Genomic DNA, 144,179 nt, shown 5'->3' with positions numbered 1-144,179 from the left:
TGACTAAACAGCAACATAATTTATTATAGGAACACTAAAGTATCTTTGTGGAAACCTAGAAGTGGAACACGACTTCTAGAACTCTGAAAACGGGGACGGAAGAGCTCGGGGCCCCCCACCTCAGCTCTCTTCCTCTCAGCTCATTTATTCCATCCTTCTCTTTCTCAAGACTCCCATTGTTTTGCTCTCATATCTGAAAGCATGGCTGCCAGTAATGCTAAAGCTTCCTGCTTCATAATCAAAAAAGGTTGAGCTCCTTTTCTCAGTTCCAATTCCCAGATTGGACCAGGAGCTCAACCTAAACCAAATGACTCTGCCCTTCAAGATGGGATACTCTGCGTCAGGAAGGTACTCACTCCCAATCCATCCATCCATGCAGGTAAAGGGGAGGGACTACACTGGATTAGCATGGAGGATCCTCTGATGACCACATGGCTGTAGGGGAAACAAGCTGTCACTAGAAGAGCAAGGTGGGAAAGACAATCCCATGAAGAATGGACAATCCTTACCCTCCTGAAGCTTCCAATCTCATGATCTACGCACAGATAATGACACTGTCATTACAGGAACTCAGTTAGAGAACTATATCAGATGGCTTTAAAAACAGAGGGTATCAGAAAGTTTGTACAGAGAAAGTCAGGTTCAAGCTGAGTCTCAAAAAATGGCAAGAGGATCATCAAGGAGGAAAGGACATTCCAGGCAGAGGGACCAGCATGTCGAAAGTTTTGGGGGCTTGAAATCATGACATGAAGGAGCGAAAAGGGGAGGCTGGAAAGGGGAACAGAGTCCTATGGCCCTTCGTACCTCTGACCCATCCACCTTCTCCATCCTCTGAGGAGCAAATGAGATTCTGAAATGATAGAGGCACATCGTGTGGCCCTTCTGGCTTTTTTATGTAAAGAAAACTGTCAGTTTCTGACGTACTTCACACTGTGTAACAGGGTCTAGGTTCATCTGTCTCACTGCAACTGACGCAAATTTGTTCTTTTTTATGGCTGAGTAATATTCCTCTGTGTATATGTGCCACATCCTCTTTCTCCATTCATCTGTCAGTGGAGATCTAGGTTGCTTCCATGTCCTGGCTATTGCAAATAGTGTTGTGAGAATTTTCTGTATAGCACAGGGAGTCCATCCTGGTGCTCTGAGATGACCTAAAAGGGTGGGATGAAGGGAGGGAAGGGAGGCTTAAGAGGGTGAGGATTTATGTATAATTTATGGCTGATTTGCCCTGTTGTACAGCAAAAACAAATGGTGTGTTGACAACATTGTGAATCAATTTTGCCCCAATTAAAAAATAAATTAGAAAAAAAGAGCACTTTCACATTAACTCTTTCATTGGGTTCACACAATTTTGCCATGATGTAGGTAAACTCACCTCCCCGCCCCCATGCCCCACCTATTTTGTTGATGAGAAAAGAAATTTTAAAGGACCGTGACTTGACCAAAGTTCATTTAGGGATAAAACCAGAACTAGAACCCAGGTTTTCAGTCCCCAACTTGGTGTTCATTCTGCCTCTTCTTGGGGTTTTCTTTAGTGCCAATTTAAGGGATCACACCTGGGTCCCTGATCATTTGGATTATTATGACAAACCACTCTGATGGTCCCAAATGAGTTGTATGTATTTAATTTCAGTCATTTATTAAAGTATCTTGCTAAACCTCCATTTTAAGAAAATTATATGAAAGGAGAGAGCCTTGTCACCTGGAATAGGAGGGGAAGAGGACAAAGAAATGACTTTTCAATAACTTGTCCATTCCTGTGATTCTTTCATTATAACCAGTACATGAAGGTTTAAGCAGATCTCATAAATACATAAAAGGAACTGGTAATCAAGTTTCACCTTAACAAAAGCCCGGCTAGATTTTAAGCTACATGAAGACAGGGGATATATCACATTTTTCAAGAGCTAGAAGTTTCCCAACGTGGCTGTTGTAACTGGTCTTTACTTTATAAATGCTCAATAAATGTTTGATAAATGAATGAGTAAATGAACACAAGAAATATTTAAAAATAATAACACAATATAGATCTATGGTGAAGAGCAGGCCTTGTTGTCAGATATACTTGGGAACAATTTCTGGCTATACCACCTATTCAGTAAGCAACAATCGACAAGTTATCACCTAAGCCTCCATCTCCTTAATTGTGAAATGAATAATGGAACTTGCTCCCAAGGTTGTTTATTCATTGAATAAAATTTTATTGACCACCTATTATATGCCAGGCACTGTTCAAAGTTCAGAAAGATAGCTCAGAAAACACAGGTGACAGAGGACCCAGATAATAAACATGGCAATAAATCAGTGAATGAGCTCATTGTAATTGTGACACAGCCCTGTGAAGGAGATAATCAGGGTGGTGCAGACTCAGTTGTGGACTTGCAGGTTGCTTTAGACAGAATGGTAAGAAAAGCCTTCCCTAAAGAGGTGGCGTTTGGACGAAGATCCAGGGAGAAGAGCGTGAACATGCAAAGTGAAAGTGAAAGTTCCTCAGTCATGTCCCACTCTTTGCGACTCTTTGGACTATACAGTCCATGGAATTCTCCAGGCCAGGATACTGGAGTGGGTAGCCCTTCCCTTCTTCAGAGGAACTTGGCAGACTATAGTCCACGGGGTCGCAGAGTCGGACATGACTAGGTGACTTTCACTCTAATCTGTCTTTCCTGATCTAAGCTATTATGAGGCTACTTTAGACATGTAAGTGTGAGAATTGACCAGACTTTCAAGGGGAGAGGTGATGAGGTAGGAAGTCGAACATTTAAAACTAAATCTCAAGCTGGGGGTTACATGACATAATACACATAAACCTTCGGCACAGCACCTGGCTTCAAGAATGTTTTTAATACACATTCTTAAAAATTAATACTCATCCTTCTGGTACTTTTCAACATGATGAAAAGATCAAGGGATTTGGAGCAGGAGACTTGGGTTGATGTCTTGGTATGTAAGAAGGGATTTGGGCTTTGGGCAAGTTCTAATTTCTCTGAGCTTCTGCTTCCTCCTCTGGGGAATGAAGATGTAAACACCTGTCCTTTCTACCATACAGGGTTATTGTGAGCATCAAACATGGTGATGTATGTGAAAATGCTTTGTAAGCTGAAAAGCATCTTTTCATGAGCGATTAACTATATGAAATTGTATTTAATTCAGTTTCCCTTTGTACACGACCTCTCAGGTTCCTATACTGTAAGACAATATCACAAAATAAATTTTATTATAGGACATTGGGGTCTTCAGCTTACAGGAAGACTGAGTCCCAGATTCTTGAACCTCTGCCCTGTATAGTCAAAACCTGTGCAGTCCAATAGACCGCTCCGCTGAAACAGAAATATGTATCTCTCCTGTCCACTTTGGTGGCCACTAGTCATGGTGGCTATTGAGTACTTGAAACATGATCAGTGTGACAAAAGAACACTATGTTTAATTTTAATTTTTAAAATTTCAATTTAGATAACCACGTGTGGTTAGTGGCTACTGTATTGCACAGTAAAAGTCCAAAGCTCTATTTTCTCATTTTATTGATAAGGACCACTAAGGTCTTTTCTAGGTCTATCTCTGCTTCTACATACACAATTCAGAAATGGGCAAGCCAGTTTGGATAAAATAAAAGCTGAATCCAGAGTTACTTTTCTTATTCTCAAATCAAAGATAATCCTATGCGTTTTTTTTAAAAGTTCATAGCTGGTTTATTTATCAACAAGAGGAAAGACTTTAAAACAATGACAACACAGTCTCAAGTAAAAGGCAATCCTAGAAGATGAACTACTTATGGAATACTTTCTCTTGGGAGTTATATTTTGATATCAAGTATAATACTTGATCCAAAGTTAACATTCTCCATTTCTCATTAAGAAAAATCACCAGGGGAAAAATATTTGGAATTGAATAAATAAATGATGGCTGCAGTGGGGATTGTTTATATGATGCTGACAGTTGCCAGGTCATAAGGGGTTTCCATGATGAAGCTGGCACTAATTTTGTCTCTTTGTATAAGAACTGTGTTCCTATTACCGGATAGTTAGAACATAAGGTGAAGTACACAGAGAAATAGACAGAAAAGGAAGGTAACATGATTAAATTGTTTGAGGGGAAAAAAATGAGAGCTCAGCAGAAAAGAAACCGAAGACAACTGAAAGGATGAGAGATGGCAAAAAGTGAGAAAAGCTTTTGAAGGGGAGAAATGAATATGGAACTGAAATCAAGAAGACAGAGAGGGAACAGATTGGGGTAGGCGGAGTGAGGATCAGAGAAGAAATTCCAGATCCATTTGTGAACGACAACAGGAGCTAAGCCTGTCTGTAGGGGAAAAAAAATAAGAAAGACCAGAAAAAAAAAATTACTTTGGAAAGAAAGAGAGTGACAAGGTAGTGAGGACAAGGAGGGACAGCTGTCATCTCATTTAATTAAGAAATTATTAATGGAACAGACGGGCCAGCCACAATGAGACTTTACTGATGATTTGCTACTAAAATTCCAGATAATAGCAGCTGAAAAGTTATGGAGAGCAAAAGTGGTAAGAATGCTAATTTAATTGATAATAACATTATACTTAGCACAATGCTTCGGAATTTAAAAATCACACATTAAATAAATTTAAATGACTCTGGTTATCATCTAATTATGGTTGTTTAAATAATATGATACAATTAAATGTTTAAAAAAAAGCCTTAATAATTTCAAATGATCACTCTTATGTTCTGAATTCTCCTCTGAAGCATTTGCTGTTCAATCTTGCAGTCCTGGTGAAGGTAATAATACTCTACTGACTACACTTTACCAAACAGAGGTAGCTGTTGAATCAGAAGATAATGGCAAACTTAGCTTCTAAATGCCTTATTTTTTTCTTCTCCGTCTTTCTTTTTTTCCATTATCAGAATAGGTGGCTTCTTTCCTCAAATGACTACCTTGTTTCTTTCTCCTTCCTCCTCTCACCAAGCAGGTCCCCTGACAACACCTCCCTACTGTCATTACAAGAAAGACGTGGTGCCAATCCTGTTAAACTAAACATAATACAGCCTTGCAGATTCCCTGCACAAAAAGCTGTTGGGATCACATCATTGAGAGCCAGGAACCATAGCCTTGTGGCCATGACTACATTGCTGATGGTCGTTGGAGGAGAGAAAGAGATTTTGCTCCCCGGACTCATTTATGAGCAATCCATCCAGAAGTTCTTACAGTGAGTGGAAAGAAAAACGCAAAGCAATGGATAAATTTGAAAATATTTTATTCTCCCTAATAGTACATGAAAGTTGTAAATTATCACCCCAAAATACAGAGAAAGCTAAAGCTTTCATGACCCTAACCTGACCATCACTGTCAAGAATTTTATGCATGTTTCCAGAAATCAACATACATATGAATATAAATGGGATTTCCCCAGTATCTCAGCAGTAAAGAATCATGCTGCAATGTAGCAGCCTCAGGAGACCTGGGTTCCATCAGGAAGATCCCCTGGAGGAGGGCATAGCAATCCACTGAAGTATTCTTGCTTGGAGAATGCCATGGACAGAGGAGCCTGGCGGGCTACAGTCCACAGTGTCGCAAAGAGTAGGACATGACTGAAGTGACTTCACAGCAGCAGCATGAACATAAATGGGATCTTATCTAGGTAGTGTTCTGTAGGATCCTTTTTTAGCTTCATGTGCAATGGCCATCCTTCCATGTCAATATGCCACACTTCATTGAGTGAAAGATGCTTGTGACTCTAAGATTATGCACATTGTATGTAAGAAGGAAAAACTGCTATAGATTATAATCAGCAGGTTCTGTAGACTCTGTGTGTGTTCAGTTGTGTCTGATTCTTTGCAACCCAGCCAGGCTCCTCTGTCCACAGAATTTTCCAGGCAAGAATACTGCAGCTGGTTGCCATTTCCTCATCCAGGGGATCTTCCCAACCCAGGGATCAAACCTATGTCTCTTGTGTCTCCTGCATTAGCAGGCAGATTATTCACCACTGCCCCACTTGGGAAGCCCTTTATGGATTCTAAGACATGTCCTAATTTCATAGATGTTAAGATATTAAACAGATATCTTATAAATAATGACATACAGTATTAAAATTTACTTAACCTTCTTGAGAGCTGCATCATATTGCATTGTATGGCTATATCATAAATTACTTAACAAATCCCCCATTAGTGGACATTTGTATTGTTTCTTTTGTAATTATACATTTTGTAATACTGTAATTGTAAATTGTAATTGTAATATTGTAAATTATAATATTTTCAAATTTTCATGAAGTTTCTTAATGGTGGCTCAGATGGTGAAGGATCTGCCTGCAATGCAAGAGACCCGGGTTTGATCCCTGGGTCAGGAAGATCCCTTGGAGGAGGGAAATCCCATGGACAGGGACGCTGGTGGGCTACAGTCCATGAGGTTGTGTAGAGTTGTACCATAACACTTTCCTTAATGTCTGTCTTTGCATACTTGTCCTGTTACTTCCTCAGGTTGAATTTCTAGGAGTAGAACTGATGGATTAAATGTGCCAATCTTGACTGCACCGGGTGATACTGATTTACACTCTTACCAGTTATGTTTCAGAGTGCCACTTCCTCAGGTCCTCAGCAACTGACAGATCATCTATGTAAACCTAGCCTGGACCAAAAGTAAGAAAAATCCAAAGCCTACCACCTCAGTTACCATCCATTCTTATCTTTCTTCTTCATTTTTCCAATATTCAAGAAACTTCAGGAACTTGAAATAGTGATGTCCATTGAAGGTTCCTTGATAATGGACAAAGCCCGGACCTATTTATTGGCAAAGTCCCACCCTCAACGACAGTGCTGTATTCAATGATCTGCTTTCCTGATCTTCACTTTTCTGCCAACTAAAGACAAGGCCTAAGGATCACATCTTTGGATGTGACTTAATATTATTAGTGCTAGCAATTAGGAATTAAACTGGAACTAATTCCTGAACTCTTTTATTCATTTGATCTGAAATCAGTTGCACCCACGCTGTGCAGTAGCCTGTGAGGACACAAAGACGAACAGCTTACAGTTCCTGCTGGGGGAGCCCACCATCGGATGCGGGCGGTGAGAGTCACTCATACAAAGTTATAGAACAACAGAAGACACAATCATCGATTTCATGAGGCAGGATATGATTTAGTGTCAAGTATGCAGACATGAAGTCCAGGATTTGAATGAAATCTGGAGACAGAATGCCCTGTCCCTTTGAGAGTCACCAAGACCAATGCTAATGTGCCATGACCCCCTGAGAGCACAAGGATTCCACACAGTCACTCTCTCCTAGGCAGCATCTGTGTCCTGTACCGTTCCCTCAGGAATCTAAGGCACAGCAACAAATGCCCATCTTTTCCTGGAGCACAAAGACCAGCTGTCCTATGTGTCCTGGAGGGGAGAAGCTGAGCCTATTGACTTCAGCCCTTCTTCCGGAGGGGTGACCCTAGGGCAAGACAAGAGTTGGGGCTGGGGGGAGTGGTGGTGTCTGAAGCTCTTGGAAAGTGGAAATTCACCGCTCACGATTCTGTGCCCAGTGGCATTAGGAACTAAAGTCTGTTTGTAAAGCAAGCTTCCCAGTTCATCAGCAATTCAAGTTCGGGGACATAAGCCTCCCAAACCAAGTTTCAAGACAGAGAGAGAGACGGCTTTTTCCTTTTATTGTTTCTGAAATCAGATACACATGGCTTTTAAGAGGCCCCCTCGCCTTGTGTCTTGCTTCGGGGCTCTGACTTAATAAGGAAAGCAAGAAACAAACGACTGGCTTGCTAATATTGGAAAAGTGCAAAGACACCTGCCGCAGGCCCTCCATGTCATATATGGGTACCTGACACTCTGCTCGTGAGCTAGAGGGAGGAGCCCTGGACCGAGACGTGGCGGAGCCTACTAGACCCCATCACTGGACCTTAATCAAAACTGGAGGTCAGAATACCAGAAACTCAGAATCGGTGCAGCTTTAGACACACCTAGATCTCCTGAATCAGACTTTTGGGGTGGGTGGGGCATTGTTTTTCCAGAATTTCTCCTAGAGGCTCAGATGTGTTCTCATTAAAAATCACTAAACTAGATAATTTCTAGCCAGGAACTCTCAGAATCAATTCTGACATTTGGGAGCACCTATGTGATATTTTTAAAAATGAAGGAAAGTCAAAATGGGGCTTCAGAATCTTTAAAAAATTTAGCACATCTTGAATCCCATAACTTGTGTTTATATTTAACCTAATCAGAGTTAAATAGGATTGTAATGCAATTTAATCTCACAAGATAATTAAAGATTTATGAAAAATATTTATTCTTGGGGAACCATAGGCAGTCTGATCTGAAAATAGAACACAAGTTTAAAACTGTTTGATGAATGGCTTTGTTCAGTTCTGCCAGGGTGACTCTGAACTTGAGGATACCATCTCATTTGATGAAAAGATTGAAGTATCAATTTGAGCCTCTTCATTAGAGAGAAGCCCAGGCTGCCAGTCGTCTTGCCTTCTCTCTCCTCCCCCTTTCCCTCTGCCCTCCCATAGAAAGTCCTGGACTACTATTGTAATTCTAATATCAGTCATGATGTTTCTAGGCTGACGACTTTATCCCCCTGGGGGAAAGTTGTTCATGATAATATTGATAAGAACAGCTAACATCTGCTGAACTCTTACTACATTTCAGGCACTATGAGCTGGGCGGAAAATAGATTTTCCTTTCTATGCCAGGAATCTGGGTCCCTGAGAGTTTACTATTCAAGAGAAGCAGTCTGTTTTCCAGAACAGGCTCCATATTAATCGTATTAACAAGAGTGAAGTATGGTTCTTTTCTCCTCTTTCAGCCAGTGTACTGGCTTTCACATGATTGTTATCTCTTTTGAGGATACTCAACCATCACTCAGGCTCCAGGACCTTGACACTGGATACAATCTTATGATTTGGTGACTTGGAGCTTGTGGAGCTTGTGGGGGCAAGACCAGATAAGTAGCAGGAGCATCCAAATGCAATAAGAGGGAGATGGGAGAGCACCCAAGTATGCAGCCTCAAGGGCGATTGTGGTCCTCATGGGTCAAATCTCTACCACCTTCTCCTGGGGTTGGCACCCTTCCCCCTTCTTACAGCCTCTCCCTCCCTTGGTTCAGAGTCATGTACCCCTTCGCTGATTTTTGGTTAGCACTTCTATGACTTTGGGCTAGTCACTCAAGCTCCCTGGGGCTTGAGTTTCCTCATTCAAAAGGCAAAAAGGAGATGGGGAATTGGACTTGGGTAAGATCTGTTCTCCTGACCTTACACATTTATTATGAATATTAAATGAGATAATATATTAAAGCTATGGACAAGGTATTAAAACAATCATCAAAAGAGTATATAGCCTTCTCCATTATCTCATTATATCACTGGTGAACACTTGGATAAATCACGTTCTCTGTATTTTGTACCTGTGAGTGGAGTTGTTGTTCAGTCGCTGATTTGTGCCCAACTCTTTGCGACCCCACGGACTGTTGCCCGCCAGACTCCTCTGTCCATGGGATTTCCCAGGCAAGGATACTGGAGTGGGTTGCCATTTCCTTCTCCAGAGGATCTTCCCCACCCAGGGATTGAACCCAAGTCTCCTTCTGGCAGGCAGATTCTTTAGCACTGAACCACATGAGTGGAGAGCTGTAACTGAAAATCTACATAATCAAATCAATCAGGTCCATTAGACTAAAACAGATTTACTCTTGCAAGCAGTGCAGCCTGTGACTGGTTGGTGAAAACTACTCTTAAGTTCCTCTTAGAGCAGAGGGCTGGAGGAGACAGTGTCTCAGAATATTTCTTCCATGACCCTGTCCGGGGCCTTTCCCTTCTCAAGGCTGCCCTCTCTTTTCTTCACCTCTAACTGAGTGCTACTTCCCAAGACAGAAGCCTTTTACAATAATAATAGTACGTTAGACTCGCCTGACATTTTGTTTGGAAGGAAATCCAAGTTATTTCTCAGGCTGGTGTTGTCTCCTTTTAAGGGCTGAGGAAACTCGCCCAGGGAGACAGCGTTCAGGAAAGCCACACTGCTAGTGAGTGACAGAACCAAAGGGAAAATGCTGAGTCTGCTGTGCATCTCATCTAGGATCTCTTAACAAAGACACTGTCCTTTTCTGGACAAAAATAACCAATGCAGAAACACCGCAGAGTCCTTTCCCGCAGTTGTGAAGGAAAAGGATGGAAATGAGTGGGCGCTTAATCACTGCTCCCCTCTGGGCCCAGCTTCCTGACCCTTCTTCCTCCCGGTACTCTCCAAGAATGGCAGGAAATCAGACCTCTAGTATGGAAAAAATAACACTTAGCCAAGAAAATGGCAAACATTTCCACCGGGGTTGTGTTTTCTGAGAACACATTGATTCGCTTTGTGGGGATGAAGAGCAGGATTGAGCCTGGGAAACACTGGTCCCCCTAGGGATGGGGAATCCGGGCTGGCCGAGGAGTAGGGGCACACATTTGGGGTGGCTGCAGGAGAGGAGGGATGAGAGAGGCTCCTTCCCTGAGCCCAAAGCAGAGGCCCCTGATCCACGTCTTGGGGTAAATGTGAGCAGCGGATCCACTTTCTCAAGTGCTAGAGTTAGATTCCATGGGCTTCCCTGGTGGCTCAGAGGTAAAGAATCCCTCTGCAATGCAGGAGACCTGGGTTCGATTCCTGGGTGGGGGAGATCCCCTAGAGAAGGGAATGGCAACCTACCCCAGTATTCTTACCTGGAAAATTCCATGGACAGAAGAGCCTGGTGGGCTATAGTCCATGAGGTTGCAAAGAGGTGGACATGACTGAGCAACACACACTAAGAAATTCTGTCCTGAAGTATGTCAGCTTTCTGTTAGTACCAATAATACCTCCAGCACCTAGTGAGTAGGCAACATTCACCAGGCCCCACTCTCATCATTGCCATGGATTCATCTGTGTAATTCTTGAAATGATCTTCAAGTGGCTCAGAGAGACCAAGACAGTCCACATGGGGGATAATTTGTAATTACTGTCTGCTGGTGTTTCACAATGCTTTTATATTTATCCTTGAACATAAAGGCTTCCGATGTTTTTGGAAATTCCAAACCTAAAGAGAAAGTCTGCTTAGAAAGACCTGATACTGAAGAAAATGGAAAAGCAGGGAAATTTCCCTATCTGGTCATGGCCACGTTTTTCCTTAGCAGCTGAGTGTTAGGGTTTCATAGTGTCTCACTTAGAGAGGGAAGGCTTCTAGCCCAGTTAGACAAAGAAAAAGAAGCCATACATCATCAATGTATGAAGAGTGCTACAGGAGAAAACAGCATTGTATTTACATAAAAGAAGGTTTATCTCAGAAATATTGCGATGCAGATGATAAAGACTTTCCTTAATGTGATAAATTGTGCCTTTGGTGAGTATAGGGATCATATTTGCATATTGCCATTTGCACATCTAGAGCCTAGCCCAGAGATGAGCTAGCATTAAAAAATTCCAGGCTCCTCTGTCCATGGGATTCTCCAGGCAAGAATACTGGTGTGGGTTGCCATTTCCTTCTCCAGGGGATCTTCCTGACCCAGGGATTGAACCCAGGTCTCTTGCATTTCAGGCAGGTCTTTTACCATCTGAGCCACCAAGGAAGGCCCTAATTAAATGAATTAAAACATGAAAAAACTAATTTTGGCCTAGTGAATTAAAAGAATGAATGGAAAGATGAATACCTTCTTGGAACCAATCAAATTCTTTGGCTGTCCTATAATTTCTCTATCAAATATTTCTTGAAGTTATATTATCCCAGAACTGAAGAAGAGGGAAGGACTTAAAAATTCATCTAATTTATTCTTTTTTATTTTTCAAGAAAAGAAAAGTGAGGCCCAGAAAGGTTAAGTGATTTGCCTCAGGCCACACAGCTCATCAGAGGCATAGTTAGAACCAGGAAAATGTTTCCTGACTTTCTGCCTGGACCCCTTTCATGCTGCTTCAGAGATGAACCGATAAGGAAATCCATCTTTGTCTTTACTGTCATGGAATTATGGATTTTCCCCTCTCATTGCTGCAACTCTTCTCTTAATTCTCACGGATCTGTCTTGAAGGATCTTCTGATTCCCCCCTCCCTTTGCCTTTTAAATCTTTTGAAAGGAGATCTGGCAGAAGTGTAGGTGGGGAGGGATTGGTTCTGGTAAAGTAAGTGGGTCAATGCAAGTGTTGGAGTATATTAAAAATTATGACACAGAAAACAGAATTGTTTGCAAGGTCGTGTTGGATACTCTGAGATAGTTGATCCCAAAATGAAGAGATTGGCTCTTGGACATTGCACCGGGTCTGCCATCTTGTCTACCTCCCTACTCTCAGCTCTGGAAAAGTGAACACTACATGCCTTGCCTCTGTTCCCCACTCCACCCCAGCAGCAACTGATGCCGCTAGTGATGAGCCCTAGATCCGAGCCTGGCCAATTAAATTCTTTCTCACGGGAAGTTAGAATTAGGACCCTGAGACCATTGTCAGTTCCTGTGGGAAACCAGGGGATAGGTTCTGCCGAGGCTGGAACTAAGGAATTTTATTAATATTTGGGGGTGGCTCAGGTGAACGGGACGCTGGACAGTATACAATGGATGAGGAAGCAAAGAAGCTTGTTTGTGGAAGGAAGGACAGAGCAAACAGGCAAAGGAAAACAGAAATGAAATCTGAAGGAGGCTAGGACTCTCCCGTTCTCTCAGGGACTATTTTTCCCACAGTGGGTTTTCATGTAATCCTCCTACAAAATTTTATTCATCTTTTAATGTTGATACAATTCTACTGTTTTTGTGGTTTCCAGAGAGAGGCTGGCTTTTGAGTTAGAGAAAACAAGAGAATAGAAGACTGCTTTTAAAGCGGCAGGTGAGCTGGAGCTGGAAAGGGAATATGACCTGGAGAACGAGGGGAAACGTGAGGGAAGAGAGCTTGCGGAGACAGGACAGGGGCGAAGACAGGGCACTGGGAATGCCAGCACCGTGAACGGCTGGCGAGGCTGAGCGGAGCTGGGTGACGGTGGCCGCCTTCCAGATACCCCGCTGACTCGGTGCCCAGCCAGGCTCGTTTTCCAGCCCCAAGAGCCAGTCAGCTGCTCCTCACTGCTGCAGGGAGACCATCAAAGGGATTTAATAATGGTTGGCAAATGTCAAATTACATTGAATCTAAACCAAATTCCAGACATTTAGGGCTGCGTAGTCATTAACAATCAATTAGTGCACTCCGCTTTCCGTCAAAGCATTTTTCACAACCTTCCCTCTGCATGATAAGGAAACACAGGCGTGGCTTCTTCTCCCCTCGAGGCTGAGCAAGGCCTCACTCCTTGCGTGTAGGCAGTGGAGGAACAAACCACCTCCTGTTCTCATTGTTTGTATTTCCTCACTTTCAGGAGTGGAAGGAAGTGTTAAGTGCCATTTGTACATCCCGTCCTGCAAGCAAGGGCTAAGGAAAGAGACATTGGTCATTTTCCTCTTTCTGTGGAATCCTGAAGTAATACAAGGGTAAAGAAGATGTCAAGAATCATCTAAAACCTTCTCTCTAGCTGGAAGCCAGGGACGTTGGGCTGCTGTTTGTGGAGGAGGGATGCATACCAATTACACACCGCGGGCATTAGGTGAACTCATTTCACCTCTAATGGTCCATGTTCTGATGCAGCAGGATTTCATTCCAGCAACAGAGCCGTAAACATTTACCGCAAAACAAGTCATTGCTTTATCGATTACTGAGTATCTGCTTCATCCTTCCCTTTCCAAATCAGCTCAGATTTATGGCGATTCCCTTCCCCCTTCCTGTTCCCTGAGTTACCCCCCACTCCCCCGCCATCAGTGGGGTGCTGCGAGTCAGAGGAAGAAGATAAATAGGAATCTGTATCTGTACATTTTCAGGAAGAGATTTCACAATCATTTTTTAGAATGCCTTCTTTGCTCCTATTTTTCCCTGCTAGGTCTTCCACGGGTCTATTTTTAGAACAACTTTCTCAGAATATAGAAAAGCCCATATTCTCCAACTGTGACATGGATTCCTTCCACTAGTTTAGTTGATAAAATCTGGATGGGAAACTGGGCTTAGCTCACGGGGCTTTGCTGACAGACAGTGGATTCCTACAGGCTCCTCCAAGCCCTTAGTCCCAGGAGACTTCTACTCTATGGATTAACTTCAATGGCGTAAAGGCTGCAACAGTTTAAGAAACAAATAAGGCTTGACTCAGAGAGGGTATTGTTGGTGTCTCGAAAGCCATGGACAGGGCCCAGACTGAGGCCTTAAGCCCAAAGTGGGTAAGTTGTTAGGTCCTAATAACAGACTGGTATTCCTATGCCCCAGTTAGGAATTCTGCCAGGGACTGTCTCAACATGAGCTGCCAAGGCCAAATGAGAGGATTGAATCAAAACCAGCAAAATCAAAATGCACTTTCCCAAAGAATTACCAAAGACCTCCATCTCAACACATTTTCAGGAGAGGGTTCCTGGGACTTAATCTGATCCGCTACCTCCTTGGAAGTCGCCCAGTGTAACTGATGACAGACAGGCTGTCCTTACTGTGACAGACCTCAAACATATGCAGTGTGATGAACAAACATACCACACTCTAAGCAAATCAGAGTCATAGGTACCTATGAAAATCCATATTTTTAAAAATAAAAACTAAGAACATAATGGCAAATCATCTACTTTTAAATGCGGCTTTGCTTCGTATGTTTCTCAGACTCTGAGATGCTCTGAAAATGACCTTAAGAAAACCTCTCAAACTGCAGACGTCCAGGCTTACCTCCAAAGAATGTGATTCAAGTTTGGGAGGAGATTCAGAAAAGTGTCTTTTTAAGAAGCACACTTGGTCATTCTGATGTAGGTGGTCATTGGTTTTCACCCTGAGTAACACCACACACAGCTTCTGTGTACATTTAAGAGTCAATTTCTACTGTGGGGCCCTCGGTCAGGAAGATTTCCCTGGAGAAGGGAATGGCTATCCATGCCAGTATTCTTACCTGAAGAATCCCATGGACAGCGGAGCCTAGCAGGCTACAGTCCATGGGGTCATGACTGAGCGATTAACACTTCTATTAGGGGTGGGGGAGGGATAATTATATTGCATAATCAAAATGGGAAAAATTCATATTTGGTATTCTACAATCCTGACTGTCTAAGATTCATCAAGTAGTTATTTTATTATTATTTTATTATTGCACATGTGTCTTAGAAACATTCAAGTGGGTGTGTATATGGCTGATAGATCTTACACAATACACACATACCAGTCACTGACCCACTGCCTGGCAGATCACAGTGTTTAACAAATGAGGATGTTCTAGAAGCTTCCATGTCATCCTACAGTTTTCTGTTTCTAACTGTACCAAGGAAACCAGGAAAACAACCACAACCATTCTCTTAGTAGCGCCATCTTAAATTATGCTGAAAATGGACCTCATCCAACTGGGATATAGTGACAGTACAAAGGTATGTAGGAGGAGGGGAGGAGGAAAGAGGAACTTATGGGACGATGGGTCAGGCGTTTGGGACAGCACTGGAGAGAAGTCCAATATGGGCTTGGGAGCTACTTTCTAATACCAGATACTACGAGGCAGACAGGAGGGAGAAAGAAAAGAGGAAAAAAGAATAAATAGGAACAAAAATGAAAAGAAAAACATAAAGATTGGAGACAGAAAGATATTAAAAGTTCCATGAACCAAAGACAATATTCAAATTTTGGCCATTCATTAATATAGTCATATTAACATGAGAAATAGAGTGTGATAAGATATTTCTAAGCAGGAGTAGAAAATAACTTTGTATGGATGTGACACTGAGTCAACTCATTTAAGATTTCCAGTGGCAAATCTTTCTTTGTTTCTATGAGCTCACCAGAGCATGTATGATTAGGTGCTTATTCCTTTTTTTTTTTTTTTTTTATTAGTTGGAGGCTAATTACTTCACAACATTTCAGTGGGTTTTGTCATACATTGATATGAATCAGCCATAGATTTACACGTATTCCCCATCCCGATCCCCCTTCCCACCTCCCTCTCCACCCGATTCCTCTGGGTCTTCCCAGTACACCAGGCCCGAGCACTTGTCTCATGCATCCCACCTGGGCTGGTGATCTGTTTCACCATAGATAGTATACATGCTGTTCTTTTGAAATATCCCACCCTCACATTCTCCCACAGAGTTCAAAAGTCTGTTCTGTATTTCTGTGTCTCTTTTTCTGTTTTGCATATAGGGTTATCATTACCATCTTTTAAAATTCCATATATATATGTGTTAGTATGCTGTAATGATCTTTATCTTTCTGGCTTACTTCACTCTGTATAAGGGGCTCCAGTTTCATCCATCTCATTAGGACTGGTTCAAATGAATTCTTTTTAATGGCTGAGTAATATTCCATGGTGTATATGTACCACAGCTTCCTTATCCATTCATCTGCTGATGGGCATCTAGGTTGCTTCCATGTCCTGGCTATTATAAACAGTGCTGCGATGAACATTGGGGTGCACGTGTCTCTTTCAGATCTGGTTTCCTCAGTGTGTATGCCCAGAAGTGGGATTGCTGGGTCATATGGCAGTTCTATTTCCAGTTTTTTAAGAAATCTCCACACTGTTTTCCATGGTGGCTGTACTAGTTTGCATTCCCACCAACAGTGTAAGAGGGTTCCCTTTTCTCCACACCCTCTCCAGCATTTATTGCTTGTAGCCTTTTGGATAGCAGCCATCCTGACTGGCGTGTAATGGTACCTCATTGTGGTTTTGATTTGCATTTCTCTAATAATGAGTGATGTTGAGCATCTTTTCATGTGTTTGTTAGCCATCTGTATGTCTTCTTTGGAGAAATGTCTGTTTAGTTCTTTGGCCCATTTTTTGATTGGGTCATTTATTTTTCTGGAATTGAGCTGCAGGAGTTGCTTGTATATTTTTGAGATTAATCCTTTGTCTGTTTCTTCATTTGCTATTATTTTCTCCCAATCTGAGGGCTGTCTTTTCACCTTACTTATAGTTTCCTTTGTAGTGCAAAAGCTTTTAAGTTTCATTAGGTCCCATTTGTTTAGTTTTGCTTTTATTTCCAATATTCTGGGAGGTGGGTCATAGAGGATCTTGCTGTGATTTATGTCGGAGAGTGTTTTGCCTATGTTCTCCTCTAGGAGTTTTATAGTTTCTGGTCTTACATTTAGATCTTTAATCCATTTTGAGTGTATTTTTGTGTATGGTGTTAGAAAGTGTTCTAGTTTCATTCTTTTACAAGTGGTTGACCAGTTTTCCCAGCACCACTTGTTAAAGAGGTTGTCTTTTTTCCATTGTATATCCTTGCCTCCTTTGTCAGAGATAAGGTGTCCATAGGTTCGTGGATTTATCTCTGGGCTTTCTATTCTGTTCCATTGATCTATATTTCTGTCTTTGTGCCAGTACCATACTGTCTTGATGACTGTGGCTTTGTAGTAGAGTCTGAAGTCAGGCAGGTTGATTCCTCCAGTTCCATTCTTCTTTCTCAAGATTACTTTGGCTATTCGAGGTTTTTTGTATTTCCATACAAATTGTGGAATTCTTTGGTCTAGTTCTGTGAAAAATACCGTTGGTAGCTTGATAGGGATTGCATTGAATCTATAGATTGCTTTGGGTAGAATAGCCATTTTGACAATATTGATTCTTCCAATCCATGAACACGGTATGTTTCTCCATCTGTTTGTGTCCTCTTTGATTTCTTTCATCAGTGTTTTATAGTTTTCTATGTATAGGTCTTTTGTTTCTTTAGGTAGATATACTCCTAAGTATTTTATTCTTTTTGTTGCAATGGTGAATGGTATTGTTTCCTCAATTTCTCTTTCTGTTTTTTCATTGTTAGTATATAGGAATGCAAGGGATTTCTGTGTGTTAATTTTATATCCTGCAACTTTACTATATTCATTGATTAGCTCTAGTAATTTTCTGGTAGAGTCTTTAGGGTTTTCTATGTAGAGGATCATGTCATCTGCAAACAGTGAGAGTTTCACTTCTTCTTTTCCTATCTGGATTCCTTTTACTTCTTTTTCTGCTCTGATTGCTGTGGCCAAAACTTCCAACACTATATTGAATAGTAGTGGTGAGAGTGGGCACCCTTGTCTTGTTCCTGATTTCAGGGGAAATGCTTTCAATTTTTCACCATTGAGGGTGATGCTTGCTGTGGGTTTGTCATATATAGCTTTTATTATGTTGAGGTATGTTCCTTCTATTCCTGCTTTCTGGAGGGTTTTAATCATAAATGAGTGTTGAATTTTGTCAAAGGCTTTTTCTGCATCTATTGAGATAATCATATGGTTTTTATCTTTCAATTTGTTAATGTGGTGTATTACATTGATTGATTTGCAGATATTAAAGAATCCTTGCATTCCTGGGATAAAGCCCACTTGGTCATGGTGTATGATTTTTTTTTAATATGTTGTTGGATTCTGTTTGCTAGAATTTTGTTAAGGATTTTTGCATCTATGTTCATCAGTGATATTGGCCTGTAGTTTTCTTTTTTTGTGGCATCTTTGTCTGGTTTTGGAATTAGGGTGATGGTGGCCTCATAGAATGAGTTTGGAAGCTTACCTTCATCTGCAATTTTCTGGAAGAGTTTGAGTAAGATAGGTGTTAGCTCTTCTCTAAATTTTTGGTAGAATTCAGCTGTGAAGCCATCTGGTCCTGGGCTTTTGTTTGCTGGAAGATTTTTGATTACAGTTTCGATTTCCTTGCTTGTGATGGGTCTGTTAAGATCTTCTATTTCTTCCTGGTTCAGTTTTGGAAAGTTATAGTTTTCTAAGAATTTGTCCATTTCTTCCAAGTTGTCCATTTTATTGGCATAGAGCTGCTGGTAGTAGTCTCTTATGATCCTTTGTATTTCAGTGTTGTCTGTTGTGATCTCTCCATTTTCATTTCTAATTTTGTTAATTTGGTTCTTTTCTCTTTGTTTCTTAATGAGTCTTGCTAATGGTTTGTCAATTTTGTGTATTTTTTCAAAAAACTAGCTTTTAGCTTTGTTGATTTTTGCTATGGTCTCTTTAGTTTCTTTTGCATTTATTTCTGCCCTGATTTTTAAGATTTCTTTCCTTCTGCTAACCCTGGGGTTCTTCATTTCTTCCTTCTCTAATTGCTTTAGGTGTAGAGTTAGGTTATTTATTTGGTTTTTTTCTTGTTTCTTGATGTAAGCCTGTAATGCTATGAACCTTCCCCTTAGCACTGCTTTTACAGTGTCCCATAGGTTTTGGGTTGTTGTGTTTTCATTTTCATTCATTTCTATACATATTTTGATTTCTTTTTTGATTTCTTCTATGATTTGTTGGTTATTCAGAAGCGTGTTATTTAGCCTCCATATGTTTGAATTTTTAACAATTTTTTTCCTGTAATTGAGATCTAATCTTACTGCACTGTGGTCAGAAAAGATGACTGGAATGAGTTCAATTTTTTTGAATTTTCCAAGACCAGATTTATGGCCCAGGATGTGATCTATTCTGGAGAAGGTTCCGTGTGCACTTGAGAAAAAGGTGAAGTTGATTGTTTTGGGGTGAAATGTCCTATAGATATCAATTAGGTCTAGCTGGTCCATTGTGTCATTTAAGGTTTGTGTTTCCTTGTTAATTTTCTGTTTAGTTGATCTATCCATAGTTGTGAGTGGGGTATTAAAGTCTCCCACTATTATTGTGTTACTATTAATTTCCTCTTTCATACTCGTTAGTGTTTGCCGTACATATTGCCGTGCTCCTATGTTGGGTGCATATATATTTATAATTGTTATATCTTCTTCTTGGATTGATCCTTTGATCATTATGTAGTGCCCTTCTTTGTCTCTTTTCACATCCTTTATTTGAAAGTCTATTTTATCTGATATGAGTATTGCGACTCCTGCTTTCTTTTGGTCTCCGTTTGCATGAAATATTTTTTTCCAGCCCTTCACTTTTAGTCTGTATGTGTCTCTTGTTTTGAGGTGGGTCTCTTGTAGACAGCATATATAGGGGTCTTGTTTTTGTATCCATTCAGCCAATCTTTGTCTTTTGGTTGGGGCATTCAACCCATTTACACTTAGGGTAATTATTGATAGGTGTGGTCCCGTTGCCATTTACTTTGTTGTTTTGGTTTCACGTTTATACAACCTTTCTGCATTTCCTGTCTAGAGAAGATCCTTTAGCATTTGTTGAAGAGCTGGTTTGGTGGTGCTGAATTCTCTCAGCTTTTGCTTATCTGTAAAGCTTTTGAATTCTCCTTCATATCTGAATGAGATCCTTGCTGGATACAGTAATCTAGGTTGTAGGTTATTCTCTTTCATTACTTTCCGTACGTCCTGCTATTCCCTTCTGGCCTGGAGGGTTTCTATTGATAGATCAGCTGTTATCCTTATGGGAATCCCTTTGTGTGTTATTTGTTGTTTCTCCCTTGCTGCTTTTAATATTTGTTCTTTGTGTTTGATCTTTGTTAATTTGATTAATATGTGTCTTGGGGTGTTTCGCCTTGGGTTTATCCTGTTTGGGACTCTCTGGGTTTCTTGGACTTGGGTGGCTATTTCCTTCCCCATTTTAGGGAAGTTTTCAGCTATTATCTCCTCGAGTATTTTCTCATAGCCTTTCTTTTTGTCTTCTTCTTCTGGGACTCCTATGATTCAAATGTTGGGGCGTTTCACATTGTCCCAGAGGTCCCTGAGGTTGTCCTCATTTCTTTTGATCCTTTTTTCTTTTTTCCTCTCTGCTTCATTTATTTCCACCATTTTATCTTCTACCTCACTTATCCTATCTTCTGCCTCCGTTATTCTACTCTTGGTTCCCTCCAAAGTGTTTTTGATCTCATTCATTGCATTATTCATTTTTAATTGACTCTTTTTTATTTCTTCTAGGTCTTTATTAAACATTTCTTGTATCTTTTCAATCTTTGTTTCCAGGCTATTTATCTGTAACTCCATTTTGTTTTCAAGATTTTGGATCATTTTTATTATCATTATTCTAAATTCTTTTTCAGGTAGATTCCCTATCTCCTCCTCTTTTGTTTGACTTGGTGGGCATTTTTCATGTTCCTTTACCTGTTGGGTATTTCTTTGCCTTTTCATCATGTTTAGATTGCTGTGTCTGGAGTGGGCTTTCTGTGTTCTGGAGGTCTGTGGTTCCTTTTTATTGTGGAGGATTTACCCAGTGGGTGGGGTTAGACGATTGGCTTGTCAAGGTTTCTTGGTTAGGGAAGCTTGCGTCAGTGTTCTGGGGCATGGAACTTGATTTCTTCTCTTTGGAGAGCAATGGAGTGCCCAGTAATGAGTTTTGAGATGGGTCTATGTGTTAGGTGTGACCTTGGGCAGCCTGTATGTTGATGTTCAGGGATATGTTCCTGCGTTGCTGGAGAATTTGCGTGGTATGTCTTGCTCTAAAACTTATTGGCTCTTGGGTGGTGGTTGGTTTCAGTGTAGGTATGGAGGCTTTTGGACAGTCACTTATTAGTTAAAGTTCCATGTAGTCAGAAGTTTTCTGGTGTTCTCAGGTTTTGGGCTTAAGTCTCCTGCCTCTGGGTTTCAGTTTTATTCTTCCTGTAGTCTCAGGACTTCTCCAACTATACAGCACTGATAAGAAAACTTCTAGGTTAATGGTGAAAAGATTCTCCCCCGTTAGGGACACCCAGAGAGGTTCACAGAGTTACATGAAGAAGAGGAGAGGGAGGAGGGAGATAGAGATGAGCAGGAGGAGAAAAAGGGGGACTCGAGAGAGACAGATCTACGCAGTTGTCTGTTCCCAGAGTGTTCTCCGTAGCCCAGACACCTACAAAGATTCACAGAATTGGGTTGGGAAGAGAAGGGGAAAGGAGGAAATAGAGGTGTTGTGAGGTAGAAAACGGAGAGTCAAGATTGGGAGAGGATAATCTTCGGTTTAAAAATAGGGCTTCTCTTCTTTTTTTTTTTTGTAAGGTTATAGTGTATTGAAAATGAAAATTAAGGAGTAGTAGAGGAGTACTAGAGGACTTTAAAAGAAATAAGAGAAAAAGAAAAATAGAAAATAGAAGAGAAAAAGGAAAGAAAAAAAAAAGAAGAAAAAAGAAAGAAAAAAAAAATTTTTTTTTCCCTAATTAAAAAAATCGTAAAAATCTATGGAAATGAAAGTTAAGGAGCAATGGGGGAGTAATAGGGGATTTTAAAGGAAAATAAAAGAGAAAAAATAAAAAAGAAAAAAGAAAAAAAAGTAAAATTATATCTAGGAGTTTCTCTGGAGCTGTTGCGGTCAGTGTGGGTTCGGCTCAGTTTCAGATAGCTCCTGTTTCCAGCTTACACTTCTCGATATCTACAGGCCCCTTCCAGTGTAGTTGGTGTTTTCTAGAGGGATTTTAATCTGTTGCACCAGTCCCTTCTGAAGTGGTTCCCTTTGTTTATTTGGCTTCTGTTTGCCGGTCTCTTCAGAGCCTCATTTCCGCCCTGACACAGGCGGGCGGAGGTGGACTCTTACTCAGGTAGCTAGTTCCGTCGCTCTGCGGGGCGGGGAGGGGCTGGCGCTGCGGGGAGGGGCCGGCGCCGCGGGGACGGGCTGGCCCTGCCGGGAGAGGCTGACGCTGCTTTCTCCGTCTGCGCTGCTCAGGCTCCGGGCTGTTCTATATGGAGCGCGCCCCGAGCTGCGCGAGGTTCCAGCCCTCTGGTGTTCCACAAAAGCGCGGAACGAAAAGCTGCGCCTGCTCTCTGTGCCTTCCCCGTCAGAGCGGTCCAGGCAGCCAGGGGCTTGGTGGGCGCGCTCTCCCCAGGTGTGGCGCGCCCCCTCCCTTCCGTGGACCCAGTCTCAGTTTCCGCTGGCGCCAGTCGGGTGCGCGCGCCTTCTGCCCTCCGCGTCCCCAGCCCCAGTCCCCACCCGCGCCGGTCGGGTGCCTGCGCCCTGTGTCTCGCCGCGACCTTCCCCTCCCCACTGCCTCCTGCCTCCGGCGGGGCTGGGCCGGCCCGCAGCCTGCGAGCTCTTCTCTGGACTTTCTCGGTCTCTTTGTTCTGCGAACGGCCGGCAGTGTGTTCGGGCCGGTTAATTTACTCTCTCTCTTTTGGTCTCCCACAGTCCAAGTTGGCAACTCATAGAAGCTCCCTTCGATTGTCCTCAGGGCACTCAGGCCCGGACCCTACCCCATAGGTGCTTATTCCTTACAGCCTGGGCTCTTTGAAAGGTAATCCCATCACCATGTACTTCTCAGAACAGTCTGCAAGCTTAACCTTAAGAACATAGTATGGTGTAGAAATGCAGAAAATATATTATTGCTTTGTCTCTTAGTGTCTGTTAATGATGATTTTTTAAAAAACTATTTTCACAGAGACTCAAGTACATTTCCTTCTTCATGAAGGAACCTTGACCTTGTGCTTACAAGACCAGGCCTCCAGAAGTAGTTGCTTCAAGGAACAGAATCAAGCCCAGCAACCAGGAATCTCTCATTGCTGTTGTATTTAACCAGAGGCCACAAATTTGCTGGTAGCTGTTTCCTATGTTTAGTTCTGCAGACCCAATTTCCTGTAAACTCTCATTTTGATCACATAGGAGACTTTGCTGGCAACAAAATAATTGCTTCCTTCTCTTTGTGAAGTCATTTGCCTACCCTGTAGCTCTGCAGTGATGTACAGAGAACTGCCTGACTGACTGCTTCCCCCCTCCCCACTCTTGAGTCCTGAGGTTAGCCACCTACTCTCCTATCCATGGTCCCCATGTCGCTCATCTTCTTTGCACTTGAAGTCTTTTCTTGTGAAATGACAGAATGCACTTATTCATGTTAAAGTACAGATCATGGATAGAGTTACCTCTTCCTGGCTGGCTGAAATTTTAAAATAAAGAAGTGTTTAGGCAAATAAAAAGATTTCAATAGTAGAATACCAGGCTCCCGAAAGCCACTTGGAAGAATATTTTGGGGGCTGAATCATGTGTATATGTGCCTATACATGTGGTGGGCAGGGAATCCCAGGAAACATGCTGTGAAGTTAAACGCATCTTTGATGCCATATTTCATGGCATGCATTTGTTTCTAGGCATTGATTGTTGACATTGGGGGACACAAGGAAAGGGTGATTTCCTTGATGCGGTCAACACATGATGTTCAGGGCTCCATTCCCAGAATAATGGCATGACCTGGCCATGAGCCCGTCCACTGAAAGCGCCTTTCAATGAGGGAAGATGGTGTTCCAAGGATGGGAAAGCAAGGCAGAGAATACACTCTCACTCCACTCACGGCTACATTATCTTCTTCCTCCTAAGAGACCTCTGGGTCCTTAAGTAACTTCCCAGTCATCAAATCAGTCTTTATTAAATTTTCACATGCACTTAGTCTTAGATTCAATTTGAAATGTGCTCCAAGGAGCATCATATGGACTAAATAATTAGCTAAAGAGAAATAGCACAGAATAGATTTTAGAGAATGGCACAGAATGATGCCTCTCCAATACCGCCAGTAGTAATTGAGTCTTACAATTGTAACACAATTATGTGAATTTTTTATTTTTGAGTTATACATTTATTGTCAATTATATTTAAAGGGGAAACAGTCAAATCAGTGTTTTTACTTAGACAAAGGAAATTTTTGCTTAGGACAAAGCTAAAATGGATGTTTAAGATTTTAAAAATGGGGTTGACTTGAAGAAAAATATTAAGGAATTATTTGTGCAAGGATATCACAAGAATCTCAAAGGCTGTATTCAAGCGACTAAAGTTTAAGAAGCATGGCCAAGGCTAGTTGATCATTACTGCATATCAAACAACCCTGGGTTGCCCCCTGTTCTGCAAAGGGTGTGCTGGATGACACTGGGAGGGTAAAAAACCTCTCTGAGCACCAGTACGTGCATGCATGCCTGCCAAGTTGCTCTTTGCAACCCCATGGACTGCAGCCTTCCAGGCTTCTCTGTTCATAGGATTCTCTAGGCAAGAACACTGGAGTGGGTTGCCATTTCCTCCTCTAGGAGCACCAGTATACTCAAATACAATGGTGGCATTAAAAGAGATCACCAAGATCTGTTCCAATTCTAGCAAGTGATGATTTAGACACGACTGAGCGAATTCACTTTCACTTTTCACTTTCAAGCATAGGAGAAGGAAATGGCAACCCACTCCAGTGTTCTTGCCTGGAGAACTCCAGGGACGGGGAGCTTGGTGGGCTGCCATCTATGGGGTCACACAGAGTCGGACACGACTGAAGCGACTTAGCAGCAGCAGCAGCAGCATAGGTTACCGTCTATGACTAAAGGGAAGGAAATTGGGAAATTGAGTCATTGTTGTCAATGAGGATGACATGGCTAGACATGCAGAAGCAGCAATTTGGTTCCTGGGTCACCAAAGAAGAGTAAGGGGTAGAGGAAAATCCAGAGTGAGAAGACCTATGTGCCAACGCTGTCCCCTGGACCTTCACAAAGTCACATGCCCTTTATCTGTGGGCCTTCTATCAAAGTCACATGCCCTCTATCTATTGAGTCCCAGTGTCTCTATCTGTGAAGGCAAAGGGCATGGTAGTGAATGATACCTATGCCGTTATCATGCAGTCTTATTGTGTGGCTCATATGCAGTGTATGAGAAGGGAAAGTTCTAATCAAATATAAATCTTGTTCTCCACTACCTCTTGTAGCTCTTTGTTGTTTCAGTATTTTTAAGTATAGTGGGGTGGTATCTAACCATATGATGGTTAAGCTGAATTTTTAAGAAAATGATAGGTTACATTCAAGTGAGTCAATATCGATAGTTTTGAACAGCAGGGATAAAAAGTTTAATGCTGAAGAAGGAATCACCAATTGGTTCATAATGAGTAACCCCCAAAACCATCATCATTCACCAGTCACCTCAAAATTCTCTTTCAATTAAAAGTTTTAAACATTTTCTCTTCTAAACCTATAATCCTAAGTTGAAGATGAGCCAACTATACAAAATTATTTATCTGTTCCACTGAGCTTTGCTTTTTACAAGGTTCCTTTCTATTAGCACAGAATTTCCAATCAAATATGTAACCTCAGATTAGAGCCGTCACAAAACCTATTCACTTTACTCCCCAGGTTGCCCAGGGTACACTTTGTGACTGTTGCCTGTGAAACTAGAATTATATTTATTTTTTGCACTTACTAAGTCACCAAGCTTGCTTTCTTGATCTGTGCATTGAGGAGAAGATAAACATTGCTAGAGGGAAACACAAAGAACTCGTAATTTACAAATAGGGAGGATGTAACAGAAGAAGTAGAATCATTCATTGTTAAGACTGGAGTCATTTAGTGTTGGGTCAGACAAGCTGACCATCTGTAGTCATACCTGAATTTATGTTATATGACAAAAACAGATGCTTGAAGTGTTGTGAAGTGGGTAATGTATTTTTAGACATATTTTAAACAAAAGTTATATCTCTAAAGATGGAAAATTCAGTCATCTAGAATATTCAGACTCAGAAAGACTCATAATACTGTTGGTGGTGGTTTAGTCGCTAAGTCATGTCTGACTCTTGTGACCCATGGATTGTAGCCTGCCAGACTCCTCCATCCATGGGATTCTCCAGTCAAGAATACTGGAATGGGTTGCCATTTCCTTCTCCAGGGGATCTTCCCGACCCAGGGATCGAACCCAGGTCTCCCGCATTGCAGGCAGACACTTTAACCTCTGAGCCACCAGGGAAGCCCAATCCCAAAGAAAGGCAATGCCAAAGAATGCTCAAACTACTGCACAATTTCACTCATCTCACATGCTAGCAAAGCAATGCTCAAAATTCTCCAAGGCAGGCTTTAACTGTATGTGAACCGTGAAATTCCAGATGTTCAAGCTGGATTTCGAAAAGGCAGAGGAACCAGAGATAAAATTGTCAACATCTGTTGGATCATCGAAAAAGCAAGAGAGTTCCAGAAACACATCTACTTCTGCATTATTGACAATGCCAAAGCCTTTGACTGTGTGGATCACGACAAACTGTGGAAAATTCTTAAAGAGATGGGAATACCAGATCACCTGACCTGCCTCTTGAGAAATCTGTATGCAGGTCAAGAAGCAACCATTAGAACTGCACATAGAACAACAGATTGGTTCCAAATAGGGAAAGGAGTACATCAAGGCTGTATAGTGTCACCCTGCTTATTTAACTTATATGCAGAGTACATCATGAGAAACACTGGCCTGGATGAAGCACAAACTGGAATCAAGTTTGCTGGGAGAAATATCAATAACCTCAGATACGCAGATGACACCACCCTTATGACAGAAAGCAAAGAACTCAAGAGCCTCTTGATGAAAGTGAAAGAGGAGAGTGAAAAAGGTGGCTTAAAGTCCAACATTCAGAAAACTAAGATCATGGCATCTGGTCTCATCACTTCATGGCAAATAGGGAAACAATGGAATTATTATTATGGGGGAGGGCTCCAAAATCACTGCAGATGGTGACTGCAGCCATGAAATTAAAGACACTTGCTCCTTGGAAGAAAAGTATGACCAACTTAGATAGCATATTAAAAAGCAGAGACATTACTTTGCCAACAAAGGTCTGTCTAGTCAAAGCTATGGTTTTTCCAGTAGTCATGTATGGATATGAGAGTTGGACTCTAAAGAAAGCTGAACACTGAATGATTGACGCTTTTGAACTGTAGTGTTAGAGAAGACTCTTGAGAGTCCCTTGGACAGCAAGGAGATCCAACCAGTCCATCCTAAAGGAAACCAATCTTGAACATTCATTGGAAGGACTGATGCTGAAGCTGAAACTCCAATACTTTGGCCACCTAATGCGAAGAACTGACTCATTTGAAAAGACCCTGATGCTGGGAAAGATTGAAGGCAGGAGGAGAAGGGGATGATGACAGAGGATAAGATTGTTGAACAGCATCACTGACTCAATGGACATGAGTTTGAGCAAACTCTGGGAGTTGGTGCTGGACAGGCAGGCCTGGTGTGCTGCATTCCATGGGGTCACAAAGAGTCAGACACGACTGAGTAACTGAACTGAACCTAGAATATTCAATTATGTAAACCATCTCCTTTCCTTATGGCAAAAAGATTAAACTTAGCAGCTTCCCCTCTTATTATCTCAGCACACTGTATGTTGTCCCCCACTTGAAATGTTCAATTTGATACGCTTTGATATGTCAGGCTCATTCTTACAGAAAAATAAGCCTTGTTCTAAGTAATACAGCAATGTTATCCTATCCTTCCTTGAACAAACTGATTTCTAAGCCAATGACTTTGGTATGAGATGGTTGAATAACTTCACAAATCATGGATCTACTAAATGACCAAGGACCATGAGATAGGGCCATGGACTCTGGGGCCAGTGTTTTTTTTCCCACTGGAGCCTGTAGTTCTTTCGTCAGAAGGCTTTGAGTTGTCTGGTTGCCTTGTTGCCCAGCTCACCTGCGTACTTGAAAGATGTGAGCGCAGATGTTTACAACTGTCACAACCATTTTCCTGACCCCTGAAGCATCTACTGTTCTTTTCCCTTCAGTTTTATTACAGTGAGGCCACAATCACTGTTTCCCTTCCCAGCTCACTGCAACACTCCTCACACCTGTGTTCCTGTTCAGAGACATGCCTCTGTGCCCCACGCAGCAAGTTCAGTCACTATAGTCATGATCTTCAATGGGAAAATAGAAAATTCTCTCATCAGATTCATCTGAGGAGGGATAGAAGTGATTCGCCATTGTAATTGTTTCTGTAAACCCAAAGTGTGAAAAGAAAGCTTGAGAGCCCTGTGTCCTGGGTAGGTGATGAGTGAGGACTTCACTGCTGCTCCCAGTTAATGATAGCACTTTTTCAGAGATTCGCTCTGTGAGGGGTCCCAGGATTCTAACGTCAACTAGGTTCTCTGCCTTCATGCTAACGTGGATGTTCTTTCCTGGAAGTGTACGGAAGAAAAATTTTAGTAAGTATTGTTTTCTGTTCTGAGAATCTTTCCCAGGCTCTCCAGCTCCTCCTCTTCAGTGTTTGAGGCTGCTTATGTTTGCACCTACCTTCTTGTACTATGCCTGGCCACATACATGGCTCTATCTCTGGTGAGCCATCTCGTCCCCACTTTGTCACTGATCCTCCCCTATAAATTGACTCTCCGACCCCTTACCTCAATTATTCCTTCTCACTCACCTCTGTTCTTCTTCCCTCCTCCACCAACTGCTTCAAGTTATCGTTTCCAAAGCTGCTGTATTTAATGCCATCCCATAACAATCTTTCCCCTTCTCTCACCAAATAAACTGCTTTCAATAAGTTGCTCCTAACCCCCAAAACAAATAACATCCCACAATCCACTTCATTCTAAAATATTGCTTTTCATAACTTCCAACCATTTGCTGTCTTCCTCTCCTTGAAGAAATAAACTGCCTTCAGTGTTCCTTCTTATTTGGGCTCTGAGCTACCTCACTGAAATCATAAAATACACACACACATGCGGGTACACACATACACACCCAACAGCCTCCCAAAACGAAGAAACATGACCTAATACAATCTTTCGCCTTCCTTTTCTCTCTCTGAGAAAGAAAACTCTCATGAGGCATATAAGGGCCCATTTTAGTCTCTTTGAGGACTTTTTTTTCCTCTCCAATGAAATAAGCTAAGGAGAAATACAGTAAGGCATTCCAAGGCCAAACACATTCTACTGTTTATTACACATATTACATTCTTAAATAAAAATGCGTCACATAACATTTTTTGCATAGATATCTTACAATATACCAATTTAAAAAAGAATTATGAAACAGACCAGTAACAAAAATAAATTTTTTCTTCATTAATAATTTTGTAACATTAACATACCACCATCATATAATACAAATAATAGTTTTAAATCTTAAGACTTTTGTACAGCAAAAAAACTTGACAAAGTAATATATTTATATATATATATATAAAAAGCTTAAAAAAAATAAAATGTCAAAAAAAGGCATAACCGAGGGCTATAAGACTGGGTACTTCTGTGATATATTATAAATACCAGAGAAGGCCTGAGAGCATGTGACCGAGGGAGGTGGGGGAGGGGTGGGGGCTGGGAGTAGGTCTCTCCAAACACACTTGTTAGACACATCTGGCAAAAAGAAAATGTATAGTGCAAAAACAAAGTTCTTCAAGCAACTGTTAAGAGGATACGAGAGATTTGAAAGAAAAGCGGTGGTGGCTAGGAAGCCATGTGGTGGGAGGAGGGAGGGGGTGCAAGAGAGAAGGAGTTTGGGGAGATTTATGGAAAGGAAGGGGGAGGCTTCAAAAACATTAAACATTTATTTTTGCCTCTGTGTTATCAAGGAGATCTTGGCCATAACAGGTGTATTTTTCCTCCCTGGAATGAAGCAGAAGTGAAAGATAAAGAAATTCAACTAAGTCTGGGTTCAGATCGAAAATGCATGCTGAGAAAAACAAAAATAAAAAGCTTGAGGACCAGCCAATGAGCCCCAAAGCCTTTCAGGACCGAGATCTGCAGAAATCATTCTGCCTGGAGTCCAAAGGCCTAGGGTTAAAATGTCCCCTCTCCCCACCCTCAGCCCCTCCCCTCTATGTGGAACTCCCAGTGTGTTTTCAATATACTGGCAATTATAAGCATCCATCCCCCCAAAAGATATTAGGCACTGGTGGCTACTCCTCGTAAATGTCAGTAGCCTAACTGTTTTCCTTCTGCGAAGGTACATTAGGTACATGTGCACACGTGTCTAGCTGCGTGCACACATACCACCCTCATTATTCTGATGTGGGGTCCTTTTTTATGGCAGTAGACAGAAGCTGGAGTCAAAGCAGTTTACGATTCCAAAGCTCACAGTTGAAAAAAAAATTGTATAAACAGTCCCCAACAAAGAACGCATCAACGTCCCCTCGTGACTGCTGAGAGGGAGCCCTGTTTGAAAAAGAGTATCTCGTTTGGGATATTTGTGAAGTGACGGCCTGGGATTTCTCTCTCCATTTTTGATACCTGTTTCCCGAGCACTTATACGTAAATGCAAAACACCTGAAGAATACAGTACTACCTTGGAAGGGTGCACGTAAGAAAGTTAAACTGCAGCTTTATTTTTCCCTTTACCGGGATCCATTAGGAACCAACAGAGGAGATTTAAGCGAGTGTTAAAAGCAAGAGAAAACCCTGAAGCCTCAGGCAGTTAGTCATGGGATCTCACATTTACAAGGAGTTTTTGCTTCCTTTGACACATTTTCGTTGTTCCATCTCAAGTATTCCCAAAGATCCTCACTGAGGAAAGTAGACCATCAAAGAGGCATTGATGTACACTCAGAACAGCCCCTCCAGTTTTCAAACTGAGATATCACCATGTTTACTGAAACACAACCCAGAGCTGGAATGCAAATTCTCTCCTCCTGCCTCCACCCCCCACTTGGCAGTGGCCACTTCCGGAAGATGCCAGGGAAAGGGTCCCCAGGTAGATGTCAACCAGGTTCTACTTAATGAATTTTCACTTTGGCAAAGATCTGGGTGCAAAACTGTGGCCAGAAATGCTGGACCTCAGAAGATTTTTTTTTTTTTTTTTTTTAAAGAAACAATGAACCTGGTTTTTGTAGTTACATATGTTGCATCTCCGCCTTTCCCAACCTTCTTCCTTCTCCTAAAACCAACTCATGCAAAAGAGAAGCAATTTTTCACTTTGCACCGTATTTTACATTTTATGAAGTGACTTCCATACAGGAAACCATTATGAACCAGTAACATTAATCACTAAGTTCTGCTGTTCTTGCCATTTGAGTTCTTGTCTTTTGACTTTGCCATAGAGTTCAGGAGTTGGGGCTACAGGCAGACGTCCTGAATGCACTGGGTGAGCGGCCCTGCAAGTCCCATTTATTTCCCCTTTGATGCAAATAGACATGGCTAATCTGGAAGCTTATCCCAAACTGAAGTCCTTTAAAAAAAAAATCTTCTCTGGCTTCTAGATTCAAAGAAGATTTTTTTTTTAAAACATAGGAATCAGTTCTACTAATCATGCGTGAGGTTGGCTGTCTTTTTTACCCTGTTATCGTCAGGCAATCAAAGATGTAAAGAGGGCACAAGAGGTGCAGATGGGGTGGACAGGGGATACTTGAAGGGCTTTGCAAGGGAGAGCACAGAGAGGAGAAGGAAATGGTCAGCATGAAGTTCATTTTGGGGGGGTCTCCAATATATTTATAAAATGCAGCTTTGTCATAGAATCCAAACATCTCTTTTTCTGGACATAATACTCATCACCACCAGGCATTAAGCTGGGCCAATGAACCATCAGCGGGGCAGGGCCAGTAACGAGGAGCAGTATTATAATTTCAGTTTTCCACATCTTTGACTTACAGTCATGTGGTAGGAGAAAGAAGCACAAATTGAAATAAAGAAAACTGTCAATGGCTTCGAAACACTCTTTTTCTATACATTACACTCTGAACCCTGCATAAAGCGTGTTTCGGAGGACAACTACAAGAAACACCATGACAGGTTTTTCCTTTCAAATTGGAGATCTCCTGGAACGCTGGGAGTTAACAATTTAAACAAGAAAATGGTTTAATGTGTTTCAACTGTCCACTAAAGCACTGCTTTGAATAACCTGTCCTCTTGGAAGCAAACTAGCCTCAGGTTATTTCTCAGAAAGCCTGTTCACTCCAGCAGGCTCCTTCCAACCATCTCTGCCATTTCTGAGAGGATGGATACTTGATAACATGCCCAAATGACTGGGGCTACCACTCTCCCCACCCCACAATAGACAGGACTGGTTATCGTTCAGAGGTGTCAATTGAGCTACAGAAGAACAGTTTCAAAGCCATACGCTTAGCACCCACCAAATTCTCAGGCCAATTCTCGGTCAACAAATGCCTGGAGCCAGCAAGCCCCACCATCGAGGTTCAGTGCACCCTGCTTGGAGAAAGGTCAGGAGCAGATTACAAAGGAATTCACTGATATAAAAGAGAGGAATTGCCCAATATTTCAGACACTGATGAAGATCCAAGGGCCTTTGTTCTGTCACATTCAAATGAGATCTTTTCAAGACCACAGATGACAACAGGGAGCGAACAAGCAATGATTACTCTTTTGCATTTTTTTAAACTTTCTTTTTAATAGAGCCTTGCATTGGTCAGTTCAAAAATTAAATTAAGTATTATAAACCCTTAATAATAGCATTTCGAGAGGCAAGAGCAGCTCCAGCAGGGGAGAGAACATTTGCAAATCGTGGCAGCCACGGCTAATGCCATCACTGGGACTGTGCGTGCAGTCATGCTGGAGGCTGCTCTAGAAAGGGAAATCATCGAACCAACAAAATCTGGGGTGTCTAAAGTTTCATCTAGTGCACTGACTGGAGGCGCTACAGTTTAATACAGCTGAGGTTCAAGGTCCCTCACACATCCTTCATCCAGAAAGGATGAGCCACACATTCAAATATAATCCCATGGTCCGCCCTGATGGACTGGCTACAAACGCACTCGAATGCAGTCGAGAACTACGAGATTGTCAGCAAGCAGTGCTCCAGAAATGTTTCTAAGTCATGTCTAAGTTTTAAATCTTTGGAATAAAACTGATTTTTTTAAATACCCTCTGACTAACATATACATAATTGCCTCTGGCAAATGGGCAGATTTTCTGTGTGTGTTTAGGGTGGTTTTTTCTTTTTTTGTTTTTGGTCTAAATTGAAAAAAAGGAAAAAAGAGAAAGAAAACTTGAAGGGCCAGACCTCAGAATGCCCCAAGTGTCCAATTGGCAGCTACAGCATTTGTGATAAGGAGGCTCCTCTGCCCTCAGACGAGTAGTTTCAACATTTCAGTGAAATCAAAGTTTGCAGAAAGCTGAGAAACCAAATGCCAAGGATCTTGAAGTTTGCTGTCATAAATGAATCTGTGTTTCTTATATTTCCTTTCAAAGACTTCAGTTTTGCATCCCAAATAGGTATGGGGTAGCATTTTAACAGTCAATGAGTCAAACAGTCAAAGGAGGGCAGGAGAGGAGCCAGCTGGTATGAAGGAGCAGCAACCATGGGCGGACCAAATGCCATTTTTGTTTTTTTAGACGTGTCTTGAAGGGATGGTCCCAGAATATACAAAATATACAATCTGCCCTAATAACCACCCCGCTTGCTTGCATAGGCCATTTAATGGTCCTAAAGGCAGTCTTTGGAGTTGAGGCCAGTGCCAGCTAGCTAAGAATGCGGGTAGATGATGGAGACCGATATTGGATGTGTGTGGGGCATGGAAAGTGAGGCATGGAACCCCCTCGGAGTCAGCTTGCAGAGTGAAAGTGAGGCCTCTGTTGATCCCAGGTGCTCTAGGGCACACGTCATGGTGGGCCTAGCCAAAAAAATTTAAAAATCAGAAATATGTCTCTCCTTTTAGATAGACCATGAGAGAAATATCTCAACCCTTTCCTTCAATGTCCACCCTTTATTCCCACAACAGCATTTTGAATTGTGTGTTTTAACAAGTGGGGTGACATGACTCAGTGGGTATGAGACAGGAAGAGAGGGTGATGGTTTTTGAAGCCACTAGACTTGGGAGGCATCCTCCGTTCTCCCCATTCCTGGAAAGAGGGATATTTTTGGCTTTTTTGTCAGGTCATAACCCAGAGTTACGTTCAATACGCAGCTGCCCTTTGAGACTAGCGACATCTATGCTGAAACTGGTTGTTAGGGGAGCAGTGACACACAGCATGGGGTTGATCACTATGAGCTGAGGTCAGGATGCCTCAAGGGGGATGAAAAGAGTGTGATGTCCCATCTGATTGGCTGCTTCGAGAGCTGGACATCCAGGTGACGAGAGAGAGAGTCCTGGAGAGGTTTAGTCCATGGAGAAAAGATAAAACATTTAAGCTTCCAAATAAGCTTTTCAAGTTTTCGTTAGCAAAAAACAGAGAGATTAAAAAGAAAAAATCTAGCACTGGCAATAAGGTGAGGCTCAAGGGATACACTGTGATTGATCATCAAGGACTTTATTCTCTTGGCCACTTTGCAGTCATGCTAGAAGTTTCCAGAATCCCTAGTGCATATGGTGTGCAAGAGTCAAAAAGTAAGAAAAGAACACTCTTCCCTGGAGACCTGGAGAGTGAAGTCTAGAGAAATGCAGGCCAGAAAGGTGTAAGGTGTTATTCCGGAGTCTGCCGCCGCTAAGGCCGTTGGTATCGACTGGAAAGATCTCAATAGTACTAAGAACCAAAACTGATCAACAGTTCTGTGAGGAAGTCGGACGCACGGAATAGTAGGACTTTTCACACACAAAGGACAAATAAACCGAGAGTTAATTTTGGCTACCAAACTGCAATTTGGTTTGCTAGGTCATTTTCCCCCAACTATTGAAAAAGAAACATTAGTGCTACACATATGCAACTTTAAGACGTTGTATTCTCCTATCAAGTTGCACTGAGAAGCAAGTTAAATAAGCCCCTCTTACTGCCGTCCACCTGTAGAGACGTCACATCCATTTTCTTTGATTTCCATTGGCAACAGCGGGAAATAATTCCAATAGTGCTGAAGTAAGCAGCCAGACTGCCTTGCTGAGTTCACCTGGTTTCTTTCTTCTTCTTCTACCATCTGGCTAGGGCAAGGCATAAAGATAGACGTATATATTTTAAATATAGCTGAGTGCATGACTGTGTGTGTGTGTCTATGTGTGAGTGTGTGTGTGTGTGTCTGTGTGTGTGTGTGGTCTGTGTACACAGAGGTTTAATAAGTGAGAACTTTCTTCTGCGAGGCAATGGATCCCCGCCTGAAGTCCAGCCCCCGCCTCATGGCATTTCCTTCAGACAACGGCCGGCCGACGCCATGGCAACTCTGGCCTTCAGGTTTTTTAGATATGTCTCTTCATATGGAGGGCAAGATGGTCAGACCTGGAAAAACACCTAGGGAAGATAAGAAAAACAAGCATATTAGAGAGATCTGCATCAAGAACTCAACTTCCATCACCCCTCAGCAAATGATCAGCCCTAAAAGAGAGAGAGAGGCAGTGCGTGTATATTGAGAAACAAGGTTTATCGGGCAGGTGAGCTCAGCAGTCAAACTGCTTGGGTTCACCTCCTCCAACAGCTGTGTGACTGAGCACCTTAACCTCTCAGGGTCTTAAGTCTTAGTCACTCACTTCTGTCCGACTCTTCGCGACTCCACACACTGTAGCCCATCAGGCTCCTCTGTCCATGGAAGAACACTGGAGTAGGTAGCCATTCCCTTCTCCAGGGGATCTTCCTGATGCAGGGATCCAACCCAGATCCCCTGCATTGCAGGCAGATTACCATCTGAGCCATCGGGGAAGCCTGGTGTCTTAATTCCTCCTCAATAAAATGGGGAAAACGAGAGCACTTACTTCACAGATGGGTAGTGAGGATTAAGTAAGATGATCTATGTAAACTGCTTAGAAAATTGCCCAGCACATGGTAAAATCTTGATTAATATTAACTATTATTATTGCGATTGTCATTATTAAAGAAGAAACAAATGTAAAAGTGTTTCGGAAATAATATGTGTCATGCTCATACACTACAAAGAACGATTAGCCTGTACTATCAAATGATGACACTCTTAGCACTTCAACACCCAGATTTCAGTCTTAAGTTTTACAATTGAAGACCAGAAATGCTGCCTGTGATATCTGCAGGTCTGTATAGGCACTCCACATTCAAAGGGAGGAAAGGCTCATGTTTATTGATAATGGTGTCATATGCGGGCATGTGTGTGGTGTTTCTCCAGTACCACCCTAGACTCAATGGACATAAGTTTACGCAAACTCCGGGAGAGAGTGAAGGACTGGGAAGCCTGGCATGCTGCAGTCTATGGGGTCGCAAAGAGCCAAACACAACTTAGAGACTGAACAGAAACAACAAAACATCCTCAGCAACCTTCCATGGTAAATCTTCACACTCTTTTTGTGGGCATGCATGTGGTAGGGCCCCTGAGGCTGGGGTCACACAGCCAGTGTGTGGCAGTCATGGGGTGAGAACCCAGACAGATGTGTAAACCCACTCTTTGAACAGTCTGGTACCCAAGGTCGACCACTGAATCCCTTTGGCGGCCTCAGAGTGAAAGCAGTGGCTGTTTTCACTCCTTCCCCTTTCTTTTAATACCACCCACTTGATTTTGCCCTGGGTAGTAACTCTCCCACATTCTCAGTTGTATGTGGCTAACCCGCCTCCTAAGGCTGAAGTGATGGCCACGGTGATCTGCTGAGGGACAGTCAAGTGATCCACAAAGGTCAACGAGAGCAAGTTCTGGGACATTTGCTAAAACTATTGGAAGAGAGACGCTCCATTTGGGGCGTAGACACTAAGATAGGAGCTGCGGGTGTCCATGTAGCCACAGGGGAAAGAGCCTATTTGAGAATGATGTCAACAGAGAAAAACGGGTGAAGGGGTAGAAAGGAAAAGAGTGTTTCTAGTCCTGAGGACAACATCTAAGCACCTGGACTCAGCCAAGCGTGAAGACAAATCGAATTCTGTTCTTCTTAGTTATAGGAGCTAATAAAAACCCCTGGAAGCTAACTCAAGACTGAGTCAGGGTTCTCTACTTATAACTAATAGAGTGGCCATTTCCGCATCTCTGAGGCCTACGTACAGTCTCAGGTTCCTGGGCTGGAATCCCAGGGAGGTCAGTGCATCGGACAGCAGTCATTCTGAGCTCTGGGTGTGAGTTCTCCCTCAGATCCAGCCCTAGAAACTGGTCTCCGTCCTACCTGGGAGAAAGTTCCGAGGTCCCTTGAGACACTGCCTGAGACATCCTTCCAGTTCAAAACTCTAGTCGGTGTATTAGCAAGCTGTCCTGCTCAGGTCAGCAAGGGTTCCTGTTCAGGGCAGAATTTCCCTGTATTTGTTCATTCTTAAAACAAAGAAAGAGAAAACTCCTGGCCCTATCTGCTGACCCCAACACTTTCCACACATGTTTGTGTTCATTTCTCAGACACACATGCTGGATAGAATCTCAAGAAAATGAAGCGAAACAGAACAAAGTAAAATGAAAAAAAAAATTATCAAAATGAGTAGAAAGTGATCTAATCCAGTAACATATTGAATAACAGTAATTCTAACCATAAGTGCTTATTTCGGGCTCTGATTTGGTATAAGCAAGATACTTGAATAATCCCTTAGCATAGCATCTAAAGGGGATTTGATTTACTATAAAACAGTGATAAATTTTCTTTAAAAGCAAGTACTTGATGTCACCGGTGTAAGAAAAAGCAGTACAGCCTGCAGGGAATTTAGTATTTGACTGTCCTGGGCCGAGGGCACACTTAGTTCTATCCACTGCCTCTTCTCTTCCTTTCCCTTCCTCCTTCCCCTCCTCCTTTCTTCCTTCTCTTCTTCCTTCATCTCAACAGCATTGAGAAAGAAGATCTAAGTCGGGAAGTTGTTTTTGTAGGTATTTCCTTTCTAAAGTTAACATTCTTACAAGAACTCTATAAAGAAGGTACCATTCTTAGCCCCATTACCAGATGAGATATTCATCAAAAAGAAGCAAAGCCAAAATCTGAAGCCCAACAGCCTTGACTCCAGAGCCCATGCTTTCAGCCATACCCAGTTCTCAGGCTGAGCAGAAGGTCAAGCTGAACGGTCCGTTTAAAGAATTGATAGTAGGCAGAATTGATGGATGGTCTTCCCCAAACACCTGAACCTCATCCCCAGAACTTGTGAATATGTTAGGTTCAAAGGCAAAGGGGAATTAAGGTTGTGGGTGGAATTAATTTGCTGGTCAGCTGACTTTCAAATAGGAAGCTTCCTCTGGATTATCTGGGTAGACTCAATGTCACTGCAAGGGTCTTTAAAAATGGAAAAGGGAATTAAAAGAGAAAACCAGAGAGATGGAAGCGTGAAAAGGACTCGATAGCTCTGATGATGAAGAAATGAGGTCAGGAGCCAAGGAACATGGACAAAGCTGAAAGCTGGAAAAGGCAAGGAATTGGGAGCCTCAGGAAGGGAATGGAGAGCAACCCACATCTTGATTTTACCCCCAGGGAGATCTGTGTTTGACTTCTAACCCAAGGAACCGTAATATGATAAATCTGTAAAGGTAAATAAGGGTGATACTAAATTTGTTACAACTGGAAACATTGTCTAGAAAATGAATCCAGAAGTTAATCTGGTCAAGCCTGAGCAGCAAGGCCCTGCGAGAAAGCCACAGAACATGTACCAAGAACCCTGTGTCCAAAAGAGGCGTGTGGGGATTCGAGATGGTAAGGAGCAAAGCAGAAGTCTTTGCTACTAGTACAAAACCTTTCTCTTTTCTTTTCCACATCCTGAGAACATATGGGACCAGCAGTATTTTTTAAAATTAATTAATTAATTTTTGGCTGTGCTGGGTCTTTGTTGCAGCACGTGGGCTTTCTCTAGTTGCAGCAGATGGGAGCCACTCTCCAGTTGAGGTATGCAGGTTTCTTACTGTGGTAGCTTCTCTTTTTGCAGAGACGAGCATTAGGTCTCATGGGGCTCAGGAGCTGCTTCACGGCATGTGGAAATCTTTCCAGACCAGGGGTTGAACCCATGTCTCCTGCACTGGCAGGTGGATTCTTAACCACTGGATCACCAGGGAAGTCACATGGGACAACAGCATTCTTGACATAGGACTTCATTTGAAAGAACCACTCAGTATGTATGTGTTCCATACTTCCATTCTCCTTTAACCAACTGCTTAACCTGTGCTGGGTATCTACCAATCTGTACAAGCATTTATCTTTACTCTTTAAATTCTTTCAGAAAAAAAAAGTGGAAAACCAACCAATTCTTTAAAATGGTATAAAATATGATTGCACCCCTCCTGAATCAAACTAGCATCATTATTTGTTAAAATTCTAGAAAGTGCATGGATTTAGAATGAGACTGGGTCCCTCACCGTTGAGGTCTTATTTAAATCCAATATACCAGAAGGATACTCAGTCATGATTAATTTATATTTATTAAATTATACTTACTGAGTTCCACATAGGAACAGTAAAGCAAAAAGTAATAGATAAACTCTGCATCTAGAAATGCAAAATCAAGTAGTTCTAAGGGTAATATACCCCCAGAGGGTATTTAGGACTGTACAGCAGTCAGATGACCTTAAATAAGAAAGTTCTTAGTGACTCAAATTTGTTTACTGCAGAGAACTAGTCAAACCCTTATTGTCATTTCTCTTGCTGATGAAAAAGGCCCCCTAAAGTCACATGGGCATTAGGCCAACAGCAATGCACCAGGCACCAAAGGGCTAGATACAGGCTGATGTTTCTCACCACCTATAAGTGGGCTGACCAAGAGATCAAAGATCAAAACGCCTCCTCTAAACTTCCTAGGGTCTTGGAGGTACTATGCTGGGAGCAGGCTCCTTGGGTTATAGCTGCATGTGGCTACTTGGGGAAATAGCCCTGCTTACTACCATCAGCAGCCTCTTGCTCTGTGGGCTGAGACACAACAATCATCCCTTTAAGCAGCTGATCACTGAGTGGGCTGTACTGCGTAGTTTGATGTAAGATAGCAGAAACACCTCACTGGTTCCTCCCCAGACCTGAAGTCACAAAATTGAATGTCTTTAAGGTCAGGCAGATAAAGTAAATGGGTGCAATGGGTCAAGAGTAAGAAACACACAGCATTTTTAGACCATCTGATTCTACCTCTGAATGTAAAGAAATGTTGCTCTTCATTAAGAGGAGATATCTGGACATGCTACGCGGCAACTGATGTTCTGCCTTCATACTGGGGAGACCGTGGTGAGGGAGGGGGAACAGAGAGAAATAAGTAATCACAGGACCATTACCAAAGGCAGTGATGACCAGTCAGCTCCAGAAAATTATGGCCACCTGGGAATGTAAGTCCACTGTTACCTGATCTTCCAATTTTTCAAAGCCAGGAACAGAGATTTTTGTGACACTAAGCAATTTGAAATGTTAGCAAAACAAACAAGAACTCATGTATTTTTTAATTTACCCTATAGGCAAAATAAAAGTATAAGTTAGACTTGGTACCTTAAAAGGTCAAGAAACTCCAATCTTACTTAGTTCAGCCTCTAAGTAGCACAGTCTGAGGGCTTCCCAGGCGGCACTAGTGGTAAAGAACCCACTTTTCAATGCAGGAGACCTCTAAGAGATACAGGTTTGAGCCCCGGTTCAGGAAGATCCCTGGAGGAGGAAATGGCAATCTGCTCCAGTAATCTTGTCTGGAAAATCCCATGGACAGAGGAGCCTGGTGGGCTATACAGTCTGTGGGATCGCAAAGGGTCGGACACGACTGAAGTGACTTAGCATGCATGCCCATAGGGTAGCCTGATTATTCAATTATATGAGGCAAGAGATAGATTTCTCAGGCTCCTACATATTGAGGCACCAACAGGATCCAGTGCTCTGCTAAGGGCTATAAATGTACTCTTTTTTTGAAGATAAAAGTCTTCTAGGGAATGCCAAGTCCGCGGTCACGCCAGGCTTTTCTTCCATCACTTTGGGACCACTCCAGCTCCCCACGCCACCTCCCAGACCTGCTCTATTTTTAGCACAGTTCCTGAAGCTGAAGTACAAGGTGCTGCCTGTCAGGAGACACTAACGAGGCTCCACCCCCTGGCTTCTGACACTGGTGAAAGGCACCGACTCTCCTGCCACAGAAGTTTGAGCTACTTGCCAGCTGCCCCAAATACCATGTCACAGTTGGTACCATCTGCTCAGCAAACTTCTAGCTCCAGAAGCCAGAGTGTATTTTGATGAGGAAAATCAAGCAAAAGACTAACTGAACTACCCATCCCTGACATCTCCTACACTGAAATACCCGGTCAGTTTGAAATTATTTCTCCATATACATCAGTCAGGTTTAATCCTAAGAAGTCAAGTGCTGGACAGACACATTGTTGTTCGGTCGCTCAGTCGTGTCTGACTCTCTGTGCCTCCATGGACTGCAACATGCCAGGTTTCCCTGTCCTTCACTATCTCCTGCAGCTTGCTCAAATTCATGTCCATTGAGTTGGTGATGCTATCCAACCATCTCATTCTCTGTCATCCCCTTCTCCAGTATGGACAGTTGCATACTGCTTAATAACTCAGTTGACTTAAGAGGAATACTAAGTCTGGCAGTTTCCCTATAAGAATTCTTTGCCTGTTTCCAAGGCTTATGGCTATCCATAAAGCACGATTTCAAAGCAATAGCCTCACCATCTTTCAGGGAAGGACAACTCATGTGTACCTACTACCACCACACTCTGATAACTCACAAAGGATAGATATATCTTCATCCCCACTGATATAATGCCCTTCCTCAAAGGACTGTGGTCAAAGAGTCACCACCTATATAGCTTCTTTGATTAGTAACCAGGGTTAGATACGGGCATCAAGAGAAAGTTTCAGATAAGGAGCAACATCACTGAAATATAATCTATAGGAGAATAGCTGCTGATTTCTATAAATTCAGGGGGACTCTGAGGTGAATGGGACAGAAATGACAAACAGGTTGTATTTGGGGGTAACAGAAGAGAGCTCTAAAGGACAGACAGACAATAGCTTCATGGAGTGTACTTCCTCAGCCTTGGGGTGGGAGGTTATCTTTGGGCTCCAGAAGGCATGGGGGCTTTATTTAGTTCTTCAAGAATGAAGATAAGAGGAAAATAGGCTCTTCAGGAAAAAGGGGGGAAAAAAAAAAGGGAGGAACAACGTGAATGCTTCTTTATAAGCATCTTAAAGGAGCACCAAGGCAACTGGCCACCCATGAAACGTGGCCACTCCTGTCCTGCTCTGCACCAGAGGAAGGTCTGGTGAGGGGGCTGGGGGAGGCAGGATGCAAAAGCGATCGCATTTCCTCCACCAGAGAGCCAGGCCTCTGTGGACATCCTGCACACCCCTCCTGCCACCCTGCAAGCGAGGGGCTGAGCCGGGGAACCCTGAGGCTTTCAGGGCTTTTATCGTATTAGAAGCATTTTTCTCATCATAACCGAGACCTTTAATATTGCATTAAAAAGATGGTTAATTTTCTTAAGCTTCCTTTTAAACACAGAAATAGGATTAGAAGGATAACACGCTCAGATGCAAGCCCATTATTTGATTACGTCTAAACCTAATCCTGCCTTCACCTTGGCCTGCAGAGTCTCCATTTTGGGGTTTATTGGTTGATAATGCCAGGGCTGTCAGATACTATTACTTGTGTAGTGTCTGTTGCTTACGTGCTCTTTCTTCCACTCTCAAATACTGAAAGTTTGAAATTGAATTATAGGATGAGTTCTCAAAGCCTCACCATCTTGACCTTTGTACCTACTTTCAAAGAAGAAAGGATGGCTCTGGCCCCCCAAAAGAATGGGAACTCTCTTCAGTAAATTCACTTCTAACAATGCTTCAAAGGAAAGTCTTATAACTAATTTCCCCTCCTTCATGCAGGCTTTCTACTTCTCACATTGAGAAAAATCGATTGATATTAATAAAAAGATCAGAAACTACCGGTGACCATTCTCTAGCCTATTAATTTTCTTATTATACTAAAATGATCTGTCACATCATCCCCTCGAGGGTAGGAGTTAGGTCTCACTGATATCTAGAGACCATCACAGTGCTGGTGTTCATGAAATACTCATGTAACTGACCCGAGAGTCCATATCATCTCTTGACTGTATGCAAGGAGGCACCCTTATCTCATTGGTTTTCTCCATGGAGAAGTAAGAGGCATCCCCAGGCCCGAGTCTCTTCGAGAGAGGCTTGTGAGGAAGCCAGGAGCACACGACCACCCCACCATCCCACCCACTTCACCATCTCCCCTTCCCCTCCCGCCAGCTGCTGAGTTTCTTTACCTGTCGCAGTGGTTGCATTTAAAGGGCTTTGCACCTGTGTGTTTCCTGTAGTGCCTTGTAAGCTCATCGCTTCGTGCAAAACGCCACTCACACCCTTCCCATGAGCACTTATAAGGCTTCTCACCTGCAAGGAGAGATGGAATGACCATGGTCAGTGACAGGAACAAAATGATCTGGGTCTGTTACCTACTCTTCAGTCTTGGAAAAGGGCTATAAAATCATTCCTGAAAGGCTAAATTTCCTAACATAGTGTGTCAGATTTTTTTTTTAAAAGCCTCTTAGTGCTTTTGTTGTTGTTATTTTTTTTTAACCTTCAAAAGTGGTTTCACAAGATCTTCAAATCTAGAGCTGTCATTTTAGTTCCCAGAGTCAAAGCATTTCCTTTGACTGGAGAGGGATCAATTTTTATTTATTTTCTATCCTCTGGAGCACTCTGACCCCCCACACTCCAAGCAGAAAGGAAATGTGCTATTTCATCAGAACCACAAATGCTTCTAATTCTATTTTTCTCCAGAACCTAGAGTAATTTACCATTTCAGCCTTTTTAGGCTTCTCCTCTCTCTTCCCTCCTACCACAAAGTGTAGCCAGGCAGCTGACTGACAAGGCAAAGAGCTCAGGGCTCCCAGAACCTCAGTTCCTTCCAGTAAATGTGAGTGGATGGACAGTGATGAGGAAAGGCTACAATTTGAGCATAAAACAAAAAAAAAATCACTTAATGATTCCTGGTATTTATGTAAAATATAGTCACAAAAGTCCCATTTAAGAAGATCATCACTTAACGACTCCAGCGCATTCATATTTGAGACCGATACACACTATTACAAAATATTTTTAAAGTCAATTTGTAGAGCAAGGTTTCAGCCACGTTGAAGCTGCTTAGAAGCATGAAATCCAAGCTCTGTGCTCAAGTGACCTTTTTTGCTCAGTAAATACAGATGGAGGAATATGGGAGAGAAAGTACATGACTTTTCCTAAGACCTTTTTTTTTTAACCCATCAATGTCTGTCGCCAAACATGACAAATATTTACCCTTCCAACTGTATGGTGGGCTGGTTCTAACAAGAAGAAAAATGATCTTGGAAATCATGAGTTACCGAGCCCTGTCACTGACAGGCCGGTTAGCATAGAGGTCAACAGTTCTCTGAAGCCAACTTTCCTAGGCTCAACTTTTGGTTCTGCCCTTAACTATCTATCCTTGGGCAAGATGATAAACCTCTCTGTGCCTCTGTCTTCTTTTACAGATAATAGTAGTATGTACCTCAAAGGGAGAGGATAAATTAATGTACCCATGCACTATATATTTATCAGAACAATGCCTGGCATAGATATGATTAACCTAACTGGTAAATGGTATAAACTGCCAAACCCAAAATCTCCACATACACAAGTGCCAAAGTTGTACGGCAGCCCCACTATTTCTCCATTTTTAATAGCTCAACCTTCACTAGGCAGCAGTTAGGAGACCTTGCCCAGATACTATACTTGACCCACTTTCTTCTTTCCACCTTTCTCCTTCCCTTTAAACCTAACTACAAAGTGTTCACAATTCTTTATTTGTATCACCTAGAATGGGACCAAACAGGATTGAAAATTTTATTTCATTAAATTGGTGCCCTAGTGAGCTGCTGCTCTGTAAGACCCATGGAGAAGAGGAATGAGAAATACAGGTATCTCTTTTCAACTGAACCAAGAGGACATGAAGGAGGGCCAGAGGCACAGGAGGAAACCCATTCAGTTTTGGAAACCAGAAGAAAAAAAAAATCACTAAGCGGTGTTAAAAGTTCACCTTCTGGATCCTTACAGCCACAATTTTAGAAAAGTGTGCCTGCTGCAGAGAGAGAAGGTGAAGCGTGATGGGGTCAGGTCAGCTTCAGAGTTAGCACAGCTGGGATCTTATTCTGTTCGTTACAGACGCCAGGCCTCAGGGTCCCCGTCTGTCAAATGGGGGTGAGATTCCTGTGTCTATGGTGAGGCTGACGTAAGGCGTTGTGTATCAGGCATTTCTGGAGCCTGGCGCAAGGTAAATGGTTAGTTAATCTGAATGCCCATCCCTCCCCATTCGCCTGTATTCTCAGAGGCGGCTGAAGAGACAGGTCTAAGTGATGGTCAATACAAACTTCCAGGACTCAGGCTCCAGCCTGCTGAGCCTGGAATCACTCTGGGCAACCTAAATATTGAAAAATGGGAGAGTCTTTTTAAGTCTGAAGTGTTACCTCAGTATACTGATGGAGAATGGACCAGAAAGACCATGTCCTTTAGATCTGCTCTGAATGAGTGGGATCTTAAAGGGGAACTAAGAGACCCCAGTTGGAGAGAGGAGCACCAGAGAGGCCTGGTGGCATCATTTACCTAACGCTATTGATCACCCATGAGCCTCTGTGACTGCAGGGCAATCTGGCAAACACAACAAGAAATGGAGACTGAAGCACCAAAGACTTCAGAATTCCAAGTGCCCCTTACTCCCAAAGGCCTTTACGTACAAGTAACATTGGAGGGTCCTGGAACCTTGGGGACCTAACACACCTCAAAAGCAACAACGAGGCCTCTGGAGATGCCACGACATTCTGCAGCAACAAGCAGAGACATCCAGTCCCCAAAATCAATCCCACAATCGAACAGGCCCGTCCATCATAGGTAACCACACTCTGAAGGACACAGGAAGGACAGGGACAAAATGGAGATTAAAGTGGATGTCTTTGGGTTTTTTTTTTTTTTTTTAATTTCTAAGTGTTTGCTTTTTCCCTTGCTGAATTTTTTAAAACTAGTTTCGTTCTGTTTTATGCTGACAAATAATGTCAAGGATTTAGTTATTTCCCAGAAAATAATGTGGATGCTCTGTTAATTCCTGGCACAAACCAAGCGCCCTCTCCCCAGTAGCTATTTCACAGCATCCTTCCAGTGGCTGTGTCCCTGTTGCAGCTGCAAAGACAGAAACTACACGCAGCTGGACTTGGCTCTGAATTGTGTCACCTAACATTGTCTCCTGCTTCAGCAGGTTCTACACAGTACAACACTGAGGACAAGCCCCTCTGCCCTGCCAGTTTAGCCAAGTTATGCTATAGTGATTCGTCAAGCTATTTTTCCAATGTCTGATTAATTAACCCACAAGTTGCCATTTCTGCAGATGGTCATAAAAAATTTAAAATAACCAGGAAAGAACTCAACCAAATGAAGGAGTATTGCCTGAAACAGGGGGAGTTCAGAAATCAGAGGGACAGGAAAAATAGAATGGGGAATACAATTTCACATTTAAAGCTCACTAATGCTGCAGGGCATGAATTCATGCTTTCCCACAAAATGGCCTCTGAAATGCAATGTGGTCCAAAGCAGAATGGCCTTTTATTCAGTTTTTTACAGAGTAACTCTCCCTACATCATGATCATCACATTTGGTTGATCAAAAAATACTGTCACCACTGCCTTCTGAACATGCACCTCCAATACATGTAGATTAATCCACAAATTATATAAATGTACTAATGTCCTAACACAGTCAGTTCAGTTCAGTCACTCAGTTGTGTCCGACTCTTTGCGACCCCATGAACTGCAGCACACCAGGCTTCCCTGTCCATCACCAACTCACGTTATAAAAATACATGCAATATAGAAATGTAAAAGAATTAGGGTCATTTAAATATAAACAGGGGCTTCCCCAGTGGCACAGCAGTAAAGAATCTGCCTGTAATAAAGGAGACGCAGGTTCGATCCCTGGATTGGGAAGATTCCCTGGAGAAGGAAATGGCAACCTACTCTAGAAACACCTGGAGAATTCGTGGATGGAGGAACATGGTAGGTTACAGTCCATGGGGTCACAAGGAGCTGGACACGACTGAGCACCTAACCCCCTTGCCCCACACACAAATATAAACAGAAGTTATCAAATTTTCTTCCTGCATTCAAAATGACAGTGTTGCACAACTGTGAGGCCACGGCCCTACAGGGTAAATGAGAAGATCTTAGCTCCACACTCACTGGTGCCTGTACTTCCAGCCTTGGTCCCTACAGTCTATTCTCCCTGCAGCAGCCAGAAGAACCCTTTGAAAATATAAACTGGAGCATGCATGTCCCTTACAGGAGACTTTTAATCTTTCTATTTCCATATAATTATTTTCTTTAACACCCTCTGGGATTTTACTTTATGCATTGAAAAACATTTATTCTGCAGAGGGTTCCACAGGCTTCACCAGACTGCTAAGGAAGTTCATGACCCAAAAAAGGTTAAGAAGAAATTAAAATGTAAATGTTCCAGTGGTTTCCTACTGCTCTTGGGATAGAAGTCAAAAGCTTGTAAGGTCCTGTTGTATAGAATGCCCATGATCCGCCCTGGCCAACTTGATTACTCAGGCCTATCTGCTGCTCCCACCTCGGGGCTTTGGCACTTGCTCCCTGCTCTGCCCGGAATGCTCCTGCCCCCTCACTGCCGTCAGGTCAATGCTCAACTGTCTCCACTTCAGACAGATCTACCCTCGGGCATTCTCTGTTGAGCAGCAGCAGATTCTGTCTTCTGCTGGGATCACTCAGTTGCGACAGACTTTATTTTGGAGGGCTCCAAAATCACTGCACATGGTGACTGCAGCCATGAAATTAAAAGACGCTTGCTCTTTGGAAGAAAAGTTATGACCAACCTAGACAGCATATTAAAAAGCAGAGACATTACTTTGCCAACAAAGGTCTGTCGAGTCAAAGATACGGTTTTTCCAGTAGTCATGTATGGATGTGAGAGTTGGACTGTAAAGAAAACTGAGTGCTGAAGAATTGATGCTTTTGAATTGTGGTGTTGGAGAAGACTCTTGAGAGTCCCTTGGACAGCAAGGAGATCCAACCAGTCCATCCTAAAGGAAATCAGTCCTGAATATTCATTGGAAGGACTGATGCTGAAGGTGAAACTCCAATACTTTGGCCACCTGATGCAAAGAACTGACTCATCTGAAAAGACCCTGATGCTGGGAAGGATTGAAGGCGGGAGGAGAAGGGGATGACAGAGGTTGGATGGCATCACCGACTCAATGGACATGAGTTTGAGTAAACTCCAGGGGTTGGCGATAGACAGGGAGGCTTCGTGTGCTGTGGTCCATGGGGCCGCAGAGTTGGACACGACTGAGCGACTGGACTGAACTGAATCGCTTTGAAATGAGATTGCATATTGTTTGTGTTCAGTACTGTCTGCTTCCCCTAGGAGAGTATAAGCTTCACGCAGGCATCTCTTTGGTTCGTTGTGATACCAACCGTACCAAAGCGGGGCCTGGCTCAACCTTGCAGAACACACTGCATGAATGGAGCAGCCTTTCAGATTTGCAACAAAGACCCAAGACCACACAGAGGAGCAGGACAGTCGAAGCGATCTCAGTCTCTATGATCTGACCTGACTTAAGAGCAGAAAATGATTGCTGGCTTGTTTAAACCCAGCCATACCTCTGTGTCAGGGACCACAGTGTGAAACCCTACAATGGATTAAGTATTCCTTCACCATCATAGATCACTCCCCACTTCTTCCCTATCCACCTGAGCCTAAAAAAGGAGTATCCTGAAAATCTTCCTGTAACCTTCAACACACCCCTGGGATGGGTCTCCTGAGCAACATCTCCTCTGGGAAACCACGTGCGTCATTTTACAGAATTCATTTGTAAAGGTTCTCACTGAAGACGAGTTTGGGAGAGCGTAAGTGATATGTCAAATGTATTGCACTATACATTTGCCTTTAAGACAAAGACTGTAGCATGAAGTATGAACAGGTGTCAGAATCTTCCATTAAAAGTCTCTTGAAAATAAACATTGCTAATGCAAATTTTCTGCATTCATTTCCTGATCTGAAAAATTTCAAGTTCCTAATCCAGTTCCTGAGGACACTAGGACCTTGACGTACCCAGGTTTCAGTTAAAACCAATTTCATCTATTTACTTTTCTTTTTTAAAAAAATGTAGCTACTAGATTTCTGTTGTCTGGGCATGTTAGGGTCCTAGTCCCCTTAGGACTTGGATTAGGAATTTGTAATTCTGCGGATCAGGAAATAGAAAAGCAAAATGGAAAGCAGGAAGAATACTCTGTAGTGGGTTTATATTGCTACTAAGTACATCTAGAGGGAACCAGCAAAGACCTATCAATTGCTTTCACATTACACTCAGCAGCACTAGAGAATTTAAGCTACCTGGGGAATAAAGATATTGAGAGAGAAAATGTCACTATGCTTTCTTAACATTGGAAAAAGAGTAACCAGTAAACATCACTCCATAGCTTGGCAATTCCTTATCAGGCGGTATCTGCTACAAGAAAATACTGCAAGTTCTTAACTCTGCTTTGGAAAATTGTCTCAGAGATCCTCTTAGATTCCAAATGAATCTTAAATACTTTCTTTAGGTGACTGATGGAAAAATGAGACAAGGACTTTATTTTCCATAATTGGAAAAGCATTTATAATGACTACATAAAATAAAACACATACTCTTTTATTTATGCTATATGTTGATTCTTTTCATTCATTAATCACTTGCTCATCCAAAAGGCCAAATAGATGCTATGACCCGAGTTACTGAATTTACAAAAAGCACTAGTCACTTTACAGAGCATGCAAACATTTACTCTATTTTTTTAATTTTTGAAACAACTAGTAAAATAAAAACTGGCCTAGGTTATGTTAACTCCTCATCGCTTGGCGTGCATGTGTCCTTAGTTGCTTCTGTTGTGTCTGACTTTTTGCAACCTCTTGGACTGAAGCCCATCAGGCTCCTCTGTCCATGGGATTCTCCAGACAAGAATACTGGAGTGGGTTGCCATGCCCTCCTCCAGGGGATCTTCCCAACCCAGGGATCGAACCTGCAACTCATGTCTCCTGCATTGGCAGGTGGGTTCTTTACCTCTAGTGCCACCTGGGAAGCCCCTTCATTGCCTGGATCACCACCTTAAAACAGTTGTTTAAAAATCTATAATCTAGAATTTAAACTTTATGTCCTTAAGTAGGTATAGCTCCTATTTCAGAATGTGGAGAGGGGTGAGAAAGGCTTTTGACTTAATCCCACAACTCTTGACAACTGTGGTATCCAGTGCAGTAGTTACGAATCACATATGGCTGTGAGCACTTAAAGTGAGCCTAATGCAACTAAAGAACTGAACTTTTAATTTAACTTAATTTTAATTAAAATTTAAAAACTGAAGCAATGTAAAGAATATTTTACACTTTTGTTTTGGTTAGATAATGTATATTATTAAAATTATTACCAGTATTTCTATTTACTTCTTAAAAATGTGATTACTAGAAAAATTTAAATCACATATATAGCTTACATATATTTCTATTTTGGACAGTACAGGTTAAAATATATCTTCCATGTGGAATTCCCACCATTAATTCAAGTGTAAGGGCTCATCCTTTCTAAACTCTTCCCAATGCCCAGCCCCAAAGCTACGTTACTACCCTGCTTTCCAGATTCACAAACCCTAACATGCATCATCTCCAAAACACTTCATCTCTGTTCACGTGTGAGCAGGTCAAGTTAAATAATGAAACTTCTGATCTAACTCACTGATGGTGAAAATACCATCAACCTCTTCGGTGTGACAATCTGGATGCAACCAACCTTAATTGTTGATTCTATTAATAAGATGCACCAAACAATGACAGTGTTGGAGATTAAAGTGAAAAAGTTTCAGCATTAAAGGAGTTCCCGGGTTGGGAAACCCCACGTGTACACACAAATAATACAAACCCAATGTGTCTGATAAACGTCTGTGTGTGGATGTGCGGAGGAGACCATCCCTAAGACTCTCCAGGACCATCAGGGTAGGCATCCCTTGATGTCTCAGTGAAACCTAATCACTGGTTTGGTGGAGAAAAATGGACTAGGCATCCAAAAACAGATTCTTCTAATTCTGGCTTTGCTACATATCAGCAATATGGTCTGTAGAGTCAGTTAACTTCTTCATCCTGACTTACTGTCCTTAACTGTGTGGAAAAGATATTTTACAAGATCTGTCCTGCTTCCCTTGTCATTATGAAGATTCAGTGGAATCCAGTACATAGAAGTGATTGGTCAATTACCAAGTCCCAGATGGATAAAAGGTTTTGATGATGATGGCGATATCAAAAGGGAATTCACAGATGTGCAGGAGGCCAGGGAAGACCATGGGACAGAGACTACTGTCACCTCTGTGCAAGGCAGGGGCACAAGGGCTCCTCCACGAGACCTACGCTGGAGCCCAAGCATCGCACCGAACCACTTCTCAGACCCACCAAGCTTTGTAACACAGCTAGGAAATACACAGGATGAAACAAATCTTTGGGGACAGATTCCATATTAATAAATGTTAACTTCTTCCCAGGTGGTGCTGGTGTAAAGGATCACCTGCCGATGCAGGAGATGTAAGAGATTCGGGTTCAGTCTCTGGGTGGAGAAGATCCCCTGGGAAAGTGAATGGCGACCCACTCCAAATATTCTTGCCTGAAGAATTCCACGGACAGAGGAGCCTGGTGGGCTACAGTCCGTGGGGTCACAAAGGGTCAGACACAAATGAGCAACTAACACACTTTTTCCAAAACATTCCTTTTAGAGGTGAACTGTTAGATTCTTGGTGAATCTGTTTGAAATGCTGAAGGAAGAGTGAATTGGTCATGAAATTGGCAACCATCACAGATGCTGGAGCAAGTACAGCTCTCAGCAATTAGAATTTTTCCAAGTGTGCAACCTGTGACTCCAATATAAGTATTTTTAGACACTGCAGTGTGTTTCCCGTAACTCAGTTGGTAAAGAATCCGCCTGCAATGCAGGAGACCTTGGTTTAATTCCTGGGACAGGAATATCTGCTGGAGAAGGGATAGGCTACCCACTCCAGTATTCTTGGGCTTCCCTTGTGGCTCAGCTGGTAAAGAATCTGCCTGCAATGTGGGAGACCTGGGTTTGATCCCTGGGCTGGGAAGATCCCCTGGAGAAGGGAAAGGCTACCCACTCCAGTGTTTTGGCCTGGAGAATTTCATGGACTGCATAGTCCATGGGGTCACAAAGAGTCAGACATGACTGAGCCACTTTCACTTTCCCCTAAGGCTAGGGATATCATAATATTCTCAAAGTCAAATTGATTTTTTAAAATTTCATCAAAATGTGTATAGTATTCTAATATTTTCAGTGAGATACAATTAATTCCGTTACCCCAACAAAACAAAAACAAACTCCTGCAACTCTTAAGAGAATAATTCTCATACGATTATAAACTCATTTAAAAATTTAGACCTCAACACTCATACCTTAAATTATATGTGCTCAAGCTTTAAAACAAGTCGTTTCTCATATTTTACTCGTGGGGATCTAAACTATTTCCTGGCAACGTGGTTAATGTTTTCTGTATTTTTTTCTTATTTTGCTTTGATTCTCACTGGTTTAATTTGGTTGTTATTGCCCAATATTAATTTTAAAAAATAGTTTTGTCAGCTTTTTAAGGATAAATTCAAAGAAAGTTTAATACCAATTTGGAAATTGAAGTACATTTTAGTGATTACCAAAGTTACAACAAAGTTAAAAGCTAGATAGAAATTAGATTTGAAAAGTTGTTAAAACATTCGTCTCTTTCTATGTCACTATAACTACACCATGTGAATTATTTGAAGCTAATTCATAGGACATTTCTTCCATTTAGCAATAAAGATATTACTCTATAAATCAAGTTCCCACAATTCAATGTGATATTTAGGTAGGAATTTGATTAAGACCTATGAATTTCAAACTCATGGCCAATCTTCAAGTTTTGCATTCAAATATAAAGATAGCATGGTTGCAAAGGATACATGCAGAAACAGTCTATTACTACAACCATGGCTATTCATTTTTTAATCACTTAAAAAAATTTAATTTTAAAAATGACAAGGAAAACAGTGTAACTTTAGCCATAAACAACATGTTCCAAGCTTAACTGACATGAAAAGTATCACCAAGCCACTGTTAAGAGTAACAATATCTCTAATACAAGAGTGTACCCTTCAGAAGCAAACCAACATAGAACAGGACCCCTCCCCACCAACGATCCAGTATGCTTCAGAGGCTGGGAACTCAGGTGTAAAACTTCAAGTGAAAATTGGCAGGAATTTATTCTTCTTGCATGGAGGGAAGTAGTAAGAAAAAGAGTACTGTGGAGCACAGAGTTTCGAAGGAGAGTAGACCTGGCCTGATATTGGGGAGGATTTGGGGGAGCCTGAGGACAGTGGGGAGGATTGTGTATCTGGGAGTCATGGCAAAATTAGAGATATGGAGGTCCAGTACCAGTGTGTTGGGAGGGGAGGCTACAACACATCTGACCAGATCCCAGACACATGGCAGTCATACTGTCTTAGAAAAACTGTAATTTTCTTTTTTTCCTAATGAAAAATTGGATAATATAAGCTCAAAACACTTACTATTAAGAGTACAGAATTAATTTTCTGCTACACAGGTGGTATACATGAAAAGAGAGGAACCAGTGGTATAGAAAACCCGTAAAAGTGGATAATCCAAAAACCATGTTAGATCCGACTTTGGTAATTATCTAAAGACTAGTGTCAGCATCTTGAATTTGTTCTGATTAAGCTAATGCAATCATTAATTGTTATTCCCTAATGTAGACGGTAGAGATGGTAGAGAAGTGGTCTAAGCAAATCAATATTTGATAAGGTAATTTGCCTTAAATCAATAAACAAAAAGGTAACTTTATCAATCCTCAAAAAGCCCAAATTTGATCATTTACATACAGATGATGGAGATATGGGCCCTCCCCTGGACCAGTTACCATTCAAGTTGAATAGATATGAATCCAATTCCCTAGAGATTTTGAGTCAAGATTTAAAACATCAATTTGTCTATATAACTTAACTCCCTTCCAAGATTAACCCCAGTTTTTTTTTTTCCAGAGACTGACTTTTCCCACTAGATAAGGCATCCCAAATATACACTTTATCCAGGTATGAAGTTTAAGAAAAGACCAACACAAAAGGAAAATATTAGTTTCTTATTTTGACAACAAGATGCTCTTCAAATATCACTGCCTGGATTTAAGAAGAAATGTCCACAAAACCATCTGACTTCCTTTTCTACCCTCATCTATCCACTACTCTTTCCACAAACCCCTCACTCTCCAACATCCCCAAGCAGCCCTCCCCAGCCCATCCTGCTTACTGGGATGCCTTCTACTCAGAAAGTGTCTGTCTTCTACACATCACCCCAGCTCAAGCATTTCTCCCCCTCAGAAACCTATAGCTTTGTCTGAGTTTTCATTCTCTGGCCACTTTTTGCTATTTCCTGTAGATATTTATCTTTTTATGCCTTGATCGTTTGCCCTACTTTTCCCTACCCACATTACCTGGAAATTGCTTTTAAAGCAGCAACCTCCAACTCAATAAATTCAACTGAGTATCCAATGTGTGTCTGGGTACAGGGCTGGATGCTTTCTCACTTGCCTCTTTGTCATCACCCACTGTCCAGCACCAGCTCAGGCACACGATATGCACTCAGTATGACACCTGATAATGAATGGGTCAGTGATCAGTCAGAAATCAACAGTAACATACTGTCTTCCAGATGAACAAACCCTAATATGCATTGTTTCCAACACACCTCATCTCTGTTTGCAGGTGAGCAGGCAAAGTCAAATAGCAAGACTTCTGGTCTAACTCACTGATGGTGAAAAATACCATTGGCCTCTTCAGTGTGACAACATGGATCTAACCAATATTAATTCTTGATTTTAATATGCAGCGAGCAATGAAAATTCTGGAGATTAAAGCAGCAAGGGTATCTGTGTCAGAAGAGTTCCCAGGTGGGGAAGCCCTACAAGTGCACACAAATGACACAGTGTCCGATGTGTCTGATCAGCGTGTGGATGTGTGGAAAAGGTCAGCCCCAAGACTCTGCAGAACCACCAGGGAAGGCTTCCCAGAAAAGAGACGTCTCACTGAAACTTGAAGGATGTCAGGAACAAGGGCAGTGGGCATTTCAGGGAGCAGGAACAGGAGGTGCAAAGGGCCAGAGACGAGGAACAGAGGGTTGTCACAGCTGAGGTGAAGGATGAGGATGTGAAGAACTGCAAGAATGGCCTGGAGCGGAGGTAAGAACCACGCCCTTCGGGGCCTTGATGACACACCACCACCCCCTCTCAGGAGGCTGGCTGCCTTGCGGACAGAGCCTCCTCTAATGTGCGGCACGAGGACCTCACAAAGCACCTTCTCGGGGAAGTGATTCTATGCCAGCTCTGATAGAGGTGGGCACCCCTTCCTCTCTGCTCCTGTAACTTCTTTTAGAAGAGTCTTATTTTACTACTTGAGGGATTTGTTTACATGCTGCAGCTTCACAGACTGATCTCTTCAAGGGCAGAGGCTGGGTTTATTCACCTTAGTATTTCCAAGACTTAGAATACTGGAGACATTCCACACACTCTTGAATTCGACTGAACAAACATGCATCCTATGACTAGTCCTTATACAAACCTTCCTTCAAAACTCTGTAACCTAGATCCTCCTACACTCTCTTTCTGTTGCTCTGTAGTAGGAATTAGGAAGAAAACACAATGATTGAAGCTACCCGTGGAGTCTATATTAACACACACACACACACACAAAACCACCTCCCCTCAAATCTGCAAACAATTCAGCACAAACATATTGACACCCACATATGTAAAAACACCCCCACACAATCTGTCAGCCTATATACCCCTAACCTCAAACAGTCTTAATTTTGTCTGTGCTAAACCCATAGCTACAAAATACTTTTCATTCTCCTACTAAATTTTCATCCTGGGACGAAAATGTCAATGCAATGTGACTTTATACTTTGGAAAGGAAAAATGTGCAAGAATATTAAGATGAGGTTAATTTGACCCTACAGGCTTACTATCTCAAAGTTATTCATTTCCCAGTCACTTCATATTATGCCAAAAATGCAATATTCTCATAAAATGCAAAATGTAAATTAAATTTCCATTCAGAACTTCTGGCATATCACAGGAACCTAGTTTTCCTGCAGTTATTTGGATTGTGCAATGTGCCACAAACTAAAATGCACTAGGATTTTTTTTCTTACCCTATTATACATTTAGAATTCCTGAACTCAAGTGCTTCATGCTTAGATGTCTTTAAAAGAGACTATTCTTAAGACTAAGGGCAGAACAGCAATAGACAGTCGTCCTTCTATATTCATTCTCCCCTTTTTTATCATAAGAGACTCCCCAGATTTTAGCTGGGCTCCTTGCCACCTAGAATGAGGATTCCATTTCCCAATTTCTTTGCAGTTGCATGTCGATGTATAACTAAGTTCTGGCTGGTGAGATGTGAGTGGAAGTGACAAGTGCCACCCCATGTTGTACTTTAAAGGTTGGGACATCCTTTCCCCTTCCCACTTTCCAAATAGTTGCATGAAAACTAGATGCCCCCACCCCCCAACAAAAAAAAAAAAAAAGAAAACTAGATGCCTGGATAGCAGGCCTGGGAATAGCCATCTTGAATTGCATGGATATCGGCTATTCCTCAAGGGCAGAAACCCCAGGGGTGGGGACCAAGAGGACAGAAGGAATCTGGGCTTTTGACTGCTTCTCCAAAAACACCTGTCTGGGAGCCTGGACTCTTATGTGAAAAAGGAAAAAATCTTCCATCTTCTTTAAATCTCTGTTAGCTTAGGTCTCTGTCACAGACAGCTTCATTTATGTTCTTATTAATTCAAAGGGTAACAGAAACCAATGAATGAAAACGATACATGCCCAAAAGGAAAATCCACAGTACAAACCTTATTTTATAGCTCAATCTTGCTTTTTTTAATTCAGAAAGGTTGCCAGAACTTCTGAAAATGGAGTATCATGCTTGCAAGTACAGTTTAGTGTAAAATACACACAACACACTTACACACACATACACGACTTGCGATCAGGAGACCTGGGTTCTAACCAGACTCTTCCTACTTACTATTTCATCTTAGAAAGTTACACACACTCACTTTCTTCCTCTGTCAAATGGGGCTAATTTCTTTGGTGTTGGCCTCACAGGATTACTATGAAGTCTGAGACAAATGACGTCTGGGCGAGTGCTTTGTATACTATAAAACACCATGGAAACAAAGTTATTATTAAAATATTCCCAAATAAACTTCCTTCTTTATGCAAGGTGGCTCATACCAATGCTGAGTGCCCAGACATACCATCCTGGTAAGTAAAAGGCCAGCAATCACCAGTTTCTACCTAAGATGGTTAGAGTTCAGTGTTACAGCATTACAAGCAGACCACCTCCTAGGCTAGTCTTTCTTTTAATGATCAGAGATATCACCCGAAGCCCCCACTTCTCAACTGGTACTGTGTCATTGATTAGAAAGACAAAGTGTTTGGACCAAAGAGCAAAACTTTTTTAATAGAAAAATAGCTCATAGTCCATATACCCCTAATACATGGTATACATTTCACCATGTCTCACATCTCATCCACTGAAATATGTTCGACGTTTTCTACTGGATACATGCATGGGAGAATCAAACCCTGATGAGATGTCTCTATTTCCCTTCCTCATATATATATATATATATATATATATATATATAGTAGAGAACCAAGTGAGAGAGAAAAAAAACACAGAACGTTTGTATATACAGACAGACAATAAATGTATCTTCCCTGAGAAAACATCTTGAATGATCACCCTAAGCCAAGACTTGTGGCTCAATTCTATCAATCCTCAATTGATGATGATGGTTTAAAACTCCTGGGGAAACAGGCTATTGGCTAATATTTACTGAGCACTCATTAGGTGTTGTCACTTCGAGGCACTAAGAGCTATTCTCTCCTTTAATCCTCTCAACAGCCCTATGAGATACAGGCCATTATCCTCCCCCATTTTATAGATGAGAAACTGAGAGTCTAAGAAATTAAGCCCAAGTTCACCAGCTTAAAAGTGGCACAGATTTAAACCCAGGCAATCTCACCTTCAGAGTCCACATGATAGCTTCTGTCTCACTCTGCCTCTTATTTAAATGTCAACAATAAAAATAAATGTTCATATTCCTTTTGGAAATATTTTCTGATAAAATAAATCTTTCAACTGGAAAGAATGTCACAAATCTTTAGAGGCACCCACACAATAGCTGTTCTAGCTATTTTTAAATGAATAAATGAAGGAATATTATCTATTGAAACTAGAAGCCAGAGGTGTGAACTACCCCTCGCTCACTCCTGTTAGGTGCCATGGCCTCATCTTTAGCTCATATGACGTTACTACTCACTGCAGGACCTCTGTGTGGGACAGGCAGTCAAAGCTGATACCACATGTCAACTGCACCAGTGGTTTTCCATTTCATTCCCTTCACTTTCCCAAAAAAGCATCAGTTTAGCCCTAGATAAACCAAAATGGAAAACCCCAAGGCCAATGACAAGGGAGGACTTCATTCTTAACCCACACCTCTGATTTTCTGAAGACCCTGCAGGTTCAAAGATACACTGAAGAAAGCTCCATGTTGGGCTAGTTCCCCCAAACACTTATCTTCTGGCACATCTCCCACATCTAGCCTGGAAAGCCAAAGATAGGTATCTGGAGTGTGAGACCAGCAGGCAGAGGGCGACACAATGGGGAGAGAGAATCAGGCAGCGGCCAGACTGCTTGGTCCAATTTGGAAGCCACTTATCCCATCTGGCTCCTGAGCATCTGAAATGTGAGCGATCTGAATAAAGATCACTCTAAATGTAATACACATGCTGGCTATCAAAGACTTACTATGGAAAGAAATGTAAAGTGTTCATTAATAAATGTTAATATTGATGACATGTGGAAATTAAAGACTAGTACTAAAATGAATTAGTATAGTTAATTACTTTTTAAATAAAGTACCCGTGGCTTGTATTACATATTTCTATCAGACAGTGGTCTCATACACCACGTTTAAGAATCTGGACAGGATCCTGAAAACAATGGCAGCCATGGTGAGCTGCTAAGCAGAGGCATAGAGCACAATCAGATTTGAATCTTTAAAATATCACCCTGGCTACAAAATGGAGAATGGGCTGCAGAGGGAAATGAGATGATGAGAGAGACCCTCTTGGATGTTCTACAACCATCTGGGAGAGAGAAGATGGTGGCTGGAACATGGATGGCTCTACTCCTAGCAGCAGAGAGGCAGAGAGCTGAACAAATAAAAAGCATAGTTAGAAAGTAGTGCCAACAAGCTATAGAAAACGACTGAATAAGGGGGAAATAAAAGGTTGTGTACAGGGATGCGTCCCAAGGCTCTGCTCTGAATAGAGTGGGTGGGCCATTTGGTACCACCCTCTAGTAATTATACATCCAAGAAAAAACGGCCCATCCAGTCATCCCAGGGCCTCAGCGTTCTGTCTGCATGAAGTTTCCTCTGCAGGAGGCATGAATCATGGATGCTCTGAGTACTTGGGAACTAGCGCATGCTGTTCCAAAGTGCTTTCCTTCTGAAGAGCTCCCAGAAGAAGTAACTCAAGATTCTGCCAAGACAAGAATCACTTGGGAAAGCTGTAGGAAATGATGATAATTGCTGCTAAGATCAGGAAATGGGCTGAATGCAGAGCAAATGGGATGGACTGCAGTGGAGGTGGGGGGGGAGGGGTGGTGGTTTGCTCCTGTGCCCCTTCCTGGCTTCTTTCCTAGAAAACCCTGCAGAATATTGCAGCAGAATGGGCTCCGGAGTCAGACTCTGACTCAGAAGTCAGCTCAGCCCCTCACTAGTTGGGTACCCCTGGGCTCTCCCAGGCTTCTGTTTCTCATCCCTTCGATGGGAAAATCACCAGCCACCCTGGGAAGGTTCAGGGTGATTTGATTTGCACAGGAGTGCCCCAAACTGGGGCTGGGACCTCCCCTCTTTTCTCCTCTCCTCCAACACACGCAACACCCGCCATCCCCACACCTGTCTTCACCTCTCACAGATGAAAGCACGACACCATATCAAGAAAAGCTGAAGAAAAGCTGGGCTGAGTGTTTTGGCATTAATCTCCCAGAGCGCCCAGCACTGAGCCAGGCTGCCAGGACACATGCGGGACACTCCTCTCAGAGCAAGCATCAGCCTGAATAATTAAGGCGAAGCTCTGCTTATCAAAATAAATGAACAAAGGATGCCTCAAACATAGCAGCCACGTTTTTTTTTTTGGTTGTTTTAGGAGACCATTTTTTCTCAGTTACTGCTCCTTCCAGTTTGATCATCTTCAGAGTCCTCCCTATCAATTTGGGTGAATTAGCAAGCTTCGCCTCCATACAGAGCTGCAGCCATAAATCACTGATATGAGTATGTGTAAAATTATATAGCATGGGGCCCAGTGTAATAATAAACACATTTATATTTTATAACTGCTGTTTTCTCCACGCTCGAACCAGTTCACTGCCTGGGCCCCAGGGGCCGGGCAGGCACCACTGTCTCCCCCCCCAACACACACACCCCCACGCCCCGTGGGAAGCGTTCCGGCTTTGTGTGCTGGTCTCAGACCCACAATCTGCCAAATGCCAGCCGGCTCCTCTTTGTGCCGCAGAGGGGGAAGGAATCAGACCCGCTCCCGGCCCTGTGTGCAGCACAGCGGAGACACAAATGAGCAGGTGACCTTTCAAACCGTGTCAAAACGGGCCCTTGACCCAGAGACCTCAAAACTTCAGTGGTTTCACTGTCTAAATCAGCCAAGTGAAAAGACCCATGTTTGCACAATATGATTGTGTTTACACAAAGGTTTAACGCCTCAATAGAGCAAAAGCTGTTCAGTTAATTTTAATTATTGCTTTATTCTTCTCACAACAGATTAAAAAAAAAAATGTTTAACAGTGAGCTCGTTGTAATTGATCCTGCAAACTTGGTGCCTATGGCTCTCCTAACTCGGCAACGACAGCAGTGGGAAGGAGGCATGAAAGGTTTTCCTCAGATGAAAGGATTATTTCCAGTCCCTGTCACTGCTTATTTACCATTCTCTGTGGAGAAGATGGACACCAAGGAAAATCACAAAAAAAATTCAAGATCTGATTGTGGGGGAGTGGAAAAACACACATGAGTTAGAAAGCATGCTAATGCTTAGCGGCAAATTCTAAGTAAGCAAGAGATGCATATTAAGTGAGGATGAGGGCCCTGCCAGTTCTAATGATTTATTAGCTTAATTCTTTGACAGGTAGAATAAATAGAAGGGGGAAGTAAATCTGAAAATATAAAGATGCTTAGGAACCCAGAATCAGACAAAGGAAAACGCAGAGCCAAACAATCCGCTAAAAGCAGAGCCCTCTGGGGTCACGCGTGTTGTTCCCTCTGGGGTCGCGTGTGTTGTTCCCGCCACCTTCCAGGAATTAGTCTTTCAGTGTTGAAACCATTTCATTCTTCAGATCTCCGGAAGACAATGCAAGTGCCTGTCACTCGGAGGTTCCTGTAGATCCTTAAGGCAGAATGCTAGAAAGCAGCTATTCTTCTCCACCACGTGCTCTCCTGAATATTCTCCTGAATACAGAGGGAAGATCGTTGCACACAGCAACAGGATCTTCACCTGTGTTGGGATCTCTGCTGACTAGGGGATTTCTAATTCCTGTATCGACCATGTGTTTTTCTCCTTAAGATATTTTACACATCCATAAACATCCTCCGAAAAGTGTGGCCAAAAAAAAAAAAAAGAGATAAACAATTATTTTGAACTCTACGAGGATCATACAAATAAAATGAGAGCACAAATTATTTGTTCAAACTCCCCAAGCAAAGCCCTGATACGCCTAAGACAGCAACGTGCAACCTACACACCAAGACCTATCCATCCATAGCTTCTCCCACCTCTTCTCTAAGGCACCTCCACTTGGATTTTCCAGTTTAGTAAGGAAAGAGGACTGCTAAAGTGCATTCTTTTAAGGGATTGGAGAGAAGTTCCTATTTATGATTTACTTCTCTCCTCAAATTTTCTTAAATATGCAAGTGTATTAGTACTGAGCTATCATCTCGAGAATCAATGCCTTGCATTTGTTGGGTTCTTCAAAACTAGCTTTATTTCTTAAAATAGAAAAAAAAAAACAAACCCCAAAACCAAGATCAAAGATCGTTAAGTTCAATCAAGACCGAATATCTATATTCAGTAGATATAGGTAATTCACTAGATAAGACAATTATTCAGTTTTCTTAACTATTCTAAACTTGTCATATAGGATCCAAGATAACTCATCAGTTACTAAGCATATGTGTGAGACAAGGATGGTTAAATATTAAGCCATTTACTTTGCTGAACAACTAAACTTATTTATATTCTGTCTGAATTTAGTCCCTTCCCTCTAGCCCCACAAAACACTTGATTTCCAAAGGACAAATAGAATGGGGTATGCACTAGGCTTCATCACAGAAATCTTTGAAAAATCATTCTCAGAGGCACAGTTTCCTCATCTATAAAATAGGAATGAGAACACCTCACAGGTGAATGAGGGTTAAATAAAATGAGGTAAGTGAAAGCACTTGGTGAGCTGTGACGATCAGTCTAAGTGATATCTTACTGCTCACTTCCTTGGATAAAGCAATCAAGTGCAGGCAACCATTCCCAGGCTTGGTCCCCACCTGCCTTCATCATTTCCAATCTGAGTAGGAATGTCTCAGCCTACCCTTTCTTTAGCACATCTGCTCTGGGGAGCTGACTAAATAACCACTGCCTCTTCAGGTCATCAAGATAAATCTTACTAATTCCCTACTGAACCTAAAACTAAGGTCCGATAACAACTGTGATCCAAAACATGGCACTCACCATGACCCCAGGAGGCTAGCTCACTAATCGCAATCTCTCCAAGTGGCAAGGGATAAGCTAATCTGTGTGAAAGACACAGATGTCACGTCTTCCCTACAGCCACATTCACATGTATGAGAGGAATAATGTCAGCAGTATTATCTCCAAACAGCAAGGACAATGCCACACAATTATAATAGCATATTGTCCATTGTATCTGGGGATGACACGTCTGACAATGTTATTTTCTATGCATGTGAATGCAGCTGAAAGGGCCAATGCATAATTCACGTCTCCTGACAAAATGCAAGCCTGAAGTATGTGTCCATTAGATAATGCCACTTAAAATCCTTTTACCTCAGGTAGCACCTTTCTCCCTGAGAACTCAAAATGCCTCACGGTACATTCCTCATGGTACTTTCCTCACGGTATTGGTGTGAACCCAACAGTGAATGACAGGAAATGCACTGAGATAGACCACACCAGTGCAATACAGTTTTCCCAGTAAAATTCTGGTCTACTTTCTGACTAAAAATATTTATTCTCAGCCTTATTTCTGCCCTAACAATCAACCTTCTCTTTGACAATAAGGAAGCAATTGTTACAATTTGGCGAGACTGCTGTACATGAGAGGACGGGTAGAGAACTATAGTTAGTGCCTGCTCAGATGGACCCATTTCCTGGCTAAAAGCCTCTCTCCCACCTACCAGCCTGGCAGCCCATGTGATTTAAATCCCTGCCTCAGCAAAATCTCAAATTATTACAGGTCAGAAGCCTTCAGCAAGAAGGGAGGGGATGTTGCCTGTGAGCAGCTACAATAATGAATGTTAATTTAAGGAAGTTAAGCATTGGGTAGAGATGGAAAGACTTCCCTCATAGCGTAAGGGGGGAGGGGCGACAGCACATCTTCTAAGACCCAAAAGAAATATTATACAATAGTCATATTTAGTCGATTTTTAAAAGAGCACAAGAGGGGGACTTCCCTGACAGACCAGTGGTCAGGGATTCGCCTTCCAATGCAGGGGGTGCAAATTCGATCCCTGGCTGAGGAGCTAAGATCGCACATGCCTCTCGGCCGAAAAACCAAAACACAAAACAGAAGCAATATTTTAACAAATTCAACCAAGACTTTAAAAAATGGTCCACATTAAAAAAAAAAAAAGCACAAAAGGGAAGGCAAGACCTGGTCAGTAATCTTAAAAGGATGAAGAAATATTTTGCAAGTGGTGCAGAGGAGCCCAAAGAGAAGAAGCGAAGGCCAGCTAACATTGCATGAGGCCAGGATTTCTCAATCTCAGTCCTGTGGACACTTGGGGCCCAGTGAGGGTCCGCAGTGGAAGCTGTCCTGTGTACGGAACTGCGCTGTGTAGTGAACTGACCAGCATCCCTGCCCTCCACTTACCAGAAGCCAGTAGCAACCCCCTCCTCCTCGAAGATGTGAAAACCCAAAGTATCTCCAGACATCGTCCAATGTCCCCAGAGGGGGGAAATGGGCCCAAGTTGAGAATCACAGCTTTAGGCAACTAATGATCTCATATCTGGGGACAGTGGCTGGGCTGAAAGGTTTGTTCTCACACACAATGGCCAGCCACTTTTAGAGTTTCCTACATGCTCAGCTGCGTCTGACTCTTTGAGACCCTTGGACTGTAGTCCACCAGGCTCAGGCAAAGACTACTGGAGTGGGTTGCCATTTTCTACTTCAGGGGATCTTCCCGACCCAGGGATGGAACCTGCCTCTCTTGAGTCTCCTTCACTGTGGGCAGATCCTTTGCCACACTGCACCACCTTGGAAGCAAACCACTGAAGAGAAGGTCCCAGTATCCACCCTTGAATAGTCATGAGACTTTCATGTTCCTGCCGGAACCTCATTAGCTTCTCAAGTTCATGGAGGGTTTGGGAAGGCCGGCCAAGGGGATCAGCTCCTGTGGTGAGGAGGCAGCCATGCGAGGCAGTGGGCACCGGATGTCCAGCTGAAGGTTGGAGGGGAGCTGACGCCAGCTCTGCCACCCAAGCAGGTTGCACCTGCTCCATGGAAGGGCACCTTTTTCTGATTCGCACAAAAGCAAGATCTGGGACAGCAGCAGCCCTGCTGGGTGGCTAACAGTCATTGGATTCCTCTTCTCCAGGTCTGTCAACTGATGCACCTCATACAGGAAGCAGTAATATTGTATGCAGATGAGAATTAGCAAAGCAAGGGTGTTTTGTGATTGAGGAGAATGCAAAGTTTGAAATGGCTTTGTGGAATATCTCCTTCCCTCAACCCCCAAAGCATGCTTATGTGTGTTGGTATGTGTGTGTGTGTGCTAAGTCGCTTCAGTCATGTCCAACTCTGTGCGACCCCATGGACTGCAGCCCTCCAGGCTTCTCTGTCTATAGGATTCTTCAGGCAAGAATACTGGAGTGGGTTGCCATGCCCTCCTCCAGGGATCCTCCTGACCTATGGATTGAACCCACATCTCCTATATCTGCTGCACTGGAGGTAGATTCTTTACCCGCTGAGCCATGGGGGAAGCCCTAAGAACTATGAACACTGCACTCTCCTCTCCATCATCCTTGTGTGAGGCCTTCTACCTATTTTAAGGATAACTTGAGCAGAAATGATTCCATAGAGTCTGGTCTGATCTACTAGTGATCGGGTTGCTGCTCAGAATAGAGCTTCTGCTTCACTCTCAACAGTGGAGGGTAGACCTCATTAGCATGGGAAGCCAGTACCAGCCATTAGCGCCGAGCAAGAGTTGCCTTTGCTAACTATTTCTGTGCACAGTCACACAACATGCTCTGAGTTTTCTCAATAAAACAGCTCCTTCCCAGGGGGACAAAGTTGCCTCTTCAAGGGGCCTCAATTTACATACACTTTCTCAACCATTTAAAGTGAAACCTCCTTGAAGCATAGCTTCACTTCTGAAGAATCTTCCTTCCCACACTTCCAGGGAGAATTTCAATAATGATAAAATAGAAACCTCTACTTAGCTAGGAAATGCAATGATATGGAAAGTAATAAAAAAAAAAAATCACAAAACTGACTCTAGGTTTACTTTGCCCCACATTTGTTTGTTTCCTATAAGGAAAGAAAAATAAGGTATGCAAACATATTTATTTCTATGTAGATGTAATGTATTAGCAAAAAGCACTTAGAACATGTGCTGCACACATCAGACCAATGATATCCATAATGGAAAAGTCATGGGTCTAGAACCTTCTCTCTACTCCTTCTTCATGAATAAAACAGTTGGGAAAAGCCTATAGTTGCTTTCAGTCCATTTGATTTCTTACTTTATACTCTGTGTGATATCAAGAAGAATGGCTATAAAAAATTTGGTCCATTTAAGAGATAAAATGGCACTCTCCTTAAGATGTTAAAGATGCAGCTTTGTTACTAAGCTAGGAAAGTTCATGTTTGCACAAATTCTATTAGTGCCCATATCAACTATAGATGTGTAATGACTTGCCAGTTCTTTCTTAAGAAGATCAAATCCATCATTGAAGTAATAAGTCTTCAAATGTCTTATTTCTTTTAAACGATATTCAAAAGGTAAGCAGAAGAAAGACTTCAAGATTCTAATGTGTTTTCACAGCAAAAGGATTTAGTTGAGAAAGCAGGCTGAGGGGACGCAGGTGCCAGACACTGTGTAGAATTTGCACTTATGCTTCATTAATTGCCAGCATATCTTTCTTTCCCTTTTTCCTCCCTTCCCCCCATTAAATCCCTTTGGAAAACAGCAGAGCAGCAGGCCCAGACTGGTACCCAGCAGCAACACCAGGAGCAGAAGTAGCCAATTAGCCTCCAGAATACAAAGAGGGAGAAAAAAAATTGATGCAGTTACCTAGCAACCAGAAGGAGCAGAAACAGCTGTGTAGCAGGCCCAGGCTGGTACCCAGGCAGAAAAAGGATAGCCAATTAGCACACTGTATTTAATGCTGATGTGGTTTCCTAGTAACAGGCTGTACAAGTCTGTCTGTTGCATTTTCTCCCTCCTTTCCTCACATTTTCCTCAATCATGCACAGTATTACTATTTGCCCTAATTACTGTTTCTCCACTGCTTCAAGCAGCCATTATTTTGTCCCCAGAGAAACTGGAAGAACTCAGAAAAAAATCTTCTGTAATGACAGTATTTAGTTTCAAATTCAGATTAGCTGTAAGCCTTGAGACACTAAACAACAACAGCAAAGAACGAAAAAAAAAACAAAAAAGCCAGCAAATCACCTTCTGCCTAAACTCTTAAGTAATCTACGGTACCTTTTCTTCATGCTAATATTTACATGTGAGTGAAGCAAAAAACATTTAATAATGCATACCGTCATTCTAACACACACTACATTTTCGAATAGGTTGAATCCTCTGTGTACTTGGAATTTATTCATATTGATTTTCTGACACTCTCTCCTGAGCATGAGGAACATAAAATGTCTTATTACCTATATCAGAGAAGGGAGATGTATCTTATGTTGCTCTTTTTAAAATACCGATACTGGTTTCAATAAGCTCATGACCAATTGAGAATTCGACATGTGGAATCATTCTTTCCTTGCTACAATAGAAGTGGAGTACAGATGAAGAGCGTGTATACCGCAGTAAGGGGATTCAAACACCATGTGTAGGTTCATAATCACACTAATGAATTCCAGTGAGGTGATGTTAAACCACATGAACATACAAAATGAAGACAGAAAGTGTTTAAACATGCCTTCTGCACCACTATTCTAAAATATTTTCTACTGCATGCTGTGCTTCTTATAAACTAGGACATGTAGTGGCATCAACCATTTTCCTGGGTTTTAGTCATCAGGGCACAGTTTATGTGAGTCTACATTTTATTTAAGGCATCCATTAGACTCCTAGACCCTCTCTCACATAACAGTGTCTTCTTAGAACAAGCTATCATCCTTCTTACAAAATTCTCCTGTTATGAACACCACAAAGGCTCCAGAAGAAGATGTTAGACACTGTAACACACTTAACTGGGCAATGCTCTCCCATGAAGGAAAAGAACCTTCCCCACCGAGGACAGTGTTTGGCTTCCTGCCCACCACCAAAGGATTGATGGCTTTTGTCAGCTCTAGCTCACTAGTGAAATGGTTGAAACTATTCTATCCCAATAAATTTGGGATTTTTAAAAATTTTATCTTGTTTGTTTGACAACAGTATGCATAAAGCTGACCTCCATAAATTAAATGTCAAACCTGTTTCCTAAAACAGGGAATTTTCACTTTACTGAATTCCATAAATTAAATGTCAATTACAGTAATGGAGAGAAGATACACTCTAAAGACAGAAACAACAAAAGAAGCCTAAAGTTATGTCTGCTGAAACCAGATGAGTGACTTGCAGAACATGAATTTTAAATTGTAAGTTCTATTTATCTTGCAAATAAAATAAAAGGAATATAGCCTGAATGCAGATATCTTTTGAAGGGAAGAAAGGAAAAGACCCAAGGCCCAAAAAGGAAGAAAGTCTGCCAAGCAGGCCTGGTTGAAGACAAAGCCAGACCTAGGCTCCATAAGGAACTAGTAATGGGGTGCCCTAGTCTTCTACCTCTAAAACCTTACTGGGTCCAATCCTGCATCTGTGCCCGACTCACCTACCTCAATAAGCATAGACGGTAAAGGAGGAGACAAAGTGAGAAATATGGGACAGACTGCAGAAAGCGTATTCTCTCTGCAGACACCCTTAAATAATTCAAATGGGCTGACCTCCATTACATAAGCTAGTCAGGTCCTTATACTGGCAACCAAATATGGGGACACTGCAGAAATGGGGAGTGACTGTCACCAGTGGCCCAAATAGCCAGCACGTTAAAAAGCCACTACCTTTTGATTATTCTGAATGGTCTTGCTTCTATTAACATTCAATATATTACTTTTTTAAATGGCTGAAAATAGGTTACTCTTAGAAAATGTAGAAAATCTGGTAGCAGGGGGAAGGGAATGAGTGGGAAGTGGAGAATGCTGCTCCAGCTTCTAACAGCTCCCCCATCTTGTCTGCCTACTTGCCTGTAGATTCCTGAAATTCCATGAAGAGGCTCCTAGAATTGAAGAATAAAAAAGTAGTAAAAGATTTCTCATTTTTATTTTATAAAATACTGGTTAATGGATATGTAATCCATCAATCAATCGTGCACCAAATCCTTTCTGATGTAAAGGAGGGTGTTTCTGTGCTCAGCCGTGTCCCACTCCTTGTGACCCCGTGGACTGCAGCCCTTCCAGGCTCCTCTGTCCATGGGATTTTCCAGGCAACAATACTGGAGTGAGTTGTCATTTCGTCCTCCAGGGGATCTTCCCGACCCAGGGATTGAACCCTAGTCTCTTGAGTCTCCTGCATTGGCAGGCGGGATTCTTTATCACTGAGCCCCCTCGGAAGCCCCAAAGAGGTCAAAGGAAGGTCAAAAAGGCAGGAAGTGACTCAGTATATGAAAGCATCAAGTATAAGATTCTTGGGTGGGCCATGAAGAAGGAAGGAACTGAAATTTTTAGGAAACAGGTTTGCCCAAGGCCAGCGAGTTCACCTCCATTAGTGTGGGGACAAACTGAAACTGCCTTGTTGGAAATGGCCAGACCCTCTTCATTCGGTACCTGAGGAGTCTGACTTTGAGTCCCACTATACATATAACCAAAGTAGCCTGGACTCCCAGAGCTCCATTTGCTGCCCAGCATCAGCTTCTTTACATGTAAAGCCTGTTTCCTCATGATCTATTTATGGGACTTCACCTATAATTTCTACAGAATTGAAAATGTATATTTTTCAAGGAAAGACACATCATTTAACAAATATTTTTTCATCTGTCCTTGTATTTCAACTAATTTTTTTTCAAAAGGATTATTCCAAAGTTTAAAGGAAAAAAGGGTTTTGGTTTTATTACACATGACTTTCTTAAACTCCCCCTGGTTTCCTGATTCAAATAGAATCAATCCACTACTGTTTCAGCTTCAGGAGACAGAACTACTGCCTACCACCAATTGATTTTAACAATATTCTCTTCACCTGCAGTCTTTACAAAGGCTCCGTTTAACTTTCTCCCAACCTCTCAATATAATATATACAGGATAACCCTGATGATCATGGTGATTAATACTCTTATTATATTAGAAACAACTTCTATACATTATTTATTTATTAAAGGGAACACTCTAAGTTGGTCTCCCCACTGGCAAGCCCTCATTGGCACAGACTTCTCATGACCCTCTTTTCCTCTTCTCAAGCAAACAGAACTGGCCTAACTTTTAAATCTTAGAATTTATAACATTCCATTACTTCCACAGCCTTTTCTAAAATGAGGTTCCTCTTTTCCCTTTTCCTACCTCCCAACCCCAATCCATGCTCTCTTTTGAAATCAGGTTCTAAATATTATATTTAGACTTTATGAAACCATATTTCAGGCTTTTGCATCAAAAAATGAGGTTCTCAGAGATGGGGAAGGAATAGTGTCTAGTACAGTGAGTGTTCCATAAATACTGTCTATAGTGCAGTATTTATTTCACGGTTTTTCCTTTCTCTTCAATTCTCATTTTAACATGTTTATTTACTTTGTGACTACCAATTATCCATTAAAAGGACATCTGGAATAGGCATCCTACAGAGCCTACTATATTATAATAATAAAATAAAAGTGTTTGTTGTGTATATGCTGAGTTTAAGCCATTTGACTCAATATACGTTTACCTAAATTTTATCTTCATCAATAGTAAGAGCTGGCATATTGCTAAATCATCATATGGTGAAACTCTAAGATTCTCCCATCAATTGTTTTCCACCACCTCATTCACACCCCTTCTTCCAAACTCTTTCTCCTAAGCCCCTGAATATGCTAAATCCAAACTACCAAACCCTCCTATTAAACTCTCTCCACCTTGTGAACTGAACAGTTAACCCTTATGCTAGTTTCCATCCCATAATAGGGGTTTAATGAGTTTCTGCCTCAACACATGGATAAACTTCATTAGCAGCCATGTGTCTCAGCATATTAAAGGCCCCTTAATGTCTTAAAATTGCCCTATTTCAGTTGCTATTGTATAAATTCAAAGAATTCTTATCTATAGCGCTGAGGAGGTTGAAAGTGGTCGATGGGCCCCCTACAGTTCCAGACTGAGGTATTTAATTTTATCCTGCTGATATGCCTGACCTTGAATTAGGGCTTCTATTTATATAAATTAGTGTATTATCACATTGGCATAATTTTAAAAGATGAACAGCATCAATAAAAAACACCCTTTCCAGAGGAGAAAAGTGACTTTGTATCTCAGAATCACCCATGCTGCTTCTGACCACTGACAGGAGCCCTAATCTCATTTAATGCCCTGTCTTTCTTTAGCCTTCCTTATCTGAGCGGCCCTTCCTATCTTAACTGCTGGTTATTCCATGGCACAGCACCTGAAATCTACAGGCACTTAATACCTGATTGTAAGATGGCTGAGTGAACAAAGTAAGAATACTACTAAACTATATTAATACTAAATAGAATGCAAGCTTAAGGGACATGGGACAAATTTTAATTCAGTGGCAGGTTGTGTAGCCTGGGTTAAGGTATTTACATATTTTTGGTCCTCAGTTTTCCCTATAGGTGATAATGCTTGTTTATATTATTTCATATAAATAGAGTACTAACATTTATCATTTTAATGAGTGAATTGAGAATGTTATAAGAGTCTCTTTAACACTAAAGTAAAAAAAATGTTTCATAGTAATGACCATAATAATAGTAACTATTGCAGTAACAATAATGGGACTGGAAACGGAAGATCATTCCTTCGTAATTTCCTTGTTCTGGTTCTTAGTCACTTGATGAGGCAATATGTTTAAGGATCCTCCCAGTTCTTATCTGTTTAGAAGATACTTAAAGTAGTTTCACTGTCAGTTTGTATTTAAACTATAAGTTTCTCATTTCCTCTAAATAATGGGTTATTAAGAAAAATATCTAACTGATAGCATTTCCCCTTATGACTTAGCAAAGAAGTTAAAAGCTTAAGATGGAGAAACAAAATCAAACAGGATCTGATTCAAATCCTGGCCCAACCACCTAGGAGTTGTGTGATATTGGGCAAGTTACTTGACCTCTCCTGGTCTCATTTTTCTCTCCTGTGAAATGAGAATAGTACCAGTGTCATTAGATTAATATGGCTTAAAGGGTTATATTTGTAAAAAAAAAAAAAAAACAAAAAAAAACTTCTATTTAGAAAAAAGACAGCAGGCCAAAATGGAGTCATTTGTGCTAAGCCCCATATCATCAAACCAAGACTTAATACCTAACTTAAGTACAGTTTCCTAAAGGGAATCAACCCTGAATATTCATTGGAAGGACTGATGCTGAAGCTCTAATACTCTGGCCTCCTGAGGGAAGACCATGAAGCTGGAACAGACTATGAAGCTGGGAAAGATTGAGGGCAGCAGGAAAAGAGAATGAGATGAATGAGACAGAGAATGAGATGGCTGGATGCCATCACCAGCTCAATGGACATGAGTTTGAGCAAACTCCAGGAGACGGTGAAGGACAGGGAAGCCTGGCATGCTGCAGTCAGTGGGGTTGCAAAGAGTTGGACACAACTGAGCGACTGAATAACAACAACAACAAAGTACAGTTTCATCCTCCTTAGAGAATGAAATCTCAAACCAGTCAATCTGGAATTACCTGGTGAGCACTAGTGAAGTCATCCGCCTGATAGACCCAAGCCATCTTCTGCAAGGAAGATGACCTTGCCATAAACAATCAGCTCTTTGCTGGTATGACTTCCTGGTCCAGCCATCTTCTGCCTATAAAAGTCTCACATTTAGCTCAGCTCTTCAGAGCTCCTTTCTATTTGCTAGATGGGATGCCACTCAATTCATGAATCATTGAATGAAGCCAGTAAGATCGTAAATTTACTCAGTCGAATTTTTTTAAAAAAAGAAACTTGGGGGCAGTGGTGGGGTTCAGTGGAAACTTCAGCCAGTTTCAGAGAATGAGAAACACAGGTGCTGGTACCTGTAAACTTTGAGTTTTTTTATCTTTCTTATCATTTCTAAGGGCTGTGGCTAAGTTCCTCTGGGCTCTAAGGTCCACTCTCTTTGCATTGAGCTCCTGATCTAATTCGCTTTCCACACTAGGGTTAATGGGCCAGTCTAGACTGACAGGGGGCTTCCCTGGTGGTTCAGCTGGTAAAGAAGTGAAGTCAAAGTCGCTCAGTCATGTCCAGCTCTTTGTGACCCCAGGGACGATACAGTCCATGGAATTCTCCAGGCGAGAATACTGGAGTGGGTAGCCATTCCCTTCTCCAGGGGATCTTCCCGACCCAGGGGTTGAACCCAGGTCTCCCATAATGTGGCGGATTCTTTACCAGCTGAGCCACCAGGGAAGCCAGCTGGTCAAGAATCCGCCTGCAATGCAGAAAGCCTGGGTTCGATCCCTGGGTGGGGAAGATGCCCTGGAGACTGACAGGCAGCTCTAACAGGGCGTCAGTCCTCAGCCCTTGGTTAGTCCATGGTCCCAGGCCAGGCCTCGGTGGGTCACTCATGTCCCTAGCCCTTGGCTAGTCCACAGTCCCCATTTGTCAGGGTCTGTTAGTTTAGCCTGTAGTTCCTCATTGGGAATAGCTGGAGGTGTGCACCTAAAGCTTTCTCTTGGCCAGCTTGCTGTACCATCAATTTGGTTACTGCTGGTATGTTAATGTGCATGTAAAGACTACTGCTGTCTAGGTTGGTCATAACTTTCCTTCCAAGGAGTAAGCATCTTTTACTTTCATGGCTGCAGTCACCATCTGCAGTGATTTTGGAGCCCCAAACAATAAAGTCAGCCTTACTCCTTGGAAAGAAAATTATGACCAACCTAGACAGCATATTAAAAAGCAGAGACATTACTTTGTCAACAACGGTCCATGTAGTCAAGGCTATGGTTTTTCCAGTGGTCATGTAGGGATGTGAGAGTTGGACTATAAAGAAAGCTGAGCCCAGAAGAATTGATGCTTTTGAACTGTGGTGTTGGAGAAGACTCTTGAGAGTCCCTTGGACTGCAAGGAGATCCAACCAGTCCATCCTAAAGGAGATCAGCCCTGGGTGTTCATTGGAAGGACTGATGTTGAAGCTGAAACTCCAATATTTTGGCCACCTGATGCGAAGAGCTGACTCATTGGAAAAGACCCTGATGCTGGGAAAGATTGAGAGCAGGAGGAGAAGAGGACGACAGAGGATGAGATGGTTGGATGGCATCACCGACTCAATGGACATGGGTTTGAGTGGACTCCGTGAGTTGGTGATGGACAGGGAGGCCTGGCGTGCTGCAGTTTATGGGGTCACAAAGAGTAGGACATGACTGAGTGACTGAACTGAACTGAAAGACTATCGCTAATGGGAATCTCAGAAGACCAAAGTCACAAAATTGATGGGTATGGTGGAGCACTTAAAAGCTGTTAAAGAACTTGTCACCTACCTCAAAAGACTCTTGTGTTAGGACAAACTGGTCACAAAATGGGTTAGGCTGATACCAGGTCACCTGCCAATTCCAAGGAAACTTCCATACAACAAGGTAGGCTGTAAAATACCACACAATCCCCAATCCAGAGCCACATTCTTCTCAGGTATTATTTTGGCTCCAAGAGACCCACAGCTTAGCTAAAAAAACTGAGATCCTTAAGTTCCAAAGAATTGAGTACACTACATTCTGGCATACCTGCTTATTTTATGTCTAAGAACTATGGTTCCAGAAGCTATGAATATCTTACAACAATGGCTGCCAGGCTCCTCTATCCATGGAATTCTCCAGTCAAGAATACTGTAGTGGGTAGCCATTCTCTTCTCCAAGGGATCTTCCCAACCCAGGGATGGAATCAGCATCTTATGCATTGCAGACAGATTCTTTACTATCTGAGCCACCAGAGAAGCCTGCAGGTGGGTTTATAGGAAAACTGGGAGATCAGCAAAGGGTGAGAATTCTTAACAGATTCAGCCCTCCTGAATGCCTGTTATGTCCAGATGAAAAAGGAAACTGAAATTTCACCTGGTCCTTTCCTTTCTAAATCCAGATACACTGGTTACTGATTCTTTCTCTCCCAAGGGCAGCTGTTAACTTCTTGTTTGTCTTGTTTTTCATCCTGAGAGCTTGGTTTGTCAATTTGGTGGTGGTTTAGGCTTCCCAGCTAGCTCAGTTGGTAAAGAATCCACCTGCAATGCAGGAGACCCCAGTTTGATTCCTGGGTCCAGAAGATCTGCTGGAGAAGGGATAGGCGACCCACTCCAGAAGATCCCCTGGAGAAGGGAAAGGCTACCCGCTCCAGTATTCTGGCCTGGAGAATTCCATGGACTGTATAGTTCATGGAGTCACAAAGAGTCGGACACGACTGAACAACTTTCCCTTTAGTCACTAGGTTGTATCCCACTCTTGCGACCCCACAGACTGCCTGCCAGGAACCTGCCAGGCTCCTCTGTCCACAGGATTTTCTATGCAAGAATACTGGAGTGGGTTGCCATTTCCTTCTCCAGGGGAATCTTCCTGACTCAGAGATGGAACCGGGGTCTCCTGCACTGCAAGCAGATTTTTACCGACTGATCTACCATGGAATTTGGGTGCCCCAAAATATGACTGGGCAGAAAATGTAGGTTATATCCCCATTTGCAGTTAGATATGGTTGGACAGAAATATGGTTGAACTTCATCTGCAGCTCCAGTATATAGCCAGTCCTCGGGGAATTGTTTTTTTTTTTTTTTTCCTTCCTTTTTTTCCGTTGGCTATCTTTGGCTCTGGATCTTGGGAGGGTATATCTTTTGCACTCTCTTTGGGGACACCTCTTGAGTCCATAGGATTATTCAATACTGCCAGTATTTATTTATTTATAGTTATTGTTTGTTTCAGCTAAAAACTGACACGATATTTGAAAGCATTTTTTAAGTAGCTCTGTGATCAGATGTTGGCCAAACTAGAAGCTGATATTCAGAGCCTGATGGAAAAAAAATTTTAAACCTTCTCCCCTAAGGTAAAATGAAACCATGTACCCAGAAGGAGGAAAAAAATTAAAAAAACAAAATTCTGATGGTTTTATGGAAGGATTTACTAAAATGTTCCAAAGATTTTCATTTCCATTTTAGTTGGAAATCTTCTCCCCAATATAAAAAAAGTAAATTGAAGATAATGTGGTTGGATAAGCAAATCAACCCCTTAATAAAATCATTTAGGCTGTAACTTCTTTAGAGAAATAGAAATTAAAAGCAACTGTCTACATCTTACAAATTTTTGCAAAACCAGAAATGCAGCTCTAGAAACAATATGAAGTCCAATCCCCAAAACACTCTTATTCATCTCAAAAGACTTGCAGGTTCTGCAATCCTGGCCTTAGGAAACAAGAGTCCTTCTTGGAGGAACTTGCATTCTTTCCCTGGGCTTTGAGATGTAAATGTTCTACCTGGTCATCCCTAGGAAATCTTATCTAGGCCATCTCTTAAATGAAAACTCCAGGGAGGTAATTCCTATTAAAGGAAAAAAAGCAAAGCGGGAGGGGTATGTACTTATTTGAAACTTAGACAAATGAAAAACCTTAATTGTCTTCCCCACCAATATTAGTAAAAAGCTTTAGCCATTTGAGCCGTAATTTATTTTACCTGGCAAATACACAATTTGGATCCAACTTATTTTATATAACTAGTGAGTTTTATATTTTTGTACTTGATTTGTGGCTAAAATTTGAGAATGGAAGCTAGACCCTGATGTTGGGAAAGGACTGAAGGCAGGAAGAGAAGGGGACAACAGAGGATGAGATGGCTGGATGGTATCACCAACTTAATGGACATGAGTTTGAGTAAACTCCGGGAGTTGGCGATGGACAGGGAGGCCTGGCGTGCTGCAGTCCATGAGGTCGCAAAGAGGAGGACACGACTGAGCGACTGAACTGTACTGATCTGTCTTTATGTGTATCTACACACACAGATGACACTTGAACAACACAGATTTGAACTGTGTGGATCCACTTATGTGTAGGTTTTTTCCAATAGTTGGTATTACAGTATTACATGATCTGCACTTAGCTGAATCTGAGGATATACTGGAACCATGGAGAGAGGGCAGACTATAAGTTATACACAGATTTTAGACTATGCAGAGGGTCAGCTCTCCTTAACCCCATATTATTCAAAGGTCAACTGTATATGTGTTATAGATGTGCGGTATAGTACATACTACCTTTGGATAGTAAGGCTAAAATTTTTAATTTGTAAAGGGCTTTATTCAATTGCTTTTAAAACAAACAAATGCTACATAAATTAAGCATAGTCTCAGAAATTAAAAAAACTATCCTAAATGTTTCAAGTTCACAAGACCTAGGATTATCTCCACTAAATAAAGGCTGGTTTAAGTTTGTTGGTTTAATTAAAATAGACATGTCTATAAAGTTATCAACACTGAAAAATAATGCAACCATACCATTTTTATTCTACCTGGGTTATCTCTATTACAGAATTTTTCACCAAGAAAAATAACTTGGTGTACTAAAATTTTCATGAGTAATCTAAACATAACTACTAAGAACAAGTGATTTGAATAGATGTAAGTGTGGTAAGTATTTTCACTTTCCAGTAATAACTATAGTTTATGGTATGTTTATTTAAATATATTCCCTCAATTTTTTCAGTAACTTGAAATCTTAGAGTTTTTCTATGTTAATTTAAATGATGAATATTTAATTGAATACCTAGATTGTTTCCCAATAAATATTGGAACATTAGTCCTGAATGTAGGTTTATCTACTTTTGGCTTCCTATTACTGAGAAACTTAAGATATTTGGGTTTATTAGTAAACTTTTTTTTTGTTTACCACATTGGAAAATTTATTATAAGGAAGAATGTATTTCTAGAAATTATGACATGTATTTCTAGAAATTATGACGTCTATTTCTAGAAATTATGATGTGTATTTCTAAATTTGCCAATCCACAGCATGCCAATGTAAGAGATAGTCCTCAGCTTCCTACATCTCAGTTTTCACTATGAATTAACCATTCTAAGAGACATTCTAATCATGTATGTAGTTAGAACTACTTAGAAAAATAAACGTGAAGGGAAATAACTGTGTATGAAAAGTAGGTAAGGAAAGTAAAATGACTCATTGTTTTAGAATAAGAAAGAGAAAAAATAGAACAAAATTGTAGACAGTTTGTGTAAGAGGAACCTTGGTTTTATGTGTAGTCAGGATGGCTAGGATTAAAATAAATTTATTTAATTGTTCAAAAATGAGTTTTACTATCAAAAGTACACTGGTGCAAAATTAGAATTTTATTTTCTCTGTTAAAATTACTAAGGTTTTGTTGGACTTTTGGTCTACTTTTGATAACAGACTGTGAAATTTTCTTTCATTTTTAAGTAATCTGCCTGAACAGTGACGATTTTATGTCATACCAAAATAACTTTCTGTGCTTCACATTGTCTTCATCAGGTCTTTCACTTAAGAAAACCCAATCTTCTCAAGATTAAAGAGCTAAGATTTGCTCACAATCATGTAACTTTCTGTTTTGCCTTTAGCAATATCTACTATCATTTTATTAAATGGATATTTTTGACAAACTTCCCCCAAACCAAATTCTAAATGAAGTTTCTTGACTTCAAACTTTTTTGGAATTTTCTAGAAGGCCTCTGGAACATCTCAAGAGATTTGTTCTCTCTCTTTATAAAAAAAAAGATGCTAAACTAAATAGGCTTATTTACTATGTTAAATTAACCAAGAAGCACTGTCAAATAAGTAATATTAAGTCTTCTTTATTTTGTACTTGTATAGGTATATGTTACAAGTGTTCCAGAAACTGTATAACATTCCTGGAACTCTTATATGTTCTGGCAAAATATTATCAGTCACAATTTTAGTTATTATCTTAAAATGCTGTATATCACAGAAATAAATATACTTCCTTAGCAAATTAGTTGGCATCAGATCTGCAACAATGGGCATTTTAAAGTCTTTTGTAACTTACAGACAGCTACTGTTTTACTCTAATATTTTTGCAAAAATGAGACTCATGGAAAGGACTTTACCAAGTGCTCCTGACCACTGACACTGCTACAAAACTAGAAAGTAATAAACCTTGAGTACGTATCTTTCAGCTGAAGAAGGCTCCACATGACATCTAGAATTGGGCAAACTCTGGAGACCTGCAAATAAAACTGACTAGGGAGAGAAATAGCTGAAATCAATGTAGACTGCCTCCACCCAAGATGATGGATCAAGACTTCATACTTTAACTAAACAATAAAAACCTTTTCTTCTTTTCTTTCTTTTACTTTGGCATTGTCCTAAAAAGACAACACTATCATCCATATCTCCCAGGACATTACTAAGGTGGATAAGCTTTTAGACTACTGGCTCTGCCATTAAAAATACCAATTTATCCGTAATGCTAGAGAACCACTGGTTTTCCCTATGACCACTTTTTCATCTATTCCGAATGTCCTGTAAACCACAACTGAAACTCCCTTAGACATCATTTAGAGGGTCTGATTTTTATGGCCAGAACAACTAGTGCCTTGTCTTTACTTTTCTCTTATTATAGGTGCACTAGACACAAGTAGACATAATACCGAGAGAAATCGCAGCATATCTGCACTCCCAGGTTCTTATGATTATCTGTGATTCTTCCCCAGTCATGAAAAGATCTTACCAGCAGCACCCATCTTTGCCAGAAATTTAGAACAACGTTCTATTTTGAGCTAGGAGATTTACTTTCCAAATGCACTCAAAACCTAACTGACCCTTGGTTTGAATGGGCAAATGTAACAAATTCCTGCAAATGAATCCATTAGTAGGAATGATTTGTGCCCCAACATGATTAATCTTGTCTGTGTTGATGATCATTCTCCTTGGGCTTATGCGTGCCTTGATGGCTGGCGTGTAACCAGGCCATGCCTCTTCGGTTGTCTCTCTATGCCCGTGTGTGTGTACGCTCAGTTGCTTCAGTCATGTCCGACTCTTTGCAGCCCTATGGACCATAGCCTGCCAGGCTCATGAAATTTTCTAGGCAAGAATGCTGGAGTCAGTTGCCATGCCCTCCTCCAGGGGATCTTACCAACTCACAGATCAAACCCTACTTCCCCGGTTAGGAGTGAGTACAAATGATCAGAAACCATCATTAACTTTTGAAAGTACTGCAGAATCCACTGCTGAAGCTGCCCAAGAAAAATTCTTAAGACTTTCTGACCAAGGTTGCTCTTAAGGATGGGATAGCCGTTGATTATCTCGTAGCTTAACAAGAAGGTGTCTGTGCTGCATCCCACACCACTTGCTGCACCTGCGTTAACCCTTCTGGGGAAGCTGAAACTCAGCTTCATAAAATCACGGAACAAGCTACTCGGCTTTAAAAAGTGATTGCTTTAATAAGACCTTTCTCTGACATATTTAATTTTGATTGGCTTGGGTCTTGGGGACCATGGCTCTGAAGTGCACTCCAGACACTGAGAATTGTCTTGCTTATAATAATCCTAACAGTCTTCCCAATGCACTTTAAATGCATGTTTAAGTGCATGTTTGCAGCCACTGACCACCAAACGATACCCTACGAAAGAAATGGCAGAAAACGGATGAAGAGAATGACCAACTTAAAACAGGTGAACCTGAAGTCATGATCTGTGAATAGCACACAGAGAATCAGCAAAAACTGGGAGACCTTCAGAGCAGTAGCTTGGAGTGGCATGTGGTGCCTTAAATTTTTATCACATATCTCAGGCTAAGTCTGATCAAAATAGGGGAATTGTTAAAAAAGACACAACTGGCCCAAAATGGAGTCACTTGTGCTAAGCCCTACTTCACCAAGCTGAAACTTACAAATTTAATATAGATTCAGCCTCTCCCAGGAATAGAATCTTAAACCAGGCAATCTGGAATGGCCAGGTCAGAACTAGTGAGGTTATCTGACTCACAGACCCCTACCATTCCCTAAAGGAAGGTGACCCTGTCACAAACCACCAGCTCTTTGCTGGTATAACTTCCTTGTCCAGGTTGCCCCTATAAAAAGTCTTTCACTTTGTATAGCATATCAGAAAGAAAGCGAAGTCGCTCAGCCGTGTCTGACTTTGCGACCCCATGGACTGTAGCCTATCAGGCTCCTCCATCCATGGGATTTTTCAGGCAAGAGTACTGGAGTGGGTTGCCATTTCTTTCTCCAAGGGATCTTCCCAAACCAGGGATCGAACCCAGGTCTCCTGCATTGTAGGCAGACGCTTTTACCAGCTGAACCACTGGGGAAGTCCCTTATAGCATTTCAGAGCTCCTCCCTATAAATGCTAGATGAGATGCTGCCCAATTCATGAATCTCTGAATAAAGCCAGTGAGATCTTTAAAATTTACTCAGTTGAATTTTGTTTCTTAATACTCTGAACATTATCTGACATATAATAAGTTTTTATAAGTGCTTACTGAATAAATAAAATAAATTATATTTCAATATTTCATTAAAGCACTTTTGTTTATCTCTTAAACACTATACCCACCTGACACTGTACAAGAGGCAGGGATCAAGATCATCCCCAAGATAAAGAAATGCAAAAAGGCAAAATGGTTGTCTGAGGAGGCCTTACCAATAGCTGTGAAAAGAAGAGAAACAAAAGGCAAAGAAGAAAAGGAAAAATATACTTATTTGAATGCAGAGTTCCAAAGAATAGCAAGGAGAGATAAGAAAGCCTTCCTAGAGATCAGTGCAAAGAAATAGAGGAAAACAATAGAATGGGAAAGCCTAGAGATCTCTTCAAGAAAATTAGAGATACCAAGGGAACATTTCATGCAAAGATGGGCACAATAAAGGACAGAAATGGTATGGACCTAACAGAAGCAGAAGCTATTAAGAAGAGTTGACAAGAATGCACAGAAGAACTGTACAAACTAGATTGTCATGACCCAGATAATCATGATGGTGTGATCACTCACCTAGAGCCAGACATCCTGGAATGCAAAGTCAAGTGGGCCTTAGGAAGCATCACCATGAACAAAGCTAGTGGAAGTGATGGAATTCCAGTTGAGCTATTTCAAATCCTAAAAATGATGCTGTTAAAGTGCTGCACTCAATATGCCAGCCAGTTTGGAAAACTCAGCAGTGTCCACAGAACTGGAAAAGGTCAGTTTCCATTCCAATCCCAAAGAATGCTCAAACTACCACACAATTGCACTCATCTCACATGCTAGCAAAGTAATGATCAAAATTCTTCAAGCCAGGCTTCAATAGTACGTTGAACCGTAAACTTTCAGATGTTCAAGCTGAATTTCAAAAGGCAGAGGAACCAGAGATAAAATTGCCAATATCCATTGGAGCATCACAAAAGCAAGAGAGCTCCAGAAAAACATCTACTTCTGCTTTATTGACTAGGCCGAAGCCTTTGACTGTGTGGATCACAACAAACTGTGGAAAATTCTCAAAGAGATGGGAATACCAGACCACCTGACCTGCCTCTTGAGAAATCTGTATGCAGGTCAGGAAGCAACAGTTAGAACTGGACATGGAACAACAGACTGGTTCCAAATAGGAAAAGCAGTATGTCAAGGCTGTATATTGTTACCCTGCCTATTTAACTTATATGCAGAGTACATCATGCAAAATGCTGGGCTGGATGAAGCACAAGCTGGAATCAAGATTGCCAGGAGAAATATCAATAATCTCAGATATGTAGATGATACCACCCTTATGGCAGAAAGTGAAGAAGAAAAAGAGCCTCTTGATGAAAGTGAAAGAGGAGAGTGAAAAAGTTGGCTTAAAGCTGAACATTCAGAAAACTAAGATCATGGCATCTGGTCCCATCACTTCATGGCAAATAGATGGGGAAACAATGGAAACAGTGAGAGACTTTATTTTGGCAGGCTCCAAAATCACTGCAGATGGTGACTGCAGCCATGAAATTAAAAGATGCTTGCTCCTTGGAAGAAAAGTTATGACCAACCTAGACAGCATATTAAATAGCAGAGATGTTACTTTACCAACAAAGGTCCGTCTAGTCAAAGCTATTGTTTTTCCAGTAGTCATGCTATTGTTTTTCCAGTAGTCATGTATAGATGTGAGAGCTGGACGATAAAGAAAGCTGAGCATAGAAGAATTGATGCTTTTGAGCTGTGGTGTTGGAGAAGACTCTTGAGAGTCCTTTGAACTGCAAGGAGATCAAACCAGTCCATCCTAAAGGAAATCAGTCCTGAACATTCATTGGAAGGACTAATGCAGAAGCTGAAACTCCAATACTTTGGCTACCTAACGCGAAGAACTGACTCATTTGAAAAGACCCTGACGCTGGGAAAGATGGAAGGCAGGAGGAGAAGGGGATGACAGATGATGAGATGGTTGGAAGGAATCACGGAGTCAATGGCCATGAGTCTGAGTAAACTCCAGGAATTGGCGATGGACAGGGAGGCCTGGTGTGCTGCAGTCCATGGGGTCGCAAAGAATTGGACACGACTGAGCAACTGAACTGAACTGATACCCATCTTTTTGTTCATAATGTTTTTAGCCACCTTTCCATTTAAAAACAATTTCCCTAAATCCTAATTAAACTTAGAGATTGTGCCACATTATGATTCATTATGACCTGCCTCAAAGCAGGTATCAAATGCTAAGTAAATTGCAGTCATTTTATCTTTTCACCTAAAAAGCATACCTTTATATCTTTCAGTGCAAAACCTAGAATGTTCTATCACCACCCATGGATTAGGCAAAAGCAACTGCAGTCTATGGAGAGCCCTTGTCCAAGCAGCAGAAGACAGCACATGGCCTCCTTGCTCCCTGCTCTATGACCAAGAATCAAAGATTTTACTGCTGGCTTTTGTCCTAACTTTACCAACATGACTCATCTTAACAGTGTAAATGTGAACATGATTTTATATGAATTTTCATATTACAGACGTCTGCTCACTTAACATAAAGCTCCATTTCAATCACAGGCTTTTTTTCCTTCTCAGAAATGATCAAGAAGAAATGTGGAAAATTATTCTTTGTTTTTTTTGAATAGAAACTACTAACATTTTAACAAATTGATTTTTGCTGAAAATAAACATAATAAAGTAGTATTTTAAAAACGGAAAGTGAGGGATTTCCCTGCAACAAAATTTTAGGATTATTTAGCTGTCTCCAAGAAGACGAATAAAACTGTGAACATAATGGTTGACTTACTGAGAAAGAAAAACATATCATACAAAGACCAGAAAACAGAGTGGAAGAGAAAGGTCTGTAATGGCTTGGCTGCTAAAGGACATTTTTACTCTCATGCCAGCACTAAGTGCTCTTCCCAATGAATAAACCATATGTCCATTTTTATATGCTTCCTTTCTCTTAGATTCTGCTACTTCACAATATTCCCTTTGTCCCAGCCCCTGCCTCATCTTCAGCCACCCCCAGCCTGGCTCCCCCATCCCTCACTTCAGCTCCTTGGGCAACCAGTATTTGTGCCCTAGCTACCAATTTGAACATCTGCTACCTGAAAAAAAGAAAAATCACCTCATTGCCTAACATCCTCCAGGGCAAAAAGTTTGAAGGATTCAGCATCCTCAAAAAAAACAGCCACAGAAGGACAAAAAAAGAAGCAGCAGCAGCATATCTTTTCCAGCTCAGTAAAATCTATCTATATAAAGATGAAATGAATAACACTTTTAAAAATTATTCATTGCAAGGAAATCCATGTTACCAACAACGTATTGTCTTTCTTTATGCATAGACTGAGACCCACACAGTTTATTTCATTTTTGCAAGTGTGTCTCTTTTTCAACATATTACCATATAAAAGAGATAGAGCATATATATAACTCCAGAGAACAAAATGCCAGTATTTCCTCTCTTTCTCTTGGATCTTTTTTTTTTTCTCTCTCTCTCTCTTTTTATGTCCCAAAACACTTCCCCAGCTGAAAGATAAGAAAATATTTTCATTGAATTAAAGTGAGCCCTGTGTTAAAACAGCTTGCCTGAATCCAGAGCTCTGAATCTAATCAGAGCTTCATTTCAACACATGGTCAGCAGCCCTTCCTTTTTCATTTCTTTCTATCAGTGGCCTTGACTCCAACCTAAATTCTCATCACCATATACCTTTGCCCCCAAGCTTTTGCTAGTCCACTTCCTTGATATGTTTGCACTTAATTTGATTCCATCCTTCATGCTTTTTTCATTATTCTTAATTCATCCACACCACATAAATTATCACTTTTGTTTTCAGTTCCCCTGTGCCCCCTTCACACCAATTCCAAATAAATACTGATTCTCATCTATTTAATCCAAACTAATTCAGATTCCCTCTCCTCATCGCCCATCTCCACCTCTGCCTCCCCTCCTGTCTATTTCTCTTTCTTACAGCACCTGCTTTTCCCTCCATGTTTGTCTCTGCAGAAGGTTTTACTGGCAGAATGCTTCTGGAGGGTGCAAGGTCATTGCTTCCTGTGTTGTCTTAGGAAAGCTGTGTTCTACATTACTGCCAACTTCAATGGGCCAATGTCTGCATGTCCAATTGCATCTTCTATGACGAGTGGCCGTGCATCACCACCCGGACACTGAAATTACGGAAGTGAGGAAAGAAAAGCTTCTTGCTTTTTAGTGGCATTTAACTTCAAGTGGTTTATTTTTAGTTTACATAAAGCTGTTTTTCTTTTTTTTCCACAAAATCATCATTAATCAATATCATCAGCAATAGTCAGGACTACAACCAACCCTATTACTGTCTTTAATGAGCTCTTATCATCTGCCAAGTAGTTTACATATATTTGGGCTTCCCTGGTGGCTCAAGGTAAAGAATCTGCCTGCAATGCAAGAGACCTGGTTTCAATCCCTGGGTTGGGAAGATCCCCTGGAGGAAGAAATGGCAACCCATTCCAGTACTCCTGCATAGAGAATTCCAGGGACAGAGGAGCCTAGCAGGCTACAGTCCATGGGATCCCAAAGAGTCGGACACAACTGAGCGACTTTCACTTTACATATATTTACTCATTTAATTTTCAAAACAATCTAGGAGGTAAATTATCCCTGTTTTACAGAGAGGAAACTGAGACTCAGGGAAGATGCATCAGGTATCCAGGTCATAAATCTAGAAAGCTGTAGAGCCAGAATTCAAACCTGAGTCTCCCTGACTGCAAAGCCCTGCTCTTAACTGCCTTGCAGTGCTGCCTTCCCAATAATGCAAGGTGTCTTCTTGGATAAATTCCCCACAGGGAGGATTCTTTCCACTTTAATCCACTATAGGGCAAGTGGTTGCAGGTGCTGGGAAACATAATGAGTTCCACCTTGATAATCACTCTGAGTAGACAATGCCCAAAAAACAAAGCACAGAAGATGCATCACTTGTCAGAGTTATCCTCCTAACACATCCATTAGAAAAGAGGGGACAGGAAAAAGAAGCAAATGCTCTGGACTCACCCCCCGCCAAAAAGAATCTCTGCTTCCCCAGAGATGCCCAGCCTCCAAACTAGGCAGGACATAGCCTGTCTTCATGTCAATAATTTGAAAAATGTGCTCATAACCATGAATTCCATACCCCCAACAAAGCTCAACCTTCTCGCCTCATCCTGCCTTCTCTGGTTTCCTGGGGGGAACAGGAGATGAGTCACGGCTGAATCCTGGGAGCCTGCAATGTCTTCTAGTTACTTTACTCACTGATTTGAGAAAGACAAATAAATAAAACTAACCTCCAGAACAATACCAGACAGGTGAAAAAAAGAAAATGTTGACAGCAGCAGGAAGCTTTTGCCTTGAAGTATGTGGACTGGAGGACGCGAACTCAAACTCCAAAAGGAACCATGAGTGGGACTTGAACCTGAGCCATGAGTTCAAAAGTAACCTTAGGATAACTTTCCATGAACCAAGCAAGGACCACAAGCAAAAGTCAGTTTGAAATGAGAGGAAAACATGTCTAAGTCTTATGCTGTGAGGAAACACTGTCCGCTATCATCCTCCCATGGGAATGACTTTGAAATTCAAGGTGGTGATGGTTTCAAGACACACATTATACACTCCTACCTCAGGGAAGCTCCTCTGTTCTACACAAAGACATTTCCCGAAACCGCCTCCCCCAAGAACATTAGAGCTGAAAGGGGCCTCAAAAGCCAAATTGTTTGGCAGCTGTAGAGAATGAGGCCACCCGTGAGGTAAAGGGCTGTGTTCAAGATGACAAAGCTAGTTAGTGACAGCACTAGGACTAGAACCTAGGGTTCCCCATTTTCCAACCGGTGATCCGTGCACCACACACCTCTCTGGTAACACACTCTGCAAGTCACTACAGAGCGCCCAGAAGGCAAGCAGCAAGCCCAAGGAGAAGAACTCTCTCCAGACACATCTCCCAGCCTGGATCTAATCACCTATTTCCTCCCAGCAACACTCTGATTCTGCTACTTACACTTTCGGAGCTCTTCCCCGTTCAGCTGGTATTGTGCACGCAGTTTGAAAAAAACATACTGGCAATATCCTTTCAGGGACTCATTTAAAAACCACTAATGACAGTAATTGTTCCTACAATGCTAACCCCAAGAAGAGACACCAGCCCTAAGTTTCTACCTCAAAGCAGAGGACAAAGAGCAGATTCAAGGAAAATGCTAATCTCATTCTTTTCTTCACAAACCCCACTCTTCTAAATTATCCCATCGCTCCCAAGATCAGTATGAGTCCGGGGAGTCACCACGGAAGTCCTGAGTAAACTATACAGTCCCTGCCGGTCCCCACCGCCCTTACCACACACATAGCAATGTAATCACTTTAGCAACTTCGCTGTAACAAGCTCATTAAAAAGCAATTCTGCCATCTCTCCATAAAGCACGCGCCAGAGAACAATGCAAAAGAGGAGATGCCAATTAATTATAGAATGATCACATCTAATGAACTCTGAAACCCTCCTGCTGTTGGTGACTTTGATGAAAAATCAGGGATGCTGGAAAAAGAGTAAATAGGGACACCCTGGCTACCTTGTTCAATTGCGAATTCTCTCCAAGGTAACTTCTCAGATTCCAGTGTTGATCAAAACTGCAGAATCACCCCGATAAAACAAGGAAAAGTGTCAGGGAAGTGCCAGGTGCATACATCACGTACGGCTGTGAGTCACACCACCAGAACCCCTGTCGGGCATCCTCAGCAGTGTCTGATACCACACCGAGGCTGGCATTGCCCTCTGAAAGGATCTCCGAGCCAGTGAGGGACAAACCCATGTCTGGTGCCGGGGACACCTGGAGATCCTAAGGTTAACAGGTGAGTCACTAGGCTTCCCTCCCGGGCCCGCCTGCCTCTCTACACCTCCTAGCTGGCATGGATGCCACGTCTCGGAACAGAGAGCAGCCCGTCCCCCCACGAGGCTAAAGGAGGAAGAAGAAGAAACCACGTGCGGCCAACTTGTACCACTACCTGTGTGAGTCCTCTGGTGGGCCTTTAAGTGGGAGCTTTTTGTATAAACCTTCCGGCACCCGTTAAACTGACAGCGATGAACCCTCTTCTTGTTTTCGGGGCACGCCTCGGCCCCTACCCCTCCGTGGTCACTCTCGCTCTGTCCACTCTTAACTGTCCCAGCTGCCGTCACGGCTGCCGCCGCCGTTGCCACCCCTCCCACCTTGACGGAGCCAAGCGCAGCCTTCTTGGCCACCAGTTTCAACGTCACTGTGCCATCCACGGCTGAGAGAGTCTGTGAGGTTTTCACCAGATGGCGGCTGAGCTCAGGGGACGATGGGGGCGTTAATGAGGTCACTGCGTTGAGCTGGGCCTGGTTGACGGCTGTGTAGCTGTCTAGAGAAGAGCTGGTTGGCTGGAGGCTGAGGCAGGTCTCAGATAGCAACTTGTCCCGAGAGAGCAGAATGTCCACGGCCGAGCTCTTCTCGCAGATGGTCGCTTCCACGGGGAGCAGCAGGGGGTCTAAGCGCCGGAAGCTCTCCTCGATGCATGGGGGAGGAGAAGCGCGGAGGAAACAGTCCAAGTCCTCACCGAAGGTCTCCGAGATCCTCCTGGGCTCTGTCTGCAGGTAGCGTTCCAATTCAAGGCATGTCTGCAGAGGGCAAGGAGGGAGGGAGAGAAACAGCCATCAGAAGCAAAGAACACCAGGGGACCACATGTTGACAGGCTGAGGAGGAATCTACGGGAAGGAACAGAGGATGCTTCCTGGCCCGTATCTGAAATTTTCTTGGTGAAAGGTCTGACCTTGTTATTTTTCTCCCTGGACACTTCTGAAGGGTTCACAAGGGTTACATCATATGAGCTCAACTACTACAGTTAATGGGGAACTAGAAACCCAGAAGGGCTGTCTCACACCATCAAGTTCCCTGAGAATATTCAATGTTAAAATGACCTCACATCCCACAACCCAATTCAGTAGGTGAGATGCTCTAAGCCTCCCTAGGAGGCCTTATGCGAGCATGAAGCAAACAAAATCAGATGAGGTTTTCATAGCAAGGTAAGACTCCCCACAGTCCAACTTCATCTTTCAAACAGACTTTGGCAAATCACAAAGCACAATCACTACGTATTGCGTGGCAAGAAGCCTGAGTCCCATTACAATAGTTTGACATCTCTGTCTACGTGATAAAAATAAGTTCAAACACAGCTATTTGAATTGTTAAAGAAAAAGACCCTAATCTATTTCAATATAAAGTTTTCACCTGGTAAAGAAGTGAGGTAAGAAAAATAAAATCAGAAAAGTTCAGAGTTTCAACAAATTTTCATCCATGGTGCTCGTAAGTCTTTGTAAGATGGTAGAAGTGTTTTATGGCAAAAATGGATATTTAAGTTTATAATCTGAAAGCTCTCTTCACTTAACCCTGCTCTTTCAGAATCTGGTAGAAAACCATAGTCCTAACTTATGTGTGCTGAGTTACTTCAGGTGTGTCTGACACTTTGTGACCCTATGGACTGTAGCCTGCCAGGCTCCTTTGTCCATGGGATTCTCCAGGCCAGAATACTGGAGTGGGGGGTCATGCCCTCCTCTAGGGGATCTTCCTGACCCAGGGATTGAACCCATGTCTCTTATGTCTCCTGCACTGGCTGGCAGGTTCTTTGCCACTAGTGCCACCTGGCAAGCCCAGTCCTAACATACGCCATCAGTTCAATTTGTTCTAACTTCTGGGGCTTCAACAAAGAAACACTGCTGGCTAATTTAAAATCTGACTAGCTCCTAATTCTCTGGCTCTCTAGCACTTCTATGTTTTCAACCAGTGTTGTGATTCTAGGCTTTTATTCTGTTAAGAATATATTTTAATGATATACCTGGTTGTGTTGTATCTGTCAATGATTTTATTTTGGTGACATTTCAAAAGACTGGTTTTTAATCAGCCTTCTGGTAAAACTGCATTACTGAATAAGAAAAGCAGATTTTTAATGATGAATCACCTTTGGGTCTCACTGCTGATTTTTAATAGTATAAACTAATGAATGGTTCCAATTTTCATTCAATACTCATGTCACAAGTGTTCATTCAACTACTGTGTTCACAGCAAGGTGCAAGGCTTTCTGTGTTAGAGGATGACATAGTAACAGATTCATGTGACGTACACACAGAATAAACAATTACAAGCTAAAATTTACATGAATTTACAAGCAAAGTGATAACAAATAACATAACAATAAAGTATGCTGACAAGTTCTTAAGGGATGAGTGGACAATGAATTCTGTACTCTATGTTATGGAGGTGTTAATCAAGGAAAGCTTATTGGAAAACTAAGCTTGATTCTATTTTGCGTATTGATTAAATAATAGCTCTTGCTGAGTAGCTTCCCACCACTTTATATCTAAAACCAATACTACCACCTTCTCAGGTCTAGAAATTTCTCTTATCCTTATTTGTCCCTTTTTTGAATTCTATGTTTCAAAGATTTTTTCCTTTCCTTTTCCCATCTCATTGCTAAAAATTATCATTTACTTCTTTCCATTAAAACCCTCAGTCTCAGCCCCAGTCAATTCACTTCTGAATTATATTACCCCCCACCCAAAACCTCCTTTAACCTTCCCTTCCCTTTTTAAACCATCACGTACCAAGAACAGTGTCTGGTACCCATCAGGTACACAATGTCTATCAACCAAAGATAAATCAACTTTATACTATTATTTTTAATCATTCTATTCCACTCCACTGTACAAAAGCTACCTGCTGACCTTAATCTGGACTACGCCGAAGCTAGATATGACCACTAATACATGTCTTCTAGAACACAATGCTCCTTTAGCTTTGTTCAAAGAGTAGAACCAGACCTTTGAGGCACCAATATGTTCCAGGGGGAAGTCAGCTGAATCATGGGCTAGAAGAGGTCCTTGAGACAGGTCCTCACACACAGGAACTTTTTCACAGTCACCAGTGTCTATGGATAGGGCTTTTGGATGTCATATACTCTTGTACAGTTTTTAGCTCAAAGGTTCAAAAGTCACTAAGAAATTATGATTGCTACTAATAGGAGGCTCAGATCTCTTCATATTCAGAGTTCTGAGGAACTGAGATCCTATAAATGCATTTACGCACTCTTCAGGGAGGATAAAAATTAACCTTCCCAGTATGCCCTAGTTTGAATCCCAGAACACACGGATCATACTAGTCACCTAAGGATAGAGACACTTCTCATCACTTAAATATGGGAAAATCTGGATCACGAAGAGAGGCTATCTCTTGCAATCCTAATACAAGGCATTCTATTCCATCTGAGAGCTACAGAAGCATGAGAACCGATCAAAATATGCTGGATAGCCCTCTGAAATTATTATGGGATATTGTTGTCTTGAGAAATCTATTTCTTGTAATATCTGCTGGTGATGAAGCTTAGATAGAAAAGAAGATTTTTTTTTTTTTTTTTTAGGAAAGAAGATTTTGTCAATCAGAAACTCATCAGGAGTGCTGGAGAATAAAATATTAAGGATGAGGAGTATTTATTTCATTGTTAGATTATTTCCAAGCAAAAGAGATAGTTTATCTCTCATATTTTAAAAAAATAATTACAAGAAGTCCCTTAAGAAACACCTATGATGTTTAATTGGAATTTGTGGTTTCAATATTTATTCAGAGATTTCAATACATATTCACACAGAGATACATATAGTAATAAAGGTGTGTTTGTATGTATGTGTATACATGTATGTATTTCCTGGCTCTGTCGATCAGAAGAATCCACAAGCGAAGACACCCCAATAATAGTGAGCACACTTGCCATCAAGATCTTGGTTTCTAAATATCATTATCCAATAAGGAGAACCCAGGAGGGAAAGTTGATTGAAAGGCCTGAGGCAAAGAAAATAAAGATGAGTCTGGAGTATCTTGTTGTACCATAAGGTAAAAAGTTATCATAAAGTGATGGGTGTATGTCAAAAAGACACATGAGCCAACTTGAAGGAGTTCTCAAAGCTCAAATCTAGGGAATTTGAGCAATAAAGATGAATAATGATAATAACAGATTCTAACCCATGGAATAAAACTAATATTCACGAATCCACAGTGATATAAAAAAATGGTTGAATAAAAAAATGGAAGAGACAGATCAGCTCCTCCTTATAGTAAAATGACATTTAATAAACACAGAAGTATTGATGGAAATAGAAGATCGCTACTAGTCAAATAACAAAGAAATAATGACTTCCAGCAAGAATCATCAATGGATGTTAAAATCAATAGATGAAGGTATAATGAGAAACAAGATATTTGTCTAGTCTAAAAGTATCCCCCCCAATAAGACATTTATTAATTATAAAGATGAAACATAATAATTTTATAGCAGAGAAACCTGGCATGCACCATCTTAACCATATGATGAAATTTAGCAGTGTACTGATATCATATTCCAGTGGTATGATAGGCTGAAAAGGGCACAACATTACTCTATGCCTCTCTTGCCAAAAGTTCAATAACCTCAATCTAATCATAAGAAAACATCAGACCAATACAAACGGACGGCCATTCTACAAAATAACTAGCCAGTATTCTTTAAAAGTAGCAAGGTCATAAGGAACAAAGGAAGATTGAGAAGCTGTCACAGACTGAAGGAAACTAAGACAAGACAACTAAATGCAATAGATCCCTGATCTATTTCAATAGATCCTGGATGAGAAAAAGAACAGGGGTGGGGAAAACAATGTAATTCAAAGAAAGTGTATAGATTTAGTTCATGGTATTTTTATCAATGTTAATTTCTTATTCTGATATCTGTACTATGGTTATGTAATATTAAGGTAAGCTAGGAAAATATACATAGGAACTCTATGTACAACTTTTGCAACTTCTGTAAATGTAAATAATTTCAAATGAGAGAGAAAAAAGAAATACTGACTGGCAAACCAGAGTGTCTCCAGATTGCAAATTTTGATAGAGTTCGAATGTCTATTTTTCTACCAGAACCAGAGATTTGCATGCATGTGTGCATGTGTGCTAAGTTGCTTCAGTAGTGTTCAACTCTTTGAAACCCTGCGGACCATGGTCCATCAGGGTCCTCTGTCCATGGGACTCTCCAGACAAGAATACTGGAGTGGGTTGCCAAGCCCACCTCCAGGGGACTTGTACTATAGTTATGTAATATTAAAGTAAGTTGGGAATATGTATATAGGAATTCTATGTACATTTTTTTCAACTTTTGTTAAGTCTAAATAATTTCAAATGAGAAAGAAAGAAAAAAGAAATACCCATCAGCAAACTAGGAGCATCCCCAGATTGTCAATTTTGATAAGAGTTCGAATATTTGTTTTTCTACCAGAAACAGAGATTTACTCTGTCCCAAAGACACTCTAGCCAGCAAACTCCAAACTGGAGTCAGCAGATGTCAATTTAATGACATAAATCATGGCTGTCTGGTACCTCACCTTGGAGAAATGAGGCTTTGCTCAGCCTGAGCTGACAGTACAGCTTAAGGCTTGAGACACTGTATCAGCCTCCACCATCTCAAAAATCTACTACAGTCAGCAGTGAGAAGGAAAGGTGCCCAAGTGCAAAGTGACTTTCTTATTATTTATGAGTCACAGATGAGTTTTGTGAAGGCTCTCTAATATCTTGATTTCAAAATGCATGGCTTCTTTGAGTTTTCTAACAAATATAACCTGAATTTGGTTTTGAACTGATCACTCTGAAATATTTTAACATGCTCTCTCCATTCTCTTCACAGCCCTCTTGTTGAAACATGCTTATTAAAAACCATCATCCAAGACCCAGTGTTATTAATGTTATTCGCTCAGTCGTGTCTGACTCTTTGTGGCCCCAAAAACTGTAGCTGGCCACGCTCCTCTGTCCATGGACTTCTCCAGGCAAGAATACTGGATCGAACCTGGGTCGCCTGCATTGCAGGTGGATTCTTTACCATCTGAGCCACCAAGGAAGCCCCAATCCGAGGCCTAGTCTCTAAAAAAGAAAAAAAATTCAAATCTATTACTGCCATACCTGCAACTTCTATGATAGGATCCAAAGGCAGAAGTTGATAGAAAACAAGCTAATCCAAGTCTTGCAGCACAAAATCAGTTCACCAAAATCTCCCTGCTGTAGTTACTTTCAGAGGATCAAGAGGTAGTTACTTTCATAGGATCAAGAAGTATGCAAGAAACATGTCACATGTGGGCATGATGATGCCAAGGTTACCAAATGGCTCTTTTTCAACCAGTCCTTATCTCACCATAATTTACACGAAACTTGCCAGGGAAGACTACAAACATCTCCAGGCACTTTTGCCATCTCTCCTAAAGGGCTTCCCTCATCTATTTTTCCTCTCCGTAACTTTCCTTCATGCCCATAAACTTGACACAATCTTTTATTTTCTCCCCCACTAATTATCCTTTCATTCAAAGTTCAACATCAAGTCTATCTCTTTAAGGAGCCTGGTCTAGGAAATAGAGTTAAGAAAATATGCTGGCTGCCAAGTGTTGGAAAACATTCCTCTTCAATCCTGGACAATTAAACAGTATCTCCAAAATGAATCTAAGGGGCCACAAATTGGTGACATGTCTGGTTTATTAAGATTTATGATCTCCTTAAAAGCAATAATCATATTGTTTAAATCACTTAAGCCTCAAACAATAAAAATAATCTTTTAGAGCTAAATTCTACCTTTGTTATCTCAGATGGGAGATATATCTAAGTATGTGAAGTGGTGTGGAGTTGTTAAGAACTTTCTAACAATTAAGCTGACCTCACAAACCCCATCCATCACCACCACTGTAAATATTTCTGTATCTTTTAATTAGAACATAAGACAAAGTCAGTGGTCCAATATTCTTGGCACGGCTCAATAGCTGTGTCATTAGGAATAGTTATTTGTAGTCTTTGGATCCACATATACTTGAGTTAGTGAGTAAAAAAGAAATAAAAGAAATTGCATTTTGCTAATGATTTCTTTCTGGAAACATACAGTCATCAAAATAAAATGCCACCTACTACTACTTATGTTTATAATCAATCATCAGTCATTTGCGTTCCCGTTAGCCATCTGCCCTTCATTCCAAGTATCCCACCTACTTCATTCCTCTAAAAAATGTAAGAGTTAAAAATACAAACAGATAAAACAATATGGGGAAAGAAGATAGATGCAAAAATATGGGGAGACACAGCATTCTCCTTTGCGGAAACCTGCAAAATCATGCTTCTTCTGAGATCAGACCTTGACCTGCTGATGTTGATGGTTATGATGATGACGATGCTTCTAGAAAGAAAGGGGTGAACTTTGGTTCCCAGAAAGAATGCTCACCCAGGTAACTGCACACCCAGGTGACGTGTACATGGCTGCCCGTGGGAGCCCCTCCCTGTGACATTTATTATGTGTGGTTTTGTCACGTGCTATTAACCATGGTGCCACAGTCCCCAAAGAGTCTGAAGTATAGAAACAGGGAGAAGAACCTCTTACCTTTCTCCTGGGAGTATCCCAAAGCTTAATTACTTTCCTGTGATTTGAAATCGTCACACGCATCCCAGAATGGAAATTCAAAGCGGCACAAGACAAGCTACTTGCAGCAGGGTAATCTGGCCTTCTTCTGTAAAGCCATCTTGTACAATATTCATTCTTTCTAACATACTCTTCATATGCTCACACTTTACACTTTTTAGCAAGATCTTTATTATTCTAACTCCTACAGCCAACTTGAAAACTCTATAGGACTGCAAAGTTGATATTTATGGGAACTTTGTGATTTCTTTTTTTCCCTTCAAAGGCTGATATGATGTAATGGTTCTGTCATATTTCTAGTCTTTTAAAATTAGGTCAGAGTTTAGAAAAGGAAGTGGAAAGCACGACCAGAGAGTTCTGTTACCATTTTTCTCAGGAACTAGAAGAGGGAAAGGAAGCACCTTGACAAGCTCAGTAAGCATATGGGAGAACCTTACATAACAAGCACCTCAACTCTTTGCCCATCTTCCTGGGTTTCAACATTTCAAAGCAGGTTTGAGGAGGAGAAGGTAACACTGAACCTAACTCACAGCAGGCAGGATGTGTGAACCGGTGACATGAATTAACCTTGTAAGATCTAGAAAGTGATTTCTCTGATGATTTTAAACCAACATCCACTTTCTCTTGACTTCCATTGTGGGAAAACATTAGGGTAGAAGGTTAGGAGGGAATAAATTCTATCTAGATATTGTGGGTAAGCAAGTATATGGCGTAAGTGAAAATCTCTTACTGCAGTTTTCGGTTATTAGGTTAAAAAAAAAAAAAAAAAGAACCCACATCAATAGCGCACTCCAGAGGTACAACAGAATTACACATCACTACCAGAACTGCTAACTCCATGAAATAACCACAGTGCTGAAATCACTGTAACATCACATTCCTTTCCACTGTTTCTCACATCAACTGGTTGCTGGAGCTGAAACCAAATTAAATATTTCCCTCTAGTAATTTGTAAATTCTGAGAGACAGTACTATGAAAATTAACTGAATTCTAAACAAACATGAAAGTTGGGAAATTTCTACCAAAACCTCTTCAGTGTTTCTACTCCCCAAACTATTTTCAACATACAAAAAAAGTATTTGTTGTATATATTTCCATGGGGAGGCTGGGGAGAAAGGAGACCAGATTAAAGGCTTGGGGAGATGGTAATGTCTTTGAAATAAACAGCCTCAAATACCCATTTCATCTCCCAAGGATGTCTTAGTTGTGGTACAGTAAAAAAAAAACAACTCAACACAAATCCAAATGAAGTGTTACGGCGAGTTTTAAAGTCACATAACCTAAGCAGAGTTGGGATCCAGGTCTTATGCTCCTTGAAGGAAGGCTCCTCAAACCTCCAACAACTTAGAATAGCACTCTTTCCTTCACAGTGTCTGTAATCCTTAAAATTAAGTGTCCACTAGGGATAAGGAGGCCCATGCATAAGAGGTCTTCCTATCTTGGCTCAGGGTTGTCTTTCCACATGTTACTTTTCAGAACGCACCAATTAGAAGTCTATCACTCTGGCTTCTGTCCACAATTACTGCAACTACCCTCCATCAGCCCTTCAGGAGAGTCACTCGCTATTACTTGGCCACTGAACTAAAACTAAATTCAACTTACAAGTGGTAGAGAGACACCACTGCTCATCGCAGCTAGAACACTGAAAATGCTTGGGTCCGCTATCAACATCCTTTCCAACGAAGCCTCAATTTAGCTTGACACACACTGGAGGAAATCCCATGTGTTACTTTACAGCTTGAAAAGAAATTTCATGAGATGTCTCTGCTTCAGTCATCACACTTTGATGGACAAAATAAAATTCATGCCTTAATAACAGTCAATTAAAAATCATCCTCCATCAGAGCAAAGACCTGGCTCCGGGTTGAGAGTGTGGACTAAGAAAGACAAAACTGCAGAAGAGATACCCCTAAAGGAAAAGCCCACCCCATGCAGGGGAGTGCCGACAGTCCTTGCTTTAAGTCCTGTCCCAGCGACTCACAAGAGTTCACGGACCTGGGAGAAGGCATGCCCTCCAAGGAGTGATGCTTCCTGGGAACAACAGCGATCCTGACAGTTGCTCAGCTTCACCATTAATTTTCCATAAAGAGCAGTTTTTGCAACGAGCGCCTGTGTCAGGAGGGGCCTGATGCTTCAAAAACCTGTAATTATTCTTGGCTCCCCACCCCCTACAGCCTCTGCACCTGTGTCGGTTCAAGGCACCAGCTGGCCACGTCTTGCCTCCTGCCTCTTAAAGGGGTGGGTTGGGGCTGAGGGGCGGGGTGGGCAGGGGAGCCCTCATTGAAAACCCAGACTCACATTACTTGCCTCTTCTTCCAAAATGCAGAAACAAAACAAAAATGTTTCAACTCCCCAATCTCATCCCTTCCCCCAAAGGCTCTTGCCAAAGGAAACAAATAAACATTAATTGGCTAGAGAGCCTTCATTCAAACCAAAATTGCTGAAAAACACAGTAACAGAGAAAGGTCTGACAAGGGGTTATTAATGCTGTTTCACAACGCGCTCTTACTCACTCCCCCACTCGCTCCCGTGAACTCTGCACACACATGCACACACCCTCCCCAAACTCCCCGGGCCCCTCCACACTGAGTGGCCAAGATGGGAACATGCCGAACCCATGACATCATCTCCCCTTCCTCTCCCAAATCACTTGCACAGGCTGACTCAGGCTACCGGGATTTTTTTTTTTTTTTTCTTTAAAGCAAACTCATTTTATGGACTCCCTTCTGGACAATTGTTATATCCTCCTCAGTCGGGTAAATTAAATATATCCTTTCTCTACCTCCCATAAAAATTACATATACATATATGATTGCTTCTTTTTACCCTGAAGCACAATTGCCCATGTGTGCAATGTACACACATACACATACCCAGTCAAAGCTTGAATTTCCCGAGAACAACAGGTTCAATTCTCATCAGGGCCCTCAGTGGCAGATGCAATTTAGTGATTGGTGATCACAGAGGATATTTTCAAAACCAAGAGAGTTTTCAAGAACTTCCACTGTGGCATGTTAAAGGTGGAAGTACTAAGGAATGTTTGTTCTGTTCCTCAGACGGCAAAAATGACAACCAAAACCAGAATGAAAACCAAACCCTGAGCGGCTTTTCCTGACATACAAGGTTGTACATTTACTTAAGCTGAGGTACTTGGAATCCACTTCTCATATATTTCAGGTGGCAGCGTGAGTGTGCCACTGGGCTGCTCACCCCAGTTAAAGAAACTGGCCCTGAGTGCTCTGAAAGGCAGAAGAGAAGAGGTTAAGAGTTGGCCCTGGAGACAGACTGCTGAGGTCCAATATCATCAGGCTGCGCTACTTACTAGCTCAACTCACTGCTGGGCAAGTTACTCACCCCTCTGCCTCAGTTTCCTCATCTGTAAAAAAACCTACAACACTCTCAAGTGCCAAGTGCCTAGAACAGGGCCTGAAACACTCTCTGGATGCTGCAGCCAGTATAATGTGTTCTTTTTATTGCATGTCTAAGAACATGGAGGGCATGGAAAGGAAAAATAAAAACAGCAAATAATCATCAAGGGAAAGCAACGCTGTCGAGCAGAAAAGATTCAGTGACCTACCTCACGGGGCTGTTTTCTCACCTACCAGGTGAATGGATGTGGGGTCTTAGGAACCTACTCGTCTGGAGGGTCCAGGATGCCATGAAACAGTGGTGAAAGGGTAAAAGTGGTGAAAGGTGGGAACGGCTCATTGAGAACAGGTTCAAAGGAACAGACATGTGGCTCTGCTGCCCAAGTGGCTGGTGAAAGGAAGGAGGCTGAGAACCCAGAAAAAAGGTGGTCTTTGGCCTCTTCACAGGGGACTCACGAAGCTGATGACACTCACTAACCCATGTTTCCAGATACTGTGAAACTAATCCTCTGGTTCACCATGGGTATCGGCCTCACTTGCATTTAATCTTCACTAGAATGTGGACTCCTCAAAGACACCTGGACTTGTTTTTGTCTCATGGTCCGTTTGTCTTGTTGAATGAATGAATGAGGCAATGAATAAGTGAATGAAGCAACTCTCAAACAATTCCATCAAAATGTCAACATATTTGAGCATAATTCTGGTCAGGCAGGGGTCCAAGAGTATGATAAAAGCCAAAAATTCTTCCTCCTTCACCAAAAGAACATCAGAAACAAGATGCATGTATATATAATCAACAACAGTCCTTGTAGGATTCCACAGTATTTTAATAATTAAAGGTGATATTGTCTCTTCAATGTTTTTCATTAAAAAAATAAAGTTCTAAATGCTTACTGTCTGGGATACACCCAGCATTCCTAAATGAGAGGCATATTTAGATTCCTAAAAGGCCATAGGGCAGCCCTGTGTAGGAAGTAAAAGTCATTTCCTCATCTCAGAGAATGTTCCTCTTCCTCTGGCCACTTCATCTTTTCTCCTCTGGCCTCCGGAAACCACCAGGAAGAGACGCCAGAAAAACACAAGTGGACAAGCTGCTATGTTCAATTCTCATTTTTTGCTGGTAAAAGAGCCTGGTCTGGGAATCAGGTTCAATGTCTCCCTTTCCGATGCTGCCTCTCCCCTTCCCACTAAACTACTAACCCTGGGCAGAGTTCACGTCCTTCTCCGCAAAATGAGTGAACCATCCTTGCAAAGACTCCTTCCAGCTCAAATTCTTGCTGACGATCCTTCAGTGGCCTGCTGTCACACTTACTTACGTGCCATGGCCAATCAGATCCTATGCGAACTTGTCTTGCCTTCCTCACCTCTTACCCTTCTCCCATGCACACAAACACACCAAGCTCAGAGCCACAGTGCCTGCTATTACCTGCTCTCTTTTAACCTATGATGTTCTGGTTTAACTGCCACCTATTCAGAGTCCTTTGATCTGCCTAAATTACTCAAACATCCTATTCATTCTCTATCAGACTACCCTGTTTTATTTGCTTTTCAGTTACTTGCCAAGCCCTGGAAAGATCCAAAGTATTTGTTTTCATGTTTACTGTCTTTCTTCCCTACTATTAAGGAAGTTCCAGCAGAGTAGGGACCTCCAGCTTATGTGCCAGTGAATCTCCACACTCAGCACAGGGCCTGGAAAAGCCATCCACACATACTAGTTCAATGGATAAAGAAATCAATGAAGCCATTAGTCAATGCCAAATTCCACGAAGAATGATAGCTGGTCTCTCTAGCCAAGAAATCTGTTCTAAAAAGTCTACCTCACGAGGTCAAAGGGCTCCGTCAACATTTCTCCTCCGTTCACACGTTAGCACTGGGAAGGCACGTGCTGATGATTCATTCTCATCAGACTGAGCAGAACGGAGCCTCTGCTCAAGACAAAGGGATCAGTCTTGGGTCCTCACACTTGCCCATTTCAAACAGATGCAAGGAGGGCATTTCTTCTCAGAAGTCGGTATTGCATCATGTGTTCAGAGTGTCACTCAGATGAACAAACCCACCCTCCTCTCCTGGCTTCCGCAGCAGGTGCTTGTTAACTGGTGCCCTGAGGGAACACACTGAGGGTAGAGGCTCAAGCATCTTCTATCATCTATTCCCATTGCTACACCCAAAAGGGGCTCCCTGGGAAAGGCAACTCTGGCCACTGGTCTCTGCAGCCCTTGAGGGTCACATCCATTTGGTCCCCAACATGAGTGTCCCTATATTCACTGGTCTTTCCATGAAAGAGTGCATTCCAATTTCACAGGCAGCGAGGATCCTGTTTTCTGCCATCTTAAATAGCCTCACACTCCACTTACATATGTGAGGTCCTGGGAAATTCCTGTTTTGGCCCCTTCTGGTGACTTTCCCCTAAATTCCTAAACACAAAACATTTCGTTCCTCTCCATTCCCTTTAAGAATTTTACATAAAAAAAAATCTCTACTGAGAGATGCTATTTATTTCAGGATCATCATCTCAGAGATACAGAGCCCTCAAACACTGAACCTGGAAGTAAGCCAAAATCCAATTAAGAGGGTATGGTGTTTGAACTAGGCAAGAGCTAACGGTGAAAATATTGAATATAAGTTGTACAGGGTCCCTGTGTATGTGAGCATGTGCACGTGTCACTGACAATGAAATGTAATTCTTTTTCATGTCTTTCAGATGCTTTTCCCTAAACTCATCATTGTTTCCAGAGTCCCAGAAACATTCTCTTTCTTGTTTATTATGTTAGGCAATAGGAAGCTTTCAATGATGGCTGGGAACAGATGAGAGAGAAAGGAAGAGATGGTTTTCCATCAAGTAAAGAAAAGAAAAACTGTGCCCGGCCCATTTCTGAACCACAATCCCATGTTGCAGATTTCAAATTAACAATTCAACCCAACTTGACAGGGAAGAATCAAGTGTTGAGGCCCTGAAGTTTGGTTTCCAGTAGCTCTGGCATCTCATTTAACCCTAGGTGGCTCGCCTGGTACTGCATGACATGCACTTTCAGGCGCACATTCTTCTCATTGAAGAAGAGACACTAATTTGAATCATCACTGCCATCCCCTCTCCTCTTTGTTCCTGTCTGAACCAATTTCCATACAGTTTCAAAGAAATCATCAGCCCATGCAAAGGGGAAGTCCCAATGGAACAAGAACTACATTAGCAGCATAAGGGGGAAAATCTAATTTCCAATCCAGTTGCTTTGTTGTTTCAACCTCCAAGGAAGGTTGCTACATATGCACAACATAAATTAAGTTTTAAAACGCCACCGTGATTTAAAATTAATAAAAACTCTCATGGGGAAAAGGTGGTTTTTGGTACAAATCTCCTCACACAATTGAAGGTCAACTCCACCAGAGCTTGTGGGTGGTCTCAGTCTGTGAGATCTCAATCATATCAGCCAACAAAATATTTCAAAATGGCATATATTCACTGACATCAATGCACATACTTTTTAATAGTTTATGGCGGATGAAATCTCAGTGTAAGGTGGCATCCACATTAAAAATTCTTAAACTACCTTGTTGACAGACCTCACTGAGATGTATTTTAATGCTTCAAATTAAGGATTCCATTTTGGCATGACAGAATATGCCAATGAGATTTCCTAGTGCCCTGCTTACTGGGATAAAACTTATGGCAAGACACCAGTGTGACTACATCATTAATTAACCTGAACCACATACCGGAACATTGCTGCTAATAAAACTCCCCTATAAAGAAAACATGTTTTCTCAACTGAGAATCCTGGAATGTGGGCCCCAGCAGAGCCACAGCCTTAATTAAGGAGATATTCTGATGTTGTGTCTATATTTGCAATTGTCATAAAATTTGGTCATATTTGGCTTGCTCTTCAACAAATTGAGTTCTTGAATGTGCTTTTTGGAAAAAGAAAATAAAAATGACGTCCACATCATCAGGATTTGCAAACAACTATATGAATGAAAGGATTACTTTTGCTGAGGCAGGGATGTATTATCTATCTCGTTCTTGAAAACACACTCTGAGCTCCGAACCCATGATTAACGGAATCAGAGATCCATAGAAACCCTCCATTTTCTCTAGAAAACAGGCTGACAGAATCAGGAACAAATCATAAAGACAGCAGCCAGGTGAAACTGGGACTTTTCCAATCCAATCCACATGAAATGACATATAACTTTTTTATAGAGAACTGCTTTGTGCAAAGCTTCTGAAAATGGTTGTCAATGTTTTCATGTCACCTTAAAGTCCTCCTATGAGGACAACAAGGATTAAAATCCCCTTCCTATTAATGGTGAAGCCTTTTTGGTGAATAAACCTGGGTTTTCCATACTTCTATAGCCGTACTACCAACAAAACCAGAAACAGAACCAAAGGATTCTTCGGCTTTTCCCTTAGGCTCTTTTTCTGGTCCAACTCTGAACACTCTATCATGATCTCAAAACATAGAAAATTTCAACAAACCATCTGCAGTACGCCTGAAGGAATGGGATTCCTGACAAAGGTTCAGGATCTTCCCAAATTGTAAGCACAATACCCAAATTTCATTCCACAAGCTTTTCAACTATTTGTGTAATTTCTGTGTAATTTCTCCTGGTAAGAAGGAAACAAGAGGTCTTAGTTTTGATGACACCCTTTATCAGGAAATTTCTGAGTTTTCTCTGGCTGTTCCAAACCTTGGTTGGATTGTTAAAAGTAATTAGAATTTTAGTCATTCCAATCTGTCAACATCAAGTGTCATCAATGAGACAGAAAGAAATGGAATCAGTATCATTAAGATCTGAACTAAGAAAATTTATAACTATGGTTTACTAAGAACCCAGCTTTATCTTTTTATTGGATTAATGACAAATGTATGGAAAATCTAAGTGATACATTTTTTAAAAGGGGTAGTTGAACCTGCCATTCAACATTAAAAAAAAATTTTCCTAGTTTTAATAAACATAAAAATGCATATTTGACTAAACCAGATTCAACATCCCTCTCAACCAGTGCCCTTCAGAATACTCAATCTTAAGCTATTTTCAACACCAGTACTATCAATCACTCATTTCTTTTGTATAAGATTCAAATAAAACATGCAGCTTGAAAAAGGACACAGAAGGAACAGAAGCAGCAAGAAGAGGAGGAAAAATAGCAGCATGCAAAACAGATGAACAGCAAGCATTTCATTCCTGTGTAAAAATCCTGGATGCCAATACCTCTTCTCAGGTGACGCACCTCTAACCAAGGAGATCTATCAAACTTTGGACAGCAAATCAACTCAAGGGTAAAACAGACACTTGGCCCTGCTCCCTACATGGAAACTAAACATTAATTTTAAAGTGGTTTTGTCTATATTCATTTGGTAGTCAGCTAAGAAGAAAGATGGCTGCAACATTATTGTGATTCAGAAAGGTGTGGTCATGGAAGACCATCTTTATTAAAAAATCAAGTAATTAAGCATCTTATTGGGATGGGGTTTGTAATCAATCTTGGATATCAAAACCTTTCCACTTTGGGACTTTTTACAGATATCAAAGGCAATGGGGGGTCACAGAAAGAACACAGACTGAAGTCAGGAGGACTTTAACCAGCTCCTCCCATGTAATTAACTTTGTGGCCTTCTTCAAGTCACCTCCTGTTTGGTCTTTGGGTTCTCATGACCAAATCTTTGCTTGTCTAAAGGAAGCAAAGCATGTGGAAGATGAAACTTTACTATTCTGATCCCTCCGCTTATAGGAGTCTTCAGGTATCTCCATTTCAGATTGTAGACCGCAGTTTCTGCCCAATCTCCCAGGTGAAATCCCAGGAAACAAGGCCACATAGTTGTCCTTGAGGTGCTGGGGTAGATAGGTGTTGTTTTTAAGGATCCCCAGGTGACTCAGTGGTAAAGAATCCGCCTGCCAATACAGGAGCCATAGGAGAACCAGGTTTGATCCCTGGGTCAGGAAGATGCCCTAAAGGAGGAAAATGGCTACTTACTCCAGTATTTTTGCCTGGGAAATCCCATGGACAGAGGAGCCTGATGGGCTACAGTCCATACGATCACAGAGAATCGGACATGACTGAACAACTGAGCATGCACACGCATGTGCGTGCACACACACACACACACACTTTGAGTAGGTATCTGTGCCCTTCCTGATAAATCTAGGTCAGGATTCACACACTCAAGCACCTATAGGGGCCAGGATTTAGTGTAAAGAATATGACAACAGAGATGGGTGGGAACTGCAGTAAACCTTCCACCGAGTTTTTCTATGAAATTGCTTACTTGAGGAGAGACCCATTTGGAGGAAATCACAAATGAGCAGCACTTTCATTCATCTTCTGCTCAGCTACCCTTGCCCAGCACCACACAGCTGGAATCCCTGCTCTCGAGAAGAATCTTGACACAAGAAAGGGAAATGTGCAGAGATGTCGCCATGAAATGTCAAGCAGGGGAGGGTGAGCGCGGACAAATCTATAGAAGCCTGCAGGCCAGGCACCAAGTTTTAAACCTCCCTCGGGCTAAGCACAGTGCTAGGTATCAGCAGTAGTTTCTCAGTAAATTCTTCTTAAATGAATTAAAAAAAAAAAATCTTGATTAGGAGCCACTATTACTTATCATTCTGTGCTCTTCTCAGAAGTGACCAGATCAAACTGGTAGCTTTGTCAAGCAGGCTAACAGCCAGGGAGAAAGAACTTTGCTGGCATATATGCAGGTTACACCCATTTGAACTCTGTCGGCCTTTCAGGGGCAGGTACTGTGTCTTATCCTTCTTTTAAATTAATTGAACAATTATTTACTGAATCTCTGCTTTACATCAGACACTTTGCTAGAGATTTCAGGGAGTCCTAGGGCTCAATATCTGCCTACAAGACGCCCACAGTATAACAGGGACAGAGGGTTAGAAATATGTCCAACTAAAGAGAGTACGTGTGTGACTGATAATTAGGACAAACGACGTATTATGGCATCACAGCAAAAGAAGCAACTCACTTTCCTGGAGAGGTTGGTAAAGGCCACGTGAAAAAGTCACATTGGAGCCGGACCTTGAAAAATGAGTGGGCTTCTGTTAAGTGGAGAAAGGGAGTAATAGCATTCTAGAAAGAGCAGGCAGACACATGAAAGCCCCGCTGTGTGCCTGGAAAAAGGGTCAGCAGACTGATGGTCCTGATACACGGGGCAGCTATGAAGGGGCGGCAACAAACGCAACTCCAGGGCCTAGAAAACGCAGTCTTTGGCTGAAAATGATGCCGCTTGTTTGCTCTGGGCTGAGTTTCACCAGTGTGATTTACTAAACAGCCATGGCTGTTTCTTTAGAGCATCCAGGACAATTCAGGGAAAGATGAAGAGTTCAAAAAATACTAGTGAGGCCCAATGGTCATATTAATGCTACCAAGTAACACTTCTGAACCCAATGTTTTACAAAGTCATCTGAGGCATTTTCCATTTCAGATTTATACTCCTAGTTTAAGACACACATATAATAAGCCTTCAAATGAGAATGAAAGAAGAGATAAATATTATTAAAAGAAATCTTAGCTTAAAAAATGCTATTACATCAAGCACACAACGAAATTCAGCCCTGAGTTTCCTGGTAGCCAAGGCAAAATGATCAACAATAAGTTAAGAACCTCTCATCATCAAGAAAAAGAAACATCAGTTCCTCGGTTGATCTGTGTACACCAGGTTTAAAGCAAGAGCTGGAAGAAGACAAAATATGGAATAAAAGAGAAACAACAAGAGGAAAAAAGGAGATGATTAAAAAGTATATCTCCCTTTTTTTTTTTAAGGAAAAAAAAAAGTGGAATTTCCTCCTTAAAACCATCAAATTTTGTTGGTGAGGGGACCAAAGGTTCAGCGCCTGGATGTGTTTTTCTCCTTTGTAGCCCCTGTCTGTTGATGTTTTTCTGGCTTTCTAAGCAAAGAGGAAACCTCACCCATTCCTGTAGACATGCATTTATGACCACATTCTCCTGGCCAATAACACTGAGCGGCTCCTTTTGGCACCTCTCAAGGGTGGAGCGTCAAGCAATTGGACCTGGTTATGAAGTTGCTGTTGCTACCGCTCAGGTTGAACGCTGGCAAGTTTGGGGAGGGCTCCAGGGCAGAGCTAACTCATTAAGGACAAAATGTGCAGGCACATTTGACCTTTGGAAATCCAGCCCTGGTGAGAAGCTTCCAGATTCAAAACAACAGCTCCAGGCTGGAAAGAGAGTTGGAGGAAGCGTACTATGAGCGCTGGACCCATCCCCACCCCCACATTCCCCTGTGACTGAGCGGCTCACAAAATCAATAGAGCAGCATTATTAACTCTGCAATATCATAAGAGAAGGCTCTGCTCTCTGCCTTAGTGGAGAGTGAAGACAGCAGAAAGGCAGGCTGGCTCCAAGGGAAAGGATGCTTCATTAAAGTCTGAACTCTCGGGAGGCAAATTCGTCTAAGCTCTACAGATGAACCCAGTATTGATACAGCACCTCCTCCACTCCCATAAAAATCATGCCCTTGGTCAAGGAGAAGTCACAGAGGGAGACAAGTTAGGTCTGAATGACAAGGAGTTATTGTTTGGTTTAGACTTCCAAAAAGGCATGCCAAGGGGCTAACCCAAGGCAAGTTTCAAAAACATCATAGAAATGTTCTGTCACAAGCTTTAGAGCATCCCACTGTTGCTAATTTTTCACCTTGTTTTCCTGGGTCACGGACAAGTATCAAAATGAACATTTTCAAATGTCAGCAGAAGAGAACACAGAGCCTCTGTTATACCTGCATGGAAATGAAACCACCAGCCCCATCCTTGTGTCCCTTCTGATTTGCTTTAGGACTCCCAACCAGCTGGGTCACGGCTTCCCTCGCATAGGTCACATGACCCAATTCAACTGCCTCTATCACCAAGTCAGCGTCACCAGCACATTTCATGCACGCCTGCGGAACAGGGTGCATTTCATCCTTCCCTTCATGTGAGGCTGTACCTTGGTCTCTACAGTAACCCGCCACCATCCCTCAGGTATGACTGTAACTGTCATTACAAGGCTGAAAGGTGGCTCAGACGGTAAAGAATCCGCCTGCAATGTGGGAGACCTGGGTTAGATCCGTGGGTTGGGACGATCCCCTGGAGGAGGACATGGCAAACCACTCCAGTATTCTTGCCTGGAGAATCCCCATGGACAGAGGAGCCTGGTGGGCTATGGTCCATGGGGTGGCAAAGAGCCGGACACAACTGAGCGACTAAGCACACAGCACAAAGGTAAGCAAAGTAAGTTTTCAGATACGTCTTTATCCCCAAAGCCTTCCTCCAATCATGCAGATTAAGCAAGTCTTCTCTGTAAAGTCATTGTTGTCTTCAGCATCTCTGACTCTGGCATTTGATTCTAGATAGGTTAAATATCCCTTATTGCAAACCATACTTACATCAATTCAATCCATTTGCTGTTAAAGAAGCATCCCTCTTTCCAGAAAGGTTTCTTTCCTTTAGCTAGAATCAAGCAAATATCACCTGATATGTTCATCGGTATCATTCACATCACTCAACAGGACACAATGGCAACTCACCAATCAGTCCTGGCGCAGAACTTAAGGAACAGAATGCTTATCATATCTGTATTTTTTAACATTGCCACCACTGATGACCATAAATTACCTACTGCTTTTACATATACAGATTTTATAAGGAAGTGCTGCATAGTAACATACCATTAAAGCTTTAACTGACATGCTTAGTCAGAATCTCTGGCCTGCCATGATTTGCTATGTGACATGAAAAGACCATTAGCTTTTCCTTTTCTTTACTTCCCTCACTTTTTCCTATGAAAGGAATAAAATAAAGCTATTGGAAAAGAAGATAAGGTTTAAAAAAAAAACCTTCGAAGGATAATACACTTACTCAAACACTGACAATACATATAGTATATGGAGTGTGACAGCTTTTTCATTTAGCAAGATTAAAACTCCAGCTACACACACAGAAGAGAATTTACACACTCAAGAGGAGACTCATAATAAATGAAATACATGCAATAAATGAAATAAAGATCATAAGTATACTAAACCCAAAATGTTTGTTCCATTTTAGATTTCTTTTTTGAGTGTCAACTACACACTTCCAGGAAAAAGTTTTGGGAAGAACATTTTGGGCAGTATATAAAAAAGCTATGAGATGAGCAGGAAAATTCCTTAACTATTTCAGATGTGACCGGGAAAGTCACTGAAGAAATGTTCTCTCCTGACACCCTGTTCTTTTCCTTATATGTCAATCACAATGCATACATCCACATTTATTTAGCTTGTGGGTCCACCTCTAGACGCTTACCAAGGACAGTATCTGTTTGGGTCATTAATACATTCTCAGCACCAAGTACAATGCTTGGCATATCAAAAGCCTTCAAGAAAGGAAGAGAGGAAGGAAGAGAAGGAGAGAGGGATGAATTAAATTAATCAATTAAAGAAAAGGAACCAAGAGAGTGATGTCACCAGGATAGCAACATAGGTGGTTCCTGGCTTCACAAGAAGAGCAACTATCAACTATTCATGAGATAATAGTTGTTATCTGAGGAGTCAGATAGAAACTGAGTCAATCACAAAGAAAGAACCAAACAAAAATCACAGAAGAAAACTGAAGTGTAACTACAAACGCTGAGCATTCCCTACTTCCTTCTCAAGCTTCCCAATGGCTAATTACGGAGGAGTATGACTATTCCAACCCCTTCACCTCTTGTTGGTGGACGACAGACTCTGATCAGCAAGAGCCTGCTGACTTCAGGGACTAGGATGAGTTCTATTCTGATGTGAAGTGGCCAAGGGGAGGCAGGTGGACAGGTGGACAGGTAAGGGACAAAGCGGTCTCCACACCAGCCTTTTTGGAGACACGGGATTTTTCTGCTTTCATCTCTCTACCCCCACCAACTCTTCCTTGAGGCTACCTGCCTGCAGTCCTCAAATTCTCTCCATTTTTACTTGTAGGGTGAGGTTGGGGGAATTCAGGACAGATTAGAACTGAACACACCCTGGGTCACTCCTCTTCCCTAGCTGCTCCCAGTCCCTTTCTGGCCAGTGTTCCTTAAGGAGCAGGGCCTAGGACCACAAGGTCCCTTGAGCCCCTTCCCCTGGGTCAGACCAAGATAAAACCATCATTGCTGCTTCCTGTCTTCCTTCTAGGCTGGAGCCTGTCTCCGTGCTGTACTGGACTCCTCCCTTCCTCCGCTGGAACTCCTCAGAGGCACGGGGGCTCCCTCTTCCAAGTATCTCCCAGGATGTCCTGCAAGTAAAGCTTCCAAGCTTCTTTTTATCACTGTCCCTTACTCCTGCCCAAGAAAGATACTGTAAGAGAAAAGATTAAAGAAAAGAAAAAAGAAAAGAACACTATAGCCCATGCTCCTCTCTCGTCATCCTAACCCCCTCCTGGAAAGCTTTGCCCCCTGCTGTGGGGGAAGCCCGGAGGGGCCAGGTAGGCGGTGAGGAGCTGGTGACCTAAAGCTCAGTTAGACACACATTTCCTTCCCCTGGATGAGCAGCCTACAAGCCATGGGGTGGGGGTGGGGAGAGGATACCGCAGCAGCTACTGGGACGCCAGGATGAGACGGCACTTCCCAACTGGGTCCCAATCCAGTTTTATCCACTTGAAACCTGATATTTAACCTCTAATCTGCCTGGTTCCTGTATCTATTTTCTCAAATGGGCTGGGGAGGGGAGATGTGGAGTTAATTTATTGGCCCCACTAAAAGAAGAGCAATCATGCTATAATTACAGACAATTGTCAGCAGTCCAAATTATTGATCCTCTCAAGAGGCTGGGTATTCTTTTTAAAAGAACATAAGACTGAAAGAAAAAAAAAAATCACAAAGAAAATTCAAGTGGCCCATCACTTCATCACCGGATTGCTCTTTAAATAACTGAAAGTAATGAACACACGTGAAGGTCAAAAACATTTAAACAGAACAGAAAAGGTTTAAAAAATAAAATCTCCCTTTCTAATTCCCAGCACCCTCTCCTCCTTCTCCCTCAAACTGTCAATAAGTATATCCTTTTATTTGAATGTATGTATATATATATATATATATATATAGAGAGAGAGAGAGAGAGAGAGAGAGAGAGAGAGAATTTTATTCCTTTTTTTCTCATTTACACAAAAGCTAATTGACTTTTTAACAGCTGAGAGGCCCCAGCTACAAACAAGCTGGGGAGGTATGACCTGGATTCCTTCTCAACTCCCCCTGCCTTCTGCCCATAGCCCCTTTTGCCCCATAAGAACATCATCCCTGTATTCCAAGGTATCCCCACTTACCACACCCACCCCACTCCCTCAGAGCAAGTCCCTCAAAAAGAACTAAGTCATCTGATGGCTATGGAGTAAGATGCCCTCATTGTGGGGAACACAGGACTCTGTATTATTTCTTACTGTGAGTCTGCAATTATTTCAAAATAAAAAACATTTTTAAAATGAAGTAAGTTAGCACTCGACAGGGAAAACCACAGTGGAAGAACCTGAAAATACAATGTGCCAACATCAGCCCGGGTCTCTGCTGCTTCTTTCCGCCATGTTCACTGTCTAGGGTTGTAGCATCGGCCAGTTCTTGCAATATCTTAGGACAGGTTTGATTTTCTTTAAAGAACAAAACATTGTTTTCCAATAAAACTGTTTGTTGCAAACTTGAAAATGTTACCAGTATATCTGAAACAATTTATGTTTGTTTGTTTTTTTCTTAATAGCTGAGTAAGTTTCTATCCTCTTTTAAAAAATCAGAACTAAACTTTAAAAGTACATAAATATTTAAGTTTGCAGAGAAAGGTATGGCTCTCCAGATGGGGAGTCCATCCAATTCATGATCTCAAGCATTTTATGGCCACACTTCCCTGCAAATCATATTGATGGCAAAAATCCAGCTGCATACTCAAGTGCTTTGTCACATTCCTGACCCCAGAGTCAAATTTCTCATGTGGGAGGTTGAGCCAAAGGTATGTCCTGACAAATCCCTACAGAAGTAGATTCCTGTCCCTCTCCATCTCCATTTCCACTTAAAAGTCTGAAGAAGGGCAAACTGAGAGCTGTGAGTTTTAAGGAGCCCCTTAACTCTATCAAGGGTGAGAGGAGGGCCATGTCTGCCATCCAGCCCAGATGAGAGAGAGTAAGAGAGGCCTGTGCCAAGCCACCACATGGGCTGCTCCTGCAAGCCTTCGCTTTGAATGGATGTCTTTGAACAAGGACAGAGCTACTCAATCCCCTAAAACAGGGATGGGCTAAAACCCCAGTGGCCCTCTCTTAGACAGGGATCCAGATACTCCCTCATTTCCACCAGTGCTCCGGATGAGGCAGTATGAGAGAGGGCCTTGGGACCTCACACTCTGAGCTCCCAAATTCTTGTCAATGTGGCACTCATCTGAAGCAGCATGGAGATCTGAGCATCCCGAGTGGAAGAGTTCATGGAGCTTGACCAACACAGTCAGTGTGGTCCTCATGTCAGAGAAATCAACTTCCCTTCTCACCTACAGTTATCTCTGACCAGGGTTGCCTCGGGCAGGATCAAAGTCCACGTCCCTGAGACTTGAGTGCTGCTCTGTCACTCCAATCCCCGAGCAACATAAGCCAGGCTTTTCTGGAAGTCAGCTGAATGGTCCTGGTAAGTCCAGGACTTCCTAACCAGGCCAAGTCCCCATCTTACCATCGAACCACATGTGACAGACATTAATGAGTCATTTTAGCCACACAGACTTCTACTTTCAGGAGCAAACTGCCCCCAGGGTTCTCCTTTCTACACAAAACCCTTCATCTCTGGGCATCAACACACACAGACACACACACACACACAATTCTTTCATGAGTGTGATAAAATATTTTAAGTTTAAAAAATTTATCTGAAAAGAATCAATTAAGCCAAATGTATTATTTTAATCTAGAAGCTTTGACATACTATAAACTATTTACTAAATTTACTTTCTCAAAATTTATTTAAAAGCTAACACACACACACACAAAGAAATTAGAAACTATGTCCCCACTGTCAGAAAACTAGTAGGAAGATTTTTCAAAGTGCTGTAAGTAACGGACAAGAGCCCCACTTGAACAAGTAAGAAGCTACTATATCTGTGCTCAGAACACTGAATAGAAATCATAAGGAAGAAGAAAGTCAACAGAGAGCGCTAGTTTAAGTCTGAAACTAAAGCCTCCGCTACCACAGAATAGAAAATAATAACATTATGTAGCATATGACAGTTTACAAAGCACTTTCACAGTCATATATCATTTGATTATAATAATCCTGTTATTATAAACCCCACACTGCAGATGGGAAAATGCAGTTTAGCTATTTGCCCTGATTTATATTTACAAAGTCAGGACTAAATTCCAGTTTTCTGACTCCAAGTCCCTTGAATTCTCTACCACATCAGTATTCTTCATACTTCATTTCATCCCACTTTCATACATTTTGACCAAATCAGCATTCCATCTGTATAATCATTTCCCTATTACTTACAATGCCTCATGAAGGCATTGCATCTTATAACAATCTATAATAGAAAAGTGTCTGAAAAAGCATATGTGTGTGTATGTGTGTATATATATCTGAACCACTTTGCTATATACCTGAAACTAACACCACACTGTAAACCAGCTATACTACAGTAAAAATTTAAGGCTGCATACATTTTAAAATACTTTTCCTATAAATGATCATCAATAAAAATCAATCATAAAATTAAAAACAATATAACCAAAATGATAAATATTAACTTTTAGCTGGATGTTTGACTGTCAAAAACTCTGGGTTTGGTTTCTCTTTTCTCTTCATTAAAAAGAAAGAAAGGAAGAAAAATGAAAAAAAGGAAGGAATAAAGAGAGGGAGGGGTGGAGGACAGGACAGAGAAGAAGGGGGAAGAGAAGGAAAAGATTATCAAGCCTTAAGGACACAAAGCTGAGACTTCCTCCTAGTTAGTCAGAAGGACTGAAAGAAAACTGAAAGGGGAATAATAATAAGGCCTCCCAAGGTGATTCTGTTGTTATTTAACGCTGTGCTCCTGAGCCCGCAGAGGGTAGCTCACCCTTTGAGAAGCCCTGCCTTGAGCCATGCTTCACCATGCATTATGTTACCATGGGAAGACTTCTGAGATATTGAAATGGGATAAATTAGGAGTTTGGGGTTAATATATACAAACTATTGTATATAAAACAGATAACCAACAAGGACCTACTGCATAGCACAGGAAACTACACTCAGTATCGTATAACAATCTATAATGGAAAAGGGTCTAAAAATGTACATGTGTGTGTGTGTGTATGTGTGTATGTGTGTGTATATGTGTGTATGTGTGTATATGTGTGTATGTGTGTGTATGTGTGTGTATATGCGTGTATATATATCTGAACCACTTTGCTATACACCTGAAACCAACACCACATTGCAAATCAACTATACTACAATAAAAATTTTTAAATAAAGTATTTCAAGTAAAGCAAATTACTTGAAGGTCCAATACTGGCTTGGACTTAAATAGCACTCTCTAAAGCTCAGGCTTTCCAGCAGACTCCGGGAGACAGCGGAGGACAGGGAAGCCTGGCGTGCTGCAGTTCACGGGGTCGCGACTGAAACTACAGCAGGGCCCAGGCAAGTTATCTGCAAATCGAGGAGAAAGAGAAGAGATTGCAATGAGATGGCTAATAATCCTCAGATTCTAATATCTGTAAAATCTTAAACTCTATCAATAGGACGCAGAGAAAAAGAGATCATGAATGCAGAAACAAGAAGAAAAGACACACCTTGGATAGGAAGACAAATGATCTGCATTCTGTTTCTCTTTCACAGAAGAACTGTGCAAGGACATTTGAGGGCCACATAAAAGTCTGCCTGCTTTTTTCTTCTTTCTTTTATTTTCTACCGTTCATTCTTCCTTTCTAAAGATACTTTCCAGAAATATTTTAATAGCTGTCAATTCATATAGTAAGATAAACAACAATTAAGTTTTTAAAAATGAATAATTAATATATATGCTAACAAGATAATGACGCTGGACCTTTACTTAACACTCAGAGTTTTTTAAAAAGAAAAAGCAGTTGGAGATTGTAGCAAAGGAGGTATGCCTAGCATCAAGTAATTCAATGGAATGACTGGCTTTTTTAACAGGAAAAAAATGACTTGAAAATTGCCAGCCGGTCAACCTAAATGATATCTTTAGTAATATCAGGGAGCCAATACAAAAGAATAAAATTTTTTAAACACCCCAAATGTAGAATAGCATCCTGAAAGCATTAGAAAAATGAAGGCCAAGTGCCTTGCTGGCAGTATTTGAGTGCCAAGGGCAAAAAAAAAAAAGCCAATTACTTGATTCTCAGGAAAGTACTTTATTATAATGCCCCAGAGTTCTTCACACAAAAAGCATCACTTCCTCAGTGAAACAAGTCATATAAAATCCACTTCCACAAAAAATGAGCAGTTAAAGCAGATAATGGGGTTCTATACAATATGCTTCTATATCAAGACTATGAAACCTCAACAATGGATACACGTTTTTCTTCCACAAAAAGGACTTTTCCCCACCCTGATCAGTTGTGTCTCATGAGTGACAAAAGAAACCCAGACAATGGCAGTCATTTGTTAATGAGGGTTATCTGACCAGAAAAACTTTTTTTCTTTTTTTTTTTTGGTATTGTCTCATTTCACTCCCATTTCCACCAAGAAGAGGCTGCAAGTTCAGGAAACTTAGAGTCAGTTTCCAAATTGGAAAATGTCGCAAATACCAATAAGGAATAAACATGCTAGGCAGCAACTGCTCAGCCCAGGCGGGGAGAGGGGTACACCAGATGGTCTTTCCAACCCAGATTTCGATGATCTACAACAGAACCTGGATGACTTGGAGAAATTGAGATGCAATTTGGAATCTGCTTTATAAAATAGAATCCCAAACAAAGACATTCAACAAGGCAGAGAAGTCTAAAAAGGAATGAAAATGGATTCCGGGTAAGAACAGAAATCAAGCCAGCTTGAGACTCATGAAGAAATAAAGTCTGTCCCCCAAATCACAGCATTTTTTGGAGGGAAAGGTGACTTAGAGAGCTGACAGTCTGGGGGTCACAAACTCAAATGCATGCTCACCTGGCTAGAGATCAGAAACAAAGCAAAGTAGAAATAGTGGAGACAAGGTTAATTGAAGAGTGCATGATGTGTCTGAAAGCATTCCAATTAAAAAGAAAACTGAAATAGGTATGCTGGCCAAATAAAACAGCTCTTGAAGCCAGTTTAGCCTAGGAGCTTCCTGTTTGTATCTAATCATCTGACTGCTCCTAACTCTACCCTACTGTCTACACATGAGGAAACTGAAGACCAGAGAAGTCGTATCATTTGATGATAAGCATGCAATAGTCTTTGCGTGTAGCAGAGCCAAAATGCTAGGATTATATTACACACCAAGATGATGTTAAATGGAAAAAAATGAAAATGACATTAAGTCAAAAATCCTGCATGCCTTTAGGTCAGGTGTACTAAGTTCACATGGTTTATTTTTTCAGAGGCCAAATTATAGTATCATCTAGTTAAAACATAAAGCTACTGAGAACTGGGGGAAGATGTACGCAAGGAGAGGTTGTGCAAAAAAACAAAACAAAAATCCTAAGTAGTCAGAGTCAGACATTCAGTTTTTCAAAACCCAGTGTTAAGTCCATAATTATCTTTGTCACAACAGTCCTGAGTAAGATGGCAGGTGGAGTTCCTGACTTCTATCATCCAGGCAGTAAAAACGAGGGACATAGAACCCACACGGTTTTATTTTTAAAGGATTCTTTAAAGTTACTGCTCAAGGTTCCTTCTAGATACTCCTCAAAAAGCAAGGTAAGAAAAATCGTTTCCATTCTTGGTATTGGGGAATGTACATTTTTTTAAAAATTGGGTAAGCTTAAGACTCTTTTAAAAAAAAAGTGAAATTCCAAGGGAAAAAATTTCATTGAGATATATTAAGTGGTGTGAAATCTCCCCAGGAAATCCATGAAGTCCAGAGAAGGATGACGAGATCCTCCCGTGGGGCAGCTAGAAGCAGATGAGACAAAGAACTGGAAATCTTCTTTCTGGGAGCCCCCCCTTCTGCCAGCCAATGGGACTTTCCTTCCTTGGTTTCTGTGTCTAAGAAACACACAGACACTCCTCAGAAAGAGGAGATGCAGTCTGCACACACAGCTTGCGTCTCTGACATAAATCTCTCCATAGGTACTGGGCTAAACCTTCAATATGAGGAAATAATCTTTGAGTTTTATAGCAGCATATGCATGATTCTTCCCCCTCCCCCATAAAACTCCCAACATGAACAACCACATCAAATTATTGCTTTTCAGAGGCCAATTCAAAAACACCCACTTTATCACAGAAAGAATATTCCTTGTGTATGTGAGTGCTTCCATTATGTCTTATTTGAAGGGGGAAAATGAAATAAAAATCCTATCGGAGATATTTATAGATCTCATAAAACCTGATTCACTCTCATAAGCTGCTGTAAGCTCAGTCATCAGGTAAGGCAGAAAAGGCAGGTGTAGTAACTGGCACTGTATTACAGTATATGTGCCTAATTCTGGCTCACAAAGAAAAATATCCACATGCTGGAAAAAGTTAGGAAAAGTCATAAGTAAGACTGGAAAGAAAGGGAAGGAGTTGGACATGTGCGTGAGCAAGCCAAGCAAATTCCAAGGGTATCAAAGGAGGCTGAGTTTTGGGGGGGGCAATGGATATTGCAAATATTTCCCCACTAGTAAGCGCGAATGATTTCATGAAAGCTGCTCTAGTGGGATGGATAAAGAAAATACCATGCCTTTCCATCATTCACCTTCTCTTAGACACTCAAGATGACTAGGGCATTAGAGAAACCACTGATACTATTTAGAAAAAGAGCATTGTGATACTCTGCACTGTTTTCAATGGAAGGAAGGATGGTTGAAAATGGGAAAAAAATTTGTTGAGTGGATCCTATGTGCCAGACACTGGGCCAGAGAGCCAACATGTCTGCCCTTACTTAGGCATTACTGTCTCCATTCCACCCACGACAGTATAGACTCAGAGGTATTGGGTGACTTTCTCAAGGCTCCAACTCTGCCTGATTTCAACACCTCATGTAATTTGACTAATACAAACACTAAGACCTTAAGAAACCCTAGCACAAGTGTTAGTCACCCAGTCATGTCCGACTCTTTGTGACTCCATGGACTGTGGCCCACCAGGTTCCTCTGTCCCTGGGATTCTCCAGGCAAGAATACTGGAGTGGGTTGCCATCCCCTTCTATGACGGATCTTTCTGATCCAGGGATCAAACCTGGATCTCCTGCACTGCAGGTAGATTCTTTACCATCTGAGCCTTTAAGGAGCCCTAGAACAATCCAGTTCTTTTTCAGATGAGAAAAGCAAGTCCCAGAAAGAAGACAGGCCAGAAAGCTTTCAAATCCATACAGTTCCATTGAGTCCCAAGCCATGACCTTTGGATTCTGCCTTGGTGTCTCTTTCCTAAGAAGGAGTCGGTATAAATGTAGAAATTCAGAGTCCTGAGCATACTGCCTGCTCTCATTCTGAGCCCAATCTGGCTCAGCCAGTCTTCCAAGTTGTGTGACTTTTGGCAAGTCACCTCTCACCTCAATGTATCCATCTGTAAAAGGAGGATTAAGCAGAACATGTGTCTCACCAGGTTGACGTGAGGGTTAAATGAAATGATGTATATAACGTGCTCAGATGAGAACATCTCTAGGAAGTATCTGATACCTATTTGATATTATTCCTGGAGGAGGGCATGGCAACCCTCTCCAGTACTCTTTGCCTGGAGAATCCCATGGACAGAGGAGGCTGGTGGGCTACAGTCCACAGGGTCACAAAGAGTCAGACACGAGTGAAGCAATTTAGCACAGGTATTATTACGATGCTTGCTATGGTGATAGATAGAATGGCCAAGTTGAAAGAAGAAAGAGGAAAGAATGTTCCACCACGGGTTTTGCAACTCATCTGCTTTGCAGCCACACGAAGACAACTTGCTTCATCTTCCTCTGCCCCATTCTTTTCACCTCTGAATGGGAAATTCTGTAATATCTGCCTGTTCCTTAGTTACAGAAAGAAGGTGCCAGCGACAAGAGATCCTGATCAAAACACCCTGAGTCCTTGAGAGCAAACGCTCAATACAGATGTCTGTTAGACTCTTACAAGCCAACATGAACAACCCCATCACAGAGGAAACCATCTCTTGGTCCATGTTAAAGAAAGAAACTTAATACAGGGAGGTAAATGCACAGGGGAGGGCCGGGTCATCTTGGAAAGCAGAAGGCAAAGCCAAAGACTCAGTGTGACACTGAGCGAGCAGCGTCTGAGGGAGCTCATGGGAGAATCAGCTCTGCACAGGGGGCTCCTTGCAGAAGACATCCTTCACCCCTTAGACAGGAGCTGTGCTCTCTGAACAGGGTGTACAGCGGCCCTAGGAACAAACACTAAGAGCTCAAAAGGGAGGGATGGGGCCATCTATTTCCACTCCTTTGTATGCCAAGCAAATCTGCCGCCTCTCCAAAAATAAGAGCCAGCACTGTGACCAGTCCATTGAATTCCCGCAACCTGAGCTCTGGAAGGTGAGCGTGAACGCAGGGTCAGGAGCAGGCAGGCACTCCCTTGCCGAGCGATTGCTCCACGGCTAATTGCCGTTTTCACAGCTGGGTTGAGCTTTCCAAAAGATATCCTTCAACCCTGAGCTCTGCGCTCCTCTCCTGATGTTCTCTCTTGCCAACCATACCCCCATCAAAGACAGTTTATAGATGAAAGGATGCAGCTACAGTACATACATTTTTGCAAACATCACAGTTTGAAATCGAGGCCTTTCTAAGGTTTCTTTGTGAACATCACCACATGCCCACAGTCATTACCACAAGAGCTAAAGCCTTCTATGGACGAGGAGGCAGCCTCCTTGCCTGAATGTCCTCAGTGGCAATTCTTCTATTTTTGCTCCTCTTACTAGAAACATAGGTCCTTTGAAATTCTTTATAAACAGAGTCGACTTGCAAACAGTAAAGTCAGGAAGAAATCTGTTGAACTGCTACCTAATACCTATCTGGCATCATCCAACAGATGTTCATGCATGCATCCATCCCTTTAAAACCACAGAGCGGGCTGAGGTAAGTGGAAAATCATGGTCGAGAGCCTGCCGAGAATGAATTATTTGAAGCACGGCACGGCTGGAGTTTAGTGCCCACCACCACAAAGGTACCAGAAATGGAATTTGACCAGGTTAAGCAAACCTCTAGTGGGTCAGAGGAAATGTAAGCTAAATGAGACTGTACTCAACACTTTACGGTAAGGGAAAGCAAAACAAGAAAGATCAAACAACACTTGGACAGTTGCTATTAACCAAGGAGCTGGATAAAGTATACCCACCACTACCCTGCTTTATTATAAACCTCTTTTACATGTAGCTTTCAAGTTATACAAGAAAAAAAATATTTCCATATAAGGAGTAGCCAACTACAATTCTGATACATCTGATATCAACCTTCCATAGATTAATAGCTCAAAGCCTTGGCTGCATATTGGAATCACCCAGAAGATTATAAAAAAACAAAAAACCACGGATGCCTGGGTTCCACCCAAAGGAATACTGATATAATTGGTATTCTGGGGTACAACCACAGTTGTGAATCATCACTGCACACATAGTCAAATCTTAAGTCACAGTCATACCTTAAGTCCTAAATATCCACTGAATATCTACCATGTGCATGGCTTTCTAAGAACCTGAAGGGTTATGTATTAAAAGTTTATTCTCAGAATTATAACCAAGGCATGGACTTTGCTCCAAATCATACAATCTAACTGGAAGAACAGGGTAATGGGGAAAAAAGAAAAACTATATTACAGGACAAAACTGAAAAGCATCATGAGGAAGTAGAAAGTTCTACACAAGACTGTAGAAACAGTAGCAATTACTGTTGGCAAAGGGAAAGAGAGGGAGTTTCCTGGACAATGTGGCAACCATCTGAAAGTCAAAGGATGGGTAGAATTTGGACAAAGAGACTCATGGGGGAAAAGGAAAAAGAAGGGAAAAGGGTGAAGGAAATGACATAAATGAAGACAGAAGCAGAAGAAGTACAATCATCCCATTTGTATGGCAGCTCACATGGTAACAGGGGGGAGACTTGTGACTACTACCTAGACTCAGTCTAGGACTATTGTGACTCTGAGAAGCTTGGCTTCATCATATGCAAAAGAGGGAAACACTGACACTTTCAAACATGGTGATTGAGGTAGAAAGTCAATCCAGGCGAGGTGGCCAGGCTGTCCTGGGGCAATGGCAGAGCAAGAAGAAAGCAGACTAGGTGCAGTACTGTAAGAATCAAATCAAGGGGATTTTTCAAGCAATTACAGTCAAGGGAAAGAGAGGAGCCAAAGACGATAGAACCTTCAAACCTGGATCCCAGAAGAGAGGAGATTAGTAAAAGAAACAGGGAAGCCAGGAAAAGGAGGACAGACTGGATGAGCTCACACTTTGGGAATACATTCAGCTGAGGTCATCATGGGACAATCCCAGAAGTTTTTAGTGTCAGCCCCATGTTTCCAATTCCAAACTGTGAGCCTGAACTCAGGAAGATACCGGAGTTGGACATGTAGATTACAGCTTTGACAAAATAAAGAAGTCTCCATTTGGGAAGCAAACTTCAGTTTCTAAGATCTTAGAGGTGAAGCCAGTCTGTGAGGCAAGTTCCAACAGAGAATTTTCACCATCATCACTACCAGAGATTGGGTGGAGAAGGGCCAAAAGTTGCAGGGAAGTAGCGTGAAGAGCACCCCGAGTTTCCTTTCCTCACTAGGGTCACTGAAAATTAGGCCAGCTTCATCCTTCCAGCCCCACAGGACTTTTTTAAAAACAAAAAGAAGTGACTCTCTTCCCAACTGCTTATCACAATGTGCAATATTTTTTTGTTTAAATTTGTAAAACATTACAACTTCACTGCCCATCCAACCCTCTCAAGAAATCTTAAAACACTTCAGAAAAGCTTTTCCTGAATTGGCACATGATAACTGCTACAGTTTCACGCAGTCTCTTAGTTGGCAAGTTGTCAGAGACAAAGCATTTCACCATTTTGCACTTGACGCTTTCCACATAAAACCCCAGTTCCACCATCCATCCAGCTCCCTACCACATCCATCTCAATGCACCTCCTTACTCTCACTCCATTTGTTATCATTTAAGTGACAGCACTTTTTGTCATAGGGCTGGAGTTGTAATTGGGGGCTTTTGTTTTGTCTTTTTAACACAGCGTACATTTTCCAGGTTACCACACATTATTAAAAGTGGAAAAGAGATAAAATGACACACATAAGCTGTCTCCAAGATATTCAATAGCTTGGTTTAGGGCCCAGACAATCCCCAAATTCCATCTACAAGTACTGTTCAAAGTAAAAACAGGATTTTCTTGCCTCCTTTTAAGGGGAGACAGGGAAGGAAAGAGGAGGAAAGATGAGAAGTAACTCAAAATATATTCAGAACAACATGATGAAAAGCAAACAAATGGATCATGTGGACATCTGAAAGAGTCTGGGGCCTAGGACCGCCATCCATGTTAACAACAGCTGGAGGACCTTGGAAGGTTCAGTGTTTCATTTGGCTTCAACAAGCACTTGGTCCTAGCCTAGTGTTTTAAAGAAACCAAGAGCCTTCTTTCAGGATTTGAAATTCTAAGATTATCTGCATCTAGCTTTGATACCAGGCCCAGGGCCTGACTTTCAATATGACCCTTAGGAAATGTCAATAAACCCATATTCAGAAATAGATATTGCATACGGCTCTACATTAATTATTTTAATGACCTATAATCATTTCCGAATGACACAGACACGGATGCTGTTTCCTGGCCATTACGGACATGTGTATTCACACTGTCTACTCATCTGCCCTCAAAGGGCCACCAGCCCCATTACCCCATTAGCTAAAAAACAAAAGCACAACAGAACTTAGTAAATCTCAAGTATGTTCTATAAACAAGATTGTAACAAGGTGAGGCTATATAGAGAGGCATGGGTCAGTACTCAAATACTGGACTTAAAATCTCTTTTTTTGGCAATGGTGTTCTAATAGTGCATTACTTAATTTTGAACACGCTCACTCTCCCCTACTGGAGTCAAGCTCATACAGGGCAGAGCCTATAGCCAATTCAAATTCATATCACCCAAACAGTATTTTGCACATAACCAAAGTAAAGGAATGAAGTACTGACTGTGAAATACTTTCCATATTTTCATATAAATAGAGAAAAGCCCACGAGGTGTGACTGAGCGCCTCGACCAGCTCAGTCAGCAGTGTGAATCACTATGAAATCATAAGTCACTCCCATGTCAAGCAGGCTGATCCTAGACGGATCTCGAAGCTGCTGCGGACCCTCAGCTGTCCCTCTGTATGTCACGCACGTGGTGGATGGGGACAGCTGGAAGCTGCTCTAATGGAGAGTGCAGCAGACACAATACACTCAGCAGGACCAAGTTCTCAGGGTCACAACACAATACCAAGTGAGGAAAACAAAAAGGTACCAAGGCAGGAGAAAGGATTCTACAAATTTCCAGCAGAAAACAAAAGTGAAGGGACAAGAAGGGAGAGGAACACGATGATGACCGATTTTAGGTAAAAACCTGTTCTAGTAATGCAGGACTTGATTTGGGGAACACTTAAACTGAATGAGGCGAGTTTCTCCTGTGGGCGAGTGATGTTCTAAAATAAGCACACAATGTATCCAGGCAGAGGAGAATTTCTTAACTTGCAGATGTTGCATGTAACATTAATGATTAGCTGCTGTTTCTTGTTCCACTGACTTTAACACCTTTAGTGCTTGTAGAGCTTCCTAATCACTGTTCTTGGTAAGATCTGGAGACCTGGGTTAAAATATTTCTACCTGTTCATGCAAAGGAAGCACTCAGCTGATCTGGGAAAACAGGGGTTTATTTGTAGAGAGATACATCTCCACCGCTCACCCTCTGGCACTGCTCAGGTTACGTTGGGGAGCTGTCCTAAACTTTCAGCAAATCTCTGTCCCAACATACATGCTAACTGATAGACTGAGTGAACCAGAATCACAGAGGCATTCTCTGCAATCATGGAGGCGAGTGAAGGTGACTGAAAACTCCTGGCATGCTACTGCCAAACTGCAGAGATAGGGGGTGTCTGCCACCCCATGTGGCCAGCTACCCTATCAACATGAGTTGTTTGGGGCTGGCTGGAGGAAACTGCCTTCCCTCCCCAATAAGCATAGGCTGATTAAAGAATTCTGCATTGCCTTCTTGTACTCAGAAAGTTAAAATGCGGGAATTCTCTGATGGGAGAAGAATCTGAAGATTTATAAGAGAATGGCAACTAAAAGCTCCATTAGGACCCTTTCTAAACTATTTCCATTTAAGTGGAGAGGCAAATAGCCCCCACTGGCATTTATATTTAGAATGGGCTGAGAGGGAGGAAGAGCGCATTTTGAACACTGAAGGTCTCTGACATACCCATACATAAATCATTTCAGGGTGAGGTGTCACAGTGCATCTTCTGCTCTGCCCTTTAAATGGACTGGACCCCAACATCGCATTCTCCTCAGGGTAGGGAGTGGAGGTGGGGGTTACATGGAGAACAAAGAAGTCAGCACTTCCTTTACCCCCTCTCCCGCAACTAAAGACAGATGTAGTTAAAAAAAAAAAAAAAAAAATCTGCATTGTAACACTCATTCACTTTAAAATACCAAACTGAAATAGGTAGACTTAATGATCATGTTTGAGAGACCCTAAATCTACACAGAGATGTATCTATTTAGAAGAACATGGAAATAAATCTGTTAAAGAAAGGCTAAGTGTGTGATTGATGGCATTCACATGTGCTTTCATTTATAAAGCTACATTTATTTAGTGACTGCATCCTTATAAAGGAAATCTGGGTAACAGGGGCAGTCCCAATTTTTTTTTTTTTCATCTGCCAAGTCACTGTTTCAAATTTTTTAAAAAATAGGCTTATGGTAACTAAAGAACGCACAAATCACATACAATAAATAAATAAATAAAAAGCCAGCTATTTTATCCTTTCAGTGTGGTTAGCAAGGCTCCTTTGTGTCTACAAATTTCCCTGGGTGGTGCTGTTGCCAAGAAATTCTAATTCACGACAAGGTTTTCTGCAAACTGGGGACAGAGGCAAACCTGCGGGTGCAGGGACCCTACAGTTTGCTTTGTCTTTCTGGCTGAGCCAGCACCTGGCTGCTCAGGCCTGTAGAAGGCAGTGCAAAGGCACGATCCCTGTGCAGGAGAAGCAATGTAGCTCACAAACCAAATCCTATCCCTTGCACCATGAGGCTGTTCTTGGAAGGCAATTTTTGTAGGTTGTCCCCTAGAGATGCTTCATACCAAAGGCCCTTGCAAAAAGTGGTTCAGGGTGCCTGTCACCAAGATGAAATTGCAGTGTTATGGGGACGCTGCAGTTCTTACAGTAGCCAAGTATGCCATTAGTTTAAAACAATGGGAGAGTGGGGGAGGAGGGAGGAATGTTCTATGATTTATTTATTTGTTTCCAGTAGCAGTGGAAAATTTTCTCTGAGCACAAGGGAGGCCTGCAACTGACCCCATCTGCCAATTATGAATCAGCATTAACAACAAACATAATTCCATAAGAGTTTTCCAGTAAACACACCATGCTCCTCAATGGCATGAAGCAAGGCTAAGTGTAAATAAGACTTAGAACATCACTACTTGACCTGCACTCATGAAATAGCAGTCTAGGTGTGAAGAATATATCCAAATTCTAAAAGTGTTTGTAGCTTCCCAAAGAAAAATAACCATCAATACTGTATTAAATCCTTCTTCATCTTCCAAATCAGCAGCGCATCCAGAAAAATCATGATTTCTGATGGCGACAGAGCTCATGAATGGGTCCCCCATTATCCATCATCAAGTGGTACCCTATACACTATGCTAGCTTCTGTCCTACCTTTGACTTTTTTTTTTACTTTTGCTCAGACAGCTCTTGGAAAATTTCCTGCAAGTTTCCGAAGGGCTTAAGGCTGGTGGCCTTAGGAGTTGTGCGTCAGCTGAATTCCATAAAATAATAGACCACATAAGCACAGCGTAATTTACAGTTATATGACAGGCAGGGATGATGTTACTTGAGCCAAGTGCTTAAGTATGCAGTCAGAGCCCAGAAATGGAGAGCTGTTAATGTAGGATGTCCATCTGGATTTAAAAATTATACCGGCAACAATTTTCAGAGTTGGCACTGGATGTGGCTAAGACATGATTGTCCCAAAACCCAATGTCAAAATGATGATCCCTGTGACAGGAGATCCATGACAAGCTCACTGACTGTTAGGCAGGACAATTATCTCAGGCAAGAGTTCAAAATAAAACCTCCATCCTTAATTTTCAAATGCACAGATGTTCTTGGGTTTATCATCCAAGCCAGTCTTTCTTACGAACCAAATCAGATTATTGGAATCTCTGCATTTTGCTCATCTCCTCAAGGTACACTGTTCACTTTCAGAAGTACATCTAATAATTGCTCCTCATTTGACCTCTAAAATCTGATTACCCCAGAGCATCAGGAAACTTCCTCCGGCCTGGGGTTCTTTGTAGCAACCTTCCTGAGCTGATTTGAGCAAAGGAGACTTACAATTTCACCATCTGATGGTTGATTTGGAACCAACAGTTGCATGTAACCACATTCCCCTCCTTTATACTCAGAAGCGGCACAGGGGAGGGTGTAGGGAGAGAGGAAGAGATAGAAGTTGGAGGTATGTCACCAGTATGAACTTGGGGGTCCCAGTCACCTTTAGAGAAAGCATCTGTGACTAAGGAGTCCAGAGAAGCAAGCTCCTTGGAGTGACAGGTCACTTAGGACTGTGTTCTCACAAGTTACATTTCAGTATGGAGGATGAGCATGCTTCTGAAAGAGCATGGTAAACGATCTGAAGGTGAGGGTAACAGGCAGTAGGACAGGATTAAGGCAAGAAATAGGGAAGGAGGTGCAGTGGGCTGAAATTCCTTTGCCCACAGATAGAAACTAAGCTAGAGGTTCCTTGAAGGCGGTGAGATGAAGTGAGGAGGAGCGGAGTTGGGAGGTGGCGAGAAAAGCAGAGAAGGCGTCTGAGGAAACAATAGATCTGATACATCCTCTAATTATCAAACCAATGATGTTTCCTCATAGATCTAGATGTTCTCATGGATGGTCTAACCAGATCTAGAAAGGCAGGTTTCCTCTGGAGAGGCCTTCCCCAAAAAGCAGGCTTTACTACTGTGAAAACTTGAAGGAAAACAAAGTTGGGTGATTCATCAGGAGGGAACGTTGTAACAAATAAAGCCAACTTTCTTTCCTCCAACCCTACTTAACAGTTAGTCACAAACGGGCTGCCTAAGTCAACAGATTCTCTTCCCTAACCAGTCTAGACAGTTGTTAATAGGCAACCAATTCAACACCAGTGGGCTGACAGTGTGAAACGAAGACTATTTCTGAAAATGAAATTCTGGCAACCTTTTGGTTTAATTAGCAATGTGAAATAAAAGGAGGAAAAAGCTCCAGTGAGACCCTTCATGAGGCAGTCTCATCAAGGATGGAGGAACGGATGCACTGGAGAGATGCCTTATGCTAAAAAAAAAGTGTGCGCTGTGTGTGCCTTTAGAAAAAAGACAAAGTCAAACACATCTGCCAGCATCCTCAGGCAGGAATGCATGTGTGGACCCATAGACACCAGAGACCAGTATCCGGAGAAACTCCAGCCTGGAAGAATCAGGGGAGTAACAGCAACTAGTAACAATGGTACAGAGGATCACCTCCTTACACCGAAAAGCAAACCTCACTCGCTAAAGCAGCGACTGCTACATCCTTAGACTCAAGCCGGCAAATCCCGCTTTGGATCCTGGCAGAGAAAATCCAGCCGTTCATTAGCCTTAACAAGCTGCTGTCATGAAGCAGAGAAGTTACATGAGCAGCCACACATCAAGCCTCTCGCAGCCCTCCCCAAGGGCAAGCACGTTTCTCCAAGACAGACTGTGCACGCTCACACTTCCACCGTGCAAATCTGAATTGTCTTCTTGGACTTTCCATGATACACATTGTAGAATTTTGAAAGAATACTAAAGCATACTCGTGTCCCTCCACCTTTCCCCCACCCACCATCTTTCCTGAAGAATGTCCCCTCAGCAGCTCCCAATCCTTACTGAGAAAAACCACTGTTTCTGCAGCAGATCTAGCACTTTCCACTGACCAGCACTTTCATTATTCCACTTCACAAAGCCCAGTGAACTTGTCACCAGCCCCACTTCCCCCTCCTTGGGACATCTAGCCAACTTGGCATTGGTGCCCTTCAGCATCTTAGGAGTTTCTTAACTAGTCCTCTAAGACAAAGTCAGAGGCATGGAAGCACACACCACCCTTTGTCGGAGGTTGTGCTAAGTGGAGAGGGACACCAACCGAGAGAGGGAAGCAAGGACACAGGCAGAGAGTGATCTCTTTCCGTGGATCTTGCACTGGGGAAACCTACAATGCATGGTCAGCACTAGATAGATATATCTTCCCGTCCTCCTCCAAGATATCCTTGAGTACCTTTTATAACTGGGTTCCTCGTCCTCCTGCCCACCTTCTAATCTCAAAATCAAGTTCCTATTCTTTATTGACACTCGCTAATTACTAGGAAAACACCCCGCTCCGTTCTTACCGCCCCCCCACCCCACCCCCCCCACCCCCCGCATCTGACGGCCGTCAGCACCAGTTGAAAGAGATGAACCTGATTTAAGGTACCAAGTAGGTACAGCTAGAGCATGTAGGGACGCGGTAGCTGTCTGCGATGGCTCGTTAAGCCCCAAACCACCTTCCCACCCGGCTCCTCCGAACCCCAGAAGTTAGGCAGGTCTCTGTTGGGGGACAGTGAGCCCAACAAAATGTGCACAAGGATGTGTGTTGGTGACTGAAACGCAGGCAGCTCGGACCGGCTGCTCAGCTCGGCACACTATACGGGGTTAGGGGGTGGGTGGAGAGGTAAGCATATGACTGTTTCCGAAAACATTTTCAACAACAGACAGCCAAAAAGGGGGTAAAAAAATTAAACAAACAAACAAAAAAAAATTCAACCCCAAGCCCACACCAACGCAGCCCCTGCGAGTCCGCCGCCACCACACGATTTACACAAGTAATTTAAATCATTCACCTGCTGCCAGGTCTCCTCCAGGGATGGCAAAGCTGAGAAGTAGCCGGTGTCGTGGACAAGTTGTAGCTCCTGGAATATACTATAACTAGCCAACACGTCCATGTTGCTGCTGCCGGGCAAAACGGGAGGAGAAACCCTCCCCCGAACACAGTTGGGTCTGTTTGTTTGTCAGTCTGTCTGGCTCACCCCCCAAGAAGGCAGACATCCAGTGGCCCTTTTGTTTTGTTTTGTTTCAGTCAACTAAAAAGAAAAAAAAAAAAAAAAATCAATGCAGGAGAGAGGGAGAGAGGAGGTGAGAGAGGAGAGACTGAGTGGGGTGGATGGAGAGAAGCATCCAGCGTGTACAGTGCAGGCGGCTGCCAGGAAAAGGGGACTTCTCCACGGGAGTAACAATTCCCTTCCAGGGCTCTAATCACTCCAGCTCGTGGATCAGGAAGGGGGATGCAAACTCACTGATACGAAGCTGCCATCTATTTCTGCAGCGCTGTTCGCTCCTAATGCAATCTTTGCTCTTTATTTTGGGAGGTTGCATTTTTTTTTTTCTCGCGATCGCTTCTCTCCCCCCGCTCTCCTTCCCTCCCCACCCCCCACCCCATCCTCGCTAGTTTGTAGTCTCTCCCCCTCCTCCTCCTTTTCTCCTCCTCCTGCTCTTCCCCCCTCCCCAAACTCCCTCCCCCCGCCCCGCTCTCCGCGCAGCCGTGGGATCTCGGAGGAGGGCGTCCATTAGGCCGCGTGTGACCATGTAAGGTAAACAGGGGGCTCATGAAGTCACTCAGGACCAATGGGGAGCGCGGAGCGGGACCTGGGGCGGGGCTCGGCCCTGGCGGCGGGCGCCGATTGGCGAGCTGCGAATCTCCCCGCTGCCTTACAAGGCGGTGCGAGGCGAGCTATTTTTAGAGGGCTATATAAGGGGGTTGAGGCGGCCGCACAGCGGCCCGGTAGCGTGAGCGCGAGGGACGGGGAGGGTCGCGGCGACACTCGCGCCGGCTCCCGGGACGCCGAGGCGGCTGGGTTCGGGCCGCACGCCGGCCTTCGACCTTCGCTTTGGTGCCAGATGGAGCCCCGGGCGGCCGGAGCCGGCGCCCCTCAGAAGGGAGAGGGTCGCATATCGCCATTCTGGCGTGGACGCGGCCGGTCAGGAGGTGAAAGTCCAGAATGCGGGGTTAGGATGCCTCCTGGAGGAAGAGCAGGGAGGGAGGACGAGGAAGCCAGCGTGGGGAAGAGGGCCAGCCACTTCCCACTCCGCCTCCCTCCCAGGCCCGGGGGCGGGGAACCGCGAAGGAGGGGCAGCGCAGGAGAGTTCCACACTTCCTAAAAAACAAACCGGAGCGGGGCGGGGGGGGGGGGAGTCACCAAAAACCCCCTCACGAATTCCCCACCAGCTGCCAGGGTGCAGAGAAGAAGCGCCGGAGGAGGAAGTGCCACACAATGGAACAGAACAAAGGGGAGAGGCGCGCAGACAGCCGCCCGGGGCCCGCCCCGCGCCAGGCCCCGCCCCCGCCCGCCGGCGCCCCCACCCGCTGCCCGGCCCCCGCGCCGGGGACCGGGCGGGGGTCGGAGTTCCAGTTAGAGTTAATTGGAAGGGGACAGAGTACAAGAAGTGTGTGTTAAAGACAAGAGAGGGAGTCCGGGTAGACGTGAGGTGCTAGCAGGAGCAGGCAACTTGTTTGGGGTCTTAAACGTGAGGCCCCCCCCCCTTGTGACTTGGAGAGAAAGTGTCAGTCGGCCAAGCTGCGGCGGTGAGAGGAGAACCCAGACTGTGTTTTCGATACAGCTAACATATAGAGATGTATAGATCTAGACCCTATTATCTCTTAGCTGAAAGCTCTACACAATGCCAGTTGCTAGGGTTGACCAGTTGTTTGTTTGACCTTAAATGGTTAGTGTGGCTGAAGCTTCCCCAAAATGCACTGTGAGCTGAACTTCCACTTTTGGAATGATTGCAGAATTTGGTACTTAGAAATGAGAAACTTAATTCAACTCATAATGGAAGAAACACATCCATCTTAATCGCCCTTCTCAACTGTCTCCTTCTGACAATGTGGAACTCCATGTCACAATATTTGAAAGATTCTACTTCATAGGACGAACACAATTTGAAATTCAGTATTTGCCAGAGGAAATTAAACAGGAATTATTGAGTTGAGGCAAGTTTATTTACTTTTTGATGTCCTGAATTCTCTTGGTCAAATCTACAGCATCCAGTGTATGTGTATAAAATTGGTGCACTTACTGCAAGTGTATGCACGAGAAACGCACAAGGATCTTGGTGCATTTAGTGTTATGTATACACATTCGTGGTGCTTGGAGATAAATGGTATAAAAAGGTTAAAAGTCCTACATGAATAATGTGATATTATGATAGCACACATATAAGTGCCAGTATGCGAAGGCTATGTGGGCCTTTCCTGTAAGCAGAAAACCACTTAGAGCCATCACACCCCAATTAATGCATTAACTGGATCCTTATGACCATTGATAGTGCCACTTACTAGTGGTGTGTCTTTGAGCCAATTACTGGCTCAGAACCTCTGGCTACCTTTCTCAGAAACAGGAATAGTGGTATCTACTTGCCTGATCCTTATGAACAGTTAAGTGTCCTAAAATAATGTTTGTAACACACCTGACATACTGTATATGATGCTATTAGGTGAATACTAAATGTTAGCAGTTATTATCTCATGGCTTTAGCTGAGTACATAAATCTGAACTAATCAGGCTCATGGGGGGATATACCAGAGTCTTAGGGAAGGCGGAAGATAGAAACCTCTTACCTATTTGGAATACTGTCTCCCCCCACCCCCCATGCTATTCTGATTGGGTGGGGATAGGGAGGAGATCACCCAGAAATACTGGGGCAGAAGATATGTTCAAAAGTAATAGGGGAAGAAAAGGAAGCCAAATATAGGAAACTCAGGAAGCAAAAGACAAGGGAAGACCAAAGAACCTAATGTTTGATGTTGGAAACTCAAGTGAAATTTTTTTGTTTTTGTATTATGCTATTACCATTTTGAACAAAATATGACATACCTGTTAATTTAGAAGTCCAAAGATTTTGCAAATAATATTTATTAAGCATGATGTGCCAAGCTGTATGGGCACATAAACATTTTATATGCAATTTCACCTTTCATCTTCATGACAATCCCAAGGTAAGTGTTTTTATTATCCCTAACTTTATGGATAAAGATACCCAAGCTTGGAAATACTAAGTTGCTCAAGGTTACACAACCAGGAAGCAGCCAAACAGGGGTTCAAACCTAGGAGCACCTGACTTCCAAGATTGTGTTCTGAATGGGGCTTTCTGCAAGGTAAAAGACTGGGTTTCTTGGTTTTAAGTCAGGATTTGTTTATAAAAAACTTCTTCAGTGTGGAAAAGGGAGGCTTCCATTGAAGTTTTTCTCATGTAAATTGTCATACTAATAGAAGAATTCAACCAAAATTTTAGTGTAAATCCTAAAACCCTCATTATGACTTTTTTCAAAGTTTCTAGAATTCATTCTAAGAGATTTTTTCCAACAAGGCTCTCCTAAAGGCACGTTTTCAAAATTAGTCATGTTTAGCTAACTTGAACAGCTTAGAGACACTTGGTTCACATTGCAAAGCACATGCAAAGGATCGGAAGGTACAAAATAATCAACAAATTAAGATCACAAGGGAACTTTGGCAGTCAAAAAACAAAACAAAAATAAGTAGCACTGCTATAACTATTGCATGCTGAATGCCTTCTCTATACCTGGCATTTTAAACGTGTCCGAGTCTGATCTTCACCACAGTCTTTTGAGGGAGCTATTATTGCTCCATTTTCACAGATGAAAATACCAAAGGGTATTCAGAGAGTTCACATAATTTGCCCATTGTCACATGTCTCAGTGGCAAAAGCTGATTCAAATATAGGTCTGACTCCAAGTTCACTCCAAAATCTACGTCCCCCACATGTGTTGCCTTAGAAGACACTGATGATACTTTTAAAAATATCACCCTTTGAAAATCATCGTATAGGAAACACCTAAGAGTAAATAATGTTTATTTTATTATGAGGATATTGATGACCAAAATAGTAAAAATTTTATATGTAAATAGAAACAATCAAGACGTCAGACTGTTACTACCAGAAAAGTTATGTGCCGTAAGTACAGGAAGTGCTTATTATCCTAGTGTGATTAGCACTGAGAAAGCTTCCTTAAAGTAAGTCTACTTAAAACAGAGACCAAATTTCAGAGCAATTAGTGAAAAAAGGTTTGCCAAGACTTTTTTTGAAAATAAAACTCAACATTTTTAAAACACATTCTATCCTATATTGGACAAAATTTATAAGTACAACTAGATGCAAATTGTGGAATGAATAAATAGTACATCAAGATGAGGATTGTTGGCTTAATTTTTCCTGGACAATATGAAGCACCTAACAACATGCTTTATTTCATGTTTGACTGTTAGAGAATAATCAAAAATAGGATAATCAAAAACATTTGTAAAAATGTGTGAGCGCTTCTTCAGTTTTCCCAAGGGTCTCAGTTAATCCTTTGATATTCAAACTATTCTCTTCTGAAGCACCCATGTAGTCATCCCAGTTGATTTTACCTTCATTTGTTTATTTAATCTGTAAATCCTCATGTGCCAGCTTTGCCAGATCTCACTTTTATTGATCTTGTACCTTTTGCAAGACTTGCCCCTTCACTTTGTAATAGAATTGAGCGTATTTGCACTGTACTATAAATGTTTACCATCATGGGGGGAGGGGCGAGGAGTGTGGTGTTTAAAAGAGATGTTTGAAGGGGGCAGTAATGTATAAGTGGCCGTATCATTAATAATACTTTCATATAGTATTGACTTTTGCTTCTCTTTACAGTCTTACTATAATGGAAGAAAATGTGAACTTAGGAAGCAGGCTTTGCTTGTATCAGAGAAAACAAGAGTGCCAAGGAGATGGAAATAGAGATGCCAAAGAGTGCCAAAGAGACTCTATGAGAGGCAATTTGAATCTGAAAGAAAATGTATGTGGCCATACACACAGTGACATACATACATACAACCAAAGAGTTATTTCATGATTGAAAAAAGAAATGGCAGCTTCATCAGGCCTCTCATGTTTTGGACAGAATATTCCTTGAGAATACACATCTCTTGTTTTCATTCTTTACTTACTCTCAGCTCATAATTTGGCTTCCTACTTGTTCTGCCTCCAGGGAAAGAATGTGCTGGTTACAACCACAAGAGTCTGGTGGTCACTGTGACAGTTCTGGTTGTTTTTGTCCACACACATCCTTTTAGTTGTACATGTGTTCCTTGTGAGTTTAGTTAGTATGGGTCTGATTCCCTGGGTGTGTCCAGTTTTGACACTCTTACATGTTGAGGTTTCTGGATATGATGAGTAAAAAAACAAACAACAGAAACAAAGAAAAAAAATTCTTGGTAAATTAACATGTAGCCTCTTGCCATTGACTTTTCAGAATTCTGTGGGTATGTCATAGTTTAATAAAGGCATTTCTTTTTTTTAATCAGATGTTAAAGTCGGCCCTGAATGTTGAGTCTGCACTGCAGTGGATTATACTAAAGGAATTAAAGGGGACACCTGAGGTACATCACCAGTGATGGGCATGTTGCTCTGATTCAAGTAGTCAATTTATTGCTTAATAAAAATTGACTTACCATAATGATATAGGTAGGGAATTCAAGAATTCAGCAAGAAATCACTGTCAGGAATGTCCTGTCCAGACCTTAGACTGTTGGACATGTAATGCCATTATGACCTCTGCTAGGTAATGCCTATGAAGATTAATGTCTACAGCCACTTTTCCAGCCTGAGCTACCAGCACTCAGAAGTGTCAATATTTTCTAATGAAAAGCAAAATCATCATCTAAATTCAATCAGTCGTTAAACATATATTATGCAAAACATTCAGTCGTTCAGCATATGTTATGTAAAACATTTGGTTATTTAACATATATTATACAAAGTGCATGGGTTGAAAATAGAATGGTAAGCACATATACTTTACCAATGTCAGATAGTTGAACTGTATCTCAGACTTGAGAAAAAAGCATTTGAAGTCTCTAGTCCTGCTCTCACAGAGCTACCACTTCCCTCAACAGCATTCCTTCCAGGAGATGCTCCAGTGATGGGTAAATCCCAGCAGGCAAACCACTACGATCGAGTCTGGCTAATTTTCCCCATCTGAGAATAGAGTCACAAGCTATTCAGGGGTTTCTGGACAATGATTTTGGAGAAGAGGCCAATAGAAAATGAGAAAAGATTTTAAATAATGAAAAGAAGGATTTCTTTGGCTATGTAATGATAGAAATGCCAAGGCAGTTGTGAAGCTAGTGAAAAATTAAGTTGCTCATGTTTTAGGGATTATTGCCTTTTGCAGTATGTGAGGCAATTTATAGGATTGTGTCATGTTTCATCCTGAACAATTTCTATTGTGACATGGTGAATACAGCCCAGCATTATTATTAATATATAAATATCACTGTCAGTGTTTTTCAGGATATTATCATTTTTCTTTTAAACATGCCATTTCCAAAGGGTTTGGTATACACTTAATGGGATTTAACAGCAGAATGCATCTCAGATTTAGTAACGGAAATCAATGGGAGAATAAGATTGATTTGATAGAAAGTCTGGACCACAAACTTTGCTGACAATGCCCATTCCTTTAAGTGAGGGATACCTATTCCACAAGTGCCCAATGATGAGTTTTTATGTGGATGATAGATCTGAGTAGTTTGGAAGATTAATAATGTCAGCAGCAGTTTCTTGCTGACTGGTTGCTCATTTGAATTTCACTGAATTTTCTTTACCAGAAGGATGCTTATTTGAATGGTTAGGAGAACCAGCTGAGTCACAGTTTTTAATACTGGTTACTGCTTTTCTCAGGAGTAAGCAAGTCATGTCCACTGACTCAATGGACATGAGTCTGAGCAAACTCAAAGAGATAGTGATGGACAGAGAAGCCTAGCATGCTGCAGTTCATGGGCTTGCAAAGAGTCGGACCCGACTTAGCAACAACAACTATTGTTGTTGACTGAACAACAAGAAGGCAGATACCCTAACCATCCATTTATGCAGCCCAGAATGGGGGAGGTATGTGTAGGAAACACCTCAGTGTCCATCTCAGGACACTTCACAAACCGTCTCCCAGCTCTCATCATCTCCCCCTACGGCTTTGCAGTGCTCGAAGATTTTTCTAAGCAGTCATCAGGGTCACCACATTTTGGTTTCACTCAAGCTAGTCCCATATATGACATGTTCTTCCTCTTTGCTGGGAAACTAGGGAAATCCCATTTGATGAAGACCAAAATTCAGTATAATTGAGAGAGACTCTCTCGCTCCACCCAATTTGCCTAAAATGTGAGATTCAACCTGGCTCCTTTGTGCCATGCATTATCGTGTCCTTTGCTTTTCTGCAGCATCCATTCTTGATCTTTGGTGTAGGTCCATGTTAAACCCCTCTCAAAGGTTATTGTCCTTTCCCCATATTCATGGACATTATTACCCTTTTGAGATTATAAATTCCTAGGGAACATTTGTCTGATCTCCCTATAGAGAATCAAATATCTGTTACAATAAACACAAGCTTTAAAAAAAAAAAAAACTAACTTTTAAAAGATCATGCAAAATACTTTTAGTAAAATTTAAAAACAATATTACTCTTTCCCCAGTATTGTTAGGGCATTGTATTGTTTACACTGGCTTCTGTTAGGTTGGCCTAAGCAGGAGAAAATGGCATTATCTCAAATGATGTCAAATGTGGTTGAAAGAGAAAGGAAGATCTCAGGCTCCTCGCAAAATTCTCTAATTAAAATACCAAAATCTACATAAAGTGTATGAGATACGTTGTCAAAGAACCCACTTTACAGGGTGATTCAGAGATAATGTATTTTTTGAGGGGTATCTAGTTTCCTTTAACTTTTTTCTTTTTAATTTTTACAGTTTGTGTTGGTTTCTACTGTACAACAACTCCAATCAGCTGTAATTATACATATATCCTCTCCTTCTTGAGCCTCCCTCCCCTCCTCCCCACCCCACTCCTCTTGGTCATCACAGAGTACCAGGCTGAGCTCCCTGTGATATACAGTAACTTCTCACTAGCTATCCACTTGGCACATGATCGTATATATATGTTGATGCTGTGTTCTCCATTTGTCCCACTCTCTCCCTCCCCAGCTGTGCCCAGAAGTCCATTCTCTACCTCTGCATCTCCATTCTTTCTCTGCAAATAGGTTCATCAATACCATTTTTCTAGATTCCATATATACACGTTAATATACAGAGTGAAGTAACTCAGAAAGAGAAAAAAAATATGGTATACAGAGATAAAGTATATTTTAAAACAAAGTGCTACCTGGTCTATCAGGAAACAGCCACTGTTACATTTGTTACATTTTAAGAGAGACTGTAATCTTGACTATTGTAACATTTCACAAAGTGATGTAATAACAGACTTTTCTGGGAACTAGTAACAGCGTTAGCAGAAAGAAAGCTGGAGAATAGGAATTTGTTAAATTTGAGTTTCTTGTATACTGACCTGGGGTAGAGGATGCCTTGATGCTAAATGACCTTTAAAGATCACTTAGACAGAATAGAAAAAGATCTACTTTAGCAGCTTGAAAGTAAGTGATTTGTCAACCTTGAATTTCCCCTTTCTGACTTGTCTTTACCATGGCAACCTTGTGATCTGTAATTTGGTCTTCTGAGTGGACTAACTTATATAAGATTGCCCTTAGTAAACATGTGGTATCAATGTTATTTATTTACCTACTTTTTATTATTTCTTCTACTTCCAGAGGGGAAGTATGAATAAAGATATTAAAACACAGGAAACATAATACAGAAAACTATTAGCATTAAAGAAAAGACAGAAGTTAAGTACCAAAGTGTCAGGAAAGAAGGAGATAGCTCAGTTGGTAAAGAATCTGCCTGCAATGCGGGAGACCTAGGTTTGATCCCTGGGTTGGGAGGACCCTCTGGAGAAGGGAAAGGCTACCCACTCCAGTATTCTGGCCTGGAGAATTCCATGGACTATATAGTCCATAGGGTCACAAAGAGTCAGAAACGATTGAGCGCCTTTCACCTCACTTCACTTCATTATCAATCCAGCTGTAGCTCCTATTAAGCGATGATCAAGATTTATTTATAAACTAGTTCCTTGTAAATTTGCCTAGTGTGAACTAATGCACAGAATCTTGTCTCTGTGAACATAGTCATTTGGTTTTTAAGCTGGCAAAACTGAACTTCATATGTTTCACTTCTGGTGGACCCACTAAGATGTGCCCAGAGGGTCTCATTTAAAGCTTCATCATTTCATTTACTCAGCAATTATTGAGCACCTATTTTGTCAAGCACTGGCTGGGGAAAGGGACTAAAAGGTTAAGTGAAACAATGATTCTTATCCTGCTGGAGCTAGGATGTTAAGTGAAAAGAGATTTAAATAAAAAGTAACATGAGTAATATGGCAGACTAGATTATTGGACCAGACTCCTTTTACGTAAAAACAACCAAAATACTAGGATATAAGTCTTGATGAGCTGACAAGATAATAAGGAATTATTGAGCTAAAATCTAACCAGAAGTGGGATTCAGCATTGCTGCTGGCAGTGAGCACTTCTAAACTCAATCGTCTCAGCACTGGCTGTATATTAGCAACAGCTTAAAAATTGTCATGTGTTCTTCCAGCAAAGGTCAACTAGCTGGTATCGGAGAAATACCAGCCCTTCTCTATCCCGAGAACAACTAGAAAATCTAGACAAAAGGTAAAAATTACATGATGAAGTAACAGTGCAACAACAACTCACCACGCCTAGATCCTGGAGAGAAAGGAAACAAAAAGCAATAGACCAAAAAATCAGCATGGTTTTATCCCAGTGGAAGTAATTACCAGAGAGAAAGCTGAGAGACTCTGAAGCTAGCAGAAAACACAACTGCAAAGGAAGGTGAACAGAGGATTCAGTAAATTCCAAAGGCTGGGAGGATGAATATTACAGTTCAGAGTTGACTAGGAGGTTAAGGGAGGGAAGATGTAGAGGGCAGAAAAAGACAATACCTTACCAGGACTGAAGTCTGGCTTTGATATATCACAATACTTGATTGGAGTAAAGTAGTCTGCCCCTAGTCAAGCTGCCTTCAGAAGGAAAGACGAAATCCTCTCTGCCAAAAAGATAATCCAAAACCTTGAGCTAATCTACATTAGAAAAAAAAATTTAATATCCAGCTTCCCAGGTGGGTCAATGGTAAAGAATCCACCTGCCAATGTAGGAGATACAGGACATCCAATTTCAATCCCTGGGTTGGGAAGATCCCCTAGAGGAGGAATGGAAACCCACTCTAGTATTCTTGCTTGGAGAATCCCAGACAGAGGAGCCTGGCGGGCCATAGTATATGGGGTCCCAAAAGAGTTGGACATGACTTAGCCACTGAGAATGCACACATGCACGCGTTTAAAAACAAGAGGTATAAAAAGGTAAAATTTCCCTGAAGCCAGGATTTTAAAACTTGGATAGTAGAAATAGACCCATAAGAGATGCAGACATCATCGTTATCCAACATACACTTTATTTTTTTAATTATATTGGAGTATAGTTGAGTTACAATATTGTGTTACAATATTGTGTTAGGTGTATAGTAAAGTGATTCAGCTATACGTATACATATATACATTCTTTTTCAGATTCTTTGCCCATATAGATTATTACAGAATATTGAGTAGCGCTCCCTGTGCCATACAGTAGGTCCTTGTTGATTATGTTTTATTTATAGTAGCGTGTGTATGTTAATTCAAAGCTCCTAATTTATCCCTTTCACCCCATACTTCCCCTTAGGTTTATTTTCTTTTCTTTTTTTTTTTTTTTTGGTTTTTTTTTTTTTTTTTGGTTTATTTTCAAAACCTGTGAGTCTGTTTCTATTTTGTAAATAACTTCATTTGTCTCATTTTTAACATTAGATCGCACATATGAGTGATATCATATATTTGTCTTTCCCTGACTTATTTCACTTAATATGATAATTTCTAAGTCCATCCATATTGTTGCAAATGGCATTATTTCTTTCTTTTTATGGCTGAGTAATATTCCATTGTATGTATGTGCCACATCATCTTTATCTATTCCTCTGTCAATGGGCATTTAGGTTTCTTCCATGTCTTGGCTATTGTAAATAGTGCTGCAATGAACATTGGGATGCATGTATCTTTTTGAATTATAGTTTTCTCCAGATATATGCCCAGGAGTGGGGTTGCTGGATCATATGGTAGTTCTATTTGAAGTTTTTTCAGGAACCTCTATGCTGTTCTCCATAGTGGTTGACCAATTTACATTCTCACGAACAGTGTAGGAGAGTTCCCTTTTCTCCACACCCTCTCCACCTTTTATTGTTTGTAGACTTTTTGATGATGGGCATTGTGACTGATATGAGGTGATGCCTCACTGTAGTTTTGATTTGCATTTCTTTGATAATTAGTGATACTGAGGATCTTTTCATGTGCCTCTTAGCCATCTGTCTGTCTTCTTTGGGAAAATGTCTGTTTAGATCTTCTGCTCATTTTTTATTTTTTGACAAAAAGCGGCTTGAGTTGTTTGTAGATTTTAGAGATTAATCCCTTTTTGGTCACTTAGGTTGCAAATATTTTCTCCCATTCTGTGGGTTGTATTTTCATTTTGTTCATAGTTCCCTTGATACTTTAAAATAACTATCATTAATATAATCAAGAAATTAAATGACAAGATATACACACACACACACATATTGTTGTTGTTGTTGTTCAGTTGCCCAGTTGTGTCTGACTGTTTGCAATAAACTGCAGCATGCCAGGCTTTCCTGTTCTTAACCATCTCACGGAGCTTTCACAAACTCATGACCAGCAATGCCATCCATCCATCCATCTCATCCTCTGTCGTGCCCTTCTCCTCTGGCCTTTGATCTTTCCCAGCATCAGGGTCTTCTCCAGTGAGTCAGCTCTTCACATCTGGTGGCCAAAGTATTGGCACTTTAGCTTCATTATCAGTCTTTCCAACAAATATTAGCCAATCCTTTAGGATTGACTGGTTTTATATCCTTGCTGTCAAGAGTCTTCTCCAACACTACAGGTTGAACGCATCAGTTCTTCAGCCCTCAGCCTTCTTTATGGTCCAACTCTCACATCCATACATGACTGTTGGAAAAATTGTAGCTTTGACTATATGGACCTTTGTCAGCAAAGTGATGTCTCTGCTTTTGAATATTCTGTCTAGGTTTGTCATTGCTTTTCTTCCAAGGAGCAAGCGTTTTTTAATTTCATGGCTGCAGTCACTGTCCACAGTGATTTTGGAGCCGAAGAAAATAAAATCTGTCACTGTTTCCACTTTTCCCCCATCTATTTGCTAAGAAGTAATGGGACCAGATGCCTTGATCTTTGTTTTTTGAATGTTGAGTTTTAAGTCAGCTTTTTCACTCTCCTCTTTCACCTTCATCAAGAGGCTGTTTAGTTCCTCTTCACTTTCTGCCATTAAAGTGATATCATCTGCATATCTGAGGTTGTTAGTATTTCTCCCAGAAATCTTGATTCCAGCTTGTGATTCATCCATCCTGGCATTTCACATAATGTACTCTGCATATAAGTTAAATAAGCAGGGCGACAATATGTAGCCTTGACATACTCCTTTCCCAATTTGTAACCAGTTCATTGTTCCATGTCTGCTTCTAACTATTGCATCTTGCCCTGCATACAGGTTTCTCAGGAGGTAGGTAAGGTGGTCTGATTCCCATCTATTTAAGAATTTTCCACAGTTTGTTGTGATCCACACAGTCAAAGGCTTTAGCATAGTCAATGAAGCAGAAGTAGATGCTTTTCTGGAATTTCCTTGCTTTTGCTATGATCCAGTGCATGTTGGCAAGTTGATCTCTGGTTCCTCTGCCTTTTCTCAATCCAGCTTGAACATCTGGAAGTTCTCGGTTCACAGACTGCTGAAACGTAGCTTGAAGGATTTTGAGTGTAATCTTGCTAGCATGTGAAATGAGTGCAATTGTACGGTAATCTGAATATTCTTTGGCATTGCCTTTCTTTGGGATTGGAATGAAAACTGACCTTTTCCAGTCCTGTGACCACTGCTGAGTTTTCCAAATTTACTGGCATATAAGTGCAGCACTTTAACAGCATCATCTTTTAGGATTTGAAATAGCTCAGCTGAAATTGCATCACCTCCACTAGATTTGTTCATAGTAATGCTTCCTAAGGCCCACTTAACTTTACACTCCAGGATGTCTGGCTGTAGGTGAGTGACCCTGTAAAACAATAATAATAAGGTCTATGAGATTTTAAATTATGTGGAATTAAAATAGCACAAAAGTAGGGAAGTTAAGTAGAGTTAAAATATTCTCATATCTTTGCATGGTCCCAGAACATGTAAAAAGTTCAAATTATATCAGACTTTAACAAATCAAAGAGAAATGTTGTAATTTCTAAGGTAACTGCCGAAAGAGTAATTTAAGGATATCAGATAACAAGCTAATAAAGGAGGAGTAAAATTATTAATCTAGGAAAGGAGAGAAAAAAATAGAATAGTTGGTACAAATAGAAAGCAAATAGTAAGATGGTAGCTTTAGGCCCAAGTATATCAGTATACTTTAGGCCCAAATACATCAGTTTATTTCAGTAATTGAAAACAGCTAAAATGCCCAATTAAAAGGCAGTGTCAAACAAAAAGCAAAACTCAAGTACAATGAAATTTCTATTTTTGTAGATCAAAAGTGGTATAATATTGACCATTTGAAATTCTTCAACCAGAATTATATGCTGCTTAAAGAGATACTTAAAGGAAAAAGAAAGGTTGAGTGTGAAAGAAAGAAAAATGATAAATCTCCCATATGTAACCAAAACAAATCAGTCCTAAGATTATTAGACAAATTAGACTCTAAGTTAATAAATTAGACATAAAAAGGGTAGCTTATGAGTCCACCAAAAAGAGAGAACACTTCTGAAACTATTAATTTTGCCTCAAAATGATAAATTAAAATAGAAGAATAAAAGTAGAAAATTTTATAATCATACTGAGTTTAATTTTTAATTTTTTTTTTATTTTTGAGTTTAATTTTATTTGGTAACTGATAGAACAAACAGACAAAAAAAAAAGTAAAGAGAGAAAGAATTTTATCAACAAGATGTCTACCTAATTGTCAAAATAGAGAGCATGGCACTTAATGCCTATAGAAAACATATTTTCAAGTGCATGTGGAACATTTACCAAAATGGGCCATATGTTGTGCCATACACAAATCTCAGCAAACTCCAAAGAGTGAAACTATGCAGAATAGAGTATTTTACCATAGTTGGAATTAAGCCAGAAATCAATAGCTAAAGATAACTGAAAGACCCCATGTGTTTGGAAATTAAGAAATAAGCTACTGAACATCCTATAGGTTAAAGACACTATCACAATAAAATTTTAATGTACCCTGAGCTACTTAAAGATGATATTTAGATATATATATGTAACAAAACAAATACAGCAAAATGGTAATGATGGAATACTCACTGGAAATTTTGTTGTATTCAGCTCAACTTTCCTTTCTGTCCAAAAATCTAAATCTAAAATGTTCTTGATTTCGTAATCTAACACATTTGCTGTCCCTCTCAATTCCATGTCACCTACAAATTGGTTAGGCCCAATACTACCAGCTAACATATATGAAGCTTCCCTAATGCTCAGCACTGTTCTGGGTGCTTTACTTGTATTATTTCATCCTCATAATAATACCCTGAATTAGGTACTAATTGTATATACATTATACAAAAAAAAAAAAAAAAAAAAACACACACACAAAAAAACTGAGGCTCGGGGAGATTAAGTAGG

The 144,179-nt window shown here is 41.6% G+C and overlaps 1 protein-coding gene across 3 annotated transcripts; it reads right to left on the bottom strand.

The window, feature by feature from the left end:
• Positions 1-29,409: 29,409 nt before the first annotated feature.
• KLF7 (KLF transcription factor 7) lies at positions 29,410-129,960 on the bottom strand. 3 transcript variants are annotated; one of them, XM_061148907.1, is made up of 5 exons: positions 129,804-129,959; positions 129,351-129,590; positions 88,396-89,029; positions 43,466-43,589; positions 29,410-35,598 (listed from the first exon to the last, which is right to left on the bottom strand). In XM_061148907.1, the coding sequence occupies exons 2-5, from the start codon at positions 129,450-129,452 to the stop codon at positions 35,547-35,549; spliced, it is 912 nt and encodes a 303-aa protein (XP_061004890.1). In that variant the 5' UTR covers positions 129,453-129,590; positions 129,804-129,959; the 3' UTR covers positions 29,410-35,546. The 3 variants fall into 3 exon arrangements, with proteins under 3 accessions (XP_061004890.1, XP_061004891.1, XP_061004892.1); XM_061148908.1 differs by having other exon boundaries at positions 88,399-89,029; positions 129,804-129,958; XM_061148909.1 differs by lacking the exon at positions 43,466-43,589 and having other exon boundaries at positions 88,399-89,029; positions 129,804-129,960.
• Positions 129,961-144,179: the final 14,219 nt, after the last annotated feature.

This window comes from Dama dama, chromosome 8 (genome assembly GCF_033118175.1).
Source record: "Dama dama isolate Ldn47 chromosome 8, ASM3311817v1, whole genome shotgun sequence".
NCBI classification, from domain to species: Eukaryota; Metazoa; Chordata; class Mammalia; order Artiodactyla; family Cervidae; genus Dama; species Dama dama.
Note: the sequence above shows the minus strand (reverse complement) of the source record. Positions and strands in the feature narration are given on the sequence as shown.

Bases quoted from the DNA above. Each gene is read 5' to 3' on its own strand.
- KLF7 (XM_061148907.1), bottom strand. From the start codon at position 129,452: ATGGACGTGTTGGCTAGTTATAGTATATTCCAGGAGCTACAACTTGTC. The intron at 89,030-129,350 runs GTGAATGATTTA...TGCCCTCTGCAG, and splicing joins TGGAGGAGACCTGGCAGCAG to ACATGCCTTGAATTGGAACG. The intron at 35,599-43,465 runs GTAAAGAAACTC...TATCTTCCCTAG, and splicing joins AAATGCAACCACTGCGACAG to GTGTTTTTCCAGGTCTGACC.